We start from the raw sequence: 123,181 nt of genomic DNA, 5'->3' as shown, positions 1-123,181 counted from the left end.
CTCTTGGTTGATTTCTGTCCCCTGCTGCCACCATCCAGGAGGGACAGAGAAACTGTCCAGGGATACGTTTAACATAAAGCCTGTCTCTGAATTCTGAAGTGATTATCTGTACTGTGCACATCGAGATCCTATGGATGTGGATACGTAGTGATATGAGACTGGAAGAGATACCAGTCCTGGTCTTTTCACTTGAATGTTTTGTTTTCTGTATTTTATCAAATAGCTAGACTTTCTCATAGCTGCTTGTTCTCCTCTGCCTTAGTAGTAGTCAGAACCCACCTTGCACCATGTCTTTGCTTTACTACTTCAGGTTCTTAGATTCTTACATCCACATGGTTACTGGGCTGATGTTCCAGCCTTTATTTTTTTAAATGAATGATGGATCATATAAATTGCTATGATGACGACCCTCTCCTCTTTTAAGTAAACCCTCTCTAGGGCTCACATCCAGTTGAGAGATGCCCCTCTTTTCCTGTACCAAAAAAAAAAGCAAAAACCAACAACAACCAAAAACCCAAGGGAAAAAAAAAGAAAGCCTCTTCATGTTTTCTTAATGTTTTGAGAACCATTGAATCATAGTACACCAACCTGCATCTCATTTCTTTGAACTAAGGGGGTCAGACTAGATGACCTTTAAAGGTCCCTTCCACCCCAAACCATTCTATGATTCTATAACTCAAGAAAGCTGTGTGTTCAGGCTGTGAGGAGTTGGTGACAAAATTGCCATGCCAGAGATTTTGTGTACTACGTGGTCAAATTATGGTTTGAACTAACTCTATTAGAGATTTTTTTAAATTAGGCTTTTCCCAGTTAGAACAACCCTCCGATCTCCCATTTCATAATGAAGTCTATTTTAAGTTATCTTTGAAATTCTTGAAGAAACAGAGTAGCAGTGCACACTGCAAACACGTACTGCATTTTTCAGAAGCCCTGCAAAGTATGAAGTACCACAAGAGTTCACCTGTAAAAATGAAATTAGCCGCACAAACTCATGTTTAATGTTTCTGTATATAGCCATTTTGTTACCTTTTCTCGACACTTAGAAGGGTGCAGTAGATGCCTTATACTGCTCAGAGTATTCAAATGTCGGAAGATTTAATTTAGTTGTTTAGAATGTATTTGTACGGGCTGAAGTAGAGGAGAATATGATAGCAAAGAGTTCAAATAGCTTTGATGTATCTACACAGATGTACAGTAATACCTGAAAATAAACACACCTGTCCAATTTGTAGAATTTTCATTCTATTCTGTTTCAGAAGTCACATGCAAAATAACATTTCTCACAAATGTTAAAGTGATGGGAAAACAAAATGCTTTTGTTTCATCTTGAGCAACAAAACCAGTCTGAATTTCATTTTCAGGCTGTCCTGTAATAGTAAAATTTTACAAATTTGCAGTGCTGTAAATACATATCTCTATTGTGACTTTAAAATATGTATGTAAATATTGTCTTAGGTTCAGAAATGTTTGCTTTAGGAAAATGGTAGAACACAGGCCAAATCTGACATGCCTACAATTCCATAGCTTATTTCCTTTATAAATCTCTTTGCCCAGGATAGAACTTTCTAATGGAAGAAGTTCGGAGCAGTAAAATACTGCCTTGTTTTTTCTCAGTTCTCTCTACCAGCTTGTTTTTTGGTTTTGTTTTCTTTTTTTTTTTTCCTTCAAATGCTCTCATCTTTTTCTCACCAGTGGAAACTGTAATTCTGTAGGTAGCTTTTGAATACTGTTCTTCTGGCTTCTCCAGTTGGTTTCATTCCAGGCTAGATTTTTGCCACAGTGTTGTACTAAATTTATTGAATAATTCCAGTAAGGAATGTAAATGCACAGGATTGTTAAACTGGTGAGTATCTTTTCCTGATATAGGCTACGGCTTGTCCTTACTTTTTGGTGCTTAAACTGTCTTCTTGCTTCTGACTGTTATACTTCTTTTACTCTTGATAGATGGCACTTCGCCTTTAAAATTATATTTATATAAAACTGTAGTTGCTAAAGTGATCACTTTCCTAGTATGATTACTTCTGATGTAATCTGTATTAAAAACACAGGTTGGTTTTTTTTTTATTTTGGGTAAAATTGTGAATGATCTCACATGAATGAATCGTGTGCTGGGGTGTTGCTCTCGCACACCACCTACTCTGTTTGTATCTCCTGTGCTGCGGTTCAAAGCACAGTGGAAACCCTCAGATATCTTCCTCTTACCATCACTCCCCACCACCCTTCTCCATCAAAAAGTATCCAAAAAACAAGAGGGAGAAAATTGAATTTGAGTTATTTCTTTTTTTCTGGTGGCCTGCTGTCTGCAGACAAGACTCCTTGCAGCTCTCCTTGCAGAGGAAGAAGGAAAGGGAGCAGAGTAGATTAAAAAATCCTTCTGTGTGTCAGGAGTTCTAGCAACTCATTTCAGGATGAGGTGGTTTAGTTCAACCCAAAGCAGAAGTTTTAGTGCGATTTTTGCCTCTTTTGATAATGTGGTATAAATTTCCATTGACGAACACTGCAAAAGTCAGTCACACCTTGTAAAAACTGTAGCTAATGATTAAGCTGGGAGGCATTCCCACCGGGGATCTTAATGTGTGACATAAAACACAGTGATAACAATCTGGAAAAATTCTGGAGTTTTTTATTCAGAGGTAAGACATGGAAAGGTGAAATTCTTTCCAGGCGGAAACTAATTCTTACTTGCTGCTATCTTATTTGGCTACATGGAACACTGGGCCAGGGACAGCTGAATCAATCAATACTCGGTCTAGCAAGAGCTGTCATATTCTCTTTGCTCTAGTGCTCTCCAATGCAATTAAATAGCAAATGTGAAGGTGAGTGAACAGTATTTAAAATGGAGTACGATTTGTTGCCATTTTGTCTGTCACAGGTTTAGATATTCCAGTACAAACACTTGCAGGATTTTGCTGAGATTGTCAATAGTGGTTTTGTCAAGGTTTTCTTCTGTGTCCTCCATGGTATGCCATACTGCAGGAAAAGGGGATGGAATCAGATGTAGGACTGGAACGCCTATAAAGGAGGAAAGTGAAATTTGAAGAAGAAATATTAGAGAAGTTCTGTTAGGCCAATTGATATGTTGCCATTTAGCAAGAGAGTCAGGTAACTACTCAATAAGCTTACTTTATAGAGGAGTGTGCGTCACTGCAGCTTCCTTTTACCTTCTCTCTTTTCTTTTTTGAAGCCTGTGACTGCAGCCCATCCATTTCATATTGGCACCTTCCTTTCCTTTGAGTACTTTTCTCTCTATTTTTTCAGGCACCTGTAGCTAGTAGTTTTACTTTGATACTTGCTTTTTTTTTGCATTGTAGTTGTTGATACCGTGTTTAGGAGCTACAGAAGGGCAGAGAAACCACTGCAGCTCCCCATACTGAAAAGTGATTACCATGTTCTTGTGATAATGTTAAGACTGACCACTTTTTGAAGCATTTTTTTAGTCCTCTCCATAAAAGGTAAAACACAGTGTCTAGATTTTCACTTTGTAAAACAGAACCACTGTTATCCTCAGATAAAAGAACTTCCACTTGAAAGGATCTGTATCATTGCATATATATATATACACACACACACACATCAAGCCGCCTATACATACTGCAACTTTTAGGAAAAAGAGGAGTTAAATCAGTCTTCTGCTTCCTGATTGCTTTTTCAGGGGTGCCTTGTTTCTCTCCAGCCTTTCCTGTTTTACTGCTTTTCCTCTCTCATTTTTCAGCTGCATACCACTAAGAAATGTGTTTTCTTTACTAAGCGTTAATCATGTTATTAGAAAAGGTTTTGAGGTGTAGTCATTGTTCTCCCCCATCGGCTTCTCCTGTGTAGGATTTTCTTATATCCCTTGTATCCCTTATATCCACGATATGATGGCTGTGTTGGTTTCGTTGGACTTGGGCCCTGCCTTGGTGTGAAGAATGAAAGATTGATGAAGGAGACAGTAACCATAGCTCAGTGAAGAGAGCACTGGCTTAGAAGTGGAGAAGTGTAGCTGCCCGTCTGCCCGCTTCCAGAGCTGCGTGCACATTTTACATTACTCAACAGTTAAAAGAGCATAAGCAATGGTAAAATTAGAGGCTGGATATGAAGATACCTCCCTCTTTTCCTGGGTAGATAGCTTCTTCATTGAACTAGTGTTACAGTCCTTTTTGGTTAACCCTTCTTTAGCAATATGACCCTTTTAGTCCATGCTGTATAGTGGAAAACTTAAATCAGAAGAGTTTGCTGTATCTACTACTCTTCTTTGGCTCACCTTAGTTTTGAAGATGCTCTTCTGAGTGCTTGAACCGAGAACAACATAAAATGCACCTCTTGAACTTAGATAAGTGCTTTAATCACTGACCTGCAGCTTGACAAGGTGGCAGCAGTAGTACAATTGCTTTCCCTTTCTTTGACTGCATCCCAAAGGAAAAGAATGAATACAAACTCAGAGGCTATGCCGTAGGTGTCTGCCAGGAGAAATGCTTAGGCACAGAATCCCAGTTTCAGGTACGTGCCTAATTCCATGAGGGATTTCAGGCATATTGTGTCCTTTGCTATTTCTGCTGGTTGCTCTATGCACTTTTCCCACTCCTTGAGCTAACAGCTGTGAAATCTCCATTTAGGGAATGAAGATGTCTAACTTGAGTATAAGAGTTTTGCAGGAGACAGTGCCTTCAAATTTAAACAAGTAATAGTGAGCATTACTGTAAATTTTAAAACTTCTTCAGAGATTTTTGTAGTGTTTGAAGATACGACCCTTGACTGTTTCACTGCTTCTAGAAATAGTAACTAGCTTGCTAGTGTGGTATGTAGTGATATCACAGTGGATCACTTGCTTATCTTTGTAGGACACTATTGGTGACAAATTTCCATTATCTCTGTGCCATTGGAGCTGCACTGGTGCAAAATGATGACAGGTATGTTTTATCACTGCTTTTGTTTGGGTATGTTTTTTCAAAGCTGTGACTCTTGGCTTGCGTAAAGTTGGATTTGGAAGCCTCAACTTGATGCAAATAAGCTTGAAAAACAGGATCATGTGTACTTGCTCATTCAATAAATGATGCATTTGCTACTGAACTTATACTTCAAAATATAAGAGCTTCCAGTACCTCTTAATAAAAATGGAACGTGGTCATCTTCAACCAAGCCTCGATGTAAAGTAGTCTGGAAATACTGCCTTTCAACGAGGTGATTCTTCAGCATATTCATGTTGTGTAGCTTTTGCTCTGTAATTCACAGTGAAAGTGATTATTACAACATTTGGACAATATGAGGCATGTTTAGCACATTTGAGTTCTTTTTCCTCTCACACAGAACCATTTTCCATCAAAGAAGAAAAAGGAAGGAGACGGTGATTGTCTTTCGCCTTTGTTTACTACTTAGAAGACCTCAGCATTGGTGCTATTACCATCATTTTACAGAAGTGAGAACTAAAACACAGAAGTGAAGCAATTCCCAAGAATCATAGAGTGACAATCAGTAACAGAACCCGTTTCATGGCTTTCAAGTGTCTAGGAATCTTTCTCACTTGTTTTATTAGTTAAATATTATATTAAAATCTCCATATAGGTTTAGGATGCACTGAATTTACATTATTAAATATTATAACTGTAAACCAGAAAAGTAATCTAAAAATCTGATTTACAGGACTTAATACATTCAGAAACTAAAGACTAAATTTTCAAATTAATTAAAAGCCCACACCCCTCTCCTTACCAATTGCTTGAAGCCTCTGAAACCATCGAATAGTGTTTGGAAAATAATTGGGAAAGACTGGGTTTGGTGCACCAATTAAATCCAGTAGTACAAGCAGGTCCTACAGAAGAAAGAAACTTTAATACAGAATTCTTTACATTACTGCAATACCAGCAGCAGCAGCAATTAAACCTCTTGGTTCCTGTATAGGTCATGACTAGGTTTTTGATAGCTCTGGCCAAAGATCTGGCTTTTCCACCATGGTGCCTGAGAAGAACTCATTAGCAGAACCCAATTCCAATCTGATGCATTTTGCTGTCTTTCTGAGGAGGAAAAAGGCAGACTGTTTCTCTGCTCCTCAAGCTGAAGCAGGCTGCATCGCTTTGTTTGCAGTTTCTGTGTTATATCCCTTTAAAAGAAAAACTGTGGTAGGTGGGGAAAAAGAAGAGGAAATTGCTTCTTCCCCAGGGAACAACAAAGTCTGTCAAGGGAAAGACATTTTATGAGTCACAAGATACAGTGACAGAAGAAAAGTGTCTCAGCAGTGACTAGGGAAACTGGAAGGCAGTAGGGAGAAGGGAGCAGACAACCAGAATGTTAGTAAGAATCAAAGGGAAATAATTTGCTGTAGCTTCGTGCTGAGCTAGGAGAGAGTTCTTCATAGGCTGATAATATGTCTGTGCTCTTTCCTAATCACTTTGAATTCTCTCTCTTGAAAAAGATGGATATTCTAGTTTATATTCTAATAAATTTGTGTATTTTGGTTTTTCTATGACTCCTCGTACTTGCATGGGGAAGGTCTAAGCAGATTCACCTGAAAAGTTCTTGCTAATTCTCTTATCACATCACAAAATTTCCACAACTCTGCTTCTTCCTTTAACTTTGGTGGCGTTCGTGGTTTCTTGGGAGTTTGGCCAATTACTTACTAATTAAATATTATTTTAAAATGCACCTTACTATTACTCATTAGGAGGTAAAAGCCACTTACTATGCCTTGCAGCTGATTTGTGGTTGTTGAACCAGGTGGATGAGGAGTAGATACCATTTTTTGAGCTAAGTGTTGAGATCCATAGAGGGAATCAGAAGGGGACCACCGGACAAAGGCTTCTTCACCATCAAAAAAAATCAGCTGTAGTGAAAGGTCTGGTCTTGATCTTGAGCTGGTCTGTCGAGGAAGTTAAAAGTAACATAACTGATTCTGGCCAGAACATTAAATAAAGGACAAATACTGTAGTCAAATAAGCAACATCAGTAGGGGGTCTATTTTCAAGATACCCTATGTAAACCTTCCTATGACTGTTAAGCACATGTTATTGTGTAATAGTGATCAGTCTTTATTATTTATCTAGCACAGTGACATGCTCTCCAGTATGGTATCAGCTTGGTTCTGGTTAAAAGTTTCATTGCTAACTTTAGTGGACATGAGCTGGGAATGCTGAGACAGGTCTGCAAGACCAGGTAGCAGAAACATCATCTCAAATAATGAAGAGGCACATTGGCAACACCTGATTTGAGTGCTGATATTATTACTTGATAGCGCCACAAAGGAGTACTATCTCTGCTACTGCTGTGCGCCAGTGGAGGTGAACTATATATTTGTAAAGTTGATGGTTCCTTGAGGGACAAAGAGCAGCCAGTCATGAGAAGAGTGACCATTTTTTTTCCTTCATGGGGACTCTCAGCCACCAAGGCAACTTTACCCTAAAACCAAAGCACAGGGTGCGGAGTAGATACACCCTTCCCTTTCAACAACCAGAAATACCACAGCAGTAAAACCTAAGAATATATATGATGAATGTATTTAAGTTCATGAAGGAGACAACTGTGTGAAATTTCTTCCCGATGTAGAAGGAGCCTTTTTTCTCTCTGTTTACTAACTGAAGCCTTGTTTGCACTGGCAGCGTTTCCTAATAATCTACAACATGGCTAAACCCCATTCAGTTCCGCTATATGAACAGTTTTGGGAACTGCAGTCCTGGCAGTTGCCATAAATATTTTAACCCCTCTATGAGTTAATGTTACTTCAAGTGAAATTGCATTATGTGGTTAAAAAGGTGGGGTCACTGGCAACAGCCATGTCCTGTATGGGCTACAACTCCCAGCTCGCTGGAGCTGATCCAATACAAACAGTAGTGGAAAGCTTCTATAACATGTCCCTCACGTAGGCAAGATGATATTGATTATGCTTACAGTGATACATGGATTTCTGTAATGGCAATGCTTTGCTGCCCTTTGTCCTCTGCACAGAACAGAGCTCTTTTGCCAGCAGTCATTTTGTATAACGTTCTGGAGGAAACTGTATTAATGCCATTTGAATTTTAGAAAGTACTATTTGTAATTATTATTACTGTTTAACACATTCCCAGGTCTGAATAATGTAGAGAGATTCCTCTGCCCTTTAATTTTAAGCGTACCCTATATAACTGGAGAAACATCAAGATAAAAATCACGGCTTCAAGTCAAAGTATAAATAGACTTGGCTGAAAACATAACAAACTCTGTTATGGCACTATGAGCAGAACAAAAAGGTCAGAGCTAATGTATTAAGCAGATGGATCCCAAAGTATATTTTGTTAGCAGACTGTACAAATGGTAGCCTGTGCAAAGTCATTAGATTGCCTTTTTGTCAAATGCTGTCAGCTTACGTCAGCAAATTAATCAAAAAACAATTTATTACTTGCCTAAAATTCCAGTCTTTAAGTCAGTGTGCAGATTATTCCATAAATAACCACCAGGCAAATTTATTCTAAATGAAAGCATATGTATTACAAGACTGACTTGTTTTGTGATTAAAAACAGTGGGATATTCATAATCTTCTAATTCTTAAATATTCTGATGTCAGGAGGCACCAAATCAGTTCCTGGAAGCAACTGCAGAGAAGTAATTCTGAGTGTATTGCTGACACTTTGTAAAGCATCTGAGAGACCTTTCCCTGTGAAAGCTCTGTTAGTGTATGAGACCTGTTCTTCTGTAAATAGTAAATACTGAACCAGTAGATGGCACTCATGAATCTGTAATCCTACAAGCTTTTAGAGCTTGTAGGATCCACAGATTTTTCTGCCTAGCAATGGCAGCACTTTGAAGCAGATTTTCATAGCATAGCATAGGTAACGCAAACTTACAATATTATAATATTACTCAACTGTTTTCCTGTACTCAGCCATCACTTGTTTCATAAATAAACCATTCAAATTGATAAAGGAAAACAAGAAGAAAAGCCTGAAATCATTATGGGATAGAGGGATGTGAGTGGAGCTCTCTTGCACAGCAATTATTTGATCTGTCTCCCAAAACAGAATACAACTGAGACATTTTAAAAATGCAAGATTCAGAAAGGAACAAAACTTTGTCAGTGACCGTAGATGTTACTGGATATGATAGGAGGTTCCAAGTACGGTTCTGTGCCTTCTGGATAGAAAGTAGGATTATATCTCGCAGAGTCTATGAAACATGTATTATTCATGTATAGTTATTTTTACAGAGTATATATTTATTAGATAATTTTTAGATAGCCACCCTTTGCATAAGGGGTTTTCATGTGATAAAGTACTCAAAGTAGTAGATACAGATCTCTGTTCTGTTCTTCTTGAAGTCAATGGGAGTTTTATAGGCACAGCAATCAGAGAATCAGGCACACAGGCCGTGGAAGAGAACATGGAAGTGCCCTAAGGCCTACTGCTATTGCAAAAACAAACGAAAATGAAACAAGCAAACTACCTGGATTAACTGAAGCTTGTTATCCAGGGCACGTGCCAGCTCCAGTATCATAGCACAAGGCACAGCTGAATCAGTTGCTCCTACAAACACTCTCTCCTGCCATTGTTGTCCAAAGAATTTTGAGTCATAGTGGCAAGCAAGTACTAGATGACGTTTTGCAGAGGGGTTGAGAGTGCTGATAATATTTGAAAATGTTTGATATCCATATGGTGTGTATCTCTGAAAGGTATCTTCTTCAATTTCCCAACCAGCCTGTAATCTTTGAAGACGGTGCTTGATATGCTGCAATTAAAAAAAAAATATCAGATTAATATTGCTTGCTTCAGAAAGATGTTGCAGACATATTCTCATCAGCTAATTAATAGTGGGACTTAAGCTTATTCCATTAAGTTCAGGGTATTTTTAAAAATAAATTTTATAGCAAAAAATGTAATGTCACTATATAAAGTGTGCCACCTTAGCCTCCGACTGGCTCACTTGCTTTTTCATTTCTCCCTTTTTGTCTCTTGTCTTTGGAGTCTGAGGGTGCTTTGAATGATTGCCCGTTAATATGACACATTAAGATCTTAATCTCTGAAGTTTCCAGGCCAGTGTTTTTTTTTCATGTAACCAGGAGAGATTTAACAATTACCTCTTCAAATCTAAACTCAGCTGCGGCCTTAAATGTCAGAATTGACTGCAGAGAACTTGGTGTGGCTATTTTGACAATTACCATATATAGATGCCACAGCAATATTAAAAAAAAAATAGATGGGTTTGTTTGTTTGTTGAGGGGTTTTTTGATTTTTTTTTTTTTTTTTTAGCTTCTGTGGAAAATCTGCCTTTTAGGTGACTTAAGTTGTTTACAAAGCTGTAAAAGACAGTCTGATTCCTAAATTAAAGAAAGAATTAAACATTTCAGAACAATGTCTTAAAAGTAAAATCCTGTAAGTGTAGGTCATTTAAATATAAAAATTAAGACAATGACTCTATAAAAAAAAAGATAATTCATTTTAGGTAACTAAAAAGAATACCTCTAACAACTCCAGTTATACTTAGTAGAGAGGTCTGGCTAATTCTTATTAGAGGGCCATCTCTGTTGAGCGACTTACTTTTATGAGTCCCTAGAGTGCTTCTTCAAGGCAGATTCCTCTCTCTTTAAACAAACATTAGAAAAAGCCTCTAAAGGGAAAAAATAAAATAGACTTTGAAGACCCATCCTGCTCTTTGTGAAGTCAGTGGGAATACTGCTGTAAATTTTAGTGCTAGAACAAACTTCCATTTCGTTTGTGGTCACCTTCTGAAAGCTTTTATGGTGCTGTATGGTCTATCCGCTATCTGCAGGCAGAGAAAAGGATGTCTGTTATGGATCAAGGACAAATATATAAGCCTGGATGGAGTTTCCAGTGCGCACTAGCCGTGACTGGCAGTAGCCTTCTCCCTTAAAGGAGTCTGATGCCTTTCTGTCTTAACAAAGGAATACCAGACTTTTCAAACTCCATCGTGCTTTAACAGTGGAGGACTCTTCTTTTTTTTCCTTTGGTGGGGATCTACTTTAGTACATGCTGTTACCTTGTAACAGGATGATCCTGTTTTGAACATGATTTGCGGTTTTCTAGCCTACGCTCAGCTTTTTTTTTTGTTTTTCTTACTTCTTCCCCTTTCATTTGGCTGCTTTCCAGGGTATCACTAAAGAAACCATAAAACTAAATCTGTAAAGACACATACACAGACACACATACACAGACACACACACACACACAAAGCATAAAAAAAAAGCTGCATTTTTCCAGTCTACCAATTGCATAGTGGCAAATGAACTTATTGTAGTTAGGGCTAGCTTGGAGCTGTTGAGTCACTGCCTAAACGGTAGATGAAGGCTAGTGAGATGTTGTGAATGTCTTCCAGTAGACTCAGCCATGTTTTGGTCTCGTGCTTGGCTACTGTAATCCAGAGCCAGTATGGCACAAAGTCCTGATGCTGCCCACGCCATGAGCGCAGAGCAGAGATGCTGACAGGGCAGCAAGCCAGTCGTGTGGTAGCACCCTGTGGCTCAGATACAATGTGCTGGAGCTTTCACTGGCTTGGGAACAGGAGCAGACCGGCTATGTTAGCCCAGCATTAACACACTGCTGTGCTTGGGCCAGCAGAGCTAGCGTGGTACTTGTCCCAGTGCTGCACTTTGTCATACTGACCACTTCATCTGCCTGCTCTTTGGGGCCCCTCTGATCCCTTTTTGTGTTGATACACACATCTGAAGCAAAGCTACAGCGGAGTACAACAACACAAGACCTCTCCAGAAAAAGGGCAGAGGAGAGTAATTTATTTAATTCCCATGTATGGTGCCAGAGTGTTTGAATCAGTGACCAAAAACTTGCTCACGTGAGGGAGATGACAACAGTCGTGTTGTACTTTGGGTACCAAATCTGAGGCAAGCTTTTTAATTTAAAAAATAAATGTTAAAATTGGTATTTTTTTTTCATCGTGCTATGCAGTCCTAGGAAATAATGTCAGCTAAAGTGCAAGCTGTGTCATGTAGGCTCTATGCAGTCTAGACTTGAACAATGATAGAGTTCATCCTACCGAATGAAAGGAATGTGTTTGTCTCTTCAGTGGTCACTAAAGGCACTACCAAAATAACAGATATTTTTAGAGGTTTTCAGGAAATGTTGTCTTACCTGTCGTACGACATAATTTCCTGGTGATCCTGAGTATCGTTCTATCAGGATAGGGCGCAAATCATTCTCCCACATTTCAGAAACATCTGTGTTTGCCACAACTTCTTGAATAGCATCAGAATGTAAAATTCTTGGTTGGTGAGAATACTGTAGAAAGAGGGAAAGATTACTATAACTATTACTAGACCTTTTTAGCCACAGTTTTCTTCAGAATTACAGTAAATGTGATATATTGTGCTATTTTGATTTACTGACAACAAAATGTAATCTTAAGAAAAGCTTTTATCTGAAAAATTATTGACATTTTTAAGTTCTGTGGCTTCTGTATCTTTGCTTTCTGTGCAAAATATACCAGTATTAAAAACATGGGAGAAAATTTTACCTTCCAGCTGTAAAAACTCAACCCACAATTGAGTTCTCTCTTTTCTAGTATCTTCATTCTACATGCATACAGACATGTCTGCAACTATGCCACCTTCAAATGAGGTTTCCATTGAAACAAACACCAGAAGCTTTGTTTTTAGTAGTAAGAGTATTCAGCTTTATGCTGTGTGTCTACATTACGAGATGCAGTACTGCAAGGAAATGCGTAAGCTAGCTCAGTCCCGGAAAGAACGAAGCTGTGTCATTGTGGCCTCTGCACACAGTGGTGGTACTGGTGTGACCACACAGCACAGTGCTGCTCATGTGGGGCTAGCTGGGCTACACATCAGCTTTGTGACACATGGGTTAACCTCAGAATTGGCAGCTTGTCTCCTGTGATAACAGCAGTAGGCTAGCTACCTCCCAAGCGGCTGCTTTTCCGTTGCCTAAGCAACGGAAAAGCAGCTATTTCAGGTAACCTAGAATACTGGAGGCATCCTGCTGGGGATGGCAAATGCATGTCAAAGATGTGCAAGAGCCTTGTGCTGTTCTGCAGCGGTAGCTGAATGCCAGGTGGGATTCCCCAAGGACACCTCAAAAGCCCCTTTGGGCACCTGATTTGAAGCTACCCAGTCACTAGCAATTGTCTCTTCAGGAACTTCCTAAGCCACTTGTTTTTATAGATTCCTATTTTAGGTATTATCATAGGATGCTCATATCATATCCATTCCTTATTTCTATCATAGAGGCTTCCCTCTGAAGGACTTGCTGTCCTGCAGTGTACCCTATCTACCTCATTCTTTTTCAGATGAGGAAAGGGGGGGAAACTAGAACATGAGTGCAGCATAGCTTATAGTATAGGATAATGGTATTTCTATTTTATTCTTTTCCTTTCTTACAACTGTTGAACAACCTACTTGCTTCTGGGCTGCTGCTGCATCAAACTGACATTTTCATAGATGTATCTGCTCTAACTCCATCATTGTATATGTTAACAAAAAATAATCATTCCCCCTCCTTTCCCACTCACTCATGTGCATCATTTCACATTTGTCTGAAATGATTGCTGAAACTCATTACCTGGCCAGAAAGTGTACTGACCTTGAGATCTTCTGCAGTTCTGTATAATGACATTATCTTAATTACCGTGACTGACAAATATTTTGTTAAAAAAGTTTTTTGCCTCACTATTTGCAACCTTTTCTACTTCATTTATGTGTGTGCTGAGCAAGGCAGGCACAAGCACAAATATTTTATAGACTTCACTGTAAGCACTTCATTCTACCCTTCTCTCTTCTTCTAGCTATGTATCTACGTGTGGACCTTTCCTCTGATTCCACTTCATTTTACTCAGTGAAATTAAGTAGAGTGGAGACAGAAAGACACTGAATCCTACAATGCCAATTTTGATAGTCTGTGAGTTTAAAGCTGAATTTTAAGCCTATAAGGACACCAAAATTTATGAGATGCAATTAACATTTTTAACGCTAGCAAATTTAGACATGGGTGAAAGAAAAATCACATTTCATCTGATATAAAAAAGAACTTCTACAAATTTGGAAGTTCTATTGTAGAAGATGCACAAACTGTCTTTCGAAAGGCTAAACCTTTAATGTGGTGGAATTTACACCAATGTAGAAAAGGCACAGACAAGAGAAAACGTTGTCAGGGAGCTGTTCTGTTTAGGAGGAACAGGCTGTAAGAGGAGAGAGAAAGTCCAACGCTACACACTTCAGAAGAGTGTAGGAGCACAGTTTCATGAAGGAAGTGCAGAAAATATGCCTTCAGTTGAACAAGTGAAGGGCTCAAGTAGGACATGGAATCATCTCGCTTCTAACGTAGAGCACGCCTGGTAATTGTGGTCATTGAATCACTTTGCAAAGAAACATTATTATTATTGAAGTACAAATGTATGAAAACATTTCAGAAGAGAGGAATACATTCCCATTTCTAATAAGAGATATCTTCAAATTTGGGAAGTGAAAGGAATTACAGAAGTCGTCATGGAATAGAAGCAGAATGAGATCTGTAGCTGGCTTGTTCCTTACAGCGTTGGTCGATCTCTATTTCCTCCATGGCCACAGCAGGGAGGCGGAACAATCTATGACAGGGCTACCACTAAGCCTTTTTTACTAAGCTGCATAAAACTGCAAGACTTCAACTTCTACAAGTAGCCCACACTTACCTTGCTGATTTTGGTATATTTCAGCTTGGTGTCAATGGAAGTTAGCTTCTAAGAACTCTTAAGTTTAGAACCCGATTCTTCCTCCTCAATGAGAGAAGGAGGGGGTGGTCTGTACACTATAAGTCTTGCAACTTCTGGCTCACACACCCCTTTAGCGAGAAGGAACAAAAGTTGTCAAGGGACAAGAATTTGATGAAAAAGAGGAAGTGATTCTTGGTTAGTGTCTGCAGGGACAGAGGAGTTCAGATGCTGTGGTTCTGTGGTTAGATGATACTACTGACATCACTGGGAAGTAGATTGACGAGCTGGAATGGAAAGAGGTAAAGAGTGTGTGGTGTGGCTCAAGGGGGCTGAAAAAAGGAGCACTGGGGCTACACGCTTGCATGTTGACTATGACTGGAGATTTTGCCTCGGGTATTCCTACAGATGTATTATATATGTACATATACATGTCTTATGCATATTATAGATTTATTATGTTACAGATATGTAGTCTATATAAGATAGATGTCACATATATATATAGTAAGATACAACTAATAAAACAGAATGATGAGGTTTCTCTTTTTTACAAAAAAAAAAAAACAACAACAAAACCAATGGAGAGTGAATAAAATAAAGGATAAAGCTAAGGGGACGTGAGTGGAAACATACGAGTGCAGTTTTATTTTGCCATTTTGTCCTGGACTCTGATCTACTGGTGAAGAGAACGGTGCACTGGATTAGTGGAGTTCAGGCAGTTCTGGCTGAACTTTGAGTTCAGCTCTTCTACAGACATCTGGGGATGGGGCCTAAAAGTATATTTTCCATTTGGAAGTTCCTGGATCCTTTAATTGAATGAAATCTGCAGTTGTGTGCTCTCCCATGTTCCATGTGGTTTGGTTCTTCATGCAGAAACTATGTTAGTGTTTTCATAATTGGCCACTAAGAGTTGTTACACGGGGAAATCAGAGGTTTACTACTTATTAATGTTTCATTAAGCATTATCTCGAGACTGCTTTTTTCACTAGTTCACACCACATTTTGAATGAAAAACAATATAGTATGGCTCTATGACATATTAAAATATTACGTCCTTTCAAGACAATTATGCAGCAGCTATCAACACCACCCCTACTTGTTTTTCCTAGGTAAATGTTCATCACTGCCGGAAGAGCTATTTGATTTCTCAGACTAAGAGGCTGTCCCCTGAATCACCATAATCACGTTGAAAACTGGAGTACAGCAGAAATTTAGATGGAGCACAATGTCGGATTTCGATCCCTCTTGTGCTGGCTGGGTCTCCTCTTACATTCCCCAGCCGCCCCGGACAGAGCTCCCCGCCCCGGCCGCCCCTTGCCGGGCGGTGTGAGGGGCACCGCCAAGGCCCCAGGGGCCCGAAGAAGAGCCGCTCTCTGCAGCCATGAGGGCGGGGGGCGAGGGAAGCCATGTTACCCTCCGCCACCTGCGCTCCCCCGCGGGGGGGACCGGCCCCGCGGCTCAGGGAGCCGTGACCCTGGGCTGAAATTCTCCTTCCCGCCCGAGGCAGGCTCACGCCGGGACGGCCGAGCGAGGCCCGCTGACCCCTGCCTCCCGGAAAGGTGCTGCCCCCCGTAGCCACGCGGAGAGGCAACGAGGGCCGGATGAAGGCCACCGCCACCCACCTTCGCCAGGGTCCAGTCGGCTCCGGACTCGCTGCCGTGCGCCGGGGGAAGGCAGGCGGCGGCGCAGAGGCACAGAGCCCCGAGCAGGCGGCAGGCGCCCGCCGCCCCCTCGCCCCCGCCTGCCCCCATCCCTCTCCTCTCCTCTCCTCTCACGGTTCTCCCCGCGGGCCCCTTCCCTCTGCCTTTCCGAGGCCCGGGGATGGACACGGGAGAGCCTGGGCGGGTGCCGCCGGAGGAGGGAGGGAGGTGGCTGCTGCTGCTGCAGAAGCGGGCGCTGGCTGTCGCCGCCGCAGCTCCGCCAGCCTCTCCCAGCTCGTCTCCCCTCCGAAATGAGCCCCGTCCCTGGCACCACGTCAGCAGCGCCCGGAGGGCTGCCTGTGACCGGCCTCGGGCCCGCCGCCCCCCCTCTCCTTCTCTCCCTTCCCCTCCTCCCCCGGGACCGCGCCGTTGCCGGAGGAGGCTCGCCGGGACTCGTGATGTCCGCCCGCGGTTTCCCCTGAAAACGCGTTTTGTGTTTCGAGGGGCGGCTTTGCAATGGGCTGGGGCTCGGCGGCGCCCCGCGATCTCGGCGCCCGAACGCAGCCCCAGGCACCGGGACACGAGGGCTCTGACCGGCGGCGTCGGGCCCCTGCTGCCAACGGGCCTTGGCCGGCGCGCCTTACTGGGGACCAGTGTGAAAGGAGTGTTCCTCAGGGGCCCTGAAAGGCAAAGACCGATAGAATTGCTAAGCAGTTTAATTTCTTACTTTACAAGTTCTTCCTGCGATCTGTTTTAGGCCTAAACCGACAATACTTTCTAAAATGACATCCTGTCTTAAGGCTTTTAAAATCCTCTAACTACCAATGAAGCAAAATTTGTGGTCAGCTGATGTTTTGCAGTAGGCCAGTTAAAATTATTAATCCAAAGTCGTAAGCTTCTGAGCACACAAGCCCTTCTTTAGGTCATTTGACATCACCATCCTTGCTCTGCAGTGTTGTAGGAAACATCTGACTGCTCGGCATCACAGAAGTTCCACTTGAAGTCTCCAATTTTTACATCGTTCTTAAAGTTCAGACTTAATGCTAAAACAAATTGAAAGAAAAAAAATGAAGAAAGAAAGGAACAAAAGAGAGAGGGAGGGAAGGAGCAGGAGTAATCATCTTACTGCTCTTCAGCCTTGTGCTGGAAAGCCGCATCCTGGAAACTACAGCTTTGCAAGTATTCAAAGTGCCTGCGAGAGTAATATTAGAGAAGTGGAGCAATTTGTTGATTTGCAGATTCTTGACCCAGATTCCACAGATTTCCTAGAAAAGCTGGTGGATCTGCTGCCTAGCATACAGATGGGTTCTCCAGTGGTGATAGTTTTACTGCAGGTTCAGCATCCTTCTAGCTGATACTCAGAATGATCTGAATTTTTTTTCGTATAAGGGGAAACAAAGAGTTAATTTAAATCAGTGCATTTTTTTTTCCCTCACAAAAGTCCACACATTGCCAGAGCAAAACCCCCAGCATATCAGCGGAGATCAAGTCACAGGAAATTAGTCTGAATCCACCTACCAAGATGACAGTGATCCCAACAGGACTACACAACAGAACAAAAATCTGTTGCCCCTCCATCAGATTTCCTGTGGTTGACTATAAAATCCAGATGCTGGACAAAATTTCTGGCTGATGTGCCAGGGTTCTCACACAGTTTAGCAGAAAAAAAAAAACCCAAACAATAGCTACAGCAGAAATTTGCCAAGAATATAAGCTTGATTCAGGACTAGTTAACACTGTTTTCCCCTAAGGGATTGTGGTCCCACCAAGGGCTACAGTTCTTCGATAGATTATGAATTTGGCAAGCATAAAGACAGTGTCGATCTCACCTGCATAGGAAACAGAAAAAAATAAAAAAGTAAGTGCTGGACCAGATGCATAGAGAGATTGAACAGGATTTTTAAAAAGATTTTATTTTCAAAATTTGGGGAGACCTTCTTCCCCTCACCTTCATAACCACACCAGAAAGTTCCTTGTCCAATGATATAAAGAAGACTGGGAAAATAAAAGAGAAAAAAAGAATCTATTGCAATGTAACAGAAATCAGACCAGTTCACAGCTGAAAATAGAATTACGTAACTATTTTTAAAGTAATACAGAAAGTTAAAAAAAGATTAATGAAAGGTGATGAACATTTTGGTTTTTTTCCAGGGATTTATAAAGGAAAAACATGTTGTTTAGTCCTGCTCCATACTACCAAACTGAAACGATGTCAACAAATTGCTCAGTGGTCAGCTGTTCTATTTTATAGATTTAAAATAGTTTTTTTATTATCCTGAAAAATCAAATAGATGTAACCAGATATCATCTAGAGGATAAAAAAAAAAACAAAGGTAGATTATTTGAAGAAAAGCATACATTATCTGTGAAAATATAATCTGCACATCGTTCCTTTCCTGTAACTCAGTTGATGTGACAGTGCCATCTACTGAAGTCCCGAAGGACAGACCTTAGAGGCAGCGCTGTCAAAAGCTTTTTCCTTCAGCTGACACTACAGCATGTGAGCGTCTCAGCCCAAACCGCCTCTCGGAAGCTGAGGCTGCATGCTCTGCCATTACCTTGGTTATCAACTATGCAGAAATGCACCGTCAGATGCTGCGGACTTAATGCACTCCTGTTTTCTCAAACAGCGGGATACCTGCACCTTCCCCCGTTTCAAATACAATTTTGATGCTCAGCTCTTCCAACTGGCAGGCCCATGGCAGGGAGAGGAGAGTAAGTGTGGTTTGTTGTGTTTTCAATCCACCTGACAGAAGGCAATTTTGTGCCTGAGCTGTGGCTGATTTGCCCGCAGCGGTAAGCCAGCAGTTAGAATATACAGTCTGAGATTTCCAGTGCTCAGCAGCCTGGGCTACTGCATATTCAGAAATCCGTAGGCAGCTCTTAGAGCCCAGAGGGAAGGGGTTGTGGGGCTGATGTTCAGAAAGAAGCACACGGGTCTGCAGGTGCCCGGTGCTCACATGAATCCTGTGAACTTGAGCAACTGTTCATCCCAGTCAACTTGTCCATCTCCTTTGGGGTTTGGAACAGAGCCTTTATCAGGCTGTGGAAGTAGCATGCTTGGTGATTCATGTTTAAGAGATTCTGTTTCCTTGGGCAGACGCATTCACAGACAAAGTTTTAATAAGTGAAATCTGCAGGTTAGCCCTAAGCCCTTATTTAGGGAAATAACTTTATGTTTATTTCAGAGTCAGTACGGTAGGATTATATGATGTGAATGAGGCTACCCACCTGGCAGGCGCAAGGATCTGTGAGATTATTCTTTAGACTAGGGGGGAGTAAGTGAATTCCAAAAATCCAGTTACATATAATTAAAAATATAAATAGATATTTTTGTTTTCTGTGGATTTATACCAAGGTAAATTTTGATTCCATGTATTTTAAGCCTATAATAAATTTTTCACTATTTTGTTGGAGGTGGATTTTGGGACAAAGTTCAGCTAAGGGCTCAAACCGAGACGATGAGGTAATTCAGAGACACATCCACATTTCAGGATTTTATCCAAACCAAACCTGAACTCCTAACTTTTTTTCAGTTCTTCTTTTTTTTTTTTTTGGGGGGGGGGAGGCAGTGAAGAAAGGACACCATGAACTGCAAAAAATAATGGGAAAAGAAAAGCATTTTGATGTTTTTGTCCATAGAGATATTAGTTCCTCTTTCTGCAATAATTTATTGCAGATCTTGCAAATCCAGAATGGGGGTATTTGCTATGCAAGATCAGTGTCAAAAGCAGTGAAAAATAATCATGGCAGCACACGCTTATTGAATTTGACAGACAAATGCACCAGTCAGGTCCCCCAGGATGTTGCCTTCTTTGTAACCCAGTTAGATGATGGGAAAATGCCCCAAACATCAGATTGATTAAAAAAAAAAAGGAATATATTATGTTTCCATTTTCAGAAACAAAATATTCAAATGCTATTGGTGTTAATTTCAAACTGTAAAAATTTGAGTTATAAAGTTGTTCCAAATGCAGTTTGTCTTTATAGACTTAGTGGTCCATATAGAATGAAAACTAGTTTGTTTTGTTTTGTTTTTTTTTTTTTATAAAAGCAAATAAATACGATCTTACCCATATTTCCTGGTATCTTGTAGCTCTAAGAGAGAGCAATTTGTAAAGTGCAGCTAGCTTCAGTAGGGAAAGCTCTGAGCTGCGAAAATAAGCCAACCATCTGAGGGAATGATGTGAGCTCAGAAAAAAAAAAATATTAAGAACTTTGATGAAATCCACAGGAAATCACTAATTATGGTAGTCATAAAAATAACAAACCAGAATGCTCACCCTGTCAGTTGGTGCAGAGAGGGCTGATGCTGTCATGATGCTGCGTTGTGTAGTCACACAAAGTCAGTTGTGCATATGCACAGATGTATGTGCTGCTCTATAGATAGATGCTGAAATGCAAAAACTGCTTTCAGATGTGTTTTACTCAGAGGTCTTTACAAACAGAACAGTTTTGGGATGCTTCAGGAGTATTTGTTTAGTAGAAAGTACTGTTGCACAAATACTGTTAGCAGTTTGCTTCGTTTTGGCTGGTGCTTTCCTGTGTTCCACAATAAATTAATTTTAACTAATCCATCTTCTGTTCTGATTTATGAAAAAGCAGCTATTATGGCTTAGGGCAGCAAATTAAATGGCACCAACCCTATTGGATGGTATAAAGCTGAGCTTCTTTACAAAGAAGTATAATCGTTGCCCAGTGACTGTGGTAATACCTAATATCCATCTGGTATTGTCCATAAACAGTTATTTTTTAGGGCTGTTACTCAGAATGTGAGAAGCTCGCTGCACTTTAAATACCCTAGAGTATGACTGCTTGCTGTGCCAAACATCAAAAATCATGTTTATGGAGGCAAGCTCTGTGTTTACAGTGGTGGCGTGTGGGAGTCCCACTTTAGAGGAAAAAGGAAACGAAGATTGCTCAGTTATCTGGTGCAGAGCTTTGGCAAGAACATCCTCTATTCATGGAATAGCCTTCATTAAAAAGTCCCAGGGTGTTTTTAGCATTCAAAACCAGTTAAAAGCAGAATCCACCATTAACTGCTACAGTTTTATTTTAAAGTAGTTCCAGATTTCGACAAGAAGCTGCAGGCTAATTATCAAATAAACTGGCTCCAGGCAGAACACGGGCCTGGCTACAGTCTGTATCAGCTGCACTGTGTAAAGGTTTGATGCAAAATAGGGTGAAGAAAGCGGAAAAACTCCACTCAGCCTCAGTGGGTTTTAGGCCAGGCCTCAGGAGTGCAAGATGAAGGAAATGAGAAACGTACGTTATAAAGAGCACTATAAATGACAAAACACTAATCTTATTCTCCATCTGTGTCTCGCTGAGCTGAGAATTACAAGCCTTTGAATTTCTGTCGACAGTTTCTCTTTTCCAAGTGTTTTCGGTCTGCTATATAATTTAAAGTTCATTAACTTCTTATGGTAGTGGATATTATTTTAAGACTCGTACACAGAAATTGAATCCAAATTCAAGAAGGAAGATTACGGGTTGTCTTTTTAACAGGGGGCTTTTGAGCGGGAAGCAGGTTACAAACGCAGTTTCACCTTGTGACCAGTTTTATTTTGTATTTTTGCTAAATGCGTCCTTGCTAAACATCTCGTGTGCAGAGATTTGCTGATGATGCAAGAGCGGCATCGTTAACGCAGAGCAGGAAGACGAGATTTGGGTGAATCAGAGTATTAGAAGGGGGGGCTGCAGTGTAGTAGCAGATGGGCACAGCCATGTCTGAAAGGGCCTGGACAACTGCGGTAAGCTACGAGCTCATCACCGGGGGCCACCAAGAGGAGCACGGGGCCCGGGAGGCATCTGTCCGCAGAAAGCCCTTTTCAGCTACTGGCTCAGAGCGGCCACAAAAAAGACCAACGCGATCCTGTGACACACTGGGTCAAGTTATTTCCTGTGCAGAGATGGAGGGCTTCGTCCGAGGCCCTGGGGAGAGCTCCGTGGGGCTGCGCTGCGCCACCCCCGCCCCGGAAAGGTGAACTGAAAGTGGCGCACATGGAGAGAAGCGCTGCGGCGGCCCCGGGAGCAGGAAGGCCCCGGGCGCTCCCTGAAGTACAGCGGGGAGGGCGGAGGAGCCGTCGAAACTCGAGGCCCGGCGCTGGCACAACAGTCAGAGGGTGCGAGCTGGCGCGGACCCAGGTTTTGGGGAGGCGAAGGCGGCGGCACAGGACGGGGAGGGGATAGCAGCTGCAAAATGGAGCACAAGCGACCGCTGAAGGCGCCTCCCCACCGCGCCGCGCCCCGCCGTCCCGTTAGCAGCTGAGGGCAGCAACCGCCACAGGCAAGAAAACTAACGGAAACTCTTTCGGGCAGGCCCGCACATGCGCCGCCTCGCTCTCTGAGCCCCCGCTGGCGCGGGGCGTGCCGGGGCTTGTAGTTCACCTGGTCGCGGCGCCGCTGGCCAGAGCGGGGCTGCGGGACTACAGCTCCCGGCAGCCCCCGCGGCGCAGCCCGTCCCGGGGCGGCTCTGGTGTGTGCGGGGAGTCGCGGGGCTGCGCGGCGGGTGAGATGCGCGCGAGGCAGCCGCGGCCCGCGGGCAACCGGCGTCTGGCGTGGCCGCAGGTGAGGGCGGTGGGGCGCGCGCCGCCGCCGCTGCCGTTGGGGCCAGGAGCTGGCTTGCGGGGGAGGGGTGCGGGGGGCCGAGGCCGCCGCGCCGGGGAAGGGCGGGGACGGGTTCGGAAAGTTCCTGCCGCGGCGGGAGAGGCGACGTCGCCGCCGTCGACCACGGGAAAGGGCCCTGCCCCGAAGCGGGGGTGGGTGTAGGGGGGGTGCTCCCGCCGCCCCCCGCGTTGGGAAGCGCCGTCGCTGGCGGCAGCTCCGCCCTGGCGCGGGGGTGCTCCCGGGTGAGGGTGACGGGCCGAGGCCACATCATCTCCGGAGAGCGGCGCCGCGAGGGGATTTAAACCTGGGAGGGACGGGACGGGCGGCTGCCAGCGCCGGCACGGACGGGGCTGCGTGACCCGCGGCAGGCGGGGCGCATCCCGCCGGCAGCTCGTCCGCCGCTCCCGCCCGTCCCGGCCCGTGGCGGCGGGGAGGCCGCTCGCCCGCAGCCCCAACCCAGGCACCTGCGGGCGGCCCCGAGGTCCGGCGGCGGGGGCTGCAGCCCCACCCGGCGGGAACCGGCAAAGCGACCGGCTCCCGCGGGGGTAAGGAGGGCGGGGGGGGGAAGCCGCTTGGAGCGGGGCTCGGAGTCCGGGTGGTGCTTTGCAGAGGGAGAGCAGGGCGACTGAAGGGCCAGATGCTGGAGAAGCTGCCTGAGGGCTGCTCGGTTTGGGAGCAGCCCCAAAGGAAGGGGAGGGTCAGCGCTTCAGCGGCCAGAGCAGGCTGGAAAGTAGCCTGCGAGCTGTGCTGCAGGAGAGGGGGGCGGACGGACTCTCTTCATAGCCCTTGTGCCTCCCTGCTTTTTGAGGTGTAGGAGTTTTATATACACAGAAAAACATAGAAATGTAAGATTGGATATGCATTTCAATATACACTTACTTTATTTGATATTCGGAATCAGTTTATCCTGACTACAAAGTGAGCAGTTTCTATAGTTTTCCTTTCTTAGAACCGTTCTTTCCTACCAAGTAGCAAAAATAAACTTCATTATTTGCATGAAAAGGCTTTGTAAATGCAAATGCATCATGCTTGTGGTAAATATACTTCACATTCTAATTAGACAGTTGTAGGTGAGCTTTTGCAGCATGTTTTCACTGTCTAAATTAGACTCATTAGTAGATTTGTTAATTCTTTCACATCATGTGGCTTTTCCATTTTCCATTATGTTGGTTAGGCATTACTGTTTTTTAATTCATATCCACCCCTAAGGCTTGGTATCTGTGAGAAGTGAGGGAGAAAAAAGCAATCTGTAGAAAAGAAAAATAAGTTATCTTCAAGCAAAGTTGAAGGCGCTGTGAAGCAGCTTTCTTGAGAAAGGTGCTTAAACGTTACTGTTGCTGCCCTTATTCTTCATGTTTATGACCTTCATCTGTATTGTCTTATTTAAGGCAGAAGCAGTCTTTTTGGATGTTGTTGGTAAATGTCCAGCAACTCTTGAGCGTTTTAAGACAACAATTTGCAGATACCTGTACTGAAAATCCAGAAGATTTCAATTTGTTCTCTCTTCTGGAGCCTCTGTTAGGAATTTTTATCACAGAATCAAGAGCTTGTTTTCCTTCCGGTACTGTAATTCATGTACCTCTCTTTCCTTATCTACCTCTTAGAATGCAATAGCAGGGGGGTTTTGAGTTACTTACACTGGTAAATACCAGGAGTGTGTAATCTATTAAATGGACTGTTTTACCAGTTATCAGCCTTATTTCTGGTGAGGACAGTTTATATTGTGTGTGAGAAACTGTGGCATTTCTTTTCTAAAATTTAATTTCATTTAATCTTAATAATATTCTTTCTGAGTTTTTTGTTTTGTTTTGTTTTGTTTTTATACGTAAGGGAAGGAAAAAATATGTGAGCATATTGACTTTGGTGTCATGTATGGATCTATTCTCCTTTAAAAACTGTTAGCAATACATAGTATCTGTGTACTGGAACCACTTTTGCATTCAGGGGGTAACTTTTTCTGTGAAAGAAGTTCCATGGGGAATCTAAAAATGATTCAAGTATTTCAGTTGTTCATGCAATGCTCTGCTGTTTTGCTCTGCTAAATTACTCTTAATTAAAAGATGTGGTTACATATTGGGCAGTGTTAGGTCTGATTTGTCTTGTGTATCATACAGTGGGAAAACAGTTAAATTCAAGTTATAACTACAAAATGTTACTAATGTAACGTATTTGAGTACAAGGAATTGCTGATCCTGCTTTTTCAAAGCAGAGTGGTTATGACATTGCTATGCAGTTTTATGTGTTTCATGTGAAAGAACAACGTTATCTTTTTCTCTACAGGCAGAGTACAACGTTTCAAAATGCTGGAGATTATCTGGGTGAAGCTAGAGATTACATTTAATGTGATTGTGTCTTCAGGCATTCTGCTCCTGCATTTCATGAACTAAAATATTTTTATAAAAATGAAATCGGATACTTTCACTGATCTCCAAGTTAACAGTGTCCTGTGAATTCAGAGAAGCCTTTCTAAGGAGGAACAGATTCATCACGTACGTGGACTTCTGTTGTTGCTCAAGGATACTTCTCCCCCCCCCCCCCCATTCTAAAAGGCTATTTACATGAAGATAAATCTGCGTTTAAGAGATGCTCTTTGGAATTAGGTGAATGAGGATACTTCTAATGAGTTACCAACGTTTATTTTCATCAGTGTTTCCAGCTTTTTTTTTTTTTTTTTTTTACTACATAAAAATGAAGGACAAGTATAAAACAGCAGAGCTGATGTATTGCTGTGAGGCCTTTATGTAAGCCTCTGTTGTCCGGACGTGGTGCTAAAGGACAGGCAATCTGCTTTTGATCAGCTGATTGTAACTGCGGGAAAAGAACCTTTAATTTAAAGTAACTTACAGCTGAAATTATTTTATTCTTTGGCTTGCACGGAATGAAAGGGAAAATTAAGTTTTACTGATCAGGGGTGTTTTACTGAACTAAGAAAGGGAAACTTACATTATCCTTGTGTTCCTTTCAAACCAAGAACTGACAACATATTTTTCTTAGAATTTGACTACTAGGGGAATCTTGACAGAGTAAAGCAAGTCAGATGTCAGCGAACGACTATTCTCCCCCATCCTTACAGAAGTTTTCCCCACCTACGTGTCATGCTGCTGCACCACAAACCCCGACTTTGTCTTCAAGTCCCCAGTCGGGACTCTCCAGTCGACTCTCCAATGGCAGTTTCAGTACCCAGAGCCTCACCAACTCCCGGGGCTCTATGCATGGGATCTCCTTCCTTCTGCAGATTGGCCTCACTCGAGAGACTGTCACCATTGAAGCTCAGGACCTGTCCCTCTCTGCTGTTAAAGACCTCGTGTGCTCTATAGTTTACCAGAAGGTATGGTATAACACAACCACGTTCTGCTGATGGCCACAGTGTTGTTTTTTTTTTGTAACAGACTGCTTAATAATAATAACATGTGACTGGAAGATGCCAGAAAGTTTGGTAGAGTGACTGAGATCCGTCTTAGATACCTGCAGTTATGCGCAAAGAAATTTTGCTAAATCTCAAGATAGAAGCTTTTAATTTACAGGGAGTAAACTCTCCTGTTACTTTCTTGCTTGTGAAATCTGCTAAAAAAGATGTAGTAGTAAATTTTCAGCAAGAATTAGTTTTCACAATATTGAGGACATGTTTTTTCCTTTCAGTGATTGTCGCCGGTATCTTAGTTTTTTACTAGTTTATGCTTAGTACTGTTAAGGAGTGTTTCTGGGAGCTGTAGAGCCAGCCCTGATGAAAGGACCAATTGTGGCTACAGAAATGTACTGCAGGCCTGTAGACTTGCATGCTACTAGCTTTTCTTTTTCTTTCTAGTTAATAAGTAAAAACACTACCAAACAGCTAATACTGTTGTAGTATTGTTTTTCCATATAAGGAATACATGTGTTACTCTTTTATGAGAGGACTATTGTCAGTATAATTTCTATTAAGAGAGGGTTGACCGAGAAATACAAAAATCTTAGCGTATTTTTCGAATGTGTCTTGGTTAAGCTGTTGCAAGTTCTGACTCTCTAGGAAGGAAATAACATTGATCTTGTGGTTTTTGCATCCAAGTTTTATCTTTATTTAGGTTAGGTAGGTTAAATCCTACTAAACAACCTGAAAAGTAGTTAATATTGTTTCACAAAATAATTAAGAAATAATTGCTCTTTTCCCTCAAGGCCAGAGGTGGGAGAGAGGGAGCGAGTTAAAGGTAGATTATTTTGTAGGAAACTGTTTTCTCCATGTCTTTCATTATTGTGATTGGTATTTATGGTTGATTAGTTTTATTAGATGATTCTTTTAAACTTAATAGCTTGAAAGAACGTAATTGAAAACTTTGTATGAACTCTCATTTGCATATGCTTGTGTATCTTTTTCCCCATCTCATAACTTACTACTTCTTCCGTATTTTTACAAACTCGTTGTCAAGCAAGCTAATTTCATAATAACTTTATGGGCTATCAAAATGTAGTTCTGCATGTTAGTTTCCTTCTGAAGAGACAAGTTATTTGGGTTAACTTTTTTTTTTTGTGTGTATCGTGTGTGTTAGGTGTACTTTTTCGCAGCCATTTTAGGGGCCGCTTTTTCTTTCTGTATCCACTCCTTCTCTTTGCATCTGCATATTTCCTGTCTTCTGTCTTAAAGAAAGATGAAAACATTCACACTTACTTTTCTTTTTCCTTTCTGTTCTTTTGAGCTAAAAGTTTAGCTCAAGTTCTTGTTATAGCTCAAGAAAATTCTTGAATGCTGAGCCTCATTTACTGCAAAACTGATGAGTATTTCATGATCAGTTTTCCTCTTTTTTTCTGGCTTTGTTTCAGTCTGTGCTCTCCTGCAACTGATCCAACCAGTAAATAACTGTTTAATGAGAGCATGTTTGCAGGAGCAAACCGATCGGGAAACAACCTTGTGTGGTGGATTCATCTTTCATAAGTAGTTTTGCAGCTAGTGCCGCGCAAGTGGCAATATCCTCCCTCCACTCTCTATTTGACAGCAATGCATCCTGCTCTGACTTTTTTTTTCTCTTAGATCTGGTGACTGTTGTGAGCATATTAAATATACTAGTATTAATATATAGATCATTTTGTATTTATGTAAAAACTGTAAACTGTGTTCTGTGTACTGTTGTGCATATGGTTGCGTGTTTATCCAATTGAAAGCTTTGAAGCTACTGGTTATCAGTTGAGATTCAACAATGGTAAAGCTTCCCTTTTCCGCTGATATTCCACAGCTTGCTTAATCTGCCTTTTTTTGGCTGGTTCCTGGCTTTCAACTTCAGGGTACTGTATAATTTGTTCTTGTGATAAGTCTGTGGTTGGCAGTATTTATTTACTCTTGCACTTCTTTTATGAAAAAGGAGAAATACCTTTTTTTTTTGTGTGTGACATCATTTATAGCTTTTCTACTTATTTGAGTGTTATCTTTACTAGAATTAAATGGCAGTTTCCTTACTTATTTTTAATAGTGTTTTTAAATCACATTTCAGACTTGTATTTCTCTACATGTCTGGAACAAAAAAAAAGTTTCAGATGTCCTTCCTTATTTGCTTGGGAGCTTGAACTGCCTGCCTAACTCTATTTTGAGGCTACAATTACAGTATCAAAAATGTTAATTAGGACTTAGAGCAGATCTCTGAGGAGGCTGGATTTTAACCTTTCTAAAAGTAATTATAACATACTCAGAAGTTTTCAGAAAAATAACTTTATGCATTACCTTTGTTTCTTTCAGGGGAAATTAGTCAACTGAGGGGAAAACAATCCTGCAAAAGCCTGTGCTGGAGAGCAGTTTAGCTAGGAAATAAGTACTGTGTTTACCTAATGTGTTTTCATAGCACTTTCTGTATTGCCAGTCTTGCTGTATTGTTGATGGTCAGTTGTGCTTCCTGCTTCAGACACTGCTGTTCAGTGTAGCTTGTTCAGGTTTTGCAGATGGGTAATTAAAAGTAGCATCAGCAGAACTGAAACTAAAGAGGCATGTGTCTGCAAGGAGAGCAAGTTGAATAATGCAAATATTTGATGTGTCTCTTAGCTCTGTTAAAAATGTCCTAAACATCAGGAGAGGAGCAAAAACTATTTTCAAGTTTAAAGTTAAATTTGGGGAACATTATGTTAAGGGTAATATATATTTGAATGCTTAATAGAAGTCTTCAGAAAAAACAAACTTTAGACTTTATAGGGATGCTTCAGAAGATTCTTGGTTATAGTCTTAATCTATCTTCTCCGTTCATTCCTTATCTAGATTGCTGTATAGTAAAGTACCAGACATACAGTTCTCAGGGGGAGTTTGAAGAGGAACCAAGGCATGAAGAGATAACTGCTGGAATAGAGAGTGTGTGTTTAGAAGCAGAAAAATGCGTAGCATAAGTTGCAGATGGTCAGTGTGTGTCCTTGGACAACAATCAGATATCACAGGGGCAAGTTCTTAATCCTGTTTTGTGATAAATGCTATTTCTTCATTCCTTACATGAGAGGACATGAAGTAGAACATAGGGTTTAGTAGCTTAAAACTAGAAACTCACCTGCGGTGATTCTCCACTGCCTGCAAACTGAAAATTGCATAAGACAGCATGCTATAAAATGCTTTATTCTAGCTTATTTATTTTGGTCTAGTTACTAATAGCTGTAAATGAATAACATTTGATTGTTCTGTGCTTTTACTTGTGTAGTATCAGTACCTGCAAGATTTATCATAACATTTTTCTTAAACTTACAAATCTTTACTTTTCATGACTCTGAAACTTCCCTTGTCTACCGTTTTCATCTACAAACCCGTCCTTCATCCTTTTCACTTTCAGTCATAATCAGCATTCTCCTTCTTTACATACTTTTCCTCCAATGGCTTTGCTACATTTCGCTCTGAAATAGGCCAGTTGCCCTACTGCCTTAGGATGTTTGTCTGAAATTCCTGTGATCCTTTCTAACCATTGCCTTCTCTTTGACTTGAGTAGTGATAGACTGTTTACTGGTACTATTTCTTAATCTTCCAAACTAGTTTTTCATTTTCTGCTTCACTGAACCCACCAAGCAGTCACCACTTAGCAAAGCTCAAGGACTATTTCTTATGTCTTGTGGATTAATAAACCTGTATTTTCTTCTGTATTTTCATAATATGGTGCTTTTATATGTCTTAAATTAAAAAAAAAAAAGGTAAGACAAACCAAATTTATTTTCTCACTTTCTTCTTCTTTCTGTGCTCTTTATATATTTCTAGTGTTTCATTCATGTTTTCTGCACTTGTTTCCTGCCTATTTATCTTTTTCTTATTGAACTTGATCCAGCCTATTATTTTTTGGTCTATCTTGTGTCTTATTTAGTTCACCTCCGAAAGTAATTTTTCCTTCTATGGCCTGCCTGTTCCAGGTTTGCTCTTAAACCTTCTTCATCACCAAAGTTTACAATTGTGCTATTGCTGAACTCTTTCATATGTAGTACGTTGTTTGTTTTTTTTTAATTTCTTTCTTCAAAGCAGTCTCAAAATTGTCTTGCTTGTGTATAGAGTTGAAACCCTTATATAGCACCTGTTGCTTTCATCTTGATTCCTGTTAACTCTTGTGTGTTTGGTGTCTTTGCTTTTGCTAGTAGTAATATTTGTTGTCTTCACTTTTCTTCATTCTAATGATCTCTCTCTTTCAACTGCATGTATAATCTGTCTTGAATGAATTTGTGACTATGTATATTCTCTTTTCTACTTGATTACTGGTTTTCTTTGTGCTTCTTTTGTTTTTAATCTTATTTTTTGCCTATTTTTTCCATGTTGGGTTTTTTTGCCATCTTTCTATAGGCAGTCTTTCTCTCCTTAATGTGTCATTGTTTGTCTTAAATTTTGTCTTCTCTTCTGACAGTACTTAGTCTTTCTTACTAGTGTTAATTCCCTGATTGTTTGCTGCCACATTATGCTGTTTTAACTTGCATGAATTCAGGCCTTAATTTGTTAATAGCCACTTACACAGGTACTTAACATGTACACACTTGTATTTTTTTCTTCAAGACTCTGAACTCTGTAAGGTGTTGAGAACACGATCACTGGAAGTATAGCTGTGTTTAAAAGGAGTTAAGTTTTGCATATTGCACCTGCTTGTGAGTGTTTCTTCTGTTTTGTAGTTTCATACTTTCATTGTTTTTATAAATGTTGTAGTCCTAGTATTTTGTATTCCCTGGTCAGTACTTTGAATGATCTGAATTGAGTGTGATCCTATCAGCGTGTATGCACTTTTTTGATACTCCTGCCTATTATTTTTATTAGACTAGGTGGGATTTCATTTTTGATAATTGGAATATGACTGAAGTCCTTGGATTGTTTGTAAAACTTGCCAGTTTCCTCTGAAGATGAAGTAGACTAGGGAGCAAAGGGGAAGGAGATGAGGAGCTGTGTTCAAACATTTTTCTTTGATAATTGGGATAAAAAAAAGGCCTGATATGAAGAACATGCAAATATATCTGTAGAATTTTCTAACCAAGTAACAGTTAACTGTATACCTGTATTATTCATACACCTAAGAATTCGAGTTTTAATGAGGCTGAATTAAAGTAGTTTGGATAGCTAGCTCTGCAGTGAGGGCTGCTTGAAGGGGAAATAAGTGTTTATTTTAAGATACTTTAAGTTGTCGTGTTGTGAAAAGACCAGAACATGTGGGATTAATGTGAGCTGTCTTAGAGGTTTGGACACTGTCATGGCAATGCGGAACTATCTAACCAAACTGTGGCAGAGGTGTTGTCTTGAAGCTTAATGTGATTTACCAAGTGTTATCAGATATTTTACTAATAAAATATTGAGAAGTAAAAGAATCCTTTTACGGGATCATATTACAATCCATCCATATTACAAATGGGTCTCTACAGCTCATGCAGTAACAACTTAATTTGGTGTGATGAATAGGTAACAGTACTGTAACCGCTCATCTGGGTTTTTCTCCAGGTTAAGCTTGTAATAGGTCATGGTGCTTATTTTTGAATGGCTCTAAAATTAATGCAAGTCATGTTTTGTATTCATCAGCTGTGCTCAAATCTTTTTTTCCCCTTTTTGATCTGCCTTCTTGACTTGCCATCTGCCATCTTCATATGAGCTAAATAAGGCAGCAGAGTAATAGAGAGTTGAGGCATGAGAAGCAAACATGCCTGTGAGAAGATGGGAGCTGGGGATTACTGGGAGCATGGAGCTGGTGTATGCAGGGCAGATAAGCATTTCCAGCATGGTAACAGGTTTGTATTTTAGAAAACCTAGCCAAGCAGTAGTCCAAGTATGTCCGTACTGTGGCATCAGATGAGGGAAAGATCTCATGCAACATGTTTGAAGCTAATTGTTTGTGTGATAATGTGATTTGGCACGCTATTCTAAGGAGTGGGAGTGAATAGCTGAGTAGGGATGTAGGATAATACATTGGATGATTTCAGTGAACGAAGAGACTTTCCAAGGTAATGAGTGTTTTGCATTTGGATTTAACTTTCAGTGTTTTGAAGCATTTGTTTTGAGTTATGATGGGTCATGAGATATTGGACCTTGAAACAATATCCGCCTACACTTTTCCCTAGTGTGAATTTTTGGCAACTGGTCCAGAATTTTGTAAAGTAAGTCCTGGAACTTGAAGTAGAGGGATTTTTCAGTTACTGCCAAGATAGAAAGAAGCCTCAGTTGTGTTTGACTCTGGCAATACTGGCCCCTGTATATTGAGTTCTGAGTAAAAAGAACAGTGTCATGCGCTGTCACTTAAAACTAGACATACTGTAATACTTGCTGTATAAGCATTCTAAATAATGCCGATTGTTTTTGGTGGAACTGCAGTAACGCACTAATAGTGTTACTTGTGCTAGTACTGCCCAGGTACAAAGGATTGTGATTGTATTCATTCTTTACATAAGTTGATGATATTGATGTACTAGAGATTAATTTTGGCACAGTCTGTTGCATGCATAGATTTCCCACAAATGATTTCCTGTAGTTAGATGCTCTTTTGGAACTGTTAACACTGGGAATGGTCTCCTTTTTGCTTTTAGGAAGCATAGTAATACTGGGATTAGCAGTTTATATGTTCTGAGTCACTGTGCAAATACTTTCGTCTTTTATGCAGGAAAGTAATAGCTGTATAATCCCGTAAGATAAAACAGGCTTTAAAAAAAATCTGCTTTGAGTTTTGTTTTCAAGTTTATATTGTGAGCTCTTAACACTTCAAAGGAACTGGATAGTGTTCTTCCTTAACAGTTTCATGTAATTGACTGTAAGGAAGACTATGAAAGCTGTACTTTGCTGCAGTACAAGAGAAAAAAATTTGATAGTGTACAACTTGAACATAGTTTAAGCTTTATGTAAAAATTCTGTTAAAAGATACCACTTGACATGAAACTCTTGTTAATCGATGAGGTTATTCTTGGCCAGCAGTCCGCACATAGTTTTCTGGCTAAGGTGCTAGCAAGGAATGTTGTATTCCCGAATGTATTGGGGGGCGGAAGGGAGAGTAGGGCGCTGCACGTCTGTAAGGAGGCAAGCTGTTTGCACAGTTCCCCCCATCGAAGCCTGGCCAAGTGCCTTAGACACGGGCTCTGACGGGCCACCTGCAGCTCATCAGGCCCGGCCATGCAGAGGGCAGCCAGCCAGTGCTTCCATTGCTTGAGCGCACAGGACTGTAGTGGGGGCAGAGAAGAGTAATCTGAGCTGAAGTGTGTGGAAAGGAGTGGTCAGAGAGGCATCTTTTTGTTGGGATCTGTTCTTTTATAACAGGGGAGTCCTAGTGGGGGGTGCATGAGGAAAGGGCAGGACTTGTTCATCAAACTTGAAAAGTTTTGTTAGGCACACCTAGCAGAGGCGAGGCTGCTGCAGCTCCATGCCACAGGTCCAAACAGGAGCAAGACTGACCGTGTCTTCCCAGTAGGCACAGGCACTTGTATACAGGTGTACAACATACACACACAAATGGACACAGGCAGACACGCAGACTGTTCACATGAACGTAAACAGCACCAATGGTGTCATATTGTATCCTTCTCTGGTGGTTCAGGATGAAGGTCTGGTAGTGGGAACACCACCCCGACCCCACCACCAAAAACCACCACTGCCAAAAAGTGAATGTCTCCAGCAGCTTGGCTCAGGCACTTGCTGCTCAGTAGCAGCTGCTGGATCTTGGTCTTTCCAGTTGCTAGCACCTGGATATTCAACGTCTTGATTTCACTCAGTCTGGTCTCTCCAGTTGCTGGCACCACAGACGTGTGGGTCCTCTGACCTGTGATCTGACTCCAGTTGCTGGCACTCACACCTCCCATACACATACATGTGCTCAGAATAAGAACTTATTATCCAGAAAAATAGTTAGAAATGGAACTTAATGAAAAGATAGGACAGATGGTGCTGATCAGGCATCGGCCACAGCCAGACAGTTGTTTTGACCAGCCACTGTTTACAGGTGACTAGCCTTTTTTTTTTCTTTTTTGGTCATCTTATCCCTCTGTTTTTTCTTCATGTTTATTCATGCCTGAATCACCTCTTCCCTTGCCTTTTTTTCCCTCCATAAACATCTCATAATGAGCCTTGTACAATCTTAATTCCCCAACATTTTTTGTGTCCCATACCATTGGGCAGCAACCCATCTCAGTCCAAAAGGTGCCCTAGTGTTAACTTATCTTGATGGGTTTTATGGCTGGAAACTGGGGCTGAGGCTCTCCTGTGACAGCCCTGGGAGGTGCCTGGACAGAGTATCCTTTCCTTAGACTCCTCAATTTGGGTTCCCCTCCTGCCCTTGTGCCTCTGTGCTCCTCTGGCATGTGAAGATGGGCCTTTGGTGGGCTGATGGCTCCTCTAATGGCCCTGTGAGCAGCCAGGCAGCGTATGGGCTGCCCCACCTGCATTGTTCCTCTGCCCTCCTTTGTGGCCATGCAGACAAGCACATAACCTAACAGGCAGGATAGGTGCGGGAGCTGTTGCAAGGTTCCAGGTCTATGCCTGTCCCTGTTGTGGATTGAGGAAACTGCAGCTCTGTAGTACCAATGAACAGGTTATCTCTATTGTAATGCTTTTCAGTTTTGGAATTATTGTTTCAGAAATGGAGATTAGGCATGCATAATGCATAGAAAAGTGTGTCCTGGGTGAAGTCTGTTACATGTATCTATAGAAACTGTTTACAGAGTTGTTTAACGAAAGACTTCTTGCAATAAATACTAGTGTAGATTATTGTTGGACTTGTTAGGCCTGGGATTGTGGTTCTGCATCTTAGTCTAGAAGCTGTGGATCAAGCTGAAGCTTGTAAATAGAGGAATTATCTTTTAGGAGGTTAAATATTACAGTTACAAAATGGACAGCCTTTCACAGTCATTTCATCCATGTGTATGTATACTTGTTTTGAGGGAAGAGGATAGTAAAACAGTTTAACTTTGAAGCAAATGAGGGTGTTGGTGTCAACAGTTCTAACAATCTGTAATAGATGGTTTTGCTGGTTTTTTTACAATACTTTTATTCCATAGAAAATTCCATATAAATTAATTTAGCCTTTCTCTGAAATTTATTTGAAAACAAAATCTTATTTATAGACATTATATTATTATTTAAAAACTTTGGAATTAATGTTGATGCTGCTTTCTAAGGAATGTAATAGAATCATAGAATCATAGAATAGTTAGAGTTGGAAGGGACCTTCAACGGTCATCTAGTCCAACCCCCCTGCAAGGAGCAGGGACATCCCTGACTAGATCAGGTTGCTCAGAGCCTCATCCAGCCTGGCCTTGAATGTTTCCAGGGATGGGGCATCCACCACCTCTCTGGGCAACCTGTTCCAGTGCCTCATTTTTAATGACTACTTGCTGTCACAAAGAGGATTTGAGTATTCATCTGTAACTTTTGTTTATTGTGTCAACTAATGCTTTTTAGTCACCAAAATTAATGTAGTACATTTTAAACATTTTAATAAATCCAAGATTTGTACATAAGAATGGGTAAATGGTGCACATGCAGAATACATGTAGTCATAGCATTTAAAATAAGTGCTTCCTGGTATGTGATTACGTCACCTCTGGTTACTGGGCTGGGAGTTTACGTGTAGGTATGTTCTGGCAGTTGCATGATAGGTTTATGGTCTCAAAAAATGAAAAATAGAGAAACAGAGACATACTTTCTTCAAAAGAAGGAGACTTAAACCAGTGAAATATCTTAGAGATTCCTTAAAATCTGTGATTGTAGGTGGTTCTGAGAACTTAATATAAAGAGACAGTAGTTCACACTGATTCTCTGAATCATCAGAGAGCGATGAGGAGCTCAACATGAGCTGGCAGTGTGCGCTTGCAGCTAAGAAGGCCAACCGCATCCTGGCCTGCATCAAAAGAAGCGTGGCCAGCAGGTCGAGGGAGGTGATTCTCCCCCTCTGCTCTGCTCTGGTGAGACCCCACCTGGAATGCTGCATCCAGCTCTGGAGCCCCCAACATAAGAAGGATGTGAACCAGTTGCAGCAGGCACGGAGGAAGGCCACAAAGATGATGAAAGGGCTGGAGCACCTGTTCTATGAGAGCAGGCCAAGAGAGTTGGGGCTGTTCAGCCTGGAGAATAGAAGGATTCGGGGAGACCTTATAGTGGTCTTCCAGTACCTCAAGGGGACCTACAAGAAAACTAGGGAGGGACTTTTGACAAAGGCATGAAGTGATAGGACAAGGGGTAATGGCTTTAAACTGAAAGAGAGTAGATTTAGACCAGATATAAGGAAGAAAATCTTTACTGTGAGGATGGTGAGGCACTGGAACAGGTTGCCCAGAGAAGTCATGGATGCCCCATCCCTGGAAACATTCAAGGCCAGGTTGGATGGGGCTTTGAGTGACCTGGTCTAGTGGAAAGTGTCCCTGCCCATGGCAGAGTGGTTGGAACTAGATGATCTTTTATGGTCCCTTCCAACCCAAACCATTCTATGATTCTATGATCAGTTGTCTCTCCTGGCAGCTGAAATTAGTATCAGCCTTAATAGAAAGTGTCACATTCATCTGCAGTCAGATACATACCATGTTCATGTTGATTTTCTCTCCCTTTTGTTAAGTTTTTCAGCAGCATGATGCAATTTTTATACTATAAATAGAAGTTCTCTTGAGGATGCAATTGGTTGTAGCATTGATGTGGTAGCTTCATCTTATTGATCCTAGCATTAAGATGTAATACCTGGCTAAACAGTGTATCAAGGAATAAAACCTCACAGCACTTATTAAAAAAAAATGTAAATATAACTTGTTTTCTTGTTAATTGAGGCACAGTTAAGTTTTGAGGTAGATCTTAAAGTAGATTTGTGCACTGTTTCAGGTATGAAGAACTGTCAGTTTCCTTGGAAGAGTTGCTAGCATGCTGTATCTATGCGTGTTTTGAATATAAAGGCAAGTCCTGTGCATACTTGCAGAGATACTAAGGCGCTTATTTTGGCAGCACGGCTAATTCTCAAATGTGTTATTTGATTTATTAATACAAATAATCTTTGAGAGATTGGAAAAATGTAATTCTCAGAATATTCATGGATATTTGCTATTTATCGAGATGAACAGATGAGTATACTGAAATATAGTATGAAATAAGAGATGAGTTCTTACAGGTAATTCCAGTTGACCTGAGGGATTTTAAGCAATAGCATTTTATTGTATAAAGGTTTAAAAAGCATCTCGTTTAGGGTAATATAATGCTACTATCGTATCTGTACCATCATGGGTACTGTGCCGTGTACAAGAGAGTATCAAATTTATATAGAGAACCTAAGAGTGAGTTGGGAGACAGAGGAAGCAGCTTGCTGCTTTGACATCAGCCCAGTAAATCAGTTTCTTGGTGCTGTGGATTAAATATCTACTGGTGTCCATGTAATTCTGTCAGATGCATCTTTTGCTTTTGCATGGGTTAAATGGCACAAATTCTGCCTCTCTTTGTGACCACCCAAGTAGATAGTATGCTTTCTAGAGCATGGGGATTCTTCAGTGTTATGTGTAATGTAAATGTGTAGGGTGTACACAAAACAGAGAAGGCCAACTTAGTATTTTAGATAAAATTGCTACTGGAAAGAGGAAATTATTTTCTCTCTGAATGGGAAGGGAGTGTGAAAACAATGGGTGTGACAGATACCTTCATTGTGTCTTTGATTTAGTAGAAACAAGTCTGTGAGTACTTTAGTTAAACATAACTGATATACCACAAGCTTCATGCAGTTAAGACTTACTGACTGTGCAAGATCTAAATTAACAAACTCTAGTCTGTTACCTAATTAATTGAAAGTTTGTGTACTTTTTCATATTTTTTCCCCACATTTTTCCTGTTTTCTTCTGTGGAGCACTTCTGTGTGTGTGTTCCCACCTTGAGTTGAATTCCAGTTTAAACAAAAAGGCCAAGGGAGCTGGTTGATTGGTACCGATTCCTCTCGAGGGACTATTCCGTGGTTTTTCTGTGAACTGTCTGTTTACTTTTAAGCTTTTCATTTTAAGAAGTTTTACTCACGCTTGACAGTATTTTGAACAGTGGGGAAAATAGAGAATGAGAAAGCTACTTCCAGTGAAGTGTCATGGGAAAATGACGTGTTACTTAGTGTATCTGTTCCCCATATGGATTTGCAATATTATCTTCTATTCTTTGGGGAAATCGAGTTTTCCTTTCCTTTTCTTGAATCTGCAGATCTAAACTGTTGTAGAACAATGACATGGAGCCTCTCTTGGCTTGCCTGTCAAGAAAAGTGTGGCAGGTGCTGCTGGAGTGTCTTGAGCTGAATACCTTTCTGACCAGAATGTCTATGAAATGAGGATTTACAGGTGGTAGAATCTGAGTTAGAAAGGTCTGCATTGGCTTTCACGTGCCAGACTGATTACGCAGGTCTGAGAGATTAAAAACCCTAACATTTTTTTCTTTTCAGATTTGAAAAAAGGGTCACTGTTGGTGAGGGAAACAGGGAAGAAGTTGATATTGATGGATCTTGTATGTTTTTGTTTTTTTTTTTATTTTGTTTTACTTTTTTATGCAACATTTCAGTTCAGAAAATGCTTCACTTCCTCAAAAATAAGCAGATCAGTTTTGTTTGCTTGGAACACTTAAAACACTTAAGCTCTGTAGCTGTTATTGAAAACACTTATGGATAGGATAATCAAAGAGTAAGTTAATTTAGAGTTTGCTTTCTATTGCAGTTCCCGGAGTGTGGTTTCTTTGGCATGTATGACAAAATTCTCCTCTTCCGTCATGACCTGAACTCAGATAATATTTTACAACGAATTACATCAGCAGAAGAGATACACGAGGGAGATCTTGTTGAGGTTGTACTCTCTGGTAGGTATTGTTGTAACAGTGAAACAGGGCTTTTTTCAGTATATTAAAAGAAAACTGAGACTTACCTTGAGCTCTTTGACTTAAATCTTGTACTGAGTCACTGTTTTGGAGTAGAGGTTTCTGAGAAAATCCAAGTGGTACTGATTCAGTTTTGCTGTTGTTTCATTGTAATGTTTTTATCATCTTCAGGTTTATTATTATAAGTAATTCTGAATATAAGAATATGAATTTATAATTATAATATGTTTACTATAGTTGTTGAGGCTGAAATGCAGGTAGGATTCAGAATTTCCTCTTCCAACCCCGTTGTTGACTTTCCTTTGCTTCGATTTGTCTTTCTGTTCTGTAGCTTTTACTTTTGGTTTATACTGCTAAAAAGCTTTATATAAACGTAGTTGCTGAGTCACACCTATAAGGACAGACTCTTAATGATTATTGTAGTGCTTGAATACAGTTTAAAATAAACAGTAGTCCTTAGAGTGGTGGTTATTAACCTGTAGTACTCTTCAATAACGAGGACAAAAAAAACCCACAAACCCTAACTGATTTGAATTGTATGGATTTTGTCAATACCCTGTTGAATTCAACCAAAAACCAGCTGTAGTTAAAATACAAATAAAAGCTGGACTAGTATTGAGCAGTTCTTTCAGACTTTGAGGACTGTCGTAGTTCAGCCCTGATCAGGACCAGACTACGCAGTCTCTCTCTCACTCCCCCCACCTTCCGAGAGAACAGGGAGAGAAAATATAAGGAAAAACGGCTCAAGGTTTGAGATAAGGACAGGGAGAAATCCTTAAAGTTACCGTCACGGGCAAAACAGACTCGGCTTGGGGAAAACTATTCATTTATTACTACAAATAGCAGGATAATGAGACAGAGAACAAGATAACCTCCCTCCACTCCTCCCTCTTCCCAAGCTTAACATTATCTCTACTACCTTCCCCGCCCCCCCCGCCGAGTGGCACAGGGCGGCAAGAGGGAATGGGGGTTGCAGTCAGTTCATCATACGTTGTTTTACGCCGCTGGTTCATGGTTGGGGGAAGAACTCCTCGCATTCCTCCCCTGCTCCATCGTGGGGTCCCTCCCACGGGCCACGGTCCTTCGTGGAACTGCTCTGGCATGGGTCATCTCTTCCACGGGTGCAGTCCCTCCAGAACAGCTGTCCCAGCGGGCCCTCCATGGGCCACAGCTGCCTTCAGGCATCCACCTCCCCCGGTACGGGGTCCTTCACGGGCTCCAAGTGGATCTCTGCTCCTCCGTGGACCTCCATGGGCTGCAGGGGGACAACCCGCTCCACCATGGTCGTCATCACAGGCTGCAGGGGAATCTTGGCCAGGAGCCGCATTACTCCTCCCCCTCCTTCTGAACTGACCTTGGCGTCTGCAGCCGTTCCTCACAACAGGCTGGTAGATGTCTCTCAGGATCTTTTTTTACATCTCATTCACTTCTCATCTCCTCTCCACTTCTTGCAGCTGGGCTGGACTGAGTTGGGCCCAGTCGGCTGCCTGGCGAGAGGCCAGAGGGTGAGGCCTGCAAGGCCCATGAGGCCTGCGCCTCCCCCTCTGCGCCTCTGCCCCCGCTCAGCTTCTTCACATCTTCTCTTCTCTCTTTTTTTTTTCTTCTGTTTTCCCCTTCTTAAATACGTTATCGCAGAGGCGTTATCACGGAACATTCTGCTACCAATTGTCTCGGCCTTGGCCAGCAGTGGGTCCGCCCTAGGCCCGGCCGAGTCCGCTGAACAAAGGGGAGCGACTTCTAGCAGTTTCCTACAGAAGCTACCACCTTAGGCCCCCCCTCACTAACAAAACCACGACAAGGACTAAGTGCCAAACTGAGGTTACATTTTAGAAAGAGAGATCTCTTGGCTGTCATGGGATTAGATTTGTAAATTAGATTGATGAAGTATGGTTTCCAGAGTCAGAAGGCTGAGTTCCTTGGCTGCATTTCAGGACCTGCTGTCCTAGGCATGTCTAGGGTGTTCAGTAGTTGATCATCTTGGTTTGAGCTTTTATTGGTTCTGGTGAATGGCATGTTTGGAAAATTTGTCATGTGTGCCTTTTCTTGACAATCTCTGACAGTTTCCTTATAAACAGACAGACCACCAGAAACTGAGGCGTTTTGAAGAAGTGTGAATCTGTTTCATAAGGTTTTAAAACTGAGACAGGAGAATCTAAATATGAAATGTTAGTATATATTTGATCAAAGAATAGTATCCATCAGGGCAAGGTAATGTTGGTGTAAAAGAACACTTTTTTTTTTTCAGTGTTCCATGGAAACTCTATCAGCAATTGTGTTTTGATACACACAGAGTTCAATCTAACAAGCTTTTACTGAAAAAATCCTTTAGAAGATAAAAATCTAACCTGTAGAACTGTCCTTCATTTGAAAATTTTGTACGTTACAAAACAGCTTGAAAACTAAGTTGCTCTTTCAAATGTTTAGTCTTAAGTTGATTTTAGCAAAGCTTTTGTTGTATTTGCCTTCTCAACTTAGTGAGGTTTTCAACATTGTGACTCATTCTGTTGATTAGTTGTGTCCATTAGCCTACAGAATCCAATGGATATTTTTTTCTCAATAAAAAAGCTTACTGAAAACTATGTAATCTTGTAAATGCATATTTAAGTGATATACAGTAAAGTGCTGATGTCTATGCAGCTCATTAGTGTTCTTTGAATCTGCCGTTTTTAAAACAATATATTCTATCCATAAATCCTTGTTGATCCTGTGGTAAGAACCATAACTTACTGCAATCTTTTAAAAGCTTTGGCTACAGTTGAAGACTTCCAGATTCGTCCTCACGCACTTTATGTGCATTCCTACAAGGCTCCTACTTTTTGTGACTACTGTGGAGAGATGCTTTGGGGCTTGGTACGACAAGGACTAAAATGTGAAGGTAAGTCTGTGATTTTTAGTGTATTTTTGTGTATGTGTATCTACATAAGGTGAGGAAGAAGAAATTGTATCATCTTCGATACGTTAGCATATGATAAATGCAGCATTTCATACAATTGAAAGGGCTCCATACAGCAGGAAACCCAAGTTCTGATCCTGGCTTTAATGCAGACTGTGTGTGACCTTGGGCAAATGACTGAAGGAGTGTTCTTGTTTCCCACTTGGAAAAAAATAGCTAGCTTACAAGTGTGTGTCCTTATCATAAGGAGCACATACTTCGGAGAGACTCCTGAAGGGGAATCCCTTTCCTTATGGCCTTCATCCGGCTGGCTGTGGAGCACTTTGCAGCCTGCTGTCAGGTGCTGATGGTGCCTGCTCACTGGCTTCTCCTTGGCTCTTGTGCTCCAAAGTGAGGGAATGATGAAAGCGTTCTGGTGAGGAGAGAAGTAAGGAGGTCAATGAGCTGCTTGTTTCTGGAGCTGAGCTTACTGAGGACCAGTAAGCAAGTATAGTAAGTAGTGCAAAAAAAGCTGTTTCTTTAAATTGTATCAAGAACACTAAAATAAGATAATTTAACAGAACAATCTATTTCTGCATTTACCATTTTCCTGGATCATCTTTTTAACTGCTTTATCAAAATATTGGTACTGTTTTTGTTACTTTGAATATTGGGAGTTTTTTTGTCTATAAAACCTTCTCTTTCAGGTTGTGGGTTAAACTACCATAAGCGATGTGCCTTCAAGATTCCAAATAACTGCAGTGGAGTGAGAAAGAGGCGTCTGTCTAACGTGTCTTTACCAGGAGCAGGGCTTTCAGTTCCAAGACCAGCACAAGCTGAATACTCATCCTCTGCCTCTGAAGAAGTATGTAATGTAAAAGGGGAAACAATTTCTGGTTTTAAATCCTTTAACCTCTGGGCAACTAGATAGTGGCTCATAATGAGTACGAGGAAGCTGAGCGTAACCATTATGATGGTTTCTTGTTAATTTTAAAATCTGGTGAGTTTTAGACTGTGACACTTACTGGTAACTATTATTACTGTAAGAAATTAAATTGAAAGTAAATTACAACTTCTATGTATAACTTTGTTATTAGCCTGTCACTCATGGTTATTTGAACTCTGAGAACTTTGGTTTCAGGAATGATAAAACACCTTGCCTTCTTTGTAATACAGATTCATTCTGTAATTACAGTGTCAGTATAGAATAGTTACTTGGCTAAAGCAGTACCAATTGTAAGCTTTTATGCTGGGAGAGAGGAGAATGTTCCTGATATGCTGTTAAGCTTTTCACAGAGTTAATCTAAAAAAAACCCAAGCCCTGTCAAGTACGGTGTAGAAGATGAACGGCTTACAGTAAAAACTGTCATAGTTATAATGGTTCTTTGGTTATGATGATTGCTGAGAGGTTATAGATTATACTGCAACTATACTGGGATCATAAGACAGGACAGGCAATGATTAGATCCAGCTTTCACTATGGGGTGAAAGCCGTGCTTTTGACAGTTAGTCTTTCCTACTTATCTAATTCCACTACTGGTCTTGGAACTGTATAACAATTCTTATCATGGTTTAAAATATAAATTGTATAGATTGTCTAGTTCAAAAACATTACTTTTTTTTTTTTAGCTAGAGGCTAGGAATCCTAGTCTTGAGTCATGAAAAATATTTATTTTGATGTTTGTAACTATTAGTAAGATTTATTCAGTGACCATAGTTGTAACCATTTCTCCTATCACAGAATTTAACTTGGATTTCTACATACATGTTCAGTACATGTTTGAAACCTCTTCTTTGCTATCCAACTTTGAATGCTTGACTTAGATGATCAATACTATATTATCGTATTTATGGTTCATCTTTCAACAGGTCAGATGCACAAGACCATGTTCCTTTAGATTTTTCTGTAGATGGAGGTAGCTAAGTTTGTTCCGATGAGTGTTTAATATGATACTAAATGTCTTTTTTTTTTTTTTTGTTTTAACTGCTGAGGTTTTTATTTTGACTTATTTTAAAAGATTTTTTTGGGAGGGTTAATTTTCAAAATTATTTTTTAAATTTTCTAAATATTTTTGCCTAACCTAGTAAGCTATACAGACATGCCATACTTTGCTTTTTAAAATTGATAGCTTGAGATAGTGATTGGATTTTGGTTTGCCTACCTCCAGTGTTTTACATTTTAGCCCCTATGTGAGGGTCTATATATGCTGTCTGTGAACCTTGTCAGATTGCTTAAAAAAAAAAAGTAGTTCTAAAAGTGAATTTTTAGTGTTTTAGCTCTGTAGAAATAAAGATTCATACATACTTTTCTGCTCTCTGCAAGACTTTTCTGTCTGGTGTTTTCTTGGTTTTGTCTTACAATACCAGAATGTGCTGTTAAAGGTTTTTGGCCAGGTTGCTTTCTTATCTGGTCACTTTCTGAGCCAATACCTCCCTCCCAGCCCTACTGACTTCCTTCCCCTGCCCTCCAGAGTAGAATCATAGAATACTTTGGGTTGTAAGGGACCTTTAAAGGTCACCTAGTCCAACGACCCTGCAGGGAATAGGGACATCTTCAAGTAGACCATGTTACTCAGAGTCCACATGACCTTGAGTGTTGCCAGGGATAGGCCCTCTAACACTTCTCTGTGAAACCTGTTCCAGTGTTTCACTAACCTCATCATAAAAAAAAAAAAAAATTCTTTATGTCTACTCTAAATCTACCCTCTTTTAGTTTAAAACTATTACGCCTCATCCTATCACGACAGGCCCTGCTAAGAAGTCTGTCCTCATCTTTCTTACAAGCATCCTTTAAGTACTCAAAGGTCATAATAAGGTTTCCCTGGACCCTTCTCTTCTCCAGGTGAACAGCCCCAACTCTCTCAGCCTGTCCTCGTAGGAGAGGTGCTCCAGCCCTCTTATCATCTTCGTGGCCCTCCTCTGGACCCACTCCAACATGTCCCTGTCTTCCCTGTGCTGAGGACTCCAGGGCTGGACAGAGTACTTCAGGCAGGGTCTTGTGAGAGCAGAGTAGAGGGGCAGAATCACCTCCCTCGACCTGCTGGCCATGCTTCTTTTGATGCAGCCCAGGATACAGTTGGCCTTCTGGGCTGCAAGCACACATTGCTGGCTCGTGTCCAGCTTTTCGTTCACCAGTACCCCCAAGTCCTTCTCAGCAGGGCTACACTCAGTCCCTTTATCCCCCAGCCTGTATTGATAGACACCAACCTGTGTGCAGAACCTTGCACTTAGCCTTGTTGAACTTAATGAGGTTCACATGGACCCACTTCTCAGGCTCGTCCATGCCCCTCTAGATGACATCCTGTCCCTCAGACTTGCTGTCTGCACCATTCAGCTTGGTGTTGTCTGCAAACTTGCTGAGGGTGCACTCGCTCCCACTGTCTGTGTCATTGATGAAGATCTTAAACTGTACTGGTCCCAATATGACATCCTGAGGGACACCACTTGTCACCAACGTCCATCTCGACATTGAGCTGTTGACCACTACCCTCTGGGTGTGACTGTCTGACCAATTCCTCATCCACTGAACAGTCCACCCATCAAATCGATCTCTTGCTGATTTAGAGAGAAGGATGCTGTGGGGGACCATGTCAAAGGTGTTACAATAGTCCAGATAGATGACATTAGTAGCTCTTCCCTTGTCCACTGTTGTAGTCATGCCATCATAGAAGCCCACTAGGTTGATCAGGCATGACTTTCCCTTGGTGAAGCCATGCTGGCTGTCTTGATTCTTCGTGTGCTTTAGCGTAGCATCTGGGATTAAAGAGTTGGGACTGTTCAGCCTTGAGAAGAAAAGACTCTGGGGAGACCTTATAGTGATCTTCCAGTACCCAAAGGAGGCTTATGAGGAAGATGAGGATAAACTCTTTAGCAGGGCCTGTTGTGATTGGACAAGGAGTAATGGTTTTAAAATAGATGGAGGTAGATTCAGACTGGATGTAAGGAAAAAAATGTTTCCATTGAGGGTGGTGGAACACTGGAGCAGGTTGCCCAGAGAGGTGGTTGATGCCCCATCCCTGGAAACATTCAAAGCCAGGTTGGATGGGGCTCTGAGCAACCTGAGCTTGTTGGAAATGTCCCTGTTCCTTGCCAGGGGGTTGGACTACATGACCTTTAAAAGGTCCCTTCCAACCCAAAGTATTCTATGATTCTATCTTCCCAGGCACAGAAGTGAGGTGGTGGTTCCCAGGGTCCTCCTGTCCACCCTTTTTAAAAACTGGTGCAATGTTTCCCTTTTTCCAGTCACCAGGGACTTCACCTGGTAGAACTGTTTGGGTGCAAATCATGTATACCTTCTTTATTCCAGCGCTGCTGCCCAGAACCTAGTAAGAGGATTCCCTCCTGGAGTGGCCGTCCCATCTGGATGGATAAGATGGTGCTTTGCAGAGTGAAGGTTCCACACACCTTTGCTGTTCACTCTTACACTCGTCCCACCATATGCCAGTATTGCAAACGGCTGCTCAAGGGCCTTTTTCGCCAAGGAATGCAGTGTAAAGGTAAACATTTAATTTTCTACTGCAGTGTTAAATTTCAGTAAAGCTCTTGTATTTAAAAGTGATTTCAACTTAGGTTTTGATTGCCAGAAGGTTGTATACTGGAAATTTTTTGTAAAATTACATATTTTTGAGAGGAGTAAAGCACCTTTATTCTAGAAGGATAATTCTAAATTAATAAAAACGGGAAATACTTCCCTTTGTTCAATGTGTGTTGCCTAGATTCATCACTAAAGAATTTGTAAGTTTTCATTATATTATTCTGGTATGGAACATTGGTTATTATCTTTTGAAAAAAAGTTTTACAAGTAGGTGCCTTTCCTGAACTAGCTTAGGCTTCATCAACTGCATGATTTTTATTTAGCATATGTTAAGATGCATGACTTCAGTTCTCAGACACTTTCATGTAGTTCCCAGGGCATAACTATGACTTTGTGATCTCCTTCTGGCTCTTTATTGCTGGATAGTGCAGATCTGTCAGCTGCTTTGCAGCAAAGAAAACTGTAGTGATGAATTATAAACATTAATATGGAAAGGACTTTCCATTGCTCTTGTGTGAGTTTATCAAACGTGAGTACCAAAAGTCAACATTTTTGAAGAGGTTGCTTAATGCATTTTCAATTTCCTTTAGTAGAGGAGAGCAGAAATTGTAAGCTTATAGCTATGTTAACTTTCTTTTGACTAAAATACAGCTGTCTCATGTAAGTAATGAAGCAGTTTTATCTTTGATTATTGTTTTTATTAATTTGCAGTCTTTGTAGTCTGAAGTCTGAATCCTGAACTGTTACTGATTTATTTTTTTTTCAGTTAGTGTCTCTTGGCTACATGTAATACACAAATAATGAAGCCTGAAAAAGATGCTTTGCAGATTTAACGTTAGATGTTACTGACCATATACAATTGTTGTGACTGTCTACCCAGCTGAACAAATGGGGCTGCCACATCAGTTTCAGGGAGGTGAATGGCACAGGATAAAAATAACATTTATGTATGGAAAACAAGCCTAGACAAATGCTATGTATATGCATAGGGCAGAAATAAATATATTAATAGACCTCCATTTATGCAGTATGATCCTATATGTATTTTTAATATATCAGGAATTGATATCAAACAATCGAACTATTTTCATACTGCTTTCTCATATGGATTCTTAAGGTTTCCCACTGACTTCCTTATGCACATTCCGAGAGCTTGGGGGCTTTCAGCAGTCCCGTGTTCCTGAGTACCTGTAAGAACCCTGAATTTTTTTAATTCGTCCAGGCTTCTACTTGGGCTCTGGGGATGATCTTCGGGATGCTAAGGATATATTTGCGGTAATTAATTAAATGTGCCTGAGAACATTCCTGGACACTGAGGTCAACTGGGACAAAATGACCTGTGCTCATGAACGAGTTTTCTTAGCATCCCAGCCTGGGTGGCTGTGTGCAGGCTGCCTGTTGGGAACAATTTAGTGAGATGTTCTGATTTATGAACTAGACTTGAGAACTGTTTGGGATTGTGCTAATGCTGTAGGCCAAAAGCATACTAGGGAGTGTTTCTAATACTAGACTATAGAGTTGCATTGCAGTAACCAATAATGTTTCTGTACGTAGTTTAACTTACTAGGGTTGACGCCATATTAGTCTTTCTAGTTCCCTGACAGGATTTGAAATGTCTCTGTTTTCTTCCAGCCTCCTTCAAACTAGTGAAGTAACCATATTCTGTAATGTGGACTGAAAACACTGCTATAGAAAGGACAGTTCATTGGTCTCCTAGGATGCTTCCTTGTAGGCACTCAGAAGCTGAACAGGATTGTATTTTGCTCCAGAGTTTCTTCTCTGCTACTAAAAATGGGAAGATAATGATTTTTTGCTTGTCTGGGCTTAAAAGGAAAGCACAAACAGCTTTCTTTGGATAGCAGAAAGGGACTAAATTATCAGTTTGAAAACAGCTGCGGGGGCAGTAAACAGTTTTGAAATCTGTGATGTTGATACAGACTTGAAAATTACAGCAATGCTGCTAATAAAGGAAATTCCTGTTAATACCGCTAATGTGGTATGCTTGACTTTGTTCAGCAGGCTGCATCTCATACCTCGGATGCAGAAATGGCACATATCCGGGTTAGATTCCATCTCCGCATCAGGCCAGATCTGGCCATAACAGTATTCTGTCTGCTCTGTGTCAGCAGGCAGAAATGGAGCTTCAGTGTTCAGCCGAATCTGTAATCTGAACTGGAACTGGAATTTTGGGATTTACTGCAGAGTTTATTTGCTCTGTGATATACATGTGTGATCCTAGAGGCTCTGATGCCTGCTAGTCTTAGGCAGCAGGTGGGGAAAAATGATAGGGATGAGATGTGTAAATCATATAGCAATGGAAAAAAGAATGTGGAACAGATGAGAGGATGGGAAAAATGACATCATTATGGAAAAAATAACTACAGAGAAAGCTAGAGAAGTAGAAAACTGTTTTGTTCTGGAGGGGGAAGTGCTGACATAATAAATGGTGGGGGCAAATCAACATGTGACATCAGGACAAGATTGTTAATTTCTTTCTGGAGGTGACCTCATTGGTATTGTCTTTATTTACATGCAACAAGTGTATGAACCTGAACTGAAGCTTGTGATGGAAGTAGTGAATGATAGATTATTAGTGTCTGAGTAGGAGTAAGATTCTGCTATAATGAGATTATTTGTCTTCTATTGTAGATTGCAGATTCAACTGTCACAAGCGCTGTGCATCTAAAGTACCTAGAGACTGTCTTGGAGAGGTGATTTTCAATGGAGGTAAGATGAGAAACATTCTTTCAAATACTGACTTACGGCTTAACAAGGTGCATTAGCTTTCGGTTTCTTCAACTTTGCTTATTTTTATTTTATCTTCACAATTTTTTCACCGGAGGTTGCTGTCAATTAAAAAGATTCACTGTAAAACTTGTAGTCTGGTGAATTTAATTTTAGTTAATCAGTCTTGGCAATTTCAGTATGCTTTGTTTGAGATTAATTTTTGTACATTGAGAAGGCTTCTTCATTTTTTTATCTCGTTTGAGTAAACATCTGTTGTGATCAGTCTGCTCATTGCTCACCATGAAATAGATATTTTTAAATGTTGATATCTGAAGACAAGTACCATTTTTTGTGACTTTCTCATATCCATCATTTTTAGGGGCCAGAGTTAGCCCAGCAGTTCATGAGGTAAAAGAGAGAGGAAAAAAACAAGTCGAACCAAAACGAAAACCCCTGCTCTAATTTTTTGAAACCTCAATTAAACAGGACTATTTTCTGAATAGACCTTACTGAGTTGGAAGGGGAAGGTGGGGAACAGTATGTGGAAGAAAGTTTAGAGTCTTGGAATTTTTAAACCAAAGTTAAGCTGATGAAATATAGCATAGATGAGCAGACAGTGAGGTGGATTGAAAGCTGGTTGAATGGATGAGCCTAGAGGGTGGTGATCAGTGGCATGAAGTCTAGTTGGAGGCTAGTAACTAGTGGTTTATACCAGGAGCCAATGCTGGATCCAGTCCTGTTCAACATCTTGGTGATGGGGCACAATGTACTCTCAGCAGGTTTGCTGGTGACTGGGAGGACTGCCTGATGGGCCAGGGGGTTGTGCTGCCGTTCAGAGGGACTTAGACAGGCTGGAGGAATGGGCTCACAGGGATTGTTGGACCAGATGACCTCCAGAGGTCCCCTTCAACTTCAACCGTTCTGTGATTGTGTTGCCCAAAATCCTGATTTGTTGAAGAGTTGTTTTTGAGGGGAAATAACACTTGGGACATGCAGCAGATCACACCAAACTCAACAACCTGATTCGGAGGCCTGGGCAGCAGCCCTGTTAGCCAGTGGCTCTGTTGCCATTTTACAACGTATCCCATCCATTCATGCCAGCCTTCTCCAGCTCCAAAGTTCTTGCCTGGGTCTTGAGATCAGTGGCCATGGACAATAGTGTGCAACATGTTGTTGCTGCAGCCTGCTTTCACCACCTTTCTGATGATAAGGTGCAAGGGCACATAATTTGGGAGCTGTAATTTCATACAATTCTTCTGTGGATGTAAGTTGTTGTTTATTTTTTGTTCTTTCTCCTACCCTTAAATTGAGCTCTCTTCAGGGAAAAAAAAAAAAAAAAAGGCTACAGATGAAGATATTTCTATGTCTTAATTCTTAGTTTTCCCTGGTGGAAGTTGTACAGCTTTTGGGAACTTTAAATTCTGCCAGCAGAGAGTCAGATGCGAGTAAGATCTGTTCTACTTTTCTCTTTTCCTGCAATACCACAGTCCCGCTTTTCTCTCTTACTTTTGCTATTATGGGCTACAAGGGCAATGAGAACAGAGTTGGGTTTCTGTTGATGAAGAATTTCATTTGCACAGGAATAATTTTCTGGGTCATCTCTAGCCATCAAAAGGTTACTTTGTACTGATTACTTGTGGAACAGAATCACTTAATGAGATTTAGGTTTAGACCTTAAGCTTTTCACTCTTTCAATATTGTTATTTTACTTGGGTCTCTCTTGCCTTGGCATTTAGCAAAACCAAATTGATAATGTTCGTTAGCATACTTTGCATTATTTAGCAAAAAATTGAGGATTTGATCTCTTCTGATTGTACTTTTATGTTTACTTTAATAAATGTGAACTGAAGAAGAAAATGTTGTGGGTTTTTTGGGGGGTTTTCTTTCTTCTTTTTTTTTTTTTTTTTTTTTTAACTTGTGTATTTGAAATAATGTCTGAATCCTGTGTTGTTTCCAGAACCTGCAAGCCCAGGCCAGGACTTGGACATGCCAATGGAAGTTGATAGCAGTGAAATGAACAGTGATGGCAGTCGAGGTCTAGATGATGCTGAAGAGCCCTCTCCTCCAGAGGACAAAATCTTCTTCATGGATCCATCTGACCTTGATGCAGACAAAGATGAGGAAGCTGTCAAAACCATCAGGTAAGTCATAAGGTGAATTTCTTTGCTCTGGATGTGAGTAAAATATTCTCAATATTGTGAGTAAAACATTGCTGATTAGCCCAGTTTTACTGCTTAAGGTGTTATTTTTTCATTTGTGTTTTTGTTTTGAACATGAAAATGCTTTGTGAAGTTATGCTGTCTCAAGAAAACCTAAAATATAAAAAAAATTAAATAGTATAGTCTCTTCTAATTGTAAAAAGTACTGTGCTATGACTGTTATCAAAGGAATAAAACCAGATTGTCAAAACATGGTAGAATGTATGACTTAACATGGCTAAGACTTGACCGAGGTCTTTGTAACTTTAGCCTAATTTAGTTACTGTTATAAATATGTTGATTTAAAAGGAATTACTCAAGGTATTTTAATATTCACATCATAGTCTATATGCATGTTAGGCAGAAGTTTGCTTTATTTATCATGAATGTGATTTTTCTGAAGTCTTCTTTCCAGTAACTGTTCATAGTTCCTTTAATCACATTTAATCTATTTTTACTTTCTATGTTATTCCGAATAGTGTCATGCTGATTCTCTTAAGTAATTCTTAATAACATAAGAGCTGTTATACTGGGTCAAACCAAAGGTCATTTTAGCTCAGGGCTTAATAGCAAATATGTGAGGAAGAGTATGTAGTGATACCTTCCCAACTTTCAGTGACTTATAGCTCAAGGACTTCCTGAGTTGGAAGTAGCATCTTTTTGGTGTTCCACCTCTAGGTAGGATTTTTCCATGTATTTCTTACTGGATTTGAATCAATTATAGTTTTTGGCATGTACGGCATCCTGTGGCAGCCAGTTCTACAGTGCAACTGTGTGCTGTGTTAAAGCATCCTTACATTTTTGGCTTTGAATCTACCTTATGACTTCGTATGTTTACAAACGTTTCTGTTAGTGCCATATGTAGGAGCTCTGCTGTTAAGCAGCAACTTAGTGATTGACTCCATCTTCAATGATATTAAAACCTGTACATTTAACTAATGACTCTGTCAGAATATTAGTGTTTGTCAGATCCTTGTCTGCAGCACAGTTAATATCCCTGAGCAGGGATAAAACTTTCTGGTGCAGCTGTGATTGGAGTTAGCACACCTCTGCTTATATTTTCATAAATTGAAAGTATGCATAGATAGGGACCTTCATTAGTGTAATAATATTAAGAAGTAGCATAGTCAACGTAGACAAGACAAAATAATAACGATGCTGATGCTAATTTTGTTTTTATGCTGGATTGAGACCATCAGTCTTAACTAATTATTCTGAGAGAGAATGATTTCCGTAGGTGTCCTCATTCCAGTGTGTTTCTTCTGTGTTCTGTAGAGTAATTTTAAATACTGCAACACTTGAACAATATATATATATATATATAATTGCAATATTGTTGTATTTTAATTTGTTAAATATTAACTGTTGGTTTTTTTAGTCCTTCAACAAGCAATAATATTCCTCTCATGAGAGTTGTACAGTCGATCAAGCACACAAAGAGGAAGAGCAGTACAATGGTGAAGGAAGGATGGATGGTCCACTATACTAGTAGAGACAATCTGGTCAGTGACTTTAGTTTCTTCCTACATTAACTTAAATTATTTCTCTAAACCAGTATATTTTATTTTTCTTATTTAGATATTCTCATTTACAGTATCATTTCAAAGAACTTAGTCCTGGTATTTATTGTAAAGAAATCTGATGCAAAGGAGAAACTGTAATTTAGTCAAAGTTCTTCATGTTGTGATTCAACAGTACTTTTTCTTCTCCCTTTTAAGAAGGGAGAAGCATCTCTAGATTGTCTTAAATTAATTGCATGTTTAAGATTTCAGCTTTCCTGAGATAGTAATTTGGAATAATTTGCTCTTGTCTTCTTTATTTTTAGCAGTTGAACTAAGTATTTGTATCAGAGTTTTTATTCTACTACATGAAAAGATGGAAATCAGTATAAAATGAGTGCTGAAATGGTTGACACTGCTATTCTCATGATCTAGATGTTTGTAAATATTTATGTGTAGATATGGGAGCCCTTCATTCCTCTAGCAATTCATGCGATCTAAAAGTAAGCGTTATTGAACACCACCCCCGCCTCCAAACTCACTATTCCTCTTGATGTCAGTGGAATAAAGAGTTATGGCTTCACTGTATGTCCTTGGGTATGCAAGCATCCTTCAAAAAGACTGGGTTGTTTCTTTGTAGTTCTACCAATAGTAATGTCTTAATTGAACCTTCTTAGGCAAGCGCTTTGGTTTTGTGTATTCAGGAGGAAGATAAGGAAGAATCACTTCCATTGGATTCTTTAGAGTTGTCTTATGGGAGGGAGTGAGTCCTCTTGTCTTTTGGTAGATGAATGAAAAGGATGAAGTGAAGAAATTTGCAGATCCCATGAAGCACAGTGTGTCTTATTGAAACTGTTCGTGAAAGGCAGCATAAATACTTTTGCATTCTTTGTCTATACGCAGGAGTCTGATTGAAGGTACTTCAGGAATTTAGAGAAGCAAAGTTATTTAAGCTGTGTTGAAATCAAGCTGAGGGATGATACTAGTCAGCTCAAGTTGCTGTAGTATTTTTACTTTTTGTGATTGTCAACTAAACAGACCGCTGCAAGTGGTCTGTCAGAAAGTGCCTTACAAAATTTTCCTTTAAAGTACAGTTTTCTAATATCTAGATGTATTTATCACCAGCCAAAATAAGTATCTAGCATATTTCAACTGAGATTCCAGCCAAGGCTGCTTCACAGACACAATTATCGTCAGCTGGCTACAGAAAAACTAAGGCCATGTAGCAGATGAAGGTGAATAGTTCTAGTGGAACTGTTTAGGGCAGACCTGGTATTCAGCTCTGATTTTATCTTTCAGTACAGCCAGCACATTTTTCCATGGACTTCTTTGGACCTCCTCATAGAACAGTGATGAGATCGGTCACCTTAGCTTAGCTTTTTTTCATCTATCAGTCTGGCTGCTACCTAGATGACATCTACCAAAAAAGGCTGTTCAAATGAAGTGGAGTATTCTGCCCCAAAGCTAAATACTTTTAACCAAGCAAGATCTCACAGAGCTTCCTAATGGGAGGAGACGTCCATCTTAGGTGTTACAACATCAACTGTTTCCCTTGGCTGCTCTGCTCTCAGCAATGTCAGGCTGTTTCCTATTCCTAAAACTTGGGCTTTTTATCAGGTCCAAAGAGGTTAATTTTAACAGCAATATCTGTATACTTCTTGCTGACCTTGGATAACAAGATATTTTACTCTTTATAATGAGAAATTTCTGTATCATTGTCTGTATTCTTTTCCTCACTCTGAGCCCATCCTGTCTCAGAATACGGTATGGGCAGATTGTGAATCCTTCAGTGAGTTATCAACCTGTTCCTTAATTCCCTCCCTCCAAAGTCTTCCCTGATTTGTGATTTAATAACGAGTATATAGGTATAGTATATATAGTATATATGCTTTCACCCAGTTTCCATTCAGTGCTGGTTAGGAATTCCATTTAGGAAAATCCATTCATGACCTAGCTTGCTTTATCTCCTGCAGGTAGTCTTAGCTTCCTCAAGATTGAAGTGATTTAAGCTCTGCTGTACTATGTTTCAAACTTTGTCATCCTAGGACAGAGTTAAGAGTCTTGGATTTTTGTCACAGAAAAGTGAGAATGGGTTTCTAACTATTATGAGCATGGTGCAAGTAAAGTAAGTTAGATTCATATAGCCATATTAGCTTTCTAAAAAGCATTTTTGTTTTGAAGAATGTTCCTCTGCTTAAAACTACAAGACAGTTATGTGCAACAGCTGATTCATGTGACTTTTTGGTGAGGAAGATATTTCTCATTGGTGGAGACTTTCAGAAAATGGCTATTTAGTCTGTGTTGATTTTTTTTTTTTTTTTATCCCCGAAGATATTTTGTCCACTTGAATCTCATAATCTGTCTGTCTAGCCAATGTATGCTTTTGACCTAGAATTCTATCTTGACAAAAGAATTAAGGACTTGTTAGACTTGCTTGGTCCTTGAACCCTTGCAATGTTGGTATGAGGGCACAGAGAAGAAAGCATGACTCACACAATTGTTACTAAATTAAAATAATTCAGATTTTATGAGCACATGGCACCTGTAGTGAAACCTGTGTAGGTAAGTGTTTTTCCTGTACCAGATAACTACTACTGTCACTACTATTGCTGTAAGGTGAGTGATTTTCTTTTTGTGGAAATAATTTTATGAGCCTCTTCTTGAGTTTAAAAAAAAAATCTTTATTCTCAAAGTGTGTATTTTCATGTATCTAGTCTAAGATGCATTGCAGATTAACATTAATTGATTATCTTAGTTAATTGAAGCATTTCTCTCATTTAAATAATTGGATAACAAAAGCCGGATGAGTCATTTATTCCTTACGTTTGTTTTACTGTGCATTTTGTAGAGAAAAAGACATTACTGGAGATTGGACAGCAAATGCCTCACACTATTTCAAAATGAATCTGGAACAAAATACTACAAGGTAATTAATGATGAGTAATAATTATGTTGCACTTGATTTACTTAGTGCTTTATAGATCTGAAATAGTCTTGTGAGCAGTATAAGTATTATCTCCATTTCCCCATCTTTTTTAATCAGAACTGTGACCAAGTTAATTGTTGGCCAAAGCTTGTAAGTGAGAAGGACCAAGACTAACTCTGAGAAGTTGCTTGCAGCTCCTGTTCTAATCCCCTTGAGTATGTCTCTCCTTACCTTTTACACATGCTGTTCTCCTGAATTGCCTAGCATACTAAGCTTTCTTCACAATTAGCAGATAATTTGTTTGGCCATGAGTCTAACGAAGGATAGGATTTTTGTGTTCTGTAAGTAGTGGCTGAAAGTTTGCATGCTTATGTATTTTATTTTGATATTCCTAAAAGGAAATTATTCCCAACTGTACAACTGAAAGTTGCAAGCGAGATTTAGAGGAGAATTTACTTTGCAGTCTGGCATTATATAAATGAAACTTAGCAATAAGTTTGGTGTAATGAGTTCAGTGGTGGAGTATTCAGAAAATGTGTTTGAATGTATAAACAGGATTTTTCCCTTTTCTTGTCTTACACCTTTAGGTGGGGGTCCAAATCTTGCAGCTTCTTCCTTTGTAACATCTCTAAGATCAAGCCTTTTCTCTGTACACTCAGCTAAACTTACCCAGATCCTTTTCATCCCTATCTTGACCAATGCAGTCTCTTCTCAGATCTCCCTGATACTTGTATTGCCCTGTGCATTCAAAACACTGGTAAAATATGTTCCTTGCTTGTTGCTCCATTGTGTCACTGCTTTTAGTCCTTTGATGTGCCCCTTTGCACCCCTTTTTAACTACTTGAATCTCAGGTTATTTGTCTTTGCTGTTAGAATAATTTACAGTTGTTGCCTTTACATTTATTTGCTCTTCATCTTAATCAGCTACTGTCTCTTATCCCTCTAATGCCAACCTGGTGTTCCCCTGCTTGTTCACTACTCTTGCAAGTGACGTGCACCTGTACACCTTCCCATGTATGTGGAATGTCCTCCTCCAGCTAGTGTGAACTTGCAACCATTTCTTCCTTCAGATCTGTTCTCTAGTACTGCTTGTACCATGGCAAGGTAGAGAAGTCAGGATAAATTGTTAATATCTATATGAAAGAGAATGTTTGCCAAAAACAATTCAGATACATGAAGCAGTGCTTGTTGACTAGCTTTTATAACCACATCCTCTTCTTAATGTTGTCTTGTTTCACTTTTTTTCCCCTGTCATGTTCTTCTCTAGCTAAGCTGTATAAGCTACAGGGGGGAAATAGTCATTCTGTAGTTGTGCATCATTTGTATGTGGTGGGGGCGTGTGTCATGCTTAATATAAATGCAGTTTGAGTAGGGAATAGTAGTTGTATAGAGAGAACTGTGGTGGGGCTGGAAGTCTCTCCTGACTCGTATAGAGGAATGCAGAAAACTGTGGAAAACTATGGGTGGGCAATGGTCATGCACAGTTTGACATTAGTTATGAAGCTCGGTATTTTAGCTTTGGTATTTTGATATATTTGCTTTGATTTCTTTGCAAACATTTAAAGTTTTGAATATCAGTATATTAAAATATTATGTGCATTTTCATTTTTTAATCTTTAATATTTTTCTTCAGGAGATTCCACTTTCAGAAATTCTCCAGGTGACTCAGCCTCGAGATTTTTCAAATGTGGTGCAGGGCAGCAACCCATACTGTTTTGAGATCATCACTGACACGATGGTGTACTTTGTTGGTGAAAACAATGGCAGCAGTCATCACAGTCCTGTTCTTGCTGCCACTGGAGTTGGACTTGACGTAGCTCAGGGCTGGGAGAAAGCCATTCGTCAGGCTTTGATGCCAGTCACTCCTCAAGCTAGCGTTTGCACTGCTGCAGGACAAGGAAAAGATCACAGTAAGCAGGGAGACAAGGCACTATTACTCTCATTCTGAAGCTGGTAGAGATTCCTTTCCAAAAAGTGCTTATTTAAAGTGAAGTATTGTCTGTCTATTCTCTGCTCAATTGGGTTTCTAATTTTCCACAAGTCTTTAAAAACTGACATTCAGGTTTGTGGAGGGTGGGCAAATCCTTTAATCTGTTGTAGCAGGAAGTAGCGGTTAAGAATCAGATTTACAATATGAATGGATGTTGCAGAGCTTTATTGTAGGACCATTAAGAGCTCACACATAGTTGCTGAATGTAAAAAAGGGACCACAGTTTAAATATTTCTAATATACTTCAGATTACACACACACACATATATATATATATTCAGTTTGTATACATATAATCTGAAAGAACTAAATTTGGATGCTTTTTGATGTTATCTCCTATATATATTTTTTTAAAGTGTGTGAGATGTCAGTAGCTAAAGAGAAGAGAAGGAGTTAGAGACACAAAGTAAATACTGCCAGTGATGGAAAGAACTTTTGCTGAGCTATGGGTAGTAATAAAAAAGTACCCTATTCTTCCTTTTATGCACCTGTCCTCCCTTTTTTTCTCTGGCATAGGATCATATTCATTATCTTTGGTTCCACTAAACTATATAGTGGAACTGTATCTTTCTCTTCAGACACATCCTTCTTCCTTGCAATGACATTCATTCACATTCTGTACTGAGATTTATACTTTAGTTTTCTTTCATCTTGCAGCTATTGCTTAATATTTTAGTGAAATTTTCTTCTGCAGGAGATTCTGAGATTAGTTTCTTGTCTCTGATATCTGGTTATTCTGCATCAGCAACAGTTAAGAACATGTAAATGCTAGTCTGAAGTAAAGGCAGTGTCAGAAAATACAGCGAGGGTCTGAAATGGTAAACTATGAAATGCCTGTACTGGTATCTGTATTTAATTACAGTGAAGAAACATAGCTGTAAGATAATACCTTATAACTGGCCTTATACATATCTAGAATGCTACTTTCGTTATAAAATTCTTAGTTCCAAATATATACACCAAAGCTCTCTTTGTTTTCTAGAACCTAAGGCTTGCTGTTGCTGAGAGACTTGCAAAGACAGTTGCTTTTTCCTAAATCAATATTTTTGCAGATATAAATAATAACATTTTTATATTAAAACTTGACAGTGGTAGGGAGTAGAACTGCAGGGGTAGATACAGAAAGGAAGTATTTTAGCATATTTAGGATTGTAGGAATATAAGAAACAACTATAGGTTGTTGGATGTCGTCCCATATTCTTAGTCAGCTCATGAAATTGTTTTTTAAACTCTAAAGCCCACAAAATGTCTGTTCATCTCTCTCCTTCCTGCACACTGTGAGCCATGAAATGTATCCCAAGAGCTTTTAAGAAAGTGAGACTTTGTTAAAAAAACCAAAAGCCTTGAATATGTTCTCTTAAATAAAAAGACCAGGAGAGGAGGGAGATATTGCTAATGCTGGAAATACTTGCAGCAGCTGGGAATTGGCAGTGTCAAAATGTCCACAAGATGCTAGCTAGTCTATTTATACCACATTCTGACCAGAAAGTAGCTGGAAATGAGGATGCTCTTCCAGTTTGACCCACAGGAAAGAATCCTTTCTGACCTTGTACCTGGTGGTTGGAGTGGGATGTTTCTGAGCTGAAATGAGAAAGAGACGACTAGTAAACTATTACCTGTTTTTTTCAGCCCTTATTCTTATGCATTTCATAAACTACAAAAATTGATTTATTTGGAAGGCATAACACAATCTTTACCTACCAGATATTTTATATTTTGTAGTCATCTGTGGAGAAGGATTCAGTGTGTTCTCTTTAACCAGTTTCAAAAACTGTATCTTCACTTTCTAGTTGCCTTGTTTCAACCTTGCTGCAGTTTGTGTTGACCTTAGTAAGTTTTTTGTCTGCCACCTTGTTTTTCCTTGTATTCTGTACTGTTATTCCAATACAGACTTGACTGTAGTCAATAATCAGTAGATACATGCAAGGCTGTAATTCCAGTTCATATTTCAGATGCAGTATTCAGAGTGTCTTTGAGAACTAGTATTTGTTGCTGTCTTAAGTTTGTAAATTCCTACTTTGAGAAAAAGCACAGGTGGCAAAACTCAGATACAGACATTTTCTTTGTTCTCTAAAATTGTGTTTTTTAAAGTCTAAAGCTCTTTCTAGGGTGATAAAAACTCTTTTCAAAGTGCTAGGAAATCTATAATGTATCTTCTATCTATTCATCTTGTATGTGAATTTGTTCTTTTTTTTTTTTTTTTTTTTGCATTAACATAACAAATGATAGGTGCCAGTTTGTCTGTGATGCTTCACCTCTGTCTTGGAAGTCAAAGGAAAGGGTTATTTTCTGCCTGCCTTGATGTATCTCTTCTTGCATCATAGTGTTACTCCTATAATGAAAACTTCATGTTAACATCTGCTGCAGGCTGAAAACTTATCTGCTTTTACTTTTAGATTACCTTTCCTAGACTTGTCCGTGTGTTGTAGTTCAGCCCCGATCGGGACCAGACTATGCAGTCTCTCTCTCACTCCCCTCACCCTCCGAGAGAATAGGGAGAGATAATGTAAGAAAAATGGCTCAAGGTTTGAGATAAGGACAGGGAGAAATCCTTAAAGTTACCGTTATGGGCAAAACAGACTCGGCTTGGGGAAAACTATTCATTTATTTCTAAAACTAGCAGGATAATGAGACAGAGAACAAGATGACCTCCCTCCATTCCTCCCTCTTCCCAAGCTTAACATTATCTCTACTACCTTCCCCAACCCCCCAAGCGGCACAGGGGGGAAGAGGGAATGGGGGTTGCAGTCAGTTCATCATGCATTGTTTCACACCACTGCTTTGTCTTTGGGGGAAGAACTCCTTACGTTCCTCCTCTGCTCCTTTGTGGGGTCCCTCCCATGGGCCCCAGTCCTTTTTGAAACTGCTTCACTGTGGGTCATCTCTTCCACGAGTGCAGTCTCTCCAGAACAGCTGCCCCAGCACAGACCTTCCGTGGGCCCCAGCCTCCTTCAGGCCTCCACCTGCTCTGGCGTGGGGTCCTCCACGGGCTGCAGGTGGATCTCTGCTCCTCCGTGGACCTCCATGGGCTGCAGGGGGACAACCTGCTCCACCACGGTCGTCACCACAGGCTGCAGGGGAATCTTGGCCAGGAGCCGCATTACTCCTCCCCCTCCTTCTTCGCTTCATCTACAGCCATTCCTCTCACAAGAAAAATTCTTCACAACAGGCTGGCAGACGCCTCTCAGGATCCTTTTTACATCTCATTCACTTCTCATCTCCTCTCCACTTCTTGCAGCCGGGCCGGGCTGAGTTGGGCCCAGTCGGCTGCCCAGCGGGAGGCCAGAGGGTGAGGCCTGCAAGGCCCACAAGGCTCACGCCTCCCCCTCTCTGCCCCCACTCAGCTTCTTCACATCTTCTCTCTTTTTTTTTTTTTCTGTTTTTCCCTTCTTAAATACGTTATTGCAGAGGCGTTATAACGGGACATTCTGCTACCAATTGGCTCGGCCTTGGCCAGCAGTGGGTCTGCCCTAGGCCCGGCTGAGTCCACTGAACAAAGGGGAGCGACTTCTAGCAGTTTCCTACAGAAGCTACCACCTTAGGCCCCCCTCACTAAACAAAACCACACCACCATGAAACAAACCATCCATTTATATTATGGATTTTATTGCTTTTTTAATTATCAGGTCTTCAGCTACTTGCTTTGCTTGATTTCTTTCCTTTTCTTATGCATTAATTCTGTATATCTTGATGCCACAGAAAATTAGTAACCACATTCATTTGACTATAAGGAATCTGCCTGATCCTCTTGTATTTTTCTATATTACTACCAGAAATTCTTAGTAGTTTAATGAACTCTGATACAGTTGCCACATCACTATTGCTTTTGGTTCTCTAGCTCTCTATTGTGTACATACTTGTACTATTCTACTGTTTTTGTAATAAGTGGTATGACCAAAATAGTCAAAACTCCCAGGGTTGTTTATCTAAATAAGTCTGTGAAAGCTGAGTTCCAGGGTATGATGTTTCTGCAGAACATCAATAAAAATAATTTCCCCATGACTCTGTTAGAAGTCAGTGAAGGTTTTTTTTTTTTGTTTGTTTTATTTGTTTTCCCTTTTTACTAGAAAAAGCTTGCACTTCCTATTTACTTACTCAGTTTTATCTTCTTTGTTGCAGAAGAGTTATCTCTAAGCATCTCTGTTTCAAATAGCCAGGTCCAGGAGAATGTGGTGAGTCATATGCATTATATAATAATGGTGCTTATTTGCCTGGGTATTACAGAGTAATTAATAGTAGCAGTGTCTCCATGAGACAGCAACACCAGGATATGGTAGCTGAAGTCTGTGTTATACACAGGAAATAATGTACCTACCTGGCACAGCTGTTAGTTTATATGCATGTACGTACCTGCTTACAGAGCAGCTAAGTGGATCCTCTCCAGGAAAAGTTTGTTATGTTTTTCCACTCCATTCAGGGTGACGATGGCACCCTTTACGGAGTTTGATTAACATCAAATGTAAATACAGCTTAGCTACTACTGATATGCTCATGAACATTTTGATTACTACTGATATTGGTGATTTCTTTTTTTTCATGCATTAGGATATCAGCTCTGTGTACCAAATATTTGCTGATGAAGTGCTGGGTTCTGGTCAGTTTGGTATTGTATATGGAGGTAAATTACATTAGATTTCATTATGCATTTATTAAGGTAGAATGTTTGTCTGCTTGATATAATTAGCCTTTTCATATTTACTTAGTTGTATCTAGAATGTCTAGATGAAGCTTATCTTGTTAAAAGTTTTGTTTGGATTACTTTACTGTGTCTCTCTGCAGTTTTAGGTACAGTATTTCTTACAATGCATTTTTTTTGCATTTAGAGTTTTACATTGGCATCAAATTTGTTTTAGAATATGCATTGCTTTTTGACCACAGTTAAATACAAAACAATCTCAAGTTTGAATTTGGCCTTGGTTAATGATGTGGGGGTTTTTTAATTGCAAATTCTAACACTGTTGTCTGTGTTATGCAATATTAGAAGTCATGTATTTAAGAAGGCTGTCAGTTATACCTATTTTTAATAATATCTGAGAGATGTGGCCAAAAGCTATTAGTAAAATACATATTGGAGTTTATGCTTTGACAGTGTTCATGCAAACATATTATTGACATATTTTATGCAAACAGTTGCCCTACGAATTTCTGTCAGCAGGATAGAGAGAGGAAATCTTTGTTAAGAGGTTCTCAGTTCTAGGTTTCAAATGCAGTTTTATCACTTTTAGTTATTAAAAACTTCTATTGCAACATATAACTCATTTATAGTATGTAATCAGAAAAAGAAGTAGTACTAGAAATGCATCATAAGAACTGTTTCTCTTTTTTTTCTTTTTTTTTTTTAATCCTATGTGTTCTATCTCAAGTGTTGAGAGAACCACACACCATAAAACTGGAAAGAAAGAAAAAGTGATTACTAATGATTTAAAAGTGGTAACCTTTCTGCTGCTATCATGTTGTCTTTCTAGTCAGGAAGTATTGTAGCTATGATTTTTCTGTGTGCCAATTGTGTAGTTAAATACTTTTCTCTATTACTTCGAACTGCGTCATGGAAATGCAGTTTGATGGTCTGGTTTTACATCACTCCTGAGAGAATTCTGATTTTTTTTTTTTTCTCCTGAATTTCTTAAAGCATAGTGTGGATCAAAGTATGCTGCCTCTCATGATTAGAACATGCACAAATGCAGACAGTAGTTTAATGTTTTGATTTTATTTCTATATATACTCTCCTAAATTACCTTTTAGATAAAACTCAGCTTGGTATTTTTCACTATTCAATGCTTAGAAATGCTTATAAGCATAATAAATGCTTAAAAAAAGGCTTTAATTATATTATTTTTTTTCACTTAAAGATGCCTTAAAATAGATAGGATATGCATATTCAGTTTCTTAAGATAAAATCACAAGCTGAAAGAGCAAGAAAAGAATATAAAATAATTTTTTTTTTTTCTGGCTCTGCACACTGCTTAATTGTTGCTGGTGTCTGAGGAGACTAGATCTGGTAACTTCTAATATTGGCATCTCTCCACCTGTGTAGGCTTTCTGAAATAATGATTACAAAACCTTCTATTTAAACAAATAAAGGTAAAATTAAGTTGCTTACATTGTTGTGGGGTTTGGTTTTTTTGTAGGTTGTGGTTTGGTTTTTTTTTTTTTTTGAGGGAGAGGAGTGTCTTCTATTCTGGACAAACATTTACAAATTGTAAATCACGAAGTTATAGGCTATTGATATCCAACTCCTGTTTCTCTCAGTGAGAACAGTTTCCCTTTGCTTTTCCTATTTTGGTTAGTATTGAAGGGTCTGAAAAACTGAGACAAAAAAAAACCTTGACAGTTCCTTACTGATGTAAAACTTGCCCTGAAACCTGGTTGGTTGTGCTTTAGTTAGGAAAATGAGTTTTCAAGCTGCTTTTCTGTTAATCTTTCCTCATGTTCAATTTTTAGCTCCAGTCTAGCTTCTGTATTTGTGTTTTATTAGTTTGGTGGTTTTGCTTTATGTTCTCTTGCAATCTAAAATTTATCTTCTGAGTTTTGCATCTAGTTCATAATTGATGGTATTTCTTCTACATTTTAGCATAATTTCATGTCTAGTGGAGCCAAAGTAACTTTCCATGAATCTAGGATTTTATTTAAGTTAGAGCTGGGTGATGTGATTTCTAGTATTTTGCCTAAAAATTGCTGATTTGTTACACACAAAATAACAAAACTCCCCAGATTTGTCTTTTGAGACTTCTGTCTGTATGCAGTTGGCTGTGACAGTCCATTTTACAGTGTATGATTTCCTTAGGACTAATGTAATCTTTTTAAAATTTATTTTTTACTCTCCAATTGTTAGTTCTGTTTGTTAACCTTGTAAACCCTTTTGAACCTTGAGTGATGTGTCGATTAACTGCCTTACTTTGTCCAGTGAAGATAAGCCTGGCTTTGTCCCTTTATTCATGATGATATTTAAGGCAGGTGCATTAGTTTGGCACAGCAGCCTTTGGAGCAGTTCCTATTCCCTGCCTAAGCCCCAGCCACCAGTACTGACTGCAGAGCAGCAGGTGAGGCCTGGCTGGGTGGTTAGCAAGGCGTAGCTGAGCTCCCAGTAGCAGTTCCAGTAGACTCCCCTGTGCTGCTTGCACTTGTAGCTGTCCATGTCGTCCCTTCTCCTAAAATGGCTTCCAGATCCTTCTACTGAGCAGATAATGACTTTTTTCCTTTGGTGCAGACTTATTACTCTATGTTAGTTTAGTATTAAATATTAAATGTCTTAAGATCATCAAGGTCTTGCAGTGTGTGGTCCCCATTAACCTCTCTGATGTGAGCGTGACAGAAGTCAGTTTGGCAGTTGTGGAGCAGCTGGGTAAGCATTTACAGCTGCTCACTTAGCCCTTGAAACATCCTGTCTGTGTGTTGCAGAATGCTTCTTGTGTAGCTGATGCACGTTGTGGCAAGGAATAGTATTTGGTGCTATCAGCCTGTTTTTCTTCTTACCACAACCTTTTAGGGCTTTTTGATCACAACAGACTGCCTCCTGGGTGTTAACATGTTCTTCACGGCACATAATTACCCTGGTGTTCTCTTAGAGTATTAGATATGATTTCTTGTGCATGTGGAGCCCTTAAAAGTATGAAACCACTGGAGAAGACTTGTAGATCTTTCTTCACATTTGTCTTGAATAGCTTTGTTGTTGCTTTTTTACAGGAGAGGCAATATTTTGTGAGAGGAGGTATTACTTGCTAATGTGCAAGTCCTTTGCACAGACAGAAACTTGATGTAATACACCTATGTCGATGTGCATACCGGACTAGTTAAAATTTATCCGCAACCTTCCTGTTGAGGCCCATCGCTTCTTGTTACTCATATACCGGTTGCAATTTTACATATAAATATAGTAACATTGTACACTTGTACAAAATAGACTTGTTTTCCCAAAAAGGAATTTCAGCTGCAGTGTTTTATAGCTATGAATTGCTTCTGCCTCTTGATGGCTGACATTGACTTTCTGTTCAGGAAAACATAGGAAGACTGGAAGAGATGTGGCCATCAAAGTAATTGACAAGATGAGGTTTCCAACTAAACAGGAAAGTCAGCTTCGTAATGAAGTAGCCATTCTCCAGGTACAAAAGTATTTTTGGATCACATTGGAGTTTGTTTTAAGCCATTAATAAGATTTTGTAATGTGTTTAAGTGCTCTGAATTGATTTCTAAATCTGTGTATGCAATCTCTGAGCCTTTGTAAAAGGGAATCGTAGAATTCTGAGTGGGAATTCCTGAGTATTTGGTAGGATTGATAACTTGGGAGTGGTATCTACCCCCTATAGGGGATCCACTGAAGACAGGTACTTTGGCTCCATGTTGTCTCCTGCAGGTAGCAGGAAACTGTATTATTTTGGCCATCTTCCACTGCTGGCTTCTCAGTCTATGAGTGTTCTTGCATGTTCTGTACTCAAGCTACTGAGTGTATTGACTGTAAGATTAATAATTATGGATAATTTGTATTAAAACAAATTAGTCTTAGTAGTGATAATTGGCATGTTTCCTGGGTTGACGTTTGTTTCAAGCTGGTTTCTTGCCTCAGATAAAAGTTTTTTAATCTCTAACTCTTCACTTAACTGCTTTTTGATTTGAGGTATAGCATTTTTATGTAATTTGGGATATTTCATATTGTTTTATTTTAATGATATACCTGTACTACTTTATTTTAGAATTTGCACCACCCTGGGATTGTGAACCTGGAATGTATGTTTGAAACTCCAGAACGGGTCTTTGTTGTGATGGAAAAGCTGCATGGGGATATGCTAGAGATGATTCTTTCCAGTGAGAAAAGTCGACTACCAGAACGAATAACTAAGTTCATGGTCACTCAGGTTGGCATCTTTGAGAGGAAAAGCTAGATTTATCTTTTGTAATTGTGAAAATGGAGTTTGGAGAAGGAGTTTTTTGTATTGTTATTTAAAAGAGACAGTAAAGAGGGCTGCACATCTAATGACAGTTGAATAAACATGGAAATAATATAATTTTAAATGTTAATTATGTTAATTTTTTTGCCCTTCTTTCGCAAGACATAACATTATGGACATCCAAAGATGTATGTCAAAACAGTAAGCATTCGAAAAGAGAGAGAGAAAAAAAAGAGAGGACAAAAAAAAAAAAAGGAAAATCAAAACCATTAGTTCCAGGTCTTGATAGGCTGGAAAAAATAGTACTTGCACAGTATGTACAGGTTAATTCTTGAAGACTGTGTTGATACAACTTACTGTATTGCTTAGTGCTTGTGGCTTTTGACATTTCTGATCCACTTGAATAGTTCTGAAAATGTTCTTTCCTTTTTGTAGATACTTGTTGCTTTGAGGAATTTACACTTCAAGAATATTGTGCACTGTGATTTAAAACCGGAAAATGTACTACTAGCATCAGCAGAGCCATTCCCTCAAGTGAGTGAAGATTAAAAAATACTTCTTTCATCACTTTTCGTTGTTCTTTTTTTGAAAGAAATATAAGCATTGCAGCTTAAAAGGTGACCTCTTGTGGGATTGTTCAACTGACTTAGTCTAAAATTGCTTGAATGACATGTATTATAGTTGTCTTTTTTTTATTATTATTTTTTTTTTTTTTGTTTCTCCTTCCAGCTCTTAGCGTAGCTTTATGCTCAGTGGTCTGTTTCAGTTTCTTTCCCCTCGGATGTGGATCTTGTCTCACAGCAATGCTGTGCACCAGCATTCTTTATTTCAAGGAGTCTGAGAAATACAACTACTGCCAGCACTTGGCAAAAGCCTGTGTAGACTGCATCTATTTTTATGCTTATGAAGAGCGCGTGGAAGTTGGTATTCCGGGTTAGTGAGAACAGTCCAGTGGAAAAGGCATAGGACTAGAAGCTTCAAGAACAGTCTTTTTTTATTCTGTTCCAGTGCTGTCTGACCCTGGGAAAAAAATTTGTGCCTGTTGTGCATCTTCTTCCCCTCCTTGCTCTTGTCTGTTGTGCTTATAAGCTGTTGTGAAAAAGGACTGGCTCATTTGTCACTGATCAGGGATCTTCATCATCACCATGTGTGATATAACACTGTAATATAAACTAAATAGCTAAGAGAAATGCTGTTCAGAGGTATTAGTGTTTATGTACTGTCAACACTTAGCCCAGTCAACTATTACTTTAGATATTATGGATTTTATGGAGATTATACAGAAATTAAAAGCTGCTAGGCAGCATCAGGGAATTACTTTGAGTCCTGTGACACTAATGCAGAGTGGAGTGGACTTTGAGAGTCACTGTATGCCTGTGCACTGCTCTTTCTTACACCCTGAGGAGGACTTATTAACTTTGGGTTAGTGCTGGACTTGATCTCAATCCTTTTTTCTGTACAAGTGCCTTCTGTGTTCAAGTTAAGGAACCATCCTGGAACCATGAAGATTTAAGCATTAGTGCAGGCACCAGCTGTTGATGCTTTATACCTGGATGATTATTGGACTGTTCTGTCCAGAGCTGGCTGGCCTGAGTTCTTGCTAAAACTCATTGTTTGATTTCTGTGTAGCTAAAGCCTTCAGCTTCATGAAGATGATTAAGAGAAATGAGATCTGTCTAGGATTCACATGCTTTTAAAATTTTGCTTCTGTGCCTTGTGAGGGTATGGATTTGCCTCTGAAAATGAGCTGAGTTTGGAATCAGGATTTTTGTCCTTATTTGCACATTTGTGGCCATGTACTACACAGACTGCCTCAGACTTGAGTACGCGCAACGCCAGTTCAGGTCTCAGTCTGAAGCATGCTCCATCCGCAGTCTGCAAAACCAGCAACTTAATACCTGAACTGACTGACTTACGTAATGTTTTGTCTCTGTTCTAGTGCATACAGTGTTTAAGTGATGGCAGAAATGGTATCAAGTACTGCTCTAGTCTTGAACAGTAGCACGCTTTGGAGATCAAGCAGGGATTTCTCAGTTTAAAATATATTTCTTTTGCAGGTGAAGCTGTGTGATTTTGGCTTTGCACGTATCATTGGTGAAAAATCTTTCAGGCGCTCTGTAGTGGGGACACCTGCTTATCTTGCCCCTGAAGTGCTCAGGAGTAAAGGTTACAACCGCTCTCTAGATATGTGGTCCGTAGGAGTTATTGTCTATGTGAGCCTTAGTGGTACATTCCCGTTTAATGAAGATGAGGATATAAATGATCAGATTCAAAATGCAGCATTTATGTACCCACCAAATCCTTGGAAGGAAATTTCTAGTGAAGGTAAAGAAATGAATTTTCTCTATTAAAATGTCTTTCTACGTACATAACACATTCAAATGCTTAAACCTCAAGGTTCATTCAAATAGGTGTGTGAGAATTACTGATAGTTTGAGTTCAAGTAGACTATGCCAAAATGGATAGATATGAGCTGGCATATATTTGTGAAAGACAAATTGTCAAATATAATGTTTTAGATAATTTTCAGTGAGATTTAGCGAGAAAAATTAATTGCCTGCATGCGAAGTGGGTTAAGTAACTTGAAACTTCCCAAAATTTCCAATGAAAAGTTAAATCATGTGTGAGTATTTGCTGAATGCTGATCTCAAAACATATTTTTAGCTGAACTGTAGTTACAGAAATGGTTCAAAGTTGAATCTGGAATTTTAGTTTTGTACATTAACAAGTGAAACAAAACCTGTGTCTAAATGTCAGGTTTGAACAATCTAGAAGTTTACAAGGTTGGTCTCTAGAGCTCTCCAATGCTAGCTTTGTTATTAGTAATGTATGTATAATTAACACACAGGTAGATGTGGAAGGGTATGTACAAAAGTATACAATACTGGAAGTATCTACATAATTTTGGAACACGGGATTATGCTCAAGTTACTTAGGCACTTCTGAAAAATCACTAAAATCGGTAAGCGAAAAGATTAACAAGTAATACAGTAAAGCTTTTAGTGTTTCCATCAAAGGGGGAGGAGCTTACCCCATACCTATTTTGTAGCCTCCTTTAACATAAGCAAAGCTAAATATACAAGTCAAGAGCTTGATTAAGTTTGAGAGTTCAGTAGGATATACACACACACACGCATTAAAAATTCACTTTCACTGCAGCATGTGAATGATGATAGAGGTGATTAGTATTTAAAGAATATAACTTTTGTTGTGTTCTTCTTTGTCAGCCATTGATTTAATAAACAATTTGCTTCAAGTGAAGATGAGAAAACGTTTCAGTGTTGACAAGTCCCTTAGTCACCCGTGGTTACAGGTAAACCCATCTGTCCTTTTCACTGTGTTTATAGCAGGTGAATAATGATTTCTTTTTTTTTTTTTTTTTTATGAAATCTGTCAGAGGGTTATTAACGCTGCTACTATCAAAGTCTGTTAACAACCATTCATGGAGGCTTGAGTATTTCTGGCTTTAGCTTTACATTTTATGCACTCCAGGGTTCTGCCCATCTGCTAATACCTTCTTTCCTCAAGGAAAATGTTGTCTCTCTCTCCCACCCCTCACTTTCTGTCTGACATCAACATAGTTTCCCTCTTCTGGCATCTCGCCTCAGTGCAGGCAGTGATGTGTGCATGGATGCACCGATATCAGTATAGAGACAAACATTGTTCAGTGCTGAAGCGGACACACAAGCTGATGTGTGCTCTGACGTGTAGTCATTTTAGAAGAGAATTGTTTGGAATGGCATTTATCTGCTTGTTTGACGCGGGTTCCTTTCGCAATGGTTTCACAATACTATACACACATATCCACGGACACAAATCACTTAAAAGACACTAAGAGGACAGTCCAATTAATTTTGAGTACAAACAATATTGGAATGAGTATAATTTCATGTATGTGTATATATACAATTAATTTTGTAATAAAGCTAACATAGCAACCTTAGATACCAGCTTATTTGAACCATTCTTTATGGACACTCTGTTGGGGTATTTGGTTGGGTTTTTTTCTTTTTAACAAATTTTGTTGATTATATCTTATGGCTATTTATACTAAAAGTAGAGACAAACTGCAGAATTTATCTGTGAGTATGTACTGCTGCTGTTTCTTAAACTGTTTCCTTAAATCTCTTCTCTTTAGGACTATCAGACTTGGCTTGACCTCAGAGAATTTGAAACACGCATTGGGGAGCGTTACATTACCCACGAGAGTGATGATGCACGCTGGAAAGAACATGCTTATGAGCACAACCTTGAATACCCCCAGCATTTTATTATGGCTCCTAATCCAGATGACATGGAAGAAGACCCTTGATTTATTAATTATGCTAAATTGCAGCAAAGAAGGACACTCCAGAGAGAAACTGAAGATAAGTTTTGGAACAACTGTTGCTTTTTCTGAATGCTGTACACATAGTTCAGTGTACAAAGCCTCAGAGGATCCTGCATTGACATGGGAATAGACTGTCATCTGACAAGCTTTTCTCCATCTCTGACTTAAACTATGAGTAGTTACTGGACAGTGGGATGAGCCCCACTGTGTAACATTTCACCGAGCTGTGTGGCTACAAAGCCATTACTGAGGTGTACTGTGTACAGATTGAACGGTTTGTATGTTTTTCAAGGTTTGGTTGTTTTGTTGTTTTTTTTTTTTCATAGCCTACACAATAAGAATTTTGTAATGGTTTTCTAATCCCCATTTACTAGGCCATAGAGTACTGTTTTCTGTTATTTAGATACATCTCCTGTTTCCTAAACTGTGCATGGCGAACAGAGACTGTAAAAGGAAATCAGTGCAGAATACTTTGGCTAATAGCAAAACACGGTGGTTTAGGTCAAATATGGCTTCATAGATGAAGGAATAATTCGCTGCTGCTAAGACAATTAAGTATGTGTGTCTTTGCCCTAACTGAACTTTTTTCAGATACCTGAAAAAAACCAAAACTCTGTAACTTCTTACATTCCTCTTGAAATGCTGGCTGACAATCTAAAGAGATGACAATCAAAGCTATGCTAATCCTTTATTTTGTCTGTTAAAGCAATAAGCCACAACAGTGTGTTGCTCTGCAAGGCTGGCACACGTCATTGATACACACCAAAGGCATTTTGCCTTAAAACTATACAAGTAATGCACAGAGAGCACACAAGACTTGATGTAGCATATCCTTTCACTCTGGAAAAACAGCTTCTAGCAGAAGGTTGTGGAAGAATAGGGAAAAATACATGCAGCTTTCTTCTGTTGTTTTGAGAAATTAGATTTTTAATTTTTTCTAGTATTTTTATAATTTTTTTTAAGGTTCCCTGGACTTAAATCAAGAGTAGTTTGTAGCCTGCTAGCTTGAACCTTAACTCTGCTCAAAACCTAGGAGTAACAGTGGATACCAAATCACCTGTTGCTTCTGCCAAGGCAGCTGGATTGTAGGAGAAAAGGCTTTGCCTTCTGACCTTACCTTGCAGCCCCTCCCGTACTCTTTACTGTGCTCAGTGTTCTTGTTCAAGCTGAATGAAGAGTCCAAAACCAACTCCTAATTCAGTTCCTTATGCAGATGCCTCAGTTGATGGATTTCCAAGCGCTTACTGGACTTGTGGCAGAATAGGGAGGAAGCAGCAGTATTCTTTGGAAAGGATTCCCTCAGATGACAGTGTAACAGTTAAAGTTCATGGTATTTTCAAAGAAGTTTGAGGCCACGAATGCTAAATGCAAATGGAAGAGGGGTTTTTGGTCCTATTTTAAAAAAAACAGAAAAGGTGAAATATTTCCTTTTGTGTGAGATAACAACATTATGCTGCTGGAAGGTGCTGGATGGCTGTACGTATCCCTGGTGTGCCGAGCTTCTTAACAGAGCTTGGTTTGAAATACTTTTAAAAATACTGATACAGGCTTGAACTGCAAAGTCAGTGAGAGGCTTTAGAGCATCTCCTCTCTCTCCTACAAAACTTTTTTTTTTTTAAGGAGGGAGGATATGTGTGTAGATAAGTGGGGTTTTTTTTTGTTTTGTTTTGTTTTCCTACTGTTGTTATTCAGGTAAGGAAGCAGGTGAGCAGACTTTTTTGAAGTTGTTAGATATACATAAAATACAGTTCTTTCAGGGCTGGCAGCTGCTTGCAGTAACAGAGACCTGGCAATAAAGTCAGTGGCTGTCGCAGAAATATGTACCCACACGTAGGTTTGGGTCTGTAACCCACCTTTTCTTTTCCTGTTGCACTTAATCTAACTGCCACTGCATTTTGTAGATGTCTGAGTTGGTAAAGGCTGAACTCTGGCTTCCCTGTTAAGATATACCAAACTTTTGTACAAAACCTTGGTGCAATCTGTATGGCAGTTTCCTACAGCCACAGTGGGCAGAGCATTTCAGTCCTTCCGACCACCATGTGTCCCATGTTTTTCTCAGGTTTGGGCGGGGGACTTGCCTCATGGCAGTCCCTGCCCCTCCTGCACTGGGGGTCATCCTCCCCCTTCTATGCTGTCAAGGCATTGTAAAGGAATTCAGAAGGGGCAGAATTTGTCCCTTAACCTTGCCATCCTGTTCAGGCAGGGTTTCAGGACTGACTCCTCTGAGAGGCACTATTTTTCATCTTTGAAACCAACACAATCACCCATGAAGTTGGTATTCTAGTATTTGCCCAGGCTTGGCAAGGGAAGCAGTGCTTTTTTCCCAACTTCTGTTGCTCAAGTGACCGAGTTTCAGTGAAGCCATTGCTATCTTCCATCCTAACTGTAATAATGTAGATATGGTCTGGTTTTAAACTTCAGATTTTATACTTGAGCTGTCACTTCAGGTTTTCTTGTGGTTTTGTTTTTTGTTTTGTTTTTGTTTTTTTTTTTTTTCTTATTTGTGTTAAGGGAGGGAAGAAAGCCAGCTCAGTCACTTGAAAAAGCACAACAGGAATAGAGGAAGAAGGTGACAAAAATGAAGTAGAAGTCTTGGCTGATGTCTCTCCCCATGAAGTCTGCTCTGTTCCAAAATACTGTATGAGCTATTTATTCAAGTTGTATTAAAAAAAAAAAAAAATGCTGTTGGCATTTGAAGGAGATTAGCTGACCGTATATGCAGACTTATGGGGCCAGACAATAGAAGCCACAAGCAGCCAATAGTCGAGGAACCAAAAAATCAGATGTACATTAGGAGTAAACTTTCTTCAGAGTAGTAAAAGTAGCTGAGTTTTTTATTCCCTTTTTTCCTACCTTTACTGCAAACTGACAGCAGTAGGTTACAGTGTTCAATATCCTTACCCCTAGATGAATTAAGTTGCGTTCATTCAAGAAATAGTGCTATGATGCTAGAAAAAAGCTCATGTAAAATTTATAGCCTGAAAAGGACACTGTCAAGTACTTTTATATTTTTATACATCCCATTGTTTGTAAATATCCTCTGATAAGCTTGAAAATAAAATTTATTTCCCTATCAGACTTGTTCTTTTTATTTACATGAATTAGCTCTCCTATCAAATGTTCTTAGAAGTAAATGTTTCTTTATACATCCTTGTTTTTGCAGCTGTCATTAGATATTCCCTGCTGTGAGAATTCTGTTAGGAGGTGCTTTGGAATGAATTAACTCCTTTTGCATGGTTTCTGGCACCATTCTTTTCATAAGAATATCTTCAAAAATGTCAAGGCATCTTGTGTTTTAAGCAAGTACCAAAGCTGAGTACATATAAAGCCTCTTCAGCACCTCTGTTTCTTACTGTCAAGTTTTAACTTGATTCCACTAGTAAATACTTCACTCAGCTCTATTAGAAGACCCCTAAAACCTTGTTCATTCTCTGCTCTGTGTATGCTGGTTTCTGTATGTGCAGTGTTTGATTTTTACACATAACTGCTCTGAGTAGGTCAGTCAATGGGCTTCGTGTGCTGCACTAGATTTACTCTGAATGGGGCTAGGCCCTGAAGTGTAGATTGGTGTGAGGAAAACTGCCTGGAGAAGTAATGTGACATTTCATGTGCTTTCAGTTGAAGGCAAATCAAAATATTTTGTTCTTATCTTAACTGTGTATGTATGCTGATTACATTATTGCAAAACTGTGGGTGAAACCATGAAATGCAGGACTTTATTTTACTTTGATTTTTTTTTTTTTTTTTTAAATAAGTTGCTATTGAAACCTACTGCTATTAGCCATTTTGCTGTAGTATTTGAAATCACTGCAGTAAGAGTTCACCAAATCCAGCAATGGGTGGTAAGGCAGACTTCGATTCTGGCTTACGTTTCCTGTCGGGTTGTTCAAGTCTGTGATGAGGCAGAAGGGCAAAAAAGTTAAAACAGTCCCCCATTTTCTCAGGATTCATAAGCATATCATAGCTGTGAAGTAACTGCTGATGAGTTGCCGAGTCACATGAATTCTGCAAGAGCACCTAAAAAAAAGAAAAGAATGTAGGTTGTAGCCCTTCTTGCTTGCTTATAAATTCCCTCATAACTGCAAACTCTTATAGTCCCCCTTTTCACTTACGCTAACCTAACGGTGCCATAGTGTTCAGTAGAACTGGTGAGATCCCTGGTGGAGCTTATAAATTGATACATGTAGCAAAGTTTTGCATTGAAGACTCATAAATACAACATTATCCGTTTACTTTGAGGAATCCAGAGTAACTTATATCTAGGAGAAGCAACTCTTTGATCTCGCACGTACATATTGTTTTAAACAACTTTCTTTTAAAATCAGATTTTTTTAATAAAAGCTCTCTTGCTGCTTAAGAGCATTGCTTGTGAATTAGGAGAGCTTATATACCTGTAAACACTATCATACCTGCAATCGGAGGTCAATGCCCATGTTTTTTAAAAACTCCCGCTGTTTTATGGGGCCCAATGTGGCTGTTCTTCCCTGTGTCATCTTTCGAAGATAGCTGAAATCAACATCTGCTGTCAGGTCTGCTGTACCTGGAGCGCTCAGCACATCATGAAGTTTGTGATTCCGGAAACCCTGAAAAATTAAATTCGAAGAGCATACTCAGCTGTACCCCTAGCTACGGTAGGTAGCTGGGGCTAGCAAAGACTAAGTTGTGCATCTGAGGGGTAAGAACAGCAAATTGTACTTTGAAAATTCAAGATAAATGTACCAAGGGCTCAGATTATCCTTTCTGTCTGGCAGAAACCCTTATGGGTAGTGATTAAATAAGAACTCAATTACTCTGTTTTGATTGCTGCATAATGTGGTTCTTGCTATTATGTCCAACCAAGACCTTTCTCTTACAATAACTTAATGATGCAAGTGACAAATAAAAATTCTGGCTTCTTACTCAAGGTAAATGACTTACCCGGAAAGTGTCAGTTTTGGTTCCATCATGACCATAATCAGCAACCAGTGCAGCCCCACCATCCTTTTCTATACGACAGGCAAGCCTCTGAATGATGACACCAGCCTCAGGACACACTTCCACATGATCTCTTCTTTCTTCAGGCTAGTGCAGGGTTCAAAGATCAAAACATCTGTATTAGCAAACAAGTACGGGGCAAGAGTTCCTCACATGTGACGTCTTGGGATTGTCATCACTTCACTGGGGCATAGAGGTCCAGGGGTGCATTCTAGGTACCTAGAGCTTCAGCTAGTTTTTGCCAACAATCCTTTTCAATCAGTATTTTCCGAATGCTGGATTTCAGTCATCTCTTCTACAACCTACAGTTAGCTGAAATGGAAGTTTTTGTAACGAGTAAGAATACCTGCATCAGGTGGAACTACATGACCATGGTACCGAAAGAATGAAAACAGCTCTTCAGCTGCGCATAGCCTTCAAAAAGGCCTTTCTGTTTGAAACTTTGTAGTTGGTTTTAATCTCAACTACTTTGTTTTGTAACTGTAAGAATCCAGTGAACTTCAGAAGAAAAGAAGAAATCAGACACTTTTGTTACAGGTCAGTATAGCACAGAAGTACCCTGCTGCACTGAGTTAAGAGCCTGGCTTAGGCAGGGCCACTATTGAGATGGTGATCTGACACATGCAAGCCAGAGCTCTGTCACTTGCTGCCTCAGTTCACTCTGACACATTTTGTCTGTTTAAGCTCTGATTTTGCAAAGTTTCACGTACATGTTTATTCTTCTGCTATATGGTCACGGTGTACAAAGTTAAGTACTTGTGGAAGTTTTGCAGAATGGAAATAGTAAGCTGTGTTTGCTCACGTACAGAACGAGAACCCTCCACTTGCTGTCAAAGTAACTGAGAAGCAGTAAACGTACTTGAAAGAGGCAGCAGAGATGTAACTACACACTCTGGTAGGCATAACCTTACCTGAATAAAGTTTTCTGTTGCAGGGGTACTGGATGGTGATAGGACAAACCGCAGCTGGTCAGGAACTTCTGGATCTATATCAACCAACACTTCACGCCAGCCTTTCTCTGTTCTCTGTTTAATGAATCCAAAGTTCTCATTGTACAGTCTAACGGGTACAACAGTATCTTGTTTATTTGATTGAACTAACATGTCAAGCATTTTCACAAGTGTTTTAAGAACATAATATGCTTTTAACAATGATTATTCATTCCTATTTAATTCCAGTAACTGCCTTGGAAAAAGCTTGTGGCAGAGACTTGTCTGCAGAGTCAACAAAGAGGTTTAATTATACCTCAAAGGAATAAATGGCATTGAGAAAAATACTGCCTCTTCTATTGACAATGCACCATAACTCATCTAAATAAAATAAATTCATTCTACCTGTGATTTTCATAAATCATCAAATTGAAGTTGAAAGTTTCTTCTGAATCCTAACTAGACTTTATTTTGCTATTATCATTACCATTCAAATGAAAGCCCTTCTGAGCACTGTCTTCGTTAGTAGTGGTATGTAAAATAATGTTGAGGTTAAAAACTTATTAATGTAGCATAAGAAATAAACTTGAGACTTCTGTAAGCAAAATAAAGTCTTTAGGTTTCTGTAAGTTTTTCCATTCAAAAACAATTAACTAATTTTACAGTTATCAGCTGAATTAACCTTTATTTGTCCAAGTTCAGTTAGAAATATTTTATCACCATAGACAATGCACGTATCTGGCTTGGCACACTAATTCTATTCTGCCTCAAAGAGAAAAGGTATTTAAGTAGATGGTCACAATTACAATAATCATCTTGCTATACCTGAAACTTATGTATTGGCAGGGCATCAAAAAACTCATGTGCCAAGTAAAAGCTGTAACCTGCGGGAAAGTAAAAAAGAATGTATTAAATTACTAATGCTTCCATAGCAGCTTCCAGTTGAAAATGAAAGTTTTTAAGAATTATAAAGAATTAAACTAGTTAACGTGGCTGTGAAATAATTATCCTTACTTCTAGCTTGGACACATCAAAACTGGCTAGCTCTAGCTTCCAGTCCATGAATTTTAGATCAGTATCTCATAAAAGGAGATTCAGACAAAGCCAGCAGATGGTTTCCCATGAAAATAAAATGTCAGGATATATGAAATCCCAAAATGAAGGCAGTCAGAATAGGCAGCAGTTATAAGAATGAGTCAAGATCTTGCCTTGGGCTCATACAAAAGAAGTAAGATCAAATATGTATAGTAACTACTTTTCTATCCATTATGAAGGCTAACAGAACACCTCCACTATCAAAAACTGCAAATGAAGGAAGGACGCTGCCCCTGTAACAAGACATTCAAGCTCCTTACCTGGCGGCACATCTTGAATGTCTCTGTACCAGAAAATGGGAATTCCAGTCTTGCTAATGCCTTTCATGTAAGCAGACTTGTCCTCCGGGTTTGACTGCACCTTCCCTCCTGTCAGCATCAGTGCTTGGGTCTCGCTGAGTTTGGGACTCACTTCTACCAGATGAATAGAGACATCACATTTACTAAGTAAAGAGGCAAGCTGGTTGAAGACCTATAAAGGCAGATGAATTCTATTAGGCACAATCACGTGCTGTGTACATTGAAGGTTTAAGAATTAACCTTTAATCTCATTATTTATATTCAAGATAAAAGATTTAGTTGGCTTTCATTTAACAAAACAGTCTCAGTGAAAGAGACTCCATTTTGCTCCTCCAGAAAGAAACGAGAATTTCTTCATCAATCTTAATAAAGCCTTCTACGCTTCTACTGAAGTTGGCAAAATACAGGACATGTTACACAGCTGTAAGGACAACAACATGAAACGATAATTTAGAACAGTAATAGCCTGAGATTGAGTAGCTCCTCTTATACCTGCAGAAGGTTTAGCATGAGGAGAAAAATGGTTCAGTTTTCCTAGACACTATAAACAACAAGTGCTCAATATCCCACATTTCACTGTGGTTATTAAGACTTCTTGTTCATTAACATATGTAAGCAGAATAAAAGTTCTTCTGATGTACCATTTGTTTTTGATTTGTTTTTGAATCAGTACTATTTTAATTAATAGCCATGCAAGTGTGATAGAGCAGAAAGGGTTAACTCAGAAGAAATAAGCCCCTGAAAGCCCCAAAGGAACCTACGCAACTTCACCCCTGTATTACTGTCCTCCCCTCTTCTTCCTCCTGCTTGCACAGAGGCCTCCCCCCACAGCAGCACCACCCTAAATGGTTTTTAGTTTGAACAATGGTTTCCTATACAAAAATAATTTGTAACGGAATATTCCTGTATTACCTACCCGTAATATATCATCAGTCAGAGTGCCCCTCCCTGGGCCCAGTTCCACCAGCTGGAATGCTTTCGGTTTGCCCGTGGCTATCCATTCACTAATATACCATATTCCTATCAACTGACAGTGAGAAACAACACAAAGCAGGAGTTACAGCGTAGGCTGAGAACTTGTGGGAAGAGGTATCTGTCTGTTGTCTGATAGTAACTAAGATACTGTTCAATATTCTCTCTCTGTATTTTAAAGTTAAGAAAAAACACTACAATACATAACTTTGCCCTCTGAAGTATTAAAATTGCAATTGTTTTGCTGTCAGACTAGCAGAAGCAGCTCTCCACCAGTAAACGCGTGGGATGCTTTTCTAGCTGGAGACTAGAAAGCTGTTATTTAAGGCTCAAACGCAGCTCAGCGCCCTACTGCCTCTGACAGCCGTTCTGCACGACAACGCATTTCCCAAAGTGTCATCGGGAACAGCGTTTAGCCAGTCCTTACTACTGGAAACGATACACAATCCAGAGTGAACCAGACCAAAATCTGGAAACTATTTTCGAGTAGAATTTTCATACTAGGAAATGTTTTGGTTTTTTTTTTAATTTATAAACAAGTTCTGTGTTAAAATAAGTGTTACTGAGCATGGACAGTGTCCCAGACTATTACACATGAAAGGACTCCTTGATCTTCCAGAAAAAAAAAAAAACACACAACACCCCTTCCTCCTTCAAAACCGATTTTTCTTTTGGGGAAATAACTGGAAGCTTCACGGCTGGTTGCTCATCGTGCTGCTGATGTACTCTGACGTTGGTGACAGACCCGCACACCGGCCTGGAACTCGCAGCTAGGCCCCCGCAGCTGAAGGGCTGAAAGAAGCGACCCGAGGAGCCGCGCGTTACCTCTCCAAACACCTGGCTTATTTCAGGGGAGGTGACAAAATCCCCGCTCTCGCCGATGCCGCCGCGGCGCGTGTAGTAACCCTGCGGGTGGGAGAGGGGCCGGGGGGGGGCCGGTGAGCGGCGCGGCGGGCTCCGGGTGCTCAGGCACCGCACACCCGGCCCCGCCCCGTCCCGCACCTGTCCGGGGTTGGTGAGCGCCTCCCGCATGTACTCGGCCACCGTCACCGGCCCGGTGGCCCGCAGCTTGAGCAGCAGGTGCCGCAGCATGGCGCTATCCCGGCTGGGCCCCTCAGCCTCCGCCCGGCCCCCCGTGCTCGAAGCGGGACGCGGCGACGCCGCCGCCGGGGCTGCGGGGAGAGGAAAGGCGCGGGGGAGCTCAGTGCGGCGGCTCGCCGCTCCGGGGCAAGGCGGGAGGAGGGGTTAGGCGGCGGTTACCATGGTGACGAGGGGGCCGGTGGCGGCCGGCGGGACCCAAGGCGGCGGCGAGGAGCGCACGGCGCGCGAGCAGCGGGACCATGGCTGCGACGGCGCTGCCGCCCGCGTCCCGCTCCTCCTCACCCTCCTCTTCCTCCTCCCCGGGTCCTGGCCGCTTGGTGGCCGCGCTGCGTCCCGCCGCCTGCGTGAGGACGGGCCGCCGGGTAAACGCCACAGAAGACGGGCGAAAGGCTGAAGAGGTTCTGCTTGAGATGCTCCCCACTCCCGCCCGCCCCCCGCTCCGGCGAGGTCTGTGCGCGCCCTCCACCACCCCTGGCAGGACCTGCGCTCCCGCTGTCCCGCGGGGCCGGAAGCGCCCGCGTCGCGCAGACGCACGGGAGCTTCCGGCCGGCAGCGATGGCGGCGCTGTGGGGCTTCGGCGTGAGGGACCCGAAAAAGGCGGGCGGCGGCAGAGGCGAGGAGGACGACAATGATGATGATGGTGAGGAAGAAGAAGATGATGGTGAAGGGTTCACGCTGGACGAGGTGCTGCGCCTCGGCGGCACCAAGGTAAGGGGGGTCGGGAGGGAGCGGGAGCACGTGGAGGCCGGGGCGCCCCCCAGGCCGAGGCCCCACTTCGGGGCCGGGGCCTCCCCCCGCCCCAGGCCGGGCCCTTGTGGGGCGCGGGGGGAGAGGGGGTGGCTGGGGGGAGCCGTTGGGAGCGCGCGGCCTGGGGCCGGGTCCGCCGGTGACAGCTGCGCACTGCCGCCCCGCAGCAAGACTACCTGATGCTGTGCGGGGTGGACGAGGCGGAGGAGGAGGTGGTGGACGGTGGCAGGAAGGACGCGATCGACGACCTGAAGGAAGGGGAGCTGGAGGCTTTCGTCAGTTCCCTGGGACTCGACAGGTACGCGGAGAGTTGCCTGGTGGTGGAGGATGACGGTGGCAGCGAGGAGAAAGAGAAGGCCCCAAAGAAAGAGAAAAGCAAGAAAGAAACTAAGTCTTCTTCGTTAGAAGGAAAAAAAGAAAAAAAAGTTAAGGAAATGGCAAGCGGTGTGAAAGACAGCAAGAAGAAGCAAGTTTGCGGTGATCAGGACCAGCACCTTTCAGCAAAGAAAGAGAAGCTGGAAGAAGATTTTGAATTTCACGCTAGGCAAGTGATACTGATCAAACCAGGGGGCAAATGGTATGACCTAGAATACACCAGCGAATTCTCTTCAGAGCCGCAAAATCAGACACTTCTGTCCAAGTATAAGGCCTTGGCCCAAAAGCTGTACCAACATGAGACGGACCTATATAAGAATAAAACAGATTATCAGAAGGGGACCTCTTCGGCGTGGATGAAAACTGTTGTGTCGTCAGGGACTTTGGCTGACAGGATGGCAGCGATGACCCTTCTCATTCAGGACAGTGCTGTCCACAGTGTCCAGTTTGTTGAGAACTTGGTGAACCTCATAAAGAAAAAGGGCAGCAGGCATCAGAGCCTCATGGCTTTGGATACTTTCAAGGAGCTTCTAATTTCAGATCTCTTACCAGACAATCGGAAATTATGGTCTTTCTCGCAGCGACCATTTAACAACATAGAGAAGATGTCGAGTGGCAACAGGGACTCAAGAGACAGACGGTTGATACTGTGGTACTTTGAGCATCTCCTGAAACTGCAGGTGGCAGAGTTTGTGCAGGCATTAGAAACACTGAGTCACGATTCTCTGACAGCAACTAAGTCCCGAGCACTGGCAGTTGCCCACGAGCTTCTCTGTAACAAACCTGAGCAGGAAAAAGTTCTGCTTGTTCTGCTGGTGAATAAACTGGGAGACCCTCAAAACAAAATCGCCACCAAAGCCTCTTATCTTTTAGAGACGTTACTTCACAAGCATCCAAATATGAAGGGAGTGGTGTGCAGCGAGGTGGAGAGGCTTTTGTACCGGTCAAACATTAATGTGAAAACTCAATATTACGCCATTTGCTTTCTGAATCAGATAGTCCTCAGTCACGAAGAAGGTGCATTGGCTAACAAGCTGATAACTTTGTACTTCTGTTTTTTTCGGAACTGCATTAAGAAAAAAGATGTTGAATCCAAAATGCTCAGCGCTCTTCTTTGCGGGGTGAACAGAGCTTACCCTTATGCTGAGACTAGTGATGAGAAAGTGAAAGAGCAAATGGACACATTGTTCAAAGTTTTGCATCTTGTGAACTTTGGTACCAGTGTCCAGGCCCTGATGTTGCTGTTTCAAGTGATGGACTCTCAGCAGACTGTATCGGATAGGTACTACACAGCGCTGTACAAGTAAGTGACAGGTTTGCCTTTTTCATATAAATTTCATTTTATGAGGTAGTCATAATTAATTTAAAGTTGTAGAAACACTGATTTTGTTTTTAAGATCTTGCAAGTTTGGCATCTCATTGGCTAAAAATGTCTGTCATTTTGGACAAGCTAGAAGAAAAAGCATTTGATTTCTTTGACTTAATGTGAGGATAAAACAAACGGTAGTGTTAGGTCCTGAGAAGGTGACATACGCATTTAATCCTTTGCGCTGTTTTTCGGTGGCGTGTTTTAATTCCAGATTTTATTTGAAAGTAATTGATAACTCTTCTGCTGACATTGCTTTTACAGATACTGTGGTTTAGTCACATAATAGCCTAAAAACTTGTTTCCTTTTTTGTGGGGATGGAGGAGACTATTATCTTAACAAGTTCTTTAGACAATTGTACTATTTGAAAGCCTTGTGTTATAAAAGTGACTCTTTTTTTTTGTCCCAGATGATTGTTTAGACTTTCTGTAGATCCTTCAGGCTTCTGTTTAGTAGACCAAAGGGCAGTTGTTGATTTTTTTTAAAAAAGGAATTCAGGTTCACCCAGAACATGCAATGTATTTAAGGGCCTTCCTGTGCCTGGCAGCCTGGAAAAAATGTGAAGTAGAAAATGAACTTGCCAGCACTTATGTCTGGCCTGATTGTGAAGCATGCTAATTGCTGCCCATTTTCTTTCTATTTTTTTGAACATCCAAATAAATCAGATTAGTTTCTCACTTTGCATGTCTCATGTTTTGAAACTGTTTTCAGTTGAACTCAGTTTCTTTATATTTTCATATGGATTTTTTTTGTTTACTGATACGGGATTTTAATTTTTTTTTTAATCTTCAGTGTCTCATATATAGCTGGAAATATTACACAGCTGTTTCCAGTTTAGGGTTGACTGTAACTGTATTGGGGAATAGGCTGTCATTGGTCTTTTAGATGGCATTCTGAAAAATGTAGATGGTGGTTGTTAATAGCAATTATTCTCCTACATGCATTGTGACAATCAGCAATATTTTCTCCTGTGTTTTCTCCAGGAAGCTTCTAGATCCTGCTTTAGCAACCTGCTCAAAGCCGTCCATGTTTCTTAATCTTGTCTATAAATCTCTGAAGGCAGACGTAGTGTTACGGCGTGTGAAAGCCTTTGTGAAGAGGTTACTTCAAGTCACTTGTGGACAAATGCCACCCTTCATTTGTGGAACCCTGTACCTTCTGTCTGAGCTTCTGAAAGTAAAACCAGAGTTACGGGTCCAGTTACAGGATCATGTGGTATAAGAAGATTTCTTTATCTCATTGTTTTTTCAATAAGAGCTGGTTTCATAAGCACCTTTCCCTAACTTGTTTATCAGTAACCTGAGGGTTTGCTAATGTGTTTTGTTATGAGAGAAATTATTTGAACAACTAGAACTACATTAAAAATCTGCATAGATGAGGGTGTTGTAAGCATTCTAGTGGGTCCTGTGAACTTCATGCATGGAGAGAGGATTATTTTGCTAAATGCTGTATAAGCAAGCAGGTAAACATTTTTCAAGCAAAAGCTTTGTCAAAACATGGACTCTTTGTTTCTTCTGTCTGCAGTCTTTTAAGTATAGCTAGGCAGGACTGGATTTTTTATTTTTTTCTTTATTCAGACGGGGAGGGACCATTACACTTGTATGATGTCAGCTGTAAAGTTCAATTTTAAGTCCTGTATCAAGGCCAAAAATTTGTATTGCTTAAGCATTGGCCATTGTTTGTACTTTTGTAAGTGGCTTCTTAATAACTGTATGTGCATTTTTCTAATAAATCAGAATAAAACTGGAAAGGAAAAGCTGTTCGCTGACATTTTTTGTTGTTTAGGAGTGGGATGATGAAGAGTGCTTTAAGGATCAAGAAGAGGCTGAAGAGGATGAGGAAAAATTTGTCGATGCAGACAAAGAAGTAGAAGGTGAAGAGGGGAGCACAACAGAAAATTCTGCTAAACCAAACGGTTCAAATTCAACGGCCTCGTGGGTGCATCATCTGAATATGGGAGGTAAATTAGCAAGAAAATATAATTAATTCAACTTCTAACATTCCGTAACAGTGTCGTGTTGATCAAGACTTGTTGTAAGATTAAGTGATTAAAACATCATTTTACTTTTTCAAATTGAAGCTTGATTCAAAGAAATTGGTTAGAATAATTTTTCTTTATCTATTAGCTCAGCAATGATGAAGAGACCGTATGAATCTGCTAGCATATTTCACTTTATGCGGTTTGTGCCTAAGCAATAAACAGGCTTGAGATTCTTTGCTTCCAGGTTCTGACACCTTCAGAGCTATATAGCCAAGGTTAGGACATGTAACTGCTCATTTGCTGGTGAAGCTTGTTAGAATAGTTCATCTGGTTTTGAACCTGCTTCTAGTTTCACTCTTTCCTGAGGACTTTTTAGAACAGTGCAAGGTTTTTCAGGAGCTTCCTTGGAAGCACGTAGAAACTCACCTATGTGCCTGGTCATGTGCTGTGGAAGGGCAGCTGAATATAAGCCTTACTTGCTGCTGAATGAAACTCTGGCCTGTCTAGCTAAGAATGGTGGGCTGCATTACTGTCATGGTGAAATGAAAATAATACTCTCATAAAATTGCCTGAGGAAATGTAAGTTATTTTCATCTTCTCCACCCCTCAGGCAGGAAGACTGGAGCTTCGTATGATCCTATGCACCGAAGTCCTTTGTACTGTGGTGCTGAAAGTACAAGCCTTTGGGAACTGAAGAAGGTAAGGCATTCTTGTGTTGTTGGCTACTGTGTTTTTTTGTGTGGCCGTTGTAATGAGAGAAGAAAATTAACTTGGTTATTCTTGGAGTCGCTACCTAGGTAACATAACAGAAAGGTTAAATGACACATTGTTCAGCTTTAAGCTTGAATATGTTACATACAATGCTGATATTCCAGAGTAGGGAATAGGAATTTTTAAGTGGAGATGTGAACAATAATGGTATTTTTTGACTTTTGGATCTTAGCTTTGTATCAATAAAGCACTTCAGTGTTGAGTTAAATAAAATTTTAAGTGAGAATGTATTTAGTTAATGCAAACAAAAGATGAGAACTTGAAGTTCTTCATTTGTTCAAGGGCAGAGCACATCAGTCTTGCACTGCTACATGCATCTGGGTGTTATTTGGTGAGTTACAGAGTGGTCTTATGACACAGTGGTGTTGTCAGGAGTCTGATATGTCAACATGAATAACGATTGCATTTATTTTTAAAGTAGAAATAAATAAATTATTCATGTTTTTTCAGCTTTCTGAACATTTTCATCCATCTGTGGCCCTCTTCGCAAAAACAATTCTAGAAGTAAGTGCATTTACTAGTCTGTAGCTTTGAAGTTTGATTTTTATGTTAGCTGTCTTTTGCCACTTGAAAAAAGCCTCCTTGCGCTCTGCAGGTAACTAGCAGCTCTGCAGCACTGTAACATACACTCAAATGCGAAGCCTTTCATGGAATGTAAGTGTTTTGTCTAAAGGAATCTGCTCACAGAAGTACTTAACTTGGTAAAAATGTGGGTATTGCATGATTCTTAAAGCTTACTTAGAGTTTTGGTCTATCTTTTTATTTAAAGTGGGTTTTTTATGTGGGGAACTCTACTGCTGGAACAATATTTTTAAAAATACTATTGCGGTATCATGCCAAAAATAATGAAACCTACACAAATACATATTTAAAATATTTATTTTCATTTGAATATATGGTATCCAAATAGTGCTGACTATTAACTGCTATTAGCACAGTACATTGCAAGGCAGTTCAACACTGAAAAGAAAGCGAAAGAGGTGTTTTTAGTTAAGTGCCCTGGTTTTGCCTGGGATGGAGCTAATTTTCTTCCCAGTAGCTGCTGTGCTTTGGATTTAGTATGAGATTTGGTATGTGAAGGATGTTGATAATACACTGATGTTGTTAGTTGTTGCTAAAGAGACCAAGGGCTTTTTCCAGCTTCCCAGGATTCACTAATGTGCAGGTGCAAGAAGCTGGGAGGGGTATAGCCAGTACAGCTGACCCAAACTGGCCAAAGGAAGGATTCCATACCGTTGACATCATGCTCAGTGTGTAGGTGGGAGTTGGCCGGCGGGCAGCGCTCTCGCTCTTTCTCTCACTGCTCAGGATTATTCAGGCATCGCTTTTGGTTTCGTTCTGTGATTGCTGCTCAGGATGGGCTAACTGGGGTTAAACCACAGCATTAAAAAAATATTGAAATTCCAAAAATAAGACCTTGTACAGGAGTGTATTAACTGGTCAGGCTTATGTGATGAAATATCCCCAAGTCTTTGTCTTTTTAAAGTGTGGTTTAATGTTGTTCTTGGACTGTCTGAGTCCTCTGTGTTTAGTTACTGTCTTCCTAAAATGAAGACCTTAACTATTTTTGGCTTTTTTCTTCTTTCAGGGAAATCACATTCAGTACTCTGGTGACCCTTTGCAGGATTTCACGTTGATGAGATTTTTGGATCGCTTTGTATACAGAAATCCCAAACCCCATAAAGGCAAAGGTATGAACTTCTCTGTATGTATTAGCGCATGATCTTGATTATCGATGGTGACCAAATTCCTTTTCTCTCAGATTGCCAAGTAACAATCACATACTGCTGCCTCTAACATCCACAGTGCAGAAATTGCTAACCCAGCAGGAATAAGCAAAGTAATAGGGGAATGTAAAGACTGTGTGAGATTGAGAGGGACCTCTGGAGGTCATCTGCTCAAGTAAGGCCACAATAGACCAAGCTGCTCAGGCTCTCCAGATGGCTTTTTAATGTCTCCAAGAACAGAGACTCCACAGCCTCTCTGGGCAACCTGGGCGAGCACACAGTTGCCATTACAGTGAAAAAAATGTTTCCTGATGTTCAGACAGAGCCTCCTGTGTTTTGGTTTGTGCTCATCACCTCTTGCCTTATCATGGGCACCACTGGAAAGTGCCTGGCTCTGTCTTCTTTACACCCTTCCTTCAGGTATTTATCGGCATTGATGAGATCCCCCTGAGCCTCCTCTTCTCCAAGCTGAACAATTATAGCTCTCTCAACCTTGCCTCACAGGAGAGATGCTCCAGTCCCTTCATCACCTTAGTGGCCCTTCACTGGACTTTCTTTAGTGTGGCCATGTCTGCCTTGCACTGGGGAGCCCAGACCTGGACACAGCACACCAGATGTGGCCTCACAAGTGCTAAGTAGAGGGGAGGGATCACCTCCCTCCACCTGTTGGCAGCACTCCTAATGCAGCCAAGGATACTGTCAGCCTTTTTTTGCTGTAGGAGCACATTGCTGGCTCATGTCAACTTGGTGTCCACCAGGATGCCCAGGATCTTTTCTTCCAAGCTGCTTTCCCGCTGGGAAGCCCCCAGCATATACTGGGGCATGGGGTTGTTCCTCCCTAGGTGCAGGACTTTGCACTTCCCTTTGTTGAACTGCATGAGGTTCCTGTCTGCCCATTTTTCCATCCTCTTGAGGTCCTTATGGATAGCAGCAAAACCCTCTGGTGTATCAGCCACTCCTCACAGTTTTGTATCAATAGTAATAAAGTAATTTGTTTCTGATTTATGTTCTGCTACAGAAAACACCAGCAGTGTTGTAATGCAGCCAAAGAAGAAGCAGTTTATGAAAGACAGGCGGAATCTTGCGGGTAAGCCAACTCCTTTTCAGTTAAGATTATGATGGCTAAAAAATTCTTGACATGTGTCATCTGTGCCATTTCTGTTAGCAATAAAAGAAAGCAGGAGTGCATTAGTGGTGCGTGATGTTCGGGATCAAGCCTAATGTTCTTGTAGGGATGCATGGAATCTCCACAGCTGAAACTTGGATCCGTTGAATCATTTTAAGAACAAATGTCATAGGGACAGACAGTTACTTCAACTGCTAGCCTCTCGAGTAGGAAAACACTTTGTCTTTCACTGTAGCACTTGGCTACACAGCAATTTTTTTAAAAAAATCTTTATTTTCTTTCTGGTTTTCCCCCCAGCTGTCAATTACATTCTATTGTAGTAATTCCTTTTTCTTAGGCAATATATGGTGAAGATCATACCTTCTGTTTAGCCATCCCATTAAGAAATGTGTAATGGCAAAGGACAGAGCTACTGAAAACAGCATGCCTTGTTTTCTGTGCTGTTTTTGCATGACCTGCATATGCTTTCTGCCTCTTCTCTTATGCTAAGTTATCTTTTTCCTGCATCCCCATAAAAGGAAATACACTCCTTGGGTAAAGAGAACATTTGCAGTCTTATATGAAAAGTTTACAACATTGTTACAAATTTGCTTGTCGCTGGCAATGTGGCCGCTTATGGAGAAAAAGAGGCTTAAAAAAGCCTTAGACTTTTTTCCAGCTAATGACATTTCTACTTAGAAGAGCAATCTGTTAGGGTACTAACCTCAGAGAGACCTCAATTTATAAAATGCTAACTAAATTTCCTGCTCACAAACATGCCATTCTTATGTCTGGCATCCTAGTTTTATGAATAATGTTTTTTAAAGTTCTTAAAAATATCTAAAATGATATAAAAATCTTTAAAACATATGCTGATCTAGCAGTTCATGTTTTTATTTGTTTCCAAGTTATCATATAACCACTTTTATTATGATTGAAACGTGACTTGAAATCTCATGTATAAAATGCATTTATATAATGATGTAAACCACATCAAGCTCTTTCATTAAATAACATGGATTACCCCATACAATGCCACAGCTGCAGCTGTTGTTAGGATTAGTGTTAAGTATCTTTGGCACTGTTATTTTGCTAAGAGTCTTCCTGCCTCCTGTGATAGAATCTCTGTAACGTTCCCAGGAATGTGCTGCCCTCTAACTTTGGGTCTGTTGTGTTGCACAGAGGTTTTAGCTATATAGATTAGCTGATGTACCTTACTGATGCATGGTTTTATGGCTATCAAAGCTTAAAGTAGGAATTTTTACCTAGAATGCATTTGAAGGTATAGTTTGTTCTTTAGTTTATTTGGAGTTGAGGAGTATTGAGGAAGTTAAGTGTTCTACAAATGAAACATCCAATATAAAAATACAAATATAGTAATATGGATACAAAAATCTGCACTTATTGCATGTAGCTGATCTCTATTGAGGCTTAGAGAACTGAGATTGTACATCCTCTAGTACCTTCTGCTATTCTACTATTTGCTTGAAAAGTCCTGTGAGTATGCTGATCTCATTTCAGAAACCTGGACCCTTGTCACTTAGAAAATACTATAATCTGTGCCCACTGAGATAATCAGTAGCTCTTTTCTCCTTTGATTTACTTCTGAGGTGGAAGAGGGAAGGGGAACATATGAGGGTAAAAAGCTTCTCCACAGGGAACCTGATCAATGCCCTGGTCGATCTGCTGTTGCAGAGGGTCATATTCTGCCTCATTTCCTCAGAAATGGAGGCAGGGTGAGGCTTCATCCCTTCTTCACCATGCTCAGCTGGTGTATGGTCCCGCCTTGCAGCTGCTGATGAGCATTTCTCCTACTGCCAGGAGTGCTGGGCAGAAGTGGTTCCAGTGTTTTAGTGCACAACAGCGAGTTTATCTTATTTCCTTTTTTTTTTTTTTTTTTTTAAAAAAAGTGCATTCCTGCTGTAGGTGATTGCAAAACCTCCATTGCTGATACATAAATTAGAACCTGGTTAGGGCTATGCCTCTGGAGTTTTTCCATGGGGTCTGCTCACATCAAAGTATCAGTCTATACACTGAGAACTGTCAGCTTGAAGAGGTTTTGAGATGAGCTCCCCTTTAATGAATGAATGACACTGAGTATCTGCGTATGTCTGTCCGTGCGTGCTGTTTAACCTTGTAAAAGAATAACAGTCATTTCAACCTGAGGTAAAATCAGTTCTTTTTGTTTTTGCAGTCAACAGTAAGGAGTTCTGTGCCAAAGATGAAAGCAAAATCCCAGTGGATGAAGTGTTTTTTCACAGGTAATGAAATACTTATGAACATTAATTTTAAATGTTTTTTAATGCAGTACCATCAAAACCCATTACATTTCATAAGTATTCTCTGCTATTCCAAGTGTTGCAAAAGTTGATTAATTTGAGTGACTTGTGATGATAGTACTTTTCTTAGAAAATAATTTCAGCATTTGTCAAAAGTACTTAGGAAAGAATATCACTTAGGAACAAAGGTAATCAGTGCTCGTAGTCTAAAATTAAGTAAGTTGACATAATAAAGAGGCCTTAAGTAATGGGTAATGATGAATCTCTTTTGGGTTGCAATTCTCATGCATTAGAAGTATATTTAAAAACTCCTGGAGTATACCTTGTTTATGTTATTAGCATAAAAGCTTATTAGAATGGAATAATGCAAAAAAAAAAAAGTCAGAGGAGCTAGTTTTCTGGGTATTTCTTTTTTTACTATTCATAATTCTTTCCATTTAGGTGGCTTCCCTTTCAGATTATGATCTAAAAATACAGTTGCAGTTCCAAAATTTAAGTGGTACGCATTTGGCAAAGATTTGTTATTATTAAATCAAAATACTAGTTACCTGTGTCTTCTTAGGAGATCAGTGTTTGAATTCACTTGATTTATTTTGTTTAATTAGCTTTGGGGTTTTTTTGTTTAATATATACATTGCTGTAGGAGCTTTTAATAATGTTTGAAGTATTAGGTGAATTGACCTTATTAGTTTTAATTATTTGATATTATAATATTGGTATTATATGGCGCTATTACTTTTGCGATTAAAGAAAAGCAGCCTTAAAACATGCCCCTGTCTGAAAAGTCAACAGTATTGTCACATTGAAGGTGACTGAAACTGAGATTACACATTTAAACTGTTCCACACGACATGCTGTGCTCTTTTGCTTTTGTGTACGATCAAATTTGCCTTCTCTGTTTGGTGATTCTTTAATATGAAATGAAGGAGAGAAAGTAGCTTAAAATGGCTGACAAGGCAAAACCAAGCACAGAAAAGAAGAGGGCTACAGGGGAAAATTTAACACAACTTAATGAGTGAATCTTTTTCTCCCCCCGCCCCCCTCCACAATTAGATTCAAGTTGAACTTGAGCCTTTCTTCCTTATCAGTATAAGGCAGACTTTCACATCGTTTTTGTGCCCTTTTATAAATTCACTATGTTAAAAATAATTTCTGGCACCTTTGGCTGTGAAACTTGTTTTAATTCTTACAGTAACTCTTTGAAAAACAAAGAAAATACAAATCTTTGTTCTGGGATGTGTTTGATACTATTACTTACAATTTTAAATTGGCAAAATACACGTGAAACAATCTGCAGGTTGGTTTTTTTTAAAGTTGTCATAAAGATCATCACCTCCAATTTTGTGTTTGAGAGCAATATATTATTTCAGATTTTATTCGAAATTTGATAAGAGGAGAGAGAAACAAAAGCGTCAGGATGATGAAGAAAGTGTGGAAGACGTAGATGATGATGAATTTGAAAGAGCGTTGGGTAAGGTTGTGTTTTTCCTTGCAATAAATATCCTAATATTTCTTGCTTTTGCAAATTACTAATTTATCCTTTTTATAGTTCATATTGTATAGAAGAGCCAAATACAGGAATATGGAAATGGAAAAAAACTGGCCTTCCAATTCCCATTCTATGCCACTACAGCCAGCAGATCACACTATCCCTTGCATAAACCAACTGGTTGGCCATCTCGTAATAGAGATCTTTCTCTCACTACTCCAGTAGCATTCCGCTTGTTTGAGTGGTTGGAAATTGTCTGATTTTTGTAAAGGCTAAGCAGTAAAGAAAGAATAGAAGCAAACATTACATGCTATTAGAAAAAGTTATTTAACTCTCAGACTATGTTAGTAAAAGACCCAAAGGCATGAACTGTCACTCATGAGCACTGAACTCACTGAGTTCCATCTTCCTTACAGTTTCTGTCATCGTTCCTAACATCTTTCATGAGGTTTTTTGTTCAGTTAGGTCCTTGGGAAACTTCCACAGTAGTCTTAGCTCTTCCTGTAGCATGTACTTTGTTTGCTTTGGAATTAATGTATGACTTGTTCCAGAATCTAAATTTGTTAGTGTACCATAAAATGTCCATTATTTTACAATTTCATATTTTACTTATACAGTAATATATGTATTTAAAAAGAAATCCAGTTAGCTTTCCATAACTGTTTTGTACAATATTTTCAGAGAATTCTAAACTCTCATAGCAGGATTCTTCCTTAATGATACAATTAGTATGGTCTTAGTTATTATAAGAATCCATTACTAATTGTGTTTGTTGTTTTATTGTTAAGTACTCTAATAAGTGACTGTCTCAGAATTTGCTTCATCAATTCAGAAGCTTAAATTAAGGAGCTTCTAATGTTAGTGTTTACTCTTTGAAACGGAACAGTTGTAATTCTTCAGACTTTGTTTTTACCTGCTATTTTATATAGCAATTTGTTCTTAACTGAATCCGATGATAGGAACTTTCATCCTCTAGTCTGCTTGCTTTTCTGTCAAAAATAATTGTGAATACTTCTAATCTGGAAGTTAACATACAGATTAGCTGGCAGGACACTTGCAATTGTGTGTCCCTTTCTGTCTGTGGTTCGCACAACATCTAGTTCTGGCCAAAAATTACATTCTAGATAAAAGAAAACTTCCATTATTTTTCAAATAAATATTTTTTTTTTTTCCTTCCTGAAAAAGCCCAGTTAGCTTTAGGTAACTGTTTTTTGAAGTATTTCTCCATAACAGTGTGCATCCTTTGGTATCAGAGCTCTTTGTTACTGGTGCAGATCATATAAACTCTTCAGAAGAATGATACCTGAAAATGATATATTTCGCAATTACTTCATATTTCTTTGTTTGACTTTGTTTTGTAGTAATAAATTATTTTTTTTCCTTCTAGATGCATTTGAAGCTGCTGATAATGCCATTGATGTTGGCCAGGATGACCTTGATTTTGCTAGGTAAGACTTTAAATTGGTTCTTTCACCTCTTGTTTTAATACCTGTATAGAGTTTACTCTGCAAAATTCGATAGACCTTTTTTCAAAAAGACTCAGTATCACTGTGCAAAAAAGGCAATAGCAGTTGCATGCTGGGTAATGCAGCTTTTTTGCACGTCCCTTAATGGAGCATCATGATCCTATGGTGCTTGCAGTCTGCTGGCTTGATGCGTGACACCTGCAGTATTTTATTTATACAACGCAGTGACCCAGTAAGCAAGGTAAAAATCTTAATTGTTTTTCATTGTCTCAGGTTTCTGTTTGAGGATTACCAAGTACAAAAGCAAGCAGGATGAGGCATAACGGTACTGCTGCTCTAAGGACTGGTTGTAACTGGGCCTAACACAGTAAATAAACTTTGTAGAATCCAGAATCACAGAGCTCAGTTCTCAGGAAGTCTGTAGTTTCATTAATCATAGAATCATTTAGATTGGAAAAGACCTTAAGATCACCAAGTCCAACCATGAATGATTAAGTAGCCTCTTCCTTACTTAAAGTATCTGCCATACAGCTTTTGGATCAGCACAGAAACTTTTTTTTCTTGACCTGAAAAGAGAATTAAAGCTTAAACTTCTAGTGAAACCTGAATATTTTTGTGATCCAGACTGGTGTGAGTAAAAAATAGTAAAGAGGAGACAAAAACCAAGTAACTATCATGAAGAACCATGTTTCCTTTCTTAAGGAAAAAAAAAAAGTCTTATTTCTTCCTTTAGTAGAGTTGCTAGGGATACTAGCAGTTTGTTTTACAGAAAAGTTTCTGAAAAGGAGCAAAGGCACATGGGAGATAAAATACTGAAGCTGACATCTCTGTTAATTTCAGAATAAGATTATCTTCAGAACTTCTTAAAATGGTTGACTTTTAAAATACAGTTCCATATGCTGATGTTGAAAACATACCTGAGTGCAGAATACAAGTTTCTCAGGTCTCAGCCGACATTTACAGTATTTTGCAATGATGTTGAACTTCTCTAACATAGTGTATGCTAGTAGATAGATGTTATCTGGATGCAAACAGTGTTTTTGCCAGATGAAGCGCTAAGCTTGTTACATATTTTTTTAGTAATATAAAAAAGAAAACCGAAGGCGGTAAGAAAGGCCAAAGAAGCGAGGAATCCGGTGCTGACTGGGAGGATTCTGATGATGAAGATGAATTTGGTGATCTGGATGATGAGGAAGTTTCCTTAGGAAGTATGGAGGAAGACTTTGGAGATGATATGGATGAAGAGGGAGGTGTTTTTATGGATGTGTCTGATGATGATAACAGCCTAGGTAAAGTATCTTTTTTATTTTAAAAAAAAAAAAAAAGGAAGAAAAAGCTTTAAAAATAGGTTATCCAAGATATAATTACATATATAAATTCATATTGAGTTAACTTGGCAGGAGGTTTGGCTTTTAACTAAAGAAGTGACAACAAGTCCTTCTCTGAACAATAAAGTCTTAAAAGAAACATTTCCTGGCACGGTCTTCTAGGTGAGAGTGAGAATTAGGCATCTGGGTATAAAAACTTGCAAACAAGACATGTTTCTTTCATTCTGAAAACATTGTCAGTAACAAAAGTAGCTTTCTACAAAAATAACTGGCTACAGTAGGCAGAAGTATTAAAAGATGTCAAAGAGAAAAATAAAAGCAAATTCTTAGTAATTTTTTTCTTTAGACCTAGTTAATGCTGATTTTTTTTTTTTTTTAGATGAGGTAACTTTTAATGAAATTGTTGTCTCATAAGTAACAGCTTAGTCTTCTAATACAGCTATGCATCCAAATTTTTATTATGACTGTAATAATAACGGACCTACATGGTTGCACCTGCATGGTTTTTATTATCTTTTCAACCGAAGAGCACAGTTTACCCAGTATACACTTTACGTGTCTGGAAAAGCACAGATTAATGAAGTATTTAAACTGGTAACTTAAGGTCACAGGAAGATGATCGAGGGTAGAGAAGGTAAACTATTCATATAACTGTTAACACATCTTTCATGAGATTATTATTTCACCAAACTTAACAAGCAGACATTCAAGCTTAATTCCTACATAACACCTGCTTTTAGCTGCCTTATTTTATGTATCTTATGATCCTATTTAATTCATTTTTGGTGCTGTGGAAAAAAAGCATGAAGAATGGCACACCACTGACCAATTTTTAATTGTCTGTATTGAAGTAATCCAAGATTTGATTGTGTGCTGTGTTTTAAGCTTTTTTTTTTTTTTTTTAAGCAGACTCAGGCCATTATGACAAGTGTGCCTGAAAATAAATTGTAGTCTCTGGTGTGCTTCAAATACATGCCTATGGAGTGAGAACGAGGGATTGATTGATTTTTTTTTTTTTTTTTTTAATATTCTCTCCTGTCAGACCCGAATGATGACAAGCCATTGAAGTCTGTCAGTAAAAAGGGCAAGAGAAAAAAAGATATGAATTTTGTGGGATCACTTGAAGGTAAGGAAACACTGGCATGACTTCCATTTGGGAAGGCTTAATACAAATACGGAGTCTGAAAAACTTTGGAGTCAGAGGGTTTTAGTACAGCAGATTATCTACACTTTTGGATCTGGAGTCAGATTTGAATAAACCATAAATGAAACGGAATTTGTCCTCCAACCAGCATGGCCTAATTCAGAGTGACAATCTGATACTGACGGACTAGAAATGAAAGGAGGAACTTTTGAAGGAAGGATGGAGTTGTATTGGCAGTTTGTGCATCTATTACTAACACACGATGCACAGATTTGTGCTATTTAGTTCTTGGTTGGAAACTTTTTTCCTTTTTTTTTTTTTAGGGGAGGTGGAGAATAAAGGTATTCTAACAGCTATTTTAGATGATCTCATTAAATAAATGGTAGCACTTTGTGTTAATGCTTTTATGAACTTGAAATTCTGTCTTGTAAGACTAATACTTTCTTGTTTGAAGGATCCAACCGAGGAAAGAAGAGAAAACTCAGAGATGCCGGTATACTGGCATCTGCAGAAGAGGTAAGTTTGATCAGTGCTTAGCAAAAAATGATCAAGCATTTTACTTGTTTCTTTGTAATAAAATACTAAAATTTCTCTCTTTAAAGTTTGGCTATATGCTGGATGAAAATGCTGGGTCCAAGTTTGACAATATTGGAATGAATGCCATGGCCAACAGAGATAACGCAAGTAAGTACATGCTACAAATAGCAGATAGCTGTAATGCTGTTTTCCTTTTTTTCTCTTCAGACTCTGTACTTAAAAAGATCTGCTTTCTTTAACTGAAACACGCATGTGGTCAGAAATACCACAGTAAGGACAGTAGCTCAGTGTCAGCAGGACATGACTTAGTTTTCTTCATTTACGAGAGATGCCCAGTGCTAATATTAGCTGTGACTACTGGAGCGAATAAGGCTTCAGAAAAGAGGAAGAAGCGATCATGTCGCCCTTTCACACTGTAAATAAGGATGAGCAGTATGCTGTTTGTCAAGTGTTTATGTAAATTTTGCTCTGATAGAAAGTGTCCTGGATTCTTGGGAAGGGAAGGCATAAGGCATAGCTGTCTTTATCTACCTACTAGAGTATTTCCTTGCAGTATTAGTGAAGCAAAAGTGGTTTCCCAAAAATAAGTCTAATTATTCAATCAGTATATACACATTTAATTAATCAGTCCTTTGTAGAGCTTTTACAAGTCTTGCTGGTGTCACCCGAAAACTGCTAACAACAGCACTGAAACACTGCGTACTCCTAACGCAAGTGTGTCTAGCATTAGTAAAATACAAAGCAATGGCAAGAGCAGTCTTAAACCCTGAGATTCTGAGATGGTAGGGCATGTTTTTTGGAATTAAAAAACCAAAACTTTCTCTGATGTCAAAAAAAAATTGGCAGCTTGCACTTTATTACCGTTTATAAATACATAACCCAAATTTTAACTTTTGCGTGGTTCATCTGGATTACACATCATGGTCAGAAGTATCCATTGGCTCCTTATTTCTCACCTTTCCTCTTACAGATGTCAAACAGATCCAGTGGGAAATAGAGCGTGACAAGTGGCTTCACAACAGGGATGTGAAAAGCATCATCAAAAAGAAGAAACAGTTCAGGCACAGAGGGCTGAAAAACAAGTTCAAAGGCAGGAAATTAAAAAGATGAACTGGACATTTTAATGTGGACATTTTTACAATAATTATTCTAAAATAATTTTTAAATTAATCGCACATCTTTCTTACTTTAGTTTTTGCTGCTTAACCATGTCATTTGGTCATTTTCCCTTATGCCATGAATTCCAGACCACTCATTGGATTTGTAATACACTGAAAAATAGGAGAATCCATGTCAGCTGTTAGTCAAGCATGTCTGAAGGTGAGCCACTTCATGGCTAGTTTTGTTGGATGTATGCTCCCCCAGTTCTGCAGACTCTATCCAACAGTCTGACACTCCAGCCACACCTACACCTAACAGTAAACACTTCCACAGCGTCTTCTGGGCTAAGTTTTAAGCAGTAATAGAATTTGTATAATTTTAAGATGCAACAGAAGCTTCAGCTGTCCTTCTGAAGCCAACTGCTACAAACCTACCTTCCAGAATTGATGGAAACCTCTTCTGCATTGTATATCTGAAATCTGACAAGAAAGATAAATCACAGTTACTTTACCCAACATATTTTAAGACAAATAATGAACTATTTTTCTAACTAGATTAGTTTTACCTAAGTTTGTCTGAGCTCCTTAGTTACAGCCACCATTAAATAATGTGATCTGAAGTTTCCTCTCTTTTTTTTTTTTTTTTAAATTGTATCATAAACTGCATTCTGGTTACTCATATGTGCAGCCCTGTCATCAGTGTGCCTGAGCTTCCTCACAGTTATGATAACCAAGCTACAGATTCACAGGAAGCTGAATGCCTCTCACAGTGCAAATGAAAATTAGGAGAACTACTTTGTTTCCTTCTGCAGCTTTAGGTGTTCACTGAATCCTTCTGTGGGTGGCTCTGGCAACCTAGTAGAAAATCATGTAATGATACTTTTATGCTGTCTTAATGATGTACAGCAGCTCAGAGAGGGATCTTATTGATGCTAGCACTAGCACAAAGCAAGCAGTAAAAGCAACAAGGTGAGTTCACCACGCCTTACAGAATTACAAGAACTACAGCTTAAGAAAATCTCCTGCAAAGGCATATTAGCACTAGGATCTAGAACTGAAAAGGGGGAGAAATAAGAAACCGTGAAAGCCCAGCATCAGGCTCGTGTCCTTCCAGCCACCGTAGCGGCGGCCTTTCGGCTCACGCTGGCCTTGGGGTAGCGGGACTGGCTGCCTTTTCCTGTAGGAGCACAGGTCTGCCAAACTAGCGCAGCACCCTGTTGAGCCCTGAATGCAAAATAAGGCCAGTGCTGCACAGAGCAAATCTCCTTGCAGTAACTAAGTTGGTGCCTGGCTTCTTTTTGTGTTACCTAAGCACTGAGTCAGAAGTCTGAGAGGCTTGAGGGACTGAAACTAAATCACCTGAAAGATGCTGCCGGCTGCCTCGTCCACTTGGCAGCTGGGTCTGTTCTCTACCTGGGAAATGTCAAGTCACAGAGCCTGTGAGACCTAGAAGCGAACCAGAGGATGGTTTCAAGGGCTGAACGCTAGCTGCCTGAAACAGGATGGATCAATTCCTGCCTCGTTTACAGCCAGCCTCTCCTTTCTAAGTCCTCAGGTGAGCCCACGCTGTTACTATTAAAACGCAAAATTCATCTTTGTTCCTGGTGGTCATGTGCAGCCTTTCAGAAGCTTCCCCACGGTTTTGGCATTATAAAACTAAATCGGCGGCTTGTCTACTATGCATCTATGCCAGCGCAAGCCGAACTACCGGCCCGGACGCGGCAGGTTTTCTCAAGGCCGCCTGCGGCGTACGCGGTGTGAGGCGCTGCGGCCTCCGCGGGGAGGAGCCTTCCCCCCCCCGCCCGCGGTCCCGGCGGCACTGGCAGCCGCCTCTTCCCCCGGCCGCCCGCCCGCACCTTGGCTGCGGTCCATGGCGCGGTAGAGCAGGAGGGCGCCGAGCAGCCCGGCCGCCTCCAGCAGCAGCAGCGCCTTCGCGACCCGCCGCGCCATCGCTGGGGCACGGCGCCCTTCCGCTGCCGCCCGCAACCGCTGCACGTGCGCAGTGCGCCCCCCCGCACTTCGCGCGCAGTTTCCGCACAGGCGGGCCGCGCATGCGCATTCCATTCTTGCCGCCGCCTGCAGTCGGGATGGCGGAGCCAGCTCCGGCTTTGGTGGTTGGGGTTCCTGCCGAGGCGCCAACCTGTGGCCCGGTCGCAGGCAGACGGAGGCGGAGACGCGTCTCGGCAACCCGCGGCTCACCTCTGTTCTGCCTCTGCCCGGGCAGGCCCGGGGTGGCCGTTGCTGAGCACAGCGATGGCGCTGGGTGCAGGTGGCAGTCCTTGGCCGCTGCCGCTTGCCGTCTGCGATCCCCTCTGGCTGCTGGCAGCAGGTGCGACTATCCACCGCCTCTCCCAGCTGCCCAGGGAGGATCCAGTGCCCCTCACTTCACTATTTCAGCTGTGAGCTGGCGGCATGTGCGCCCACCACAGCCGAGAGGCCTCGCAGCCCCACGTTGAGGCTCCTGAGCAGGTGCCCGGTGTCAGGCGAGGCAGCAGCCCGGCTCCTGTGGCTTCAGCTGGTGGGAGGGCAGCCCGGCTCCTCCTGGGACCCCGCACTGGCCTGCCGGTGTTTCCTCCTAGGGCAAAACAGCTGGACACGTAAGGCTCATGGCTGTTAAAAAGGGATCCTAGTTCTAGGATGAAGATGCTGAAAAAACCTGCGCCATGCAAGATCTCGATATTTAATTGTCTTTTTAACATGAGAAAGGGCATTAGTGCAGACTAGCTCCCACAGTGGGTATTTAGAACCTAAAATGGCAGCTTCCCTTCCCTCTCAGTATTGTTCTTTCTGTTTTATGGTTTTGATGTAATTGTTTCCTATTATTCACTATCTGTTTCTCTTAACTTATAATACGGGCTGACTTTATTGCAAAAATAAAACCTCTTCGGATTTTTCTTATTAGGGACTCTCTTTGTGAGATTTTTTTTTCCTAATAATGTTATGCAAGATTAGATATAATATTTTGCTGCTCTTTCTTACAGAGTGATTTTCCAATTCTGTTTTCCCTGGTGGCGGAGCTTGCAAGTATTACTTGCTCTCAGAGGGACTTTTTAATAAAGTCATTCCTGCTCTGTAGGTTGTAAGTGGACAGCATCAACCCAGCTTCCATTTCCAGAAAGGTGGGAAGGGAGGAGAGAAAAAAACTTATAAAATTTGGGGGAGGGCAGAAGTAATGCCAAGGATTTCTACTCCACCCCTTAAAAATGTCTATTTAAAGGCACTGCACTAGACTAACAGTTTCACACCCCAACGGTGGTAAACATGGCTGAGGATAAAAAAACTTTTGTTGATGAGATAAACAAGGCATTGGAAAAGTGTAAAGGGCTTACCTTGAAGGATCTGCTGTTCTCCTACCAGGGAACTCTGTATCCTGTCACAGTATGCAGTGCGGAAACATTCAGAGCTCTGGAGAATCTGGAAGCCAGAAGAGATGATGTGGTGCTGGTGTCCTACCCCAAATGCGGTGAATACATTATAAATTGCTTGCTGTAGTCTACAATATTGTAACTTATTAGTTCACATAATATGAGAAAATCAACTAATTGTGGTTGTACATTGTGTGAGGACATTGGGCATTTCTGCTACAATCAGAGGCAGCAGGTTTTTGTCCTGCTTTATCTTAATTAAGCACTGCTTTATAATATGGTTTATGTTTCTGAAAGGAAAAGAAGTTTGTATTCAAAACTACTTTTTGGCTGAAGAAATGAGAAGAAAGCATATAGTTTTCTATATATCAGTGGGACAAGATGACTTTGCCAGTATGATAAACTATGTTCTGAAAAGCGTGTTAATAATGTAATGTAGTGTAGTGTACAAAAGCAATCAAGTTATGCATTAGACTCTTCAAGGTGTAAAAAGTGACATGACCCAGCATTTTTACTTGCAAAATTGTAAGGTATTTCTTGGCATTATTCAGTATCTGCATTGTTTTTTTTTTTGTTTTGTGACTGCAAAAAGACGTACTGAAAGTCTAAATCTTTTAGTCAGAGATCTGCAGAAAGAAGAAAAGTTGCAACACGATCAGGGGAGTGAAAAAAACCCCAAACAACCAACTAGCTGATTTTGATCAGTTTAATCAATGTCAAGCGTGACATGGCTGTTTACAAGGAAGAGATGGATTTTGCTAATCTAGGAAATACTTTCCAAGCATATGTTTCTTCTTTGAGACCCAAGCAGCAGAAGCTTAGGGTTGTCAGAGAAAGTGTGAGTCCAGGAAAGGATTTCATTGCACTAGCGTGGCAGCAGATGTGGCCAAGTTGGCCCCGCTTCTTGAGTGATTTCCATGCAGGGCTCAAATTCTTTGGCATTTGCCAGGTTTATAGAATCACAGAATGGTTTAGATGGTCATGAACATGCCTGATGAAGGACTTGCATTGAGGCACGTCAAAAGCTTTGTGTCTCAAATATTTAATATTGTCCTCATTCCTTTTACTTATTAAGTATTATGCAGGTTAAGTTACAGTAAAGTCTCACTACATAAAAGGCTTACTGCAACTCAGGTGTGCATAGTGGAGAGGAAAACTCTGCTACAGAGAACTGTTGGTGAGGTAGGGGTAAAGGATGATGGAACTCCAGGATGCAGTACCTCCCAGGGATGGGTCGCACGATTGAGAAGCCAGTAGGGGATTTAGGGACTAGGAAATTTAGGTTCATCAGTTGTAGCTTTTTGTTAAAATAAAATTTGTATTTGTGCACATGCAGTTTACACTGGGTGGATGAGGACATGGATTTGGAGAGTCTAATGCTTTTGGCTCTCGTCGGTATGTAAATGGAAGAGTGATATAAATTGTATATATTATACAAAGTCATATATAAATATTAGATTAGGTGGTATATAAATGCAATATATGTGTTATAAGACATTGTATGATGAGTACACATTGTATAGACACACATTACTGTATAAAGGACAAGTATCAGCTGCTTCCATCCAAGCATCCTGGAGCGCTTTATATAACATAGGGTGGAAGTTATTCCCTTCTGCAAATAACTTTCCACTGAAAGCATGAGGTTAAAGCTGTTTGCATTGTGTGTTCCCTGTTAGTGCCTCTGGCAGCTGCGTTCACAGGGGACTCCCAGCATGCCGGAGGCAGCAGCAGCTCTGCAGCTCCGTCCCCCTGGGCCTGGCAGGAAGCCTTCCAAGCACCTTCCCACAAGGACGTGGGGGAAGGATGCTGCAGGCCAAGGTGAACACGCTATTCAGTTGCTCTGTTCTGCTGGCAATCGGCAGAACATTAGTGGAGCAAATATAATTCCTGGAAACCTTGGGGAAGCAGGTACCATGGCGGAGCTGCAGGAGCTGGCCACAGGCTCACGCTGGAATGGAATATGGTGTGGGGGAAGCTTTGCTGCAAGATCCCTTCCAAAGAGTGAGGGGTGGGGAGAGATCCAGGTATCCAGAGGGTAACAACTGTTGTAGCACTTGTTCTGGCAGGCGCTTTATGGAGACAGTAACGGGCACAACTGAGGACAAACGCTGGCAGTGACATTGAATAGGTGACTCCATTTCGTCCTTGACCCAGGGCAGCAGAGGGAGACAGATGCCGTCCTCGGCAGAAGTAGCAAAGCTTCTCACTCATTCCTTCCACGTCCTATCCAGACCCTTCACAGATCTCTCTCTGTAAAAGACTGGAAAGCTCCCTTTATTGTTTGTCACTGACTGTTTTATGTATATATTAAAAATATGTTAAGTGCATCATTAAGTCAGTTCTGCCTCCAGTGCTTTCCACATAGCAGTTATAACTGAGCCAAGAAGGTCACAGTTAAGAAGCTATTGAGGATCTCATTAACGGAGAACAGTATTTTGTTTATAATCATTCGAGAACTTTATTGTTATTTGTCATTTGAAGACTGTCTATTATGCTGAAATAAGCCATGTAATGAGAAGGTTCTGAGATCTTACATAAACCTCTTGTATGTTTTATTTTGTTCTCTGGGTTTCTTGGTGCAGGTGTGAACTGGCTTATCCAGATTTTAAGTGATTTGATATTTACAACTATCCAGAGTAAACCTGTAAGCACAGAACTACCATTTATTGAATGTGGAGATCCAGATAAATACCAGGTTAGTGAAAAGAAAATATTGAACCACTTAGTCTGTTGTTTTCTCTCTCCTGCACCCCCGCACACAGGCTATTAAAATGAAGTCATGCAGCAAGTAAAGAGATGTCTCCTGAGAGGGGAAAAAAGATAATCTTGGATGACTAATGCCTTTTGATTAGAGGCTGTTTCACACAGGCGACTCTCACAGATCATTGCTGCACCCATGTAATAAACCTGTTCTCACTTATGGTTCTGTTTATTTCTAAAGAGGATGAAGCAGATTCCGTCTCCAAGGATTTTGGCAACACATCTGAATTATGATTGCCTCCCCAAGTCTATTTTCAAGAACAAAGCCAAGGTGTGCTTTTTTCTTTTTCCAAGAACAAGCCTCATCTTTCTGACAGTACCAGCATGCAAGAGTAATTTTGGGGCCACATTCTTTTCTTGTATTCAAGCAGGTGGCACTGGGGAAAAGCAGCTTGGAGACAGTGGGGGTCTCATGATGCCTGGGCTGGCTTAGCACAAAGCACACTTTACAGCAGCCTTAGGGGTGCGGTAGTAGACATAAACAAGAACAGACCTAGAGGCTGCTGTAGTGCTCAAAAATGTCTGGAGTGCAGAGCTTTCCTCTTTTGTGCTACTCTTTTCTGTGCGTGACTGTGGTGCGAAGGAATGTGGCAGCAGTACCTCTGGGACATTGGCTATTTCCTTGCAAAGAGTCACGCTGTTAAAACTTTAGTATTTCTGGTACTCAGTCACTGAACGATGATGGATACATAGCGCTTAGGAGATGTACCACAGATGAAGGAAATAATTGGTATGGGGATGGGGGGGATTTTTTCCACGTTTCATTGGTATTTTTTCCTATATGAGACAGGAAAAAATATAACATGTATAACAAAAAAATTTAACATGTATAACATTTTCAGAAGTGTTTATGCGTCTCTGAGGATTACAGTCTTAGGATTTCAAGAACATTATCACCATGCTTTAAAAATGGGAGATGATTGTAACAGCTGCAGTTTCCTGAAGGAGAATCAAACAGAGCTTTTCTTAGTAGGGAGCTGGCAAATTGTTCCTTACCGTTTCCCAGGTCTTAGGTAGTTATGGGATAGTATTCAGTGACACTATTACAACTTTTCCAGTTGCTTCTTTCTACAATTGCTTCATGACATAAGCAAATCTTAGAAGTGGTAAAAAGGTCTTTATTATGATCACATTATAAATTTGTTCTCCATGCCTTATCTAATAAAATATTTTATAGCCCCTATTATGCTATTGATTGCAGAATGTTTGGTTATACCCTAATTTTGGTTGCCAGGGGAAATAAGTGATTAAAATTTTTGACCTCTTTCTCCCACTCCAGATACTCGTGCTGTTTCGAAACCCTAAAGATACAGCTGTTTCATTTTTCCATTTCCACAACAATGTGCCCAACGTCCCCAGTTACAGCTCCTGGGATGAGTTCTTCTCAGAGTTCATGAATGGGAAAGGTATTGTTATAGTTACTGAATGTAGCTGAAGAAACAACAGAAAAAAAATATTTAAAAACAACTAAATGGGGCCAGTGGGAAAACAGCTGTGTCCTAATTAGTTTACTGATGGCCATACGTCATGATAAAGGAGGCAGCTGAATGCCAGAATGGGGAGAATGTCCAAAAGATGCTTTGCTTCTGGGTATTTTGCTCTTCCAAGCAAGGATGAGGGACTTGCACGGCAGCTTGACAATGGCGCTGGGTCAATATTCTGCCACTTAGTGATGGAGGAAATGCTAGAGATCCGAAGTGTTCATGAAATTACAGTTTGTTGTCTTTACTGTTTCTGAATATGAGGCCAAATATCTCATTAGCAACCCGGAGTTTAGATTTAGACTGATGTCTGGCTTTGGTGTTTGAGAGATATTTAAATTACAATATAGTAACAGAGAGGAAGCACATAGTGAAATTTATATTTCTGTCTGGAAACAATTTACCTGCAAAAGTCCAGAGGAACCCTCTGTCATTCTGTCGTACAGTATGGTACCATGGAAAGGACAGGTTGTTCCGTTTGTTTGTGTTGATGTAACTAATAGGCAACAGAAGGCAATTCTTCAGTTGGGGAGAAGTAAGTACTTAGTATGAAAAGAAGGTCACACTGATGCTTTTTTTTCCTCTTTACAGTTGGCTGGGGATCCTATTTTGATCATGCAGTCACCTGGAACAAACACATTGAGGATGAGAATACTATGATCATAATATATGAAGACCTGAAAGAGGTAAAGCAGATGCTGTGTACTGAAAGGCAAAACACATCTGAGCCCATTCCTTGAAATCTGCTGAAAGGCACAGGGTTCTGAAAGAGCAAAATCAAGTTGATTTTAGTGACTAGTTGAGTCTGGCTGTACAAGAGCTAAGCTCCAGTGTAATGCAGAAAACGTATTGTGAAGGAAAACATGTATTGTTAATAGATGATAGCAATGCACATCCCAAGTGGGTGACTCCTTTTTTTAGAGGAAGCAAATTGCATGTCTACATTTCACTGTATTGCTTTCAGAACCTGACTGACTGTGTAAAGCAGATCGCTGAATTCTTTGGATTCTCCCCAACGGTAGAGCAGATGCAGTCCATTGCAGACAGGGCCACTTTCCAGGCAATGAGGGATAAGTCTCAGGAGACTCATGGGGCTGTTGGCTCAAATCTTTTCCGCAAAGGTAAATTTGTTTGTATTTTGCCAAATGGTAGCACTGCATCTTGGGCAGACAGGAATTTGGATCAGTAGATGGTTAATCTTTATGTATAGTTTTCAAGATTGGGAGTTGTTTAAGAAAGACTGCATGTGTTTCAGGATGCTGTCATTTGATTTCATCACAAGGGCCAGTACTGTTCGGTAAAGCCTTGTCTAATGTGATTAGCAGAAGTGCCCTACAAGTAGCACACCCTTCAGTTGTGGTGTGCAGTAAGCACTGATGAAAAACGAAGAGTTTTATTTTGACTTCTGTGAGTACTGGGGATAGCTTGGCACTCGGTCTACAGAGTGCGTCCACAGATTTTTCTTCTTAGGTTTCCTAAATAATCCTTGTGATTGCCTAAGAACCTCAGTCAACTCCTGGAATCCAGATGCTTCACAGGTTGAGCTGGGTCTTTTAGCCATGGATCAAGCTAGAGCTGTACACTCAGACAACCTCAGACTGTGGGCTCTCCAAAATCTAGATTAAAGGTAGACTACAGCTTAGGGCAGTGTTTGGTTGCAGTGCACAAAGCTCTTGCAATTAAAAGCCACATCTTTGAACTTCTTGGGTTGGTTCCACAACTGCTGGTCACCTTTTATAGTCTTCTGCAGCTGTACAAGACACAGGCCAAAGCTGTGAAGACAGACCAGTAGCTTCCTATGTTCAGTTTATATTCATATTTTATTGAGGACACCAAACATATGGCAAATATAAAAGCGTATTCTTGGGTCAGAAATGCTTTTCTTGCAGGGGAAAAAAAAAAAAAGGATTATCCTGAAATATGATAATAAGAGAGACAAGGTAGTTTTTTGTTTTGTTTTGTTTTAAATCATACTCCTTGTTCCTAACAGTCAAGGGTCATATTTTACTTTTCTTTATATTCCAGGTGTTGTTGGAGACTGGAAAAATCTTTTCACTGAAGCTCAGAACCAGGAAATGGATGCCAAGTTCAAAGTGTGTTTAGAAGGAACTAAGCTGGGAGCAAAGTTAAAATATGATGTGTACTGCAAGGTCTGAACCTCCTTTAGAGAAAAAACTCATGTCCAGGCTGCTTTTCATTCCCTTTTATGAAGTAAAACAGAGACAAAGACAATATCTGATGTAAAAATTTTGAAAATCCATGCAATTTGCAAATCTGTTTCTGCTGTCTTAACTTACACAAGCAGTCCTTGGTCATGCAGTTAGTATCACTGACTTCACTGGATTCTCTTAAACGAGCTGTAGTTTTTTGGCTTCACTTGGTTTTTAACACTGATTTTTAGCTATGATTTCATGCTACCTGGTAGAATCCTGTGTGGAATATATATGCAGGAGTTAAACCTACTGAAATCACTGGAAATGTATTCAGTTATGTTGGAAGTGATTTTCCAAGAGATTTTTTAAAAACAATAATGAAGTATCATTTTGATTCTTAATTTCTAAGTTCATAGTATTAATATAAAATTTTAATTTCTAAGTTTATGGTGTAAAATGAAATTTCAAAAGGTCTTGTAGTTGTCTTTTGCCATTTTCTGTGTGCTGATAAATGTGTGAAAAAAGTAAAGGAACTCAGTGATGGAAATTTTCTCTCCCTTTCCTCAATAATAGTTCTCTTTCTTTTGGTAGTGTGAGATCTCAACCTGAGCAATTGAAGGAGTTGCCTTGGACAGAACTTGCTGGTGGAGGTTGGAGTCCCCCTCCTGGTGGTGGCTTGCTTTGTTGCTTAACCTCAACACAGGGTTACCCATGGGGGAAATTGGAAACATTTGTTGAGAACACCAAGTTTTGTCCACGTGATTGCTGGGACTTCTGAGCACTCATCCTGCTTTGGATCTTGAGGAAGCACATGGCTGGGCAGGAATGGGGGGAAATCTCTTCTTTATGGTGTCAAGGCATGGGGGTTGGTAACCATCTGGTTGACTTCTATGGAAGAAGGAACTTTTTAGACATGAGAGAAGGAAGTGTGCTATTTGCGTCACTCTGGAAATAGAGCCTTTGCCTGGGTTGTCTGGATTTGCCTGGGTTACTTTATGCCTAACCGTAGTATATACGATCTCAGAGCCAGGATGTGGATTTTTTTCTGGATATCTGGGAGCTTTGAAGTGTCATTGTCCAGAACAGAATGACTGTCCTTTGGTCGTGCCAGAAGACTGGTGTGCACCAGATGGTTGAACATTGAACGGTCTCATAAAGGGCTGCCTTTTTAGGCCGTAGTTTTCTCTTGGGAGGCTGGTTAAACACCAGTCTTTGACAGCTGGTTGTTTTCCCCACCAGAGGTATTTCTTTATCTCTGAAGAGAAGGAATGCAAAGGAAAAAGTACTTTGAGAAGGAATATGTGGGTAATGGGCACACAGTTGCTAATTTAGTCAGTGGGGGAGATCGCAATCTTTCTCCTCATAGTTTGTCAGGATCAAACTAGAGCTGTAAACTCAGACAACCTCAGACTCTGGGCTCTCCAAAATCTAGATTCAAGTTAGACTTCAGCTTAGGGCAGTGTCTGATTGTAATGCACAATGCTCTTGCAGTTAAAAGCCACGTCTTTGCACTTTGAACTTATTCTGTCTGAGAAATAATTGCCTTAAGTGTGGTAAAAGACTTGGCAGAAGGAGTGTTTGTTACAGATACCTTGGGTAATGAATATATCTTAGCCAGGCTGAAAACTCAAGTATTAGCTCCTTGAGGTGCTGACACAGATGGACTCTGTGAGACCTTCTGCTGCACACTTTGTCAGCTGATGGTAAACACAACAAACTCCCAGTCATTCACTGCTAATAAGAATCCCTTTCCAAAAGTCTGCCAGTGACAGAGGAATCATTAAGACAATTTAACTTCAATACATATTTGGGAAAGTATTGTCATTTTATAGTCAGGACTCCACAAAATCTTGTTTGTTTGTCTTTCCTGGCATATTCCCCTTTAATTTTCTCTAGCTGTATTTGCTGTAGCAATGACAACTGCATACAGCTCACTGATGGTGCAAAAACTCCTCCAGCTGTTGGTCCTTTAGGTTGACTGGCTAAGATGCCAGTGTCCCAAAGACTGGCATTCACATGGTGGGAAGAAAGGATCAATGCAGATGTGAATTTGCTTTCGAAATTAACAGAACAGAATTTTTGCTTAGCAAAATTAATATTAGTAATGGCCATTTAAAATAAGTAAACCAAAAGCAGAGTACCAGTGAGAATTGGAGAGCAAAACAGAACACACAAGCCCAAACCATATCGGAATGAAGTGGGTTAATACCAAACAAATGAAAGTTTCAGGTTACTAGAGCTGTCTCAAACAAATCCGAGGTTCCCTATGAGCTTTACATAGGCACTGGAAAAAGCAGTGGCATTCCTGGGGTATGCACCTCAGCTGTACCTGCTGCAGCAGTAGGTCAAGATCATTGCTGTCGTAATTCAACCCCGACTGGGACCAGACTACACAGTCTCTCTCTCACTTCCCCCACCCTCCGAGAGAACAGGGAGAGATGATATAAGGAAAAATGGCTCGAGGTTTGAGATAAGGACAGGGAGAAATCCTTAAAGTTACCGTCCCGGGGAAAACAGACTCACCTTGGGGAAAACTATTCAGTTATTTCTAAAACTAGCAGGAGAATGGGACAAGGAACAAGATAACCTCCCCCCCACCCCTCCCTCTTCATGGGCTGAACATTATCTCTACTACCTCCCTGCCCTGAGAGGCACAGGGGGGGAAGAGGGAATGGGGGTTGCAGTCAGTTCATGACACGTTGTTTTATGCCGCTACTTCATCCTCAGGGGAAGAACTCCTCGCATTCCTCCCCTGCTCCAGTGTGGGGTCCCTCCCACGGGCCACAGTCCTTTGAAGCTGCTCTGGCGTGGGTCATCTCTTCCATGGCATGCAGTCCCTCCAGAACAGCTGCCCCATCGGGCCCTCCATGGGCCACAGCCTCCTTCAGGCCTCCATCTGCTCTGGCGTGGCGTCCTCCATGGGCTGCAGGTGGATCTCTGTCCCTCCGTGGACCTCCATGGGCTGCAGGGGGACAACCTGCTCCACCATGGTTGTCACCACAGGCTGCAGGGGAATCTTGGCCGGGAGCCGCATTACTCCTCCCCCTCCTTCTTCACTGACCTTGGCATCTGCAGCCGTTCCTCACAACAGGCTGGCAGATGTCTCTCAGGATCCTTTTTACATCTCATTCACTTCTCATCTCCTCTCCATTTCTTGCAGCCAGGCCGGGCCAAGTTGGGCCCAGTTGGCTGCCCCGTGGGAGGCCAGAGGGTGAGGCCTGCAAGGCCCACAAGGCTTGCGCCTCCCCCTCTCTGTCCCCGCTCAGCTTCTTCACATCTTCTTCTTCCTTTTTATTCCTGTTTTTCCCCTTCTTAAATATGTTATCGCAGAGGCGTTATCACGGGACATTCTGCTACCAATTGGCTCGGCCTTGGCCAGCAGCGGATCCGCCCTAGGCCTGGCAGAGTCCACTGAACAAAGGGGAGCGACTTCTAGCAGTTTCCTACAGAAGCTACCACCTTAGGGCCCCGCTCACTAAACAAAACCAGAACAATTGCTAAGCAATTAATAAACGGAAGTTCAGAAGGCTTTCCTTGAGGATAATGTTGAAACAGAAGCACTATTTCCTATTAAAGTAGGTTCCCTGAATTACTGATAGATCAGTAACAGCCAGCCTGTCCACTTAAACCACTGTATTTCTCAGTTTAAGATTACAATGAAGCATTCCAGGGCAGTTCAAGGGGAAATTCTGTCTCAAGATGCTAAACCAGCTACTCTTAAATTTTTACACCTTTTGCCCAGCAAGGTTATTTAAGCTGAGTTTGTTCAGCTATCTGAGGGAGTATTTTATAGGTGACATTCTTAAATTCCTTCAGTCTGATCTGCACATTCTTCTCAGCGCATATTCACGTACTCAGTAATTGCCAGCTAATGATGAGCATTAAAGAACATTGAGTATTAGACTAGTCTGAGTAATGACTGATTTTTTTGCAGGTTTCTGTATGTTGTAAGTTTGGTTCTGTTAAAAATGGTGTGGAGGGGTAACAGGAAAGAAAGCTAAACATAGCGACACTGGAGAAAGGGAGAATTTGTACCTTCCTCCAGCACTTATGCACATTCAGAATTAAAAAGCACTGTGAAGTGCTTTGAGATGGTGGCATTGAAGCTGAAATCTAGTAGCCCACAGTGATTGCAGCATTGACACCAGCTAAGCTAAACAAAAGATTTAAACCTGACAGAAAACTTAAACTCCTCATTGTGGAAAATCACCAGTCGTATGTTCTTTCGGTCTTACAGATAGGGAGCAATTTTGGATATGTATTTTCTGTTTCTATATTTTATACTTTATATATGTTTTCTCCTTTATACTTTTTTTTTTCTGTTATTTAACTCAGCAGTAAAACTTTAAATGGCATTTTTGACACACAACATTTAAGGAATATGTTGGGTCATTCAGCTTTTAAAAAAGAGGTTTTTTTCACTCCTTGACCACAGTTTTGATTGATTGTATTTTTTTTTTTTTCTGTATTGGTGACCTACTTCACACTTACCATTTTCCAGCAGTTGTAGGTATTTATGAAGTCTACATTTATGGTAACTGGTAAGTGCTGCTCTATTAGTACTTCTGTCACCTCCATTTCCCTTATGAGCTGTTCAGTAACAATAATAAGGCAGGAAAGTATATTAAAATGATAGTGAAAAAGAGAAATTGGAGGTCTTCTCAGAAAACAGACGCATGAATTTATCTTCTGTATGCAAGAGATGGCTCCCTTGTGTGTGTTCACGGTGTCAGTAACCCAACCAAAAGGAAAAGAATTCTAGTACTGAATTATAATAGAAATAAAATGGGATCAAAGCAGACAGAACTGAGCTCAGTTTTCTCATTTACAAAATGCGAGCATTTCATATTGCAGCATTATGCAGTATATTAATTGGAAAGATAATTAATGTTGAATTACAATAGAAGTGCTGTAGAAGTACAGGGCACATATGACATTTACAGAAACATCAAATAATTTTTTTTCTGAGGCTGGCTATTAGAAAGTATGCCAAACAGATTTATAATGAAGAGGGACATGAAATACAGTCATTGCAATCTTGTTAGGATAGAAAATGCCTGGACTTGTATTCTAATGGGGTTTTTTTTGTTGTTAAAGTCCTAACACTTTGATCTGAATTTTGGCTCAATGATCACCTTCGATGGGGATTAGCACCTTCTGTTTTACTCTTGAAACACTGCAGAGCTTGGAGCTGGAAGTCTTGAAATGAGACTGGTCAGTGATTGTTTCGGAAGTTTGTATTGTTGGGACTGATGCAAAAGAGAGAAATGGAGAACAACAACATCATGAATGAGAGCGAACTGTTATCAGTGCTGTGTCTGAGTGCATTGCTAGAGCACTCTGGTAAAATGTTATTTATGTTCAGATGTGTATGGTCATGGATACAATTGTCCTGTATTGCCATCGCACTTCGTAATACTTGTAGGTTGGATAATATGAACTATTAGCTGATAAAATATTCAGTTTGCATCTGAATGGAAAGTTTTTCATATGATCATTTGGCTTCTGCAGAAACTTTAGAGGCTTGAGGAAGATAGAAAATTAATCTTTGACTTTGCTCAACACGTGAGGCAGTCAGGAGCAGTTGGAAAATGAAGGGAGGCTGGGAAACTGGTGTCTTGGGAGGCTTGTGTACTTGTGAGCAGTATAAGCTTATTGACATATGCTTGTGGGGTTTCCAGCGAGTTCCCTGCTGGTTTGCATTTTACAAGCCAATAAAGCTGTTTGCATTACTAGAACACTCATTAACGTTTCCCTCGCAGGTAAAGAAGTCATAGTTTCATTATTGTGTATTTCTGATATAGCCATAGGCAATGTATTTATATTCAGGGGAAATCAGGGGAAACAATGAAATACAAGATAATCTTAGGCATTAGCCACATGTCTCCAAAAATGTTAAAAAAAAAAAATCCAAATCCCAACAAACAACTGAAAATGGAGCACTTCTATTCTTCCCTCTTCATTCTTTTCTGCAGGCACAGAGAGTGATCAGAATAACTTCTGCAGATGACCAGGCCGGTCTCTTCTTTCATACTTTGGGTGAGGATTTCTGCTGACTACAAGTGTCTTTTTTTTGTTCTGGTCTCTCAGCACAAGCCACTCTGTTTATTCCTGGTGGTATGAAATCTTGTTTTTTCCTTACTGTTATTTATCTAGAAAACTGCTGCTGCTTTTTTTTTTTTCTTTCTTTATTTAGTTATTCTGACAAGCCCCTGTGTTTGTTCTCACTCGCAATGTGTAAGCTTCTGAACACCCGCCTCTCTTGCTGCCATGGTACCACAGGCACCGTTAGCCATTTGTGTGTCACCAGAGAAAAAATAGCTTAATGATGTGGTGCTCAGGGAATATAAACAGAAGCTTTATGCCACGAGGCCGTAAGGTGGTGAGACCTTGTGCCAGCGGGTGAGTGGGGCCGTGGGGGCCGGTCTGCCTGTGCGGAGGGGAGCTGGGGCATGGCACTGGGGAGGCTGGCTCCACCAAGGCACCATTAATTTGTCTCCCTGTTAAACAGGGCAGCCCTGCCTCAAGAGGATGGGACATTAACTGGAGTGGAATAGGGAGCAGCGTTGGAGCCTGGGCTTCCCTGCACTTCAGGCCCTTGAAAATTGGGTGGGGATGCCTGGCAGTGTCACCTCAGATGTGAGCCTGGGGCCCCTGCCGCACTGAGGGGAAGTTTTGGAGGGAAAACCCCTCTCTCCTTGTCTCTGGAACAGTGGGACAGTGGGGTCTCCCATGGCTGCCACAGCCTGCAGGCCTGCGGCTCTCCCGCCACAGGAGTTTTTTTCTCTTGGGCTGTCCAGTGCTGCGTGGCCTGCTTTTAAAGGTGAGAAGAGTTGTTCTCCTGTGTCTGAAAAATACAGTTCTGCTCTGAGACCACCCTGGGACAAATGCATGGGGGAGTTGGTTCCCCTTCTGGTGACCTACATCTGTCCTACAGACCTCATGTGCTGGCCTGCCTGGTGTGGCCATGGTTCCCCCATGCTTTCTAAAGGATTTTCTAGCAGTAAAAGAGAGAAAAAACATGGCATGGGAGGATGTGGGGGAACAGGAGCACACAGCAAGCAAGCGTGGACAGGGGAGCAGGTCTGAAGGCTGTACGTGTTTGATGGATGTGCTCCCCATACGGCCAAAGAGTATAATTCAGAGCAAAAAGCCTTGTGAATACCACCTGGACGGTGATGCCGGTGGGAAACGTGTGTGTGCTGCAGACCCTCAGCAGAGCAACAAATGTGTCCGAGCACTGAGGTTTGGTCGGGCCTCCTGTTGTCGGACCGCGGCGCACAGTATTCATGGCGGAGGAGTAAACAGGGCAATAAAACATCTGCTGTGGTTATCAAATGTGAATGTCTCTGCGGCACTTAATTGCTTTTGCAGGCCATTTTATGCCTCTCCAGCCCCTGTGCCCTGACTATTGCTGTTTTAAATAAGCAATCTGAAGCACAAGAGACAGAGTGTGTGTTTTATACATGGGTGGTTTCAAAGGTTTGTGCAGTGCAGGACCAGCCCTCTAGGGCTCTCTCGTGTTGCATTTTTCACTGCCAGCATTTTGAATAGTTTATGATATAGGGCCATACAAGTGCTTTGTCCACAAATGAATTGTAGGCTGAAAGCTCAAGGGCACCGAAAGAGATGAAAAATGCATTAATAAAGAAAGACAACTATGTAATGCAGTAGAATAAGTATCATTATTAACTGCTGTAAATACAAAGCTGTTTGCCAACATGACAGACGCTCCAGAATAACAATAACAGAAGTAGCCCGAGTTTGCTTCAGAAGAAAGACTGCTCAAAGTCCAGAATTAAGCCAAATTCACTGAGGGTGAAAGGAAGAGACAAGACAGTGTTAGCTCGAGTACAGTCATGCTGCAGCCTTTCGGTGGCCCAGAAGTGGAGGTGGAGGCTAACACACCAAGGAAAGCGTATCAAAAGAATCAATATGGCAAATCACATTCATTGATTTAAGGAGCAGTTCAGCTGGAAAAAGAGGGAAGTCAGACCAAACTCAGCATCTCATTGCAAAAGAATGAATGTAAGTAAGAAAAAAATGGAACTAGAGAAATTAAAAGTTAGTCCAAGATCCCATTGAGCAAATTGAGCTCCTCTTGCCTACCGGCCCATGGTTATTATTATATTGCTGGGGTTGGCAGACTTTTGCTAACTTACATGAACATAATAGTTAGTTGGCATTTAATTATGTGTGTAACTAATCCAAAGCAATACAAGGTTTTGTAAGGGTAATTGGTAAGTTGTCATGTAGGTGGTTTCTGTAAATGGCTTCATAGCATTTAGAAGGACAAAAGAAATTGCACATAAATAATAGGTTATTAGAAATAAATGGGTACACAATTATTCATAGCATCAAAAATGGACAATTCAGCTCACAATAGAATACTTCAGAAAATTACAGCTATGTTATTTGCATAAAATAACATTTGAAATTTGCAATTGGCATTGTTTCCCATTTAGAATGCCTTGTGTAATTATTACAGCAGTCCCCTTTTTAAGAAATCCATTATAATTTGAATTCTGTTAATTCTGATGCTATGAATAATTGGCCATGTATTCAGTAAAATCAATTTGGTTTTTTGGCCTCTTAAATATGAGTAAACCATCTTATGGGGACACGTGCTTGATATCTTTGTAGCCATCTTTTTCTGCTTTATCCTATAAAAGGGTTTGTATGAGACTGTCATACATTTAATTCTCTAATTATGAGCTAATTTGGGGATGAGGAGAAAGTATTTACCTTTGAGGCCATAGCTGGATGGTGGGGATTGTTACAGCAAAGAAACCATTATTTTTTCCTTCTTTGGACCATAAATATTATCTGAAATTAAATATGAGAGAAGAGCAGTGCCACACTCTCCTCTCGGATAAATGCTCTCCTTAAAAACAGCTGCTGTTGTGGCATCGGCACCAGTCTGTTGGGGATGAGTTTGACCTTTTAAGTGCTCTCCTGTGTGTACCGGAAAATGCTCCAAGTCCCTTTCTATTGAGGGGAACAGGAGAGAATTCATATTGTGCTCTTGTTTTGTGCCGTGGGAACACAGTCAGGTTGCTGAGGGGCTGGTACTGGTTTAGTCAAGTAAGTATTAGTTTTGTTCTATCTGTTTAATTACCAAGTTCAGACAAAAGTAATATATGAAGACATCTGTTAAAATGTCCTTCAGTGAAACATGGCGTGATCCTACCCTGTAAATGTCAGATTGCAGTTTGTATTGTGATAACCCTTTTCTCTGTGCAGAGTGAAAGCAAAAAGCCCGATCTATTTTTGCACCGTTGCAGGAGAGAGGCTTCTGTGACGTACGGGGACTTCAGCCTCTCTCCTGTTGAAGCTGTTGCACTTAGGTTAAAACAATCAAAATTAATTGTGCCAGGCAGGGGGAGCATGACATTGAGTGGGCCAAGGTACATGCTGTTGAGGGATGGGAGGTGAGGAGCTGAAACGTAAGAAGGGAGGGGAATTACTGGTCTGTGGTATTCTGCAATTGTACATTAATTGCTGAACTCTGCATTGTGCTGTATTTCTCGAACGGAAATGGCTGCTGCTGCTGTACCCAGTGTGGAGACCAATCTTACGAGTGCGTGCCAGGCAGGCACACGACGTCAGGGGTCTTCAGGGAGGCTGGGGAATGTCCCTCTGATTCTGGCTGGTTTAGACATTAGTGAATGAAAATATATGGATGTAAGGGCATGAGAACAATATGATCCCAAGGTCAAATGGAAATTTCTGCTCTCAGAGTAATGTTAATCTCTTCAGCCTGTGTGTCCTACACTTGCTGGATATGAGAGCAGTACCCTGTGTCCACCACCTCTGTATCTCTCAGGACAAGCAACAGGACTGCTGGGAAATAAATGGCAAGGAAGGGAGGCTGGAGCAGTTTGAAAAAGATGAATGGTAGGAAAAGGTAGCTGAGGGTTGCTAAAAAATTCTGTACGACCCACTGTTCTGCTGGTACCTTTTTTGTCCAATTATCCTCCTGTAGTTTTCATCCTCCAGCGTGACTTGCCTGTGCTGTATCCTTACCCTTGTCTGAAGGCTAGGCATGTGACACCATGGTATGGCTTTTACTGCTGCCTTGCCCCCCTGCCCTGTGTCAGTGTGAAGACACCTAAAGCAGCACAGAAAATATAGGAAAAGAGGTAGTTTGTTTGCTTTTGTTGGCACTTTGCTACTGGTACCTGGAAGGAGAACAGGTGGGTAATCTCTAGTTTGCAGTGTCATTTCTAGCCTGTGCTGACTCTGCAGCTCTTCTGGAGAGAATTGATTAAAGAGCTCTGAGATGTGCCAGTGTTACATGGAAATCTTGGCATGCAGCAGCTCTGGGAACATCAGTGTCCCAGTTCTTGGCTTCTAAAGTGTCTTTTTGTTCCCACTGTTGTTTCCAGAGAATGTATTCAACAGTACAAGCCCTGCTCGCCTCTGATCCTCTAGGGAAGGCCTGCAGAAGAGGTGAGCTTAATGCTGCAACCTGCAGGTGCCAAAGGTTTGTTAATCACCACAAGCCAGCTACTTCAGAAGGGAACCAAAGGGAGCAGCAAGATGGAGGTAAGCAGAAAAAGAAGGTAGCAGGTAAGAGAACAAAATGGGAGAGTCTGTTTGTGAGTTAAAAATGCAGCAAAAAAGTCAGGGGTATCAGCACTTTGTAGCCAATTTCTTCACGCTGCAGAAGACTGCCTCTCACCCTATGCCACATGTTCCAAGACTGTGCGTGTGAACTCAAAGCATAATTAGGTACTAGTGTAGTTACTGCTATTTTTACACAAAAGTACTTTAAGAAACAATTTGTGCAGGATTATTACTCCTGTTAATGTCTCATTATCAGTCCTACTAATCCCCAAACAAAAGCTGAAACTCCTGTAGTTACTGTTTATTGACTGGCTAAATAACAGTCTATCTCCAGCACTGGGTTTACTGATTTTTTTGTTTTGTTTTGTTTGTTTTACTGCTAATGAAATCTGACAACACTTTAGTTGTTGGAGGATTTTAAGACTTATACTGATACTGAAAGATTGGTGCTAAGAATTAACTAATTATATTACACAGCTTTCCACTACAAATTCTAATTTTGCTTGTGCAGAAGGATGTACTCTGAACCTAGTTTGCCCAGTGTTCATTTTGAATCAAAAGTAACTGATTTTTTCTTGATAAATGCTTCTATTGATCTATCTGCTACTTAAGGCCCTGCTTTAAGAAAAAGTACTTGTTTAAATCAATCCCTATTCAGAAAAACATGTGAGAACAGGCTTAGTTTAAGGTCCTCCACAGACCACAGGAGAGGTCTATTGTAAGAGTGTTTGTATTATGAGACTGTTTAGGTTAAGTCCATTAATCATGGTCTTGCTCATACTTCATCCACCACTCTCCTCTATCTCAAATAATGATAAAATATTCCCTGCAGATAAGTGAGTGGTTCTAAGGTGAGTTAACCCTGAAGTCCTCCAGGAGATTGTTGCTGAGACTGCCCTTTCTCCTTCTTACCTTTGCTCCAAGCTCCTTTGTCTTGGAGGGCTGCAGCTGTTCTTGTGGGTTCAGAATGGAAGTGGTCACTGCTGCTTCTGGTCCAATGATGGCCTTCCTGAGCAGGATGAAGGCCACAGGTTTGTTGCTGAGGAATATCTCTTGTTGCTCACAATATCCCATTAAAATATTACCTGTGTACAGGCCATTGCTGAGCTATTGAAACAAAGTTGTGCCATTAGTTTTCAAAAGCATATTCTGCCAGTGATTTAATGTTAATTGAATTATAGTGCCCTGAATCCCTGATTATGAAAAGAGTCCAAATGTTTAATTCCTTAAAATGTGCGTATATTTATATCTGGGATTGGTGTGTCCTGTTTTAGATAATGTGACCAGCTGAGAAATGTAGATCCAGAGTTTTAACCCTGTTTACTCTGACAAGGTTTGTTTGTAGTTAGGACTCAGATTCAGGCTCCAGTTCATCAAAAGCCACTCTGCCAGTGTAGGGTATTGCTAAGCTTATAATTTCTTTTACCTGATAATCATGGAGATGTTTAGTAAAATAATATGCATTTTTATATAAGCATCTTTCATATGGAGCATCCCAGAACATTAATGAGAGTGAATGGAGGGGGGCAAAAAAATCCCAATTTCACAGATTGAGACGCATCCACAACAGCAGAGCTCTTGGCACAGCAGCTATCAACTCTCTTCTCAGACCTTTACGTGAAACTGTAATGTAACTAAAAAGGACCAAAGAGTTCCTTCTTTCCTTCCGCTTCAACTAAATTGTTATATATAAAAAAAAATTCCTTCAGTCAGCTGTGCAAAATGCCAAGGTCCACTATCTCTGAAGTTTTTCATACTTACGTATGCGCCAAAGTGGGGAGCAAAAATTTTTGCCCTACATTCTGTCACTCCTGCATTAGCTACTCATAAAATAATTTTCTGTTACATGATTTTTTTTTTTTTTTTTTTTGCTGGAGACCCTGCATAGCAAAGGCACAAAGTACAGTACAGTTCAGTCTGAAATTTAGATCCAAATTATTGCCTGACTGCAAGTCTAATCAAGAAAATTTTTTTTTTTTGTTTGCTTTTTTTTCCCTGTTGCTTGAGATCTAATATTGTATAAGACTTAACATTCATGGTGACAGAAACTTCTATTTCTTTTGATTATCTTAAGAATATATATTTTCTTTTGCTGTCCTTCAATAATAAAGGAATGGCCCCTACAGGGTTACACCTGGGATCAGGTTACTCTGAGCTGGGGAATTTACCAGACCTGTGGGAGAGCATTCATCCTGATGAAAGTTTCAGTCTAGCCCCTAACAGTTTACTGAGCTAAAGATCAGATATATGGCACTGAAACAATTCAGCTATATGATATAAATTTGTTTCTGTAGTTTATATAATTCTAATTGTCCTCCCTTATGTCAAGTGTGGGTGGTTCTTCACATTGCTTATGCAGTTGCTTGATAAGGTTGTAAAATTATTTGCTGTTCCTGTAGCTTAAAGGTTCAGCTGTTGCTTGGGGCTCAAATGTAGTTCTGACATAGCCTTAAGGTGTACTGCCAGATGTGGACGATTACAAAAACTTTGTTTTATCACGTGCCTAGAATGATATATGTATTTTTTGGACAAGATAAAGATCCCAAGAACAGTTCATTTGCTGGAGCAGTGTAAAAGCCCTGGTGACCTTTTGAAATTAAGTGTAACTGAACTCCTGTATTTATTGAACTGCACAAAAAAATCTTCTAAATACCTCAGAGTGCTTTGTGAAGTACTTCTGCCTTCTGGCATCATATGAAATATTGAGCACTAGAAAGTATTTTGGTTATGCATTTAAGAATATCTGTAACAGAATGGGGAATATAGGCGTACATATTTCTATGGGTTGTGTGGGATATAATGAACTCTCTGAGAGGGCTAATGTCAGGCTGCAGACTTCATTTTGATTGCAGGCTCAGTCCTTGCCTTCCTCCCCTCTGTTTACTGTGGACTGTAATTTTAAGACACGGCAGTACAGTGCTGCCAGGAGAAGGCTGTCAAATTCAGAGTTGTTTGCCTGTATGTACTATGCTGAGCAAGGTGAAGTGGGTGGTGTGTCTTCTACATCAGTGCATTACATGATTCAGCCCTCAGAGATGTTTGACCCTCAAAGTGAGTGACACCTCTACATGTGCTACAGTGCAAGCGTGTAGGAGGCTGAATTTGGAATATTTTTCTTCTTAAAGCCTCAGAGTTGTTCAACGATTAGGGATTCATATTAAAGTCCAGTATTTCTAGGCAGTTCACAATGGCCTATACAAGTAAAAGGAGGTTTTTGGCTTTTTTGTAAAAGCACCCTGCCTGACATGAAGAGCCACAGAACCACCAGTGGGCCCTCGTTAAGTTGTTGGCCTAATGACTTTGTTAAGCTGTGTTCCTTATCCAAGAGTTCGTAAGACTTTTTCTGCATGTTTTCTTGAACGTATCTTGAGGACGCGTTCACTTTCTGCCAGCCTTTTGTGGAAAAGCCACCATATTGTGTGCTGCCAGAGGTCTTAAAACCAGTGGCTGCCCTTCTCAGCTGTGCTGCTCGTTTATGGACATTCCTTACAGCTCTGCCGTGGGGCTTCTCTGAACAAGAACAGATTACTGCTTATGAGCTCACAGCAGAGGAAGAAGGCAGTGTGTTACATGCTAACGCAAAATATTCTTGGGTAGCACTGAAGAGATCCACCCCCAATCAGCCTCTGTGCATTTCTCTGTGTGAGTTTCACTGTTGTACTGTGTTTGCTATACTCTTCAAAGGCTTCATGTAGTATGCCAAACAGCACATACACTGCAGGGGCAGTTGTAATTTACACTTAGTCAATTCTTGAAGGAGTTTTCCTTGTATTTGTGTGTTCTGCTTTTGTTTAGTGGGGGGAGGGGGTAAGGTGGTAGCTTCTGTAGGAAACTGCTAGAAGTCGCTCCCCTTTGTTCAGTGGACTCGGCCAGGCCTAGGGCGGACCTGCTGCTGGCCAAGGCCGGGGCAATTGGTAGCAGAATATCCCGTGATAACGTATTTAAGAAGGGGAAAAACAGGAGAAAAAAAAAAAGGAGAGAAGATGTGAAGCAGCTGAGCAGGGACAGAGCGGGGGAGGTGCAAGCCTTGTGGGCCTTGCAGGCCTCACCCTCTGGTCTCTTGCCGGGGAGCCGGTTGGGCCCAACTCAGCCCGGCCTGGCTGCAGGAAGTGGAGAGGAGATGAGAAGTGAATAAGATGTAAAAAGGATCCTGAGAGACATCTGCCAGCCTGTTGTGAGGAATGGCTGCAGATGCCAAGGTCAGTGAAGAAGGAGGGGGAGGAGTAATGCGGCTCCTGGCCAAGATTCCCCTGCAGCCTGTGGTGATGACCGTGGTGGAGCAGGTTGTCCCCCTGCAGCCCATGGAGGTCCACGGAGGAGCAGAGATCCACCTGCAGCCCGTGGAGGACCCCACGCCAGAGCAGATGGAGGCCTGAAGGAGGCTGTGGCCCATGGAGGGCTCGCTGGGGCAGCCGTTCTGGAGGGACTGCACCCTGTGGAAGAGATGACCCACGACAGAGCAGTTTCACAAAGGACTGTGGACCCATGGGAGGGACCCCACGATGGAGCAGAGGAGGAATGTGAGGAGTTCTTCCCCTGAGGATGAAGCAGCGGCATAAAACAACGTGTCATGAACTGACTGCAACCCCCATTCCCTCTTCCCCCCTGTGCCGCTCGGGTCGGGGGAGGTAGTAGAGATAACGTTAAGCCTGGGAAGAGGGAGGGGTGGGGGGGAGGTTATCTTGTTCCCTGTCCCATTCTCCTGCTAGTTTTAGAAATAACTGAATAGTTTTCCCCAAGTTGAGTCTGTTTTGCCCATAACGGTAACTTTAAGGATTTCTCCCTGTCCTTATCTCAAACCTCGAGCCGTTTTTCTTACATTATCTCTCCCTATTCTCTCGGAGGGTGAGGGGAGTGAGAAAGAGACTGCGTAGTCTGGTCCCAATCGGGGCTGAACTACGACATTGTGTCACTGCAGTTTTATTGTGACTTTGATGTTGCTTGTCATGGAATGAGATCACTATCTTAAATGTTTATGTAAACCTTCAAATGGGCTTGAACTCCAATAATAACAT

General features: G+C 40.7%; 6 protein-coding genes and 1 long non-coding RNA gene across 9 annotated transcripts; 4 read left to right on the top strand and 3 right to left on the bottom strand.

The window, feature by feature from the left end:
• Positions 1 to 2,601: 2,601 nt before the first annotated feature.
• On the bottom strand, positions 2,602 to 16,575 carry QPCT (glutaminyl-peptide cyclotransferase). The gene is made up of 7 exons (XM_086743911.1): positions 16,234 to 16,575; positions 12,043 to 12,189; positions 9,386 to 9,667; positions 6,656 to 6,832; positions 5,689 to 5,788; positions 5,082 to 5,198; positions 2,602 to 3,012 (listed from the first exon to the last, which is right to left on the bottom strand). Exons 1-7 carry the CDS (start codon positions 16,360 to 16,362, stop codon positions 2,867 to 2,869), a joined length of 1,098 nt encoding a protein of 365 aa, XP_086600037.1. The 5' UTR covers positions 16,363 to 16,575; the 3' UTR covers positions 2,602 to 2,866.
• LOC147601349 (uncharacterized) lies at positions 3,019 to 5,546 on the top strand. Its single transcript, XR_015258058.1, has 2 exons — positions 3,019 to 4,889; positions 5,287 to 5,546. It is a non-coding gene; the product is annotated as an uncharacterized LOC147601349 (long non-coding RNA).
• Positions 16,576 to 22,736: 6,161 nt separating the features above from the next.
• On the top strand, positions 22,737 to 74,125 carry PRKD3 (protein kinase D3). 2 transcript variants are annotated; one of them, XM_086745029.1, is made up of 19 exons: positions 22,737 to 22,821; positions 25,141 to 26,188; positions 38,935 to 39,073; positions 41,835 to 41,966; positions 42,671 to 42,828; positions 46,270 to 46,459; positions 49,147 to 49,224; positions 51,182 to 51,365; positions 52,801 to 52,924; positions 55,770 to 55,847; positions 57,481 to 57,757; positions 61,957 to 62,009; positions 62,383 to 62,455; positions 65,830 to 65,936; positions 66,525 to 66,686; positions 67,155 to 67,253; positions 68,777 to 69,044; positions 69,947 to 70,032; positions 70,858 to 74,125. In XM_086745029.1, the coding sequence occupies exons 2-19, from the start codon at positions 25,898 to 25,900 to the stop codon at positions 71,029 to 71,031; spliced, it is 2,673 nt and encodes an 890-aa protein (XP_086601155.1). In that variant the 5' UTR covers positions 22,737 to 22,821; positions 25,141 to 25,897; the 3' UTR covers positions 71,032 to 74,125. The 2 variants fall into 2 exon arrangements, with proteins under 2 accessions (XP_086601155.1, XP_086601156.1); XM_086745030.1 differs by lacking the exons at positions 22,737 to 22,821; positions 38,935 to 39,073 and having other exon boundaries at positions 26,080 to 26,188.
• A 618-nt stretch (positions 74,126 to 74,743) lies between these two features.
• Positions 74,744 to 80,709, bottom strand: NDUFAF7 (NADH:ubiquinone oxidoreductase complex assembly factor 7). Of its 2 annotated transcripts, XM_086745031.1 has the most exons (10): positions 80,579 to 80,709; positions 80,321 to 80,490; positions 80,144 to 80,224; positions 79,263 to 79,373; positions 78,308 to 78,518; positions 77,778 to 77,836; positions 76,935 to 77,048; positions 75,967 to 76,110; positions 75,459 to 75,632; positions 74,744 to 75,066 (listed from the first exon to the last, which is right to left on the bottom strand). In XM_086745031.1, exons 1-10 carry the CDS (start codon positions 80,658 to 80,660, stop codon positions 74,854 to 74,856), a joined length of 1,359 nt encoding a protein of 452 aa, XP_086601157.1. In that variant the 5' UTR covers positions 80,661 to 80,709; the 3' UTR covers positions 74,744 to 74,853. The 2 variants fall into 2 exon arrangements, with proteins under 2 accessions (XP_086601157.1, XP_086601158.1); XM_086745032.1 differs by lacking the exon at positions 79,263 to 79,373.
• Positions 80,710 to 80,946: 237 nt separating this feature from the next.
• CEBPZ (CCAAT enhancer binding protein zeta) lies at positions 80,947 to 97,851 on the top strand. The gene is made up of 16 exons (XM_086745027.1): positions 80,947 to 81,127; positions 81,334 to 82,844; positions 83,892 to 84,123; positions 84,694 to 84,868; positions 85,500 to 85,588; positions 86,111 to 86,164; positions 87,249 to 87,351; positions 88,406 to 88,474; positions 90,687 to 90,753; positions 92,142 to 92,242; positions 93,648 to 93,708; positions 94,807 to 95,015; positions 96,097 to 96,180; positions 96,653 to 96,714; positions 96,801 to 96,882; positions 97,706 to 97,851. The coding sequence occupies exons 1-16, from the start codon at positions 80,975 to 80,977 to the stop codon at positions 97,843 to 97,845; spliced, it is 3,192 nt and encodes a 1,063-aa protein (XP_086601153.1). The 5' UTR covers positions 80,947 to 80,974; the 3' UTR covers positions 97,846 to 97,851.
• CEBPZOS (CEBPZ opposite strand) lies at positions 97,567 to 100,500 on the bottom strand. The gene is made up of 4 exons (XM_086744613.1): positions 100,492 to 100,500; positions 99,692 to 100,190; positions 98,271 to 98,315; positions 97,567 to 98,006 (listed from the first exon to the last, which is right to left on the bottom strand). The coding sequence occupies exons 1-4, from the start codon at positions 100,498 to 100,500 to the stop codon at positions 97,924 to 97,926; spliced, it is 636 nt and encodes a 211-aa protein (XP_086600739.1). The 3' UTR covers positions 97,567 to 97,923.
• Positions 100,501 to 101,096: 596 nt separating this feature from the next.
• SULT6B1 (sulfotransferase family 6B member 1) lies at positions 101,097 to 108,609 on the top strand. Its single transcript, XM_010123813.2, has 8 exons — positions 101,097 to 101,298; positions 103,786 to 103,898; positions 104,145 to 104,234; positions 105,243 to 105,369; positions 106,036 to 106,130; positions 106,409 to 106,565; positions 107,470 to 107,594; positions 108,189 to 108,609. The coding sequence occupies exons 1-8, from the start codon at positions 101,097 to 101,099 to the stop codon at positions 108,204 to 108,206; spliced, it is 927 nt and encodes a 308-aa protein (XP_010122115.2). The 3' UTR covers positions 108,207 to 108,609.
• Positions 108,610 to 123,181: the final 14,572 nt, after the last annotated feature.

Source organism: Chlamydotis macqueenii, chromosome 3, assembly GCF_036417535.1.
Source record: "Chlamydotis macqueenii isolate bChlMac1 chromosome 3, bChlMac1.mat, whole genome shotgun sequence".
In the NCBI taxonomy this organism is placed as follows: Eukaryota; Metazoa; Chordata; class Aves; order Otidiformes; family Otididae; genus Chlamydotis; species Chlamydotis macqueenii.
This window is presented reverse-complemented; position numbering and strand designations above follow the sequence as displayed.

Bases quoted from the DNA above. Each gene is read 5' to 3' on its own strand.
- QPCT (XM_086743911.1), bottom strand. From the start codon at position 16,362: ATGGGGGCAGGCGGGGGCGAGGGGGCGGCGGGCGCCTGCCGCCTGCTC. The intron at 9,668-12,042 runs GTAAGACAACAT...TTTTAATTGCAG, and splicing joins GAAATTATGTCGTACGACAG to CATATCAAGCACCGTCTTCA. The intron at 5,199-5,688 runs GTAAGGAGAGGG...TGTGAATTACAG, and splicing joins TCAGAGGCTTCAAGCAATTG to AGCAAAAGCTACACAACATG.
- PRKD3 (XM_086745029.1), top strand. From the start codon at position 25,898: ATGTCAGCGAACGACTATTCTCCCCCATCCTTACAGAAGTTTTCCCCA. The intron at 55,848-57,480 runs GTAATTAATGAT...ATTTTTCTTCAG, and splicing joins CTGGAACAAAATACTACAAG to GAGATTCCACTTTCAGAAAT. The intron at 62,010-62,382 runs GTGAGTCATATG...TTCATGCATTAG, and splicing joins GCCAGGTCCAGGAGAATGTG to GATATCAGCTCTGTGTACCA.
- NDUFAF7 (XM_086745031.1), bottom strand. From the start codon at position 80,660: ATGGTCCCGCTGCTCGCGCGCCGTGCGCTCCTCGCCGCCGCCTTGGGT. The intron at 79,374-80,143 runs GTAACGCGCGGC...TCTCACTGTCAG, and splicing joins TAAGCCAGGTGTTTGGAGAG to TTGATAGGAATATGGTATAT. The intron at 78,519-79,262 runs GTAGGTAATACA...CTGCCTTTATAG, and splicing joins TGACTGATGATATATTACGG to GTCTTCAACCAGCTTGCCTC.
- CEBPZ (XM_086745027.1), top strand. From the start codon at position 80,975: ATGGCGGCGCTGTGGGGCTTCGGCGTGAGGGACCCGAAAAAGGCGGGC. The intron at 84,124-84,693 runs GTATAAGAAGAT...TTTGTTGTTTAG, and splicing joins TCCAGTTACAGGATCATGTG to GAGTGGGATGATGAAGAGTG. The intron at 87,352-88,405 runs GTATGAACTTCT...GTTCTGCTACAG, and splicing joins CAAACCCCATAAAGGCAAAG to AAAACACCAGCAGTGTTGTA.
- CEBPZOS (XM_086744613.1), bottom strand. The intron at 98,316-99,691 runs GTGCGGGCGGGC...CTTTCTTGTCAG, and splicing joins CGCCATGGACCGCAGCCAAG to ATTTCAGATATACAATGCAG. The intron at 98,007-98,270 runs GTAGGTTTGTAG...CCTATTTTTCAG, and splicing joins GTTTCCATCAATTCTGGAAG to TGTATTACAAATCCAATGAG.
- SULT6B1 (XM_010123813.2), top strand. From the start codon at position 101,097: ATGGCTGAGGATAAAAAAACTTTTGTTGATGAGATAAACAAGGCATTG. The intron at 103,899-104,144 runs GTTAGTGAAAAG...TTATTTCTAAAG, and splicing joins GAGATCCAGATAAATACCAG to AGGATGAAGCAGATTCCGTC. The intron at 105,370-106,035 runs GTATTGTTATAG...TCCTCTTTACAG, and splicing joins AGAGTTCATGAATGGGAAAG to TTGGCTGGGGATCCTATTTT.